General features: G+C 40.3%; 1 protein-coding gene across 7 annotated transcripts; it reads right to left on the bottom strand.

Moving 5' to 3' along the window:
- Window positions 1-54076: 54076 nt before the first annotated feature.
- NUBPL (NUBP iron-sulfur cluster assembly factor, mitochondrial) lies at window positions 54077-141057 on the bottom strand. Of its 7 annotated transcripts, none has more exons than XM_020788441.3 (11): window positions 140809-141057; window positions 140456-140603; window positions 134042-134076; window positions 112740-112830; window positions 99224-99263; window positions 99027-99117; window positions 81800-81893; window positions 76976-77061; window positions 66258-66378; window positions 63337-63419; window positions 54077-54945 (listed from the first exon to the last, which is right to left on the bottom strand). In XM_020788441.3, exons 1-11 carry the CDS (start codon window positions 140896-140898, stop codon window positions 54883-54885), a joined length of 942 nt encoding a protein of 313 aa, XP_020644100.3. In that variant the 5' UTR covers window positions 140899-141057; the 3' UTR covers window positions 54077-54882. The 7 variants fall into 7 exon arrangements, with proteins under 7 accessions (XP_020644100.3, XP_020644101.3, XP_020644102.2 ...); XM_020788442.3 differs by having other exon boundaries at window positions 99060-99117; window positions 140809-141041; XM_020788443.3 differs by lacking the exons at window positions 134042-134076; window positions 140456-140603; window positions 140809-141057 and adding an exon at window positions 113691-113709.
- Between the last annotated feature and the right edge of the window lie 3122 nt (window positions 141058-144179).

The raw sequence follows: 144179 nt of genomic DNA, 5'->3' as shown, positions 1-144179 counted from the left end.
TCAAAGTGGTCGCCTGCTGGGCAAAATGGCTCCCCGCTGTGTTTTAGGATGGATTCCTCGCTTTACAGGCACCAAAAATGGCCGCCCTATGGAGGATCTTCGCTGGACACTGAGGTATTTAGCTCACTGGAATGCACTGAACCGGTTTCAATGCATTTCAATGGGCTTTTTCGTTTCGCTTGATGAGGATTCCGCTTAACAGCTATTTAAGTGGAACGAATTATCCTCGTCAAGCAAGGCACCACTGTACTGGTAGCTGATCATTTCCTGATTTACTGTTCCTGAAATAAGTGGGAAACTAGTACATAATGCTATTGGATACAAGACATGCTCCAGCAACAGCCAGAAAGCCCCTCATATATGAATATATAATAACCGTATGCAAATATTGCAATAAATCCTTTCCTCCATGAATATAAAATTAGTCCTTACCATTTCATTTTATACGCATGACTCTGTGTTCCTTGTCTTTAATGCTGGATCTACATGCGGTGGAATGAGCTGGTAGAACACATGTATTGCTTTAGCTAGGACTGAAAGCTAAAGGAGTCACATTTTGATGCTCCCTTTGGGATAAAATAAAACTTCCTGAAAGTAGAAAGTAAACAAAATAGGAAACGTGATGGCCTAGATGTCTTCTCCTTGACACTCTGGTTTATTTCCCCCAAGGGCTTTTTCCACATAGAGAAAATATTCACGCCTGTATTCCTTACAGACAGTCTGAAATGTTACAATCTGCTCCATCTCCTCTTGTCTTCTTTAAACTAGAGCTTGAAAATGTAACTTTTGGGGATTCCCTAATCAGCACAGTGCCGAAAAGAGAGCAGCTTTTCTCCTTTTGCTTTGATCTGTATTTTGTTGATGCAATACGTAGTAGGAAATCTTCACTACTAACTCTATGTAATAATCCCTAACGTTCATGCTGCGAAATATAGGTTAATAAAGTGAAGGGTGGCTATTCTGTGAACTGACCAATGAGGTCACAGCATGCTCCGTGGCCACAGAATGCTGACTAGCTAGCAGGCACAAAAAACAGCAGAATGGAGCATTGTCAGAATGGAGCTACATGATAACATGGCACATCCTCCTTGTAAAAACAGGAGCAGCAATAACAGTAACATCAACAGTAGTAGAAGCAACAAAGAGGCTTATACATGTTCATATTTTATCTACCGAGAGGCTATTTGTTTGAGCCTCACTAATGTGCATAGCTTTTGACTGTGATCATTCTCCACACTTAATAGCCTAGAAACCATCTGCTTCCCAAGAGCACACCTAGTTTGTACTTGACCTATGTAGCAAATGAGCTAATTAAACAGCCTCTCTTATCTGGTGGCTTGCAGCTCCCACCCAGCTGCGTGCTACCTGTATGCTTCAAAGCAGGCCCAGATACTACGTTGAAAACTGTGAACTAACAAATGAAAACATTGTCCATTTAAAATGTCATCTGTATAAACAACTGGAAGGGCTTTTAAGTTACAAGTTGACATTATCGCACACAACAATAGTGGGAATGATCGACTATTGCATTAAACAGCAATCATTTTGTGCTAAGAGGTTATCGGAAGAACAAAAAACATATCGTTGCAAGAGTAAATTCTTCCAAGCCACAGTACAGCAATAGAGTTTACATGCTAATTAGTTGGGAATTTTATAAGGATAATTGCACAGTAATTTGCGTGAAGTTACATGATATTGTTTATCAGCAAACCTTAAGCTCTATACTGCTGCTGCTGCCCAAGTTAAAACTGAATGGAAATATAACATAGGTTATCCTGACCATAAAGAAAAAGGAAAGAAAAGAACAAAATCATGTGTTTTTGTTAAGGCTACAACTGGAGGATCCAGTTTCAGATTCTCACACACCCATTAAATTCTGTGGGTGATGATGCAGCAATAACTTGGAACCAGAGTTTGAAGTAACAATTTAGGGGTGTCAATAAGTCCACGGCAGGGGTAGGAGTAAAATTATATTCTGAAAAGTTTGCTTCCTCAAATGACCTTTTTTTCCCTCCAGCCTTCAGGACCAAAGATATTTTGCTGTTCGTGTACCCCACCTATTTCACATAATGCAGCAGAGTAGATTGTCGACTGGGTGTCACGTCTGCACTGGTGACAGACCAGCAACCTTTACTGTTAGCCGCAGCTCAGCCTGCATAGCACACTTCTAAAGCCTTACTCTCCCTTACAGCACCAGCCCTGATGGCTTTTGGTCTGAAAAAACACTTTTCAGTGCACCAGAGTTCAGCCGTAGAACATGTAAAATAATAAGAATGGATTATTTTTCATCTCTGAGAAACAAAGTGGAAGACAGTGACAGTTCTGGACACTGCACTTTAAGAACGATGCTGACAAACTGGAACAAGTTCAGAGGAGGGCAACAAGGATGATCAACAGACTGGAAATCGAGCCCTATGAGGAAAGACTGAGAGAACTACCCATGCTTAGGTCTTGAGAAAAGAAGACTAAGGTGATATTTGATAGCACTTTTCAAACACTTGAAAGATGATCATATAGAGGAGGGGTGGGGTCTGTTCTTAGTCATCCCAGATTGCAGGACATGTAATAATGGGCTCAAGTTATATTATTATTTATTATTATTTATTTTATTTATATCCCGCCTATCTAGTCAATTAAGACCACTCTAGGAAGCCAGATTTTGGCTGAAGACTAGGAAAAACCTAACAGAGTAGTACAACAATGGAACCAATTACCTCGTGAGCTCATGAGCACTCCAGTGCTGGAGGAATTCAGACAACTATCTGTCATATCTGATTTGATTTGGTTTTCTGCATTGAACAAGGGATTGGACTCAATGGCTCTATAGGTCCCTTCCAAGTCAATGATTCTATGATGTGTTGAATATGGAGAAAGGAGACCTCAATTTATTTCTTGACCTGGCAAAAACTGAGGATTGTGGAGCTGGGTGGGTCATCATCATCACAGTCATCATCATTTTCCAACTTAACCTGCCCCATTTGCTGTTTTTGTTGTGATGCCAAGACACGACACATCAGCAGTAGTAACATTCCTCAGTTGGTGCTGCTATTCATAGGACATCTTCCTGCCCATAAGCAAAGGGCCATCCCATTCTTAATGACCACTGTATAACTATAGAGTTTTGTTAAAAATGAAAGTATTTTTCACAAGTGTGAATGCTGGAATTAGAACTCTAAAATCTCTGATGCAATATCTTTGTTGTGGCAGATGCTATTAATTTGATGGTTTTCCATTTTAGCAGAACCTTAATGTTCATACAGAGAAGCACAGAGAATGCCTGATAGAAAGCTTCTAAAAATACTATCGGCAAATAGATTTTATTATCCACAGACTCTCCATCTTCTATGTGTATCTTGACAAATCCTGCCAGATTTTTAAAAAGAAGGATGACTATATTACAGCTGTTTTCATTTTTGTTGTACACACCTTTGAAAAGCTCACTCCCATCAAATGCAGGGCACAACACAACTTAAAACAAGCTGAAAGTGACTTTGCCTTGTTTTTTTAATAATTAATTAATCACTAAGCAGAGCTTACCACATTAATGTCTTCTGCAGAAAAGCATTAAGAATTAAGGTGTCAGGAGTTATTTTGCTTTTAAAAGCTGATTAGAATTTTAATTTAGCTGTGCTGCAGACATATTTGTTTCCCACGTCCCCAGAACAATAGCAGTACAACACTCTAAAGAGGGAAAGTTTCCAGAAACGGAACAAAACATTGTTTGCATACAATAAAGTAGCAACAATGTGATAAGGAAGTTCAGAGAGGAAGGTCACAATGACCATGAATTTTCACAAGGCACTTCCTGTTTCTTTGAAAAAGAGAGAAAGAAAAGGCTTTTTATAGTCCGCAAGAATCCCAGGAGTGCACAATATGTTTACAATGCAACTCATGTCCTCAGAGACAAATCCTGCCCTCTTCCTAAGGTGTGCAATTCCAGAGCAGACAAAAAATTGTGGGTGTGGCAGCATGTCGCAGGGATTGGGGGGAGCCATCCAGGGAAGAAAAAAGGTCATCCCACGGGACATTGGTTGTCCGTTTCTTCTCCAAACTGATGCAGTAAAACCAGGCTCTGCTTGATGTAGTTCGCCTGGAAGGAACAAGTTTTTACATTCCTTTTAAAGGAACAAATAGTTGCATCCATCGGCTCATAGATACGATACACTTTCCAGTTCCTTTTTGAGATAATACTGTACACAGGCAATAGCAGCATGGTGTCCCACAATCCAAGTTTGTTCTAAGCAGGTTTAAAGTAGGGTATGAGGAACACAGTGCAGATGTTTATGATGGCTCATTACAGGTAATTACATTATCTGCAACAAGTTACTTTTCCCAGTAACAAGGCCATAACCTGGTTGCTCTCAAAAACATCTACATGAGACTGAGTAAGGGATTTCCCTTATTGACTAATACTGGAGCTTCAAAGGACTGTCAACAGGAGTTTTGAAAAATGTATTATTTATGTTGAAATAAGCTTCCTGCTCCACTCACATTGGTATAGGATTGATCTTAATAAGAAGAGACTCTTCGTAGCCTAATTACACAAGTTGTACAAGCCATGCAGGTGGGAGCTGTTCTAAAAATCAGTTCTTTGTCTTTAAACAAGTGTCTTGCAGCAGTCTGGTCAGTGTAGGGCTCTGTTGTTTCCTGTGCCCATTCCTCTGGCTCAACGTAATGTAGATGGCACAGCACATAGCACCATAGGAAGTATGCCAGAAGCTTTTCATGGAGGATTGTCCAGGAGCAGGTCTTTTGTAAAGCCAATAGTTCCTAATTACCCATTCAAGACCAAACCACGCTTAGTTATTTTGGCTTACAGCAGAGATGGCTTGCAAGAATATAGTGGCCACAATCTTACTGGTTAGTCATGTAGCTGTTAAATTGAACTGCTTAAATAGCTGCTAGCTTATGTCATCACGTGTATCCCTTGTCACATTCCAACTCATATGACAGAAATTCAGTGAGTGATACAACTGGTGATGTGTTAACTATTCTCCACCATAGTTTACACCATTTCACGTACAGCAATGTAACTAACCAGTAGGATTCTGGACATTCTTCCAGGGAAAATCTATTTCTGTATCAGGTAGGTAATATCATAATCTCCGCTACCCAGAATTCTGGGACTTCAACCCTGTGAGCCCTAGGTCCATTACATCACTGATTAAAAGGCAGACAGCCCCCTCAGCCCTGTTAGTAACCAACAAGATTATAATGTAAAGGTAATTGAATGTGCCCTCTTCCCTGGGAGGTAATATATGAAATCTTTGCTGTGAGACAGGTAACACAACAAAATAATTTGAAAGATTAAATTTCCAATTTCTGGCAGAGCACTATTTAAAGTATCAAAGAATAAGTACAGTCTAGGAGTTTTGAACAAAGTGGTGATTAAGATCTAGGGTTTGAAAATCTATGAAAATTCATGTTTAAACTCTCTGATGCTTGATGATGTAATACTGTTGTTTCTGGATGGGGACATACAGGAAGAATTGGACATGGAAATGTGTGTAATCCAAATACAGTAGTTGTAAGATAGGTGCCTCCATGAATGCAAACACCAGCTTCGGAACTGGTGAACAGTTCTGTGGGGGAGAGGATGTAAGGGGAATGGAAAGTCTAGGATCCTGCCCACTCTTCTTGTCAAAAGTTACATACAATACCTCTTTTTTGCCTGTGTCCTCAGGACCCCAACATTACAAAGTATAGAGTAATGGGTGTTTCTGTGATCTTCTGGAAGGCAGACTATGATGTCAAATCTTCCCTCTGAGGGCAAACGTTTATAACATCCCATTGTTCCTTGGATGGATTTCCAGGGACCAAAAGATTAGAATCTGAAACATTTGAACTCCAAAGGTGAAACATTCATGTGGCTTAAATAGTTCTTAATTTGTGCAATTAGCACAAATATTTGCAAACACAATTTCAGGTCTTTTCTCACATATAGTTTACTTTATATTTTTATAACAATCAATCTTTACTTTCATCTCCCATAGAAGATAGAAAGTCCCAACAACATTCCATCATTCTAGTGCAGAAGTGGGCAACTCTGGCCTTTTAGAAGTTTCTGATCTACAAACTCACACCAATCTGAGTGATGGATTATGGAAGCTGCAGTTCTTATTAAAAAAAAACTTACACAGCCACAGTTGTCCAGCCATGTTCCAGCAGACAGAAGACCTCAAAAGACAAAGTCATGACAAATGAAGTCTTCAAGGGACAAGCAGAGAGACTGAGAAAGAAAGGGAGGGAAAGGAAGACACAGGATTCTGACTGTGTTCAACTGATATAGCCCAATCGTTCTAATTTTTTTAAAAAAAGTCATATGATGGCCAAGGGCACCCAAACCTCTAGACCCAGACACATTTCCTACTCTAGATGGGTTAAGAGGCTCATGAGAGTTATTCCAAAATGTATCCTCTCATGCTTTTAGCAAAATGAGCTGTTAGTTTTTGGGGGTTTGGTATGTCCTGTATTATTGCTTTTGTTGCATTTTTTCTTTCAAGGATTAGGAAATAAGTTTAGAAAACAATGAGCAGGGAGGGGTAGCCACATTACAAACCCAACAATTCCATCAAAACCTCAATGAAATTCATTCTTCCTTCAAAAAAGCAAAATATTTCTCCATTTCTGTGAGGAAAGAAGAACCCTTGAAAAATCAGTCGTTCGGCTGAGTCCTGATTTGAATGTCTTCTTTCGCTGTATGGCAGACTAGCTTGACATAGGGTGCTCACAGCCGAACTATTTCTCCAACTCTTCTAAGATCTTCTGAAAAGTCATGCATTTTTGAGATTAAAATGCCTTAAGCACTGAAATACTTTTTTCTTTTCAACAGCAAGAGCTGCTGAATATCAACAGAATATTAACCTCTTTGAATATCAAGCAGTGCTGCAGCTGTGAACAGAATGCTATCAAAAGCTTTGAGTATGACCAGATTTTGGAGACGTAATACATTACTTAAGTCCAGAAAACCTGTTGGGAGAAATTGTCAGTCGTGTAAGGATTTCTCCCCTGTGGTGAGACCACGCCCACCATGTAACCAGAAATGTGATGGTTGCAAGATCATCTGCATGACTGGTTCCTCTGCTGACTGAAACTCTGCCAAAGAATATACCCTATGCACAATTACCCTTCCTTGCACAATTTATCCTAACACGATTCTGGGCAATAGGTGTAAATCTGCACATTTTCCTTTCTGTCGGTGCCAGCAGCTTCAATGCAATGGAAGCTGATCTGCACGACAACCACAAGCGGAGGGGAAGGAGAAGGATTAAATCAACTCTTTCCTTGCACTGGAATCCCAGTGCACTGCTTTTACGGAAATCAAGAACTCTAACAGAAAATGTGGCTTGGTCTTTGTCACCCATTCTCATTTACAGGTGAGTATTTAACATGCACCAAACTCTGGGAGGCAGTGGAAGACAGGAGGGCCTGGCGTGCTCTGGTCCATGGGGTCACAAAGAGTAAGACATGACTTAACGACTAAACAACAAATTTAACATGCAGTGAGTCACAATTTTGGGAGAAATATATCATATATTACATCATATCAGCTGCTTTAGAAATCATATAACATACTTTCTCCATTTTGTTGTTCTTTCACAGCAAATCCCTTTCTCTGGTGTTGTTGTTGCTGCTGTTGTTTGAGTTATTTGCTATTGAACAAGCACCTGAGTAACTTTCATAACATTTCATATATTTGATGACATGGAAAATAAAACAGACTGTTTCCACAAACTGTCATTTTGTTTGTATTCTTCTCAGAACAAGGAGAGATGGTTTATATCTCCTTCTTTTCTACCATCTTTTTGTGCTTCTGCATCAATCACATCCTGGGTATTTTTAATTCCGGGTGCTTCCAGACAGAGGGACCTAACACTGAAAGTGAAAAGGAATCATGCTACTGTTCTATAATAATGGGTTTTCTTGGCTGAGAAAAAAAAAGATAGGAAGGTCTTATGAATAGAAGGCAATTTATTTTACCATCTATAAATTCTATGAACAGGGGGTGGAATTGTGCATTAAAAATCTATTCCATACTGGAACATGTGCTTGATAAAATGAATATTGCATTGAATGCCATATGACTCATTATCTTTCTTGCTTTTCCTAACTGAAAAGTAGGGGGGAAAGCCAGTAATGAATCTATGAACAGCAAACTTTATCTCACTATACTTACTGTATGGCTTAGTGTACACAATAAGCAGAACCATGTGAGTGTTCTTCTTGGATTAAAATAACTTCTGAGTTCAGGTGAGAACATGACTGAACTCACCACAATAGAACATTTCTCCATGTACTTCGAAGACAGTGGACCAGGAAGAACCATGTACAAAGTGAGTCCAAACCATTTTTTTTCAGCCTGAGGCAGAATAACAAAGGTTGCCCTACACTCACCCAAGCTAAGATGTATATTGCCCAAAGCCAGCCAACTTGTTTTTAGCATATGAGGTGGAAAAAAACTATAAGCATGTATTCACATCCCATGTGCTGTAAATACAATAATTCAGTGGTTCCCAAACTTTTCCAAGTTGCAGCTCCCTCAGTTCACTGGCCACTGGCTGGGGCTTGCCAAATATGATACTTTGGGTGAGGGGGGGGGGCGAAGGGAGAGGGGAAGCCCAGTCTGAGTAGTACTTCTGCCAATTCTGTTGAAGTACTTCTCAGGATTTTACCATGCTCCTGGCTGGTGCCCCAAGGCACCATACAGTTTGAAAAAAACTGCAATAATTCCACAGTAAGTAGCTGACTGGATAGCTGAGTGGTTTAGGTATCAGGAGGTAGATCCAGAGGTTAGATGTTTGATTACTCACGGTGTCTCCTGCAAGTAGAGTCAACCTGTGTGACCATGGGCACGTTTTACCTCTGGAATTTGCCAAACTAAGGATGGGAATTATGTGGCTTCATGAGCTGCATACGGCACACTAAGGCTATTTTAGTAGGGTCCCAAGGATCCTCACCCACAACCTCCCATGTGGAAAAGGCTGGCAAAAAAGAGGAAAACCTCATCTCCTGATTATCTTAGGGTCTGTGATTCTTGCTAAAGCGAAGTGTGTGCCCTTGGCTTGGGGACTTTCTGGGATCAGAAATGTACATTAGAGGTAGCCTGAAATTTCTGCTGAATATACGCTGAGGTTGCAGGGAGGTGACTGAGACAGTCTTCGTGGAATCAGACTTCAAAGAAATCTCCTGCTTAAGCCTTCGAGAGTAGTCCCTAAATAAAGCAATTGTTGCACAATTCTGGAGGTAAGGAAAATGTGTGCTGTGACACACAGACACTCACATTAAGAATTTCCCTTCTCCACTCACTGCCATAACTATCTCTGACATCTGTAGCTGGCCTGAGAAACTGGACTTCATTTAGAGTTTTCTCAGAAACTGGAGGGGCAGCTTGTGGGGGTTGGAAATGGGGTAGATGAGATTTCCAGACCTTCCAGGGCTTCCTATCCCTGTGCTAAACGTACAAAGAAGGCCAAGGTTTTGATCTGGCACAAGAGAATGCCTTGGCGCTGACGTGCACTGCTTCCCTCCTGAGCCTATCTGGCATAAGGATGCTGTCTCTTCTGATGCTGAAAAATGGCCAGAGACTTTCCATTCCTCATCCGTTGCTGCCGCTGGTATTTGGCTGATGTGAATGATAAAGTACCTGTGGTAAATCTCACAATCCAAGCATGCTAATTTAGCATGCTTCATTTGCATATTAATAAAGTTAACAGAGAATTAAGCTTCTCAAGTGGGCACAAAAAATAAGTAGCAATTTTAAGATGAAAGGAAGCACCCCACTGAGGAACAAGTTAATGGTTGTTTAATGAGAGTGTACCCCTTCAAAACCAGCCCAAGACAATCTGCTCCCTTTCAGTATCCCTTTCAGAATAAGTATCCCTCCTTCATTGCACCCATCTCAATTTGGCACAAAAGACAGAAAGTCTCGTAGGGCTCTCCTCTTTTGCCAGGCAGTAATGATGCCATAAAGATAAATTAAACAATGAATAACTAACCTTTGCACTATCCTCAAAATCTGCCGCCGGAAGCAACTGTCTCATGGTTGTAGGTTTTTCAGGCTGTTTGGCCATGTTCTGGAGGTTTTTCTTCCTGAAGTTTCACCAGTCTATGAGGCTGGCATCTTCAGAGGACAGGAGTCAGAACTCTGTCTGTGCTCTGGTACAGTGTGTGGGATAGTTGAGTAGGATCAGCTTTCTGTCCTTTTCAGGAGATTGGGTGATTATGGTGATCAAGGTGTTTTTTTGTTGTGGGTGTAGTGCTGATAAGGGGGACAGATGATCTGTCACTGTGATTGATGGGTGTCATTAGCTAGTCTGTTGTGTGCAGTGACCACTGGTCCTTGAGGCTGGGTAGAGTTTGTTGACCTTTTTGCAGGCTGTACGTTTCAGTGCTGGGAGCCAGGCTTTGTTGAGTTTTAGACTTTCTTCATTTTTGTTGAAGCTGTGCTGATGTTTGTGGATTTCAGTGGCTTCCCTGTGCAGTCTAACATAACGATTGCTGGTGTTATCCAGTACTTCTGTGTTTTGAAATAGGATTTCATGTCCAGCTTGTTTCAGGGCGTGTTTGAAAGCATGCAAAATGCAAAATGAGAATAGATAAATAGGTACCATCACGGTGGGAAGGTAACAGCGTTCCGTGTCTAGTCATGCTGGCCATCTGACCACGAAAGATTGTCTACAGACAAAACACTAGCTCTATGGGTTGGAAACAGAGATGAGCACCGCCCCCTAGAGTCAGACACGACTGGACAAATTGTCAAGGGGACTCTTTACCTTACTTATTTTAATGGTTTAGAAATTCTTCTAATTTTTCTTCATTGTGGCAACAAATTGCGAAGGTGTCATCCATGTATCAGAATCAGATTGTGGGTGCGAAGGGTGCTGAAGCCAAGCTCTGATCACCATAATCACCCAATCTTCTGAGAAGGACAAAAAGCTGATCCCACAGTTACAAATACTTAACTACAGTGGTGCCCCGCTTGGTGACGATAATGCGTTCCAGCAAAATCACTGTAGTGCTAAATCGTCGTCAAGCGAAAGTAAAAAAACCATTGAAATGCATTGAAAACCGGTCAATAGAAATACCTCATCATCCAGCAAAGATTGCCCATAGAGAACCACCGATCAGCTGTTAAAAATTGCTGTAATGCGAAGCTTCCGTCCAGAAAGCAGCTGTTTTGAGAAGGGAGGGAAGCCATTTTGTGAAACCGGAAAGCAGCAATTTTGAAAAGGGAGGGAAGCCATTTTGTGAAGGAAAGCCATTTTGTGGAGCTAGAAAGCAGCCATTTTGAGAAGGGAGGGAAGCCATGTTGCAGAACTGGAAAGCAGCCATTTTGAGAAGGGAGGGAAGCTATTTTGCGGAGCCGGAAAAAACAGGCTCCTAATCAATGTAAAGCAGATTTCCCCCATTGGAACCATCATTTTGCGATTGCAATAGTGATTGCAAAAATGTCATTGTCAAGCGATTTCGATGTCATGCGGGGTAAGCGTGACAGAAAACAGAGTTCTAACTCCTGTCCTCTGAAGATGCCAGCTGCAGAGACTGGCAAAACATTAGGAAGAAAATCTTCCAGAGCACAGCCAAACAACCCGAAAAACCTACGACAACCATCGTATCCTGTTCGTGAAAGCCTTTGAGAATACATTGCAACTGTCTCACTTTCTCTAATGGTAGGCCAAAGAGACACTTCGCATAGGACATTCAGTTAGGTTAGACTTTCTGTGGAGGATATTTCTTCCCCCATCCATTGACCTTGCATTGTACACTTGCACTCAGGAAGACCTTCCTGGTAGTGGGAACTGTTTGGTGAAAGGTCTTCAAACAGAAGTAGGAGAGCCCCCTGTCAAGAGTGCTTTAGCTGTGGGTTTGTTTTCCTGCCTTGGCAGAATATTGGACTAGATGACTCCTGGGAACCTGTCTGGCTCTACAGTCCTGTGATTCTAACTGAGGCCAATCACTGCAGGACAAGAAGTAATGTACTCATGCTTTATGAGAAGTGAAGTCAGCTAGATAGTCTGACAGTCCCGTTCTGTGGTCTCTGTATGACAGTGCTGAATTCTAAAATAACATTTAGTAAGGGGCCCTATATATATGTTAGCCCAGACCAGAGGTTGTCACATGTCACAGTAGGCCATGCATAAAACATCACGTACATGTGTATCACTTCTGCTCACCCCTGTCAGTCTTGGAAGGTGAGAGAATACTCCCCTTGTGTTGCTTTGGTGTCCTCATCAACCACCCATCTACAAAGACAGTGTCTGGCTGGGTTAGTTTGCTGCCACTCAAATGTAGCAAAGAAGAAGGCTTTGATTTCATATTTGATTTCGTACACCACCAGCTTCCAGCTTTGAGCAGCCATGGTGCATTTTCTTTTGATGGCAGCAGGAGTGGGCAACGGCACCATAAGGAAAAGGAGAAGAAAGGAAAATGAGAGGGAAAGACTCACTTAGAAAGCACGTCCCTTGGGGGTTTCTGACTCGGCAGCATTTCTGAATTGGTAGGTATCTAGTATCCTAAGCAGCACAGGTCTCTCTCTCTGTAGAGAATATTTTTACAGGACTAGCACTAAACAATGTGACAATTAATATTTCAAAGTAAGATTTATTTAATTTTTCCTATACAGAAACAAAACGGTAGGCATAAGTAGAGCCAATATTAGGTGGATCCAGGCCCACGTAGTTAGGGTTTTGACTCCACCCTCCTCCCAGTAATAACAACAACACTTAACCACAAAGCAAAGTCTCAAATTATTTCCCAGTGGGGTCACAGCAGGCCACCACCTCTGCTTTGCTCCAACCAGCAGGATTGAAACAAAGGTAATCCCCAGCATTTGCATTAGGGGATAACTTTGTATATGTTTTCCTTCCTTTTATTATGGTAACTCAAAAGGGTTGTATTCCCCTTTATTGAGCACTGGCTAGGCCTAATCTGAAATACTATATTCAGGCCTGGATACTACATCCTTTAAGAAGGATGCCGACAAAGTGGGAAAAAGTTCAGAGAAGGCAACAAGGATGATTAGACGGATGGAAACCAAGCCTAGTGAGGAAAGACTAAAAGAACTTATCTTAGCAAGATAAGAAGACTGAGGGGGAGATATGATAGCCCTTTTCAAATACATGAAAGACTACCATAAATAGGAGGGGCAGGATCTGTTCTTGAACATCCTAGAATGCAGGACACAGAATAATGGGCTCAAGTTATGGGAAGCCAGATTTCAGTTCAACATCTTAGAACTGCAGAGCTACTTTCAGGGGAAAAAAACTTCTCAACTGATCGAGTAGCCTGACAATGTAACCAACTAGCTCAGGAAGTGGTGAGAGAAAATTAGACAACCAGTGGTGCTTCGCTTAACGATTACCTTGTTAAACGACGAATCTGCTTGACGATGAGGTTTTTTGGATCGCTATAGCGATCACAAAATGATGTTTTAATAGGAGAAAAGCACTTTACGATGATCGGTTCCCTGCTTCGGGAACCGATTTTTCGCTTAACAATAGTTTAAAAACAGCTGATTGGCGGCTCTCAGAATGGCCGCCCACTGTGCAAAATGGCTCCCCGCTGTTTTTAGGATGGATTTTTCACAAGACAGGCACCAGGAAATGGCCACCCTATGGAGGATCTTCGCTGGATGATTAGGTATTTAGCTCATTGGAATGCATTGAGCAGTTTTCAATGCGTTTCAGTGGGGGGTTTTTTCCCCGCTTGATGACGATTTCGCTCTACAGAGATTTCGCGGGAACGGATTAACGTCGTCAAGCGAGGCACCACTGTACTTTGGTTTTGATTGCTGCATTGAGCAAAGGGTTGGACCTAATGGCCTTACAGGCCCTCTTCCATCTCTGCTATACTGCAGTTCTGTAGGAGCAGCCTTACTATTGAACACTGGTATCAGACTGTGTGGTGCAATGGGAAGCCTGCTATTGAAAATCTCTCTTCAGCCAGAATGAAGATGGTGTACCTATGGCAGTAGTGACCTATGGAAAAAGGAAGTAATCTGGTATGCATGATAACTTCAGTACTAAGACTGAGCATTTTTGTACTGCTAGAAAGCTGGATTTCAGCTGGTTAAAGAATCTGAAGCAGGCAGGCTGGCTTGTCAAGACTGGTGAGCAGCACTGTTGGAATGAGAGAGTTTGCCTATGGTTTAATAATGAATAAATCTTGCTGTGGAAAATACACAGTTTAGCCTAAAATGCAATGATTAACAGTGGAAAGAGAGATTGGCTGATGTGTTCCATAATGCTACAACGCCAAGGAACACAACAACCTGGATAATCCATTTTCATTTAATTTCTTATCTATGTTGTCACCTTGACTCCAATATATATACAGTAGTCATGTTTGTCAGTTTGCATTTTGACCTGCCCAACTGTAAGTAATGAAACCTTTTATTCTTTCTGCTATTAATGTCTCAGACTTATTGAGACTATAAATGCCTGCTAATTAGGAAATGGTGGTTTATTCTGAAGAACTTGAAGTTATTCTACTTTGTGAATCCCTGTACTTCTTCTGCGCAGCTAGAGAAATTTAAACAAAATTCAAAACTCTGCAACAGATTTTATGTTCTCCTGCAGCTCATTATATTAAACAAGTTCAGCCATTTTGTAAAGTAATCAGAGGGAAGATAGACAAACAGGTGGCCAGGCTGGCTTAGTCTTTTGTTCACCTAGACCTTGGTCATTGTTCACTTCCTCTTAGGACAACTTTTCCTCCCTCCAGTTCTGTTGTTCAAGAAAATAGATTTGCTCTTTGGTCTCCTTTCTTTGTCATGGACTATTAAACACGAGGGTGCCTTGTATTGGTCTTCAGCACATTTGTACCCACAGAAGCTTGCTCTAGGAGGTTCTATACTCAAGTCTAGGTTTTAATTCTGTTTTATCCTAAATGGATTTATTGGAACAATAAACATAGATTTGGGTCCCCCCTCCCTTTTACCTTTCCATAAGCATCCTGAGTAAAATTACTCCTAATTCATAGATTTAAGCTCACCTTACTGGCCTTATGTACTCAGATAATATAGTTAACAGAAATTTATATAGATGAGACACTTTGATGTCTCCACATACAAAAGTTTCATGAATACTTGAATATAGGATACATTATTGTACCTGAGTTTCGGGAATGTTTGATCAAAACCCAGCAAGCCATCACAACCAGCGGTATTATATTTTATGAAACAAATGTTTAAAAAAGTTTTAAGCGTTAACCCTAAAAACAATGGAATATGAACATCTGATCTAGTAAACTTACTTTTTTTAAAAGCAGCAAAGTCATCCCTTATTAACTCATAATCATAATGGAATATGTTGATTCTGAAGTTACTGAAATAACAGAAATTGCAATAGCCAATGCCTATGTTGGATGGAATATTCAAATAAGTTCAAAAAAGAATCATTCAAATAATTAATTTTTGCAAGCTGTGATAATGTCCTACCTCATTGATGGAACTGGGGGAAGGTTCTGAGCAGGAAGAAAAGTTGGAATCACTTCAAATTTGTATTTTCATTCTTTCCGCTAGGAGCCCTCTGCCCAGAAGCACTCCTGCTTTGGGCGCAAAGCTGGTTGAAGGCATTTTTATGCCTGAGAGAAAAAACCCAATACCTCAACCCGGACAAGCAGCACAGTATTCACATCCAGCCAAGCTGTTTTGTCACCTAAGATAGAAATTCCAACATTCACCTCCCCCTCTTCCAGGAAGCAGAATAAGGCAACTCTCTGAGGGGCCGGGGTTGGGTGTCATTGAAAGGGCAGTAAATTCTTAGTTCTGTTTTATTTATACTGTCAGGGATGGGGAATAGTACTTGTGGTAAATTCTGTCTCAGGTGCCAAATTAAGTTGGCTTGTTTTGAATATTGTGCACCCTGAACTGGATGCGAGGGACAGTTTTTGCTGCTGTACCTCAGATAGCAACCTGTCTTGAACTGGCTCAGCCTGAGAGTGAACAGCCACTCCACTCCGTCTAATAGCACAACTAGCCCTGCCTAAAGATACCAATTTCAGGGTGATTGGAAGACATGCTGAATAACGATTGCCTTGGCAGGTATATCTTCCGAGAAAGTTAATTTGGGGGGGGGGGGTAACTAAAAACCTCAGAATATCATAGCCATTGGGAATTCTGAGAATTATGGGGAGGAAAAGTAATTTTTCTATGTTCTGCTCAGGACATGGAGACTATGAATAAAATCGATTCAGTAAGTAAATGCTGGAAGTCCTACAATTGCAGAGTGATTGCCAAATCCTTAGTTCTCACGTTAAGACTTTCTTTTCTCCAAAGCAACCTCCCACTACATTTTCACACCTTATTCACAGAATATTCCATTTTTTCTCCCCTAGCTGCTTTGTCTTCCTACTCACTATTTGGCTTAGTCACAGTGTGTAGGAAATCAAAACCTACATTGCTCTTAATTTCTGCTTCACTATTTGGCCCTGTGAGAGTTTCTGATACTTAATAGAATTTTCTTGCTTGGGATGGAAAGAATTTACACCCATCGGGTTGATTATAGCTTCATAGGAAAAAAAGGAAGCTTTCTTATTCTATCTTATTCTATATACTGTAGCCTAGTACTGTATAGTCAACTCTGGCAATGATTTTTTGACATTGTAGCCAGAGAAAATGCTTTACCCTCACCTGCTCCCTCATTTGGTGGCCCTTTTCAAAAGTTGTTGTTCTGCTTCAGAGGTTGGCATTAAATGTTGTTCCCTTCTTAACAGGTGAAGTTAAAGGTAATAAATCTTAGAAGGCCATGGCAGTATACAAAGAAGTAAACGGTAATAAATATGTGTCCTTCGAAATGTTACTGGACTATAACTCCCATTGCCATTTACCGCTGGTTATGGTGGCTAAGTCTGAGGGGAGTCACAGATCAACAACATTTGAAGGGTCACATGGCTCCTACCATGAGCAGGGAAGGGAAGAGAGAAAAAAAGATCAACTGAGGATACACCACAAAGGGTCACTTTAACAGAAGCAACCGTGTTTCCCTTAAAGTGACTCTTCTGTCTGCTGGAGAATCACTGTCGCTGATCAACCAAAAGAAGAAGCCCTATAGCTGGACCAAAAAGGTCCAGTGTTGTCATGGATCTGGGTTGGGCTGGAGCACATTTCCCCATGCGTCACAAGATTTCTGGGAATTAAAGTAGATCATAACAGATGGCTCCACTAGCAGTCCAAATTTCTCTGTGTGATCACGGCCTGAGATGCCTTTTGTTTCAGGGTCCTGTTAAATTTCTCTGTAGGATCTGGGTTCAGTAAATGTTCTTCCACTCACTAGTCTTGGCAGCTTGGCTCTTCATGTAGGGATTGAGAAATATTGTTTACTTTAAGAAAAGAGAGGCATATGTGACAGACCCCAGAGCTGTCCTCAGGCAATGCTTCTATACCTTCAGTAGTTACAAACAGGCAGAAATGAGTCATGGTTTTCCTCAGTATGATGTTGTGATCAGGTCAAGCCTATGAAAAACCCTGAGGGAACAGACCAAAAGTCCATCTCATCCAGCATTGTCTTTACACAGCAGCTAATCATTTGCTCATGGGAAGCCTCATAAACAAGACATGAATATAACAATAACCTTTTGCGTGTGATCTCAAAGAACCAGGACATTAAACAGCTTCAACTGAATTTTTGCCCTATTACATGACTGCTAAAAACAGAGAGTCCCTTCTAGGAAAATTTGCAGTCTTCAAGAACTGCAATTATCATTTAAACTTCTGATAATGAAAAACTGAGCAAAAACAATTGAGAAACGTTTAAATGTTTGAAGAGTCAAATGTCAGCAGGTAGCATAAGATAGACTTCAATAGTCAAGTTACTTCCAATCCTATTTTAAAAATAAAATAAAACTTTTGTGTTGCATCCCTTTGAAAAGCTTCTTTGCGGTTCCCATGGTAATCTCACATCTAGGTCCAACACAGACCAACACCTATTCGATTTGAATAAGTTTTAACCAAAAACCTAAGTATCTGTTAAATATTAGCACAGTATGTATGCGGTTCCTAATATTGCTGTTTTTATAGCTCTGATGATGTGATTTCTGAGATCTGCAACTGCTTATAGGACTATGTGAAGTTTCTTGATGTTGTTCCCAAAGAACTTGACGACTACAGGGATCACTGAAGTGTGTTTCTTCCAGAGGTGAGACGTTTCGATTGCCACGTCTCTGTACTTTGTTAGTTTTTCCAATTCTTTATTTTCAACTCTGGCATCCCCTGGAATTGCAATGTCAACGATCCAGACCTTTATTCATTCTATTGCTATTATGTCTGGTATATTATGTTCAAAATGTCTATCAGTTTGGATCTGGAAATCCAAACTCTTCGCTTCCTCATTTTCTGACACCTTCTCTACCTGATGTTGGAGGCTGGCAAGTTGTATTTTTTGCATAACAGCCAGTGCATTAATTTTGTCACTCTATCATGTCTAATTTTGTAATCTGTTTGTGCAATCTTTGGAGATTCACAGATGAGGTGTGACACAGTTTCATCTTTTTCTTGGCAGAGCCGACATTTGCTGTTAGCACTAATTCTTATTCTTATTAAGTTGTAGAACAGTCCTGAACCAGTGACTGATTGCAACCATTTTTATCCCATCTTTCTACTTCCTGGGGGAGGAAAAGAGATGGAAGGAAGGAATCAACTAACCAACCAAGCTCCTCACTTTTCTGGGCTTCCTCTGGTATTAATCACATGTTGATCATTTCAAAGGATTCAGGAGAATAGTTGAGAAACTATAACTGTGGAAGAACTATCACTGAACCATGATTTTGAACATGTCTCCATCTGAATAGCCAGTTCTGCTTCAAGCAAGAGAAGCCACTTCAGTTATGAAGCCTTGCCTGCTTCAGCAGCTCTGGACTTCAAAACTATGTGGAGATTAAGCAACCTCTACATGAAGCGAAACATAAGTCTTGATACTTAAAAAAAACCTAACTGGCTGAAATCCTATTGCTCAGCACAGCAAGTCATGACTAAAGTAGGCTCACTGAATCAATGGAACTTATAGTGGAGTTAACTCATCAAACCCCTACAGATTCAATGGGCTTACACCTATTATGATACGTATATGAAAGTAATATATATCTATATGACTGAGTGAACTGAAAATCACTTGATGTCTCTTTTTTGTTTAAATGTAACTTTCCCAGCTCTAGTTTGTTCATGCTGAATCCTGCCAGAACTGACAGATACAACACAAGAAGCAACCCCAAGTACATTGTGCCTAACTCAATTCCTTCTACTCCCACGTCTTTCTTTTACACTAATCCTTTCCTGTAGAATCCCGTCTGAAAATGAATGCATTATTTGTATTTTGAACTAAGGGTGCACAATAGCTGGGCTTGCTACATTTTGGGGGAAAAATATTAATGATAAAATGAATGGAACATGTTTTTCAAACCCTGCAAAGACTGTCTGTTTGTATCAGCATAATTTAAGGTGAACACCATAAAGATACAGCTTGGTCTTCTCCACAATCAGCTTCTCTTTTACCACAGACATAATTCAGCCTAGAACAGATATGACATCTTTATCTTTAGCAAGTATGCAGAAAAAAATGGCACACACTAGGCATTGCAGCTTCATTTCAAAGACATCCAAATTATAATAATTGATGGAAACATATTTTCAACAAATATAACCAACTAGTGATCTAGTACCTCTGTAACACACCTATGTTTCTGCTGAAGCAAGACTATACATGAAATGGAATTTTATTTATATACTGCCTCCTAAATTCTTTCAGCTGGGTTTTAAGATGAACTTTCACAACCTAATGCCCTTCATATGATTTGTGTTTCAACTCCAACCAACCTCAACCAGCTTTAGCTAGGAAATCTGGGAGTTGTAATCTAAAACATTGGGGAATACCAAGTTTAAATAATAGAATAGAATATAAGCTCAGCCAGACAAGCATCCTGTTTTGATCAATGGCAATGTACCTCTAGGAAGTGCATAAGCACAGTAGGAAAGCTAGCACCTCCTCTCTGGGCTGTCTATCATTCTTTTAATAGCAAGCGGCACGTACCCATTAGTGAACATGGAGATGCCAATAAGCCATCATGACTAATAGCCATTGACAGAACCTATCCACTTCATTTCAGATGGCTTCACATCAGCAAATACCCTAGGAGAACATCTGGACCAATAGTCCTTAAACTTCCAGCTTCAGATGCCTTGTTTTTTCGAGAAGCTCCCACTGTCATGACCAACAGTCAGGGAATCTAGGCATCAAATTGCCTGAAGGGGTAATGGTTGGGAACTACTAATGAATCAGGAGAGGGATTGGAGTTTTTGAAGTCAATTTAAAATCACATAGTAGTCAGGTGTTTTTTCAGTTGTTGTGTGCATCCTCTTGAAAAAACTTTTAATCTGTTTTTAAAGTGTATTGTATATTGGTTGAGGAAGCTACACAGGCTTTTAGAATCATAGAATCACATAAAAGTAAAGTTGTAAGGGGCCTACAAGGCCATCAAGTCCAACCTCCTGCTCATGCAGGAATACAATCAAAGCATATCTGCCAGGTGATTATCTAAGTTTTCCTGAATGCCGCCAGTGTTGGAGCGCTCACCGACTCCAAAAGTAACTGGTTTCACTGTCGTACTGCTCTAACAGAAAGGACGTTTTTCCTAATATTTAACCGAAATCTGGCTTCCTTTAACTTGAGCCCATTGTTGTGTGTCCTGCACTCTGGGATGATCAAGAACAGATCTTGCTTCTCCTCTGTATGACAGCCTTTCAAATATTTGAAAAGTGCTATCATATCACCCTTCAGTCTTCTTTTCTCAAGGCTAAACATGCCCAATTCTTTCAGCCTTTCCTCATAAGGCTTGGTTTCCAGACCCCTGATCATCCTTGTCGCCCTCCTCTGAACTTGTTCTAATTTGTTACCATCCTTCATGAAGTGGTGTCTAGAACTGGATACAATACACAAGGTGAGGCCTAAACAGTGCTGAATAGAGGGTCCAGCACCTCATGGGATTTGGACACTATACTTCTATTAATGCAACCTAAAGTAGCATTAGCCTTTTTTGTAGCTACATTACAATATTGGCTCATATTTAGCTTGTGAGCTACAACAATTCCAAGATCCTTCTCACTCGTGGTTTTGCTGAGCCAGGTATTCCCCCATCTTCTAACTGCAATTGGTTTCTTTTTCCAAGATGCAGTACTTTGCACTTATTTGCTTACAGCCCAGTTCTCCATCCTATTAAGGTCATTTTGAATTTTGTTTCTGTCTTCTGCAGTATTAGCTATTCCGTCCAATTTTGCATCATGTCCAAATTTGACAAGCATTCCCTGCACTCCCGCATCCAAGTCACTAATAAAAATATTGAAGAGCACCGAGCCCAGGACTGAGCCTTGGGGTACCCCACTAGTTACCTCCTCCCAGTTAGAGAAAGACCCATTAATCATCACCCTCTGAGTACAATTCTGTAGCCAATTGTGTATCCACTTGACACTTGATCTACCCACCCACACCTAGTTAGCTTGCTAATCAGGATATCATGGGGTACTTTGTCAAAAGCTTTGCTGAAGTCAAGATATGCTACATGTACAGCATTCCCTCTGTCTATCAGGGAGGTTATCTGATCAAAAACCGAGATCAAATTAGTTTAGCAGGATTTGTTTTTCACAAATCCGTGTTGGCTTCTAGTTATTACTGCACTGTTTTCTAGGTTCTTGCTCAATGACTGCTTTACAATCTGCTCTAGAATTTTGCCTGGCCTTGATGTCAGGCTGACTGGCCTGTAGTTCCCAGGTTCCTCTTTTTTGCCCTCCAATCCTCTGGCACCTCACCCATTTCCCACAATTTCAAGAAAATAATGGATAGCGGTTCTGAGAGTTCTTTAGTCAGTTCCTTCAGCACTTCATCCAGCCCTGGAGATCTGAACTCATTCAAGGTGGTAAGGTATTCCTTGACTGCGATCCTGCCCCCCCCCCCTTGAACATCCAATTTGTTTGGAAGTGAAAAGACTGAACTAAAATAGGAATTGAGCATCTCTGACTTTTCATTGTTCTCTGTTATCATTTATCCATTTCCATTGTGAAGCTGTGCCTCTGTCTTTTGTTTGTCTTTTGCTATTCACATACATGAAGAATGGTTTTTATTGCTTTTAGTGTCTCTAGCTAACCTCAGCTCATTCTCAGCTTTTGCCCTCCTAATGCCATCCCTGCATTTCTTTGCTACTTGTCTGTACTCTTCCTTGGTGGCCTGGCCTTCTTTCTAATTCCTGTACATCTCTTTTTCGGTTTTTAGGTTCTCCCTGAGCTTTTTATGAAGCCACACTGGCCTTTTTTGCACCTTTAGAATTTATTTTTTTAGAAGCTCCCACCCTTCTTGGACTCCTTTTCTTGTTAGGATCTCCTGCCATGGGACCTTACTTATCCTTGTTCTGAGATTATTAAAATTGGCTTTTTAAAAATCCAGCAGACATGCGTAGCTACACTCTGCTTTCGTTTCCTTTGAAATCAAGAATTCTAGAAGGACATGATCACTCTTGCCTAGAGTTCCCCTTACTGCCACTTTCCCCACCAAGTCATCTCTCTTGGTCAGAATCAAGTCAAGGATAGCAAATCCTCTAGTTTCTTCCTCCACTTTTTGTAGGAGAAAATTATCAGCCACACAAGCCAGGAATTTCTTGGAAGGGCCATACGTGGCAGAATTTGCCTCCCAACATATATCTGGATAATTGACATATCCCATCACTACTATGTCATGTCTCTTTGAAAACCTTGCAATTTGTTTTTGAAAAGTTTCATCCACTTACTCTCTTTGATTGGGCAGGCGGTAGAAGACTCCAATTACCAAGTTCCTTTTGTTTTTTGCCCCAACTAGATTGATCCAGATGCTCTCTCTGAGACGGTCACTCTCCTCCTCCTGTATTTCTGTGAAGGAATGTGTATTTTTGACATATCCTGCAACTCCACCTCCCTTTTTATTCTCTCTGTTCTTTTTGATCAGTTTATATCCCTCAGTTGCTGCATTCCAGTCATGGGAGTCATCCCACCAAGTTTCAGTTATTCCTATCAAGTTATACTTACACTCCTGAATTAAAATTTCCAGTTCTTGTTTGTTACCCATACTCCTGGCATTCGTATACAGACACCAGAGGGTGTGTGATTTGTGGCCTGTTTGTCTTTGTATATTTTATGAATATGAATATGAATATGATGATGATGATGATGATGATGATGATGATGATGATGATGATTTTTATTGTTAGGAGCATTATTGTTCATGTTATTATTGTTGCCCTGTTCATCAGTTTGGTCCATTTCTCTTATTGTGTGTAAGGCTTCATCTACCCTTAACCCTGTGCTTGCATCTTTTCCCCCTTCCAATTCAGTGGAAAGCCCTCATGATGAAGTTTTTCATGCTGTGGGCAAACATGTCCTTCCGAGTCCTTGTTAGATGCAAGCTGTCTCTTGCTAGCAGTCCTTCTTCCAGGGAGTTTAGCCCATGTCCCAAAAATCCCTCTCATCAACACCACCTTCGTAGCCAGTCATTCACCCAATCACTGCATTTGAGGCTTTGTTCTGCATCCACCCACCCTTGTGCTGGTAGCCCCTCACAGCCACTAGAATCTCACAGCCACTAGAATCTAGTGACTAGATGCTGCTATTGTGGTGTTATTTTTTAATTTGTTTTAATTTGTTTATTAATTTTTTATTTCTTGTATAGGTCTAGATCAGTATGACTGCTTGACACATGCATGGAGACAGGGAGACAGATGGACACACACACACACACACACACAGAGAGAGAGAGAGAGAGAGAGAGAGATGTGGAAAAGGAGGGGAAGCATGGTTCCGCTAGCCAAGGATGGTGAGAGGGAAGGCACATCAGTGAGTGACAAACCCCACAGAAACAATTTACACTGACAGAGGCATTCACATATGCTAAAACAATTCAAAATAAATCAATTTCAGAAGTGATTTAAAATAAATGACCCTCTGACAGCCAAGTAAAATACCTTCGTTTAGTTGTTTAGTCGTGTCCGACTCTTCGTGACCCCATGGACCAGAGCATGCCAGGCCCTGGTTAGGATCTTGTTAGGATTTCCTGCCATGGGAACTTACTTATCCTTGTTCTGAGATTATTAAAATTGTTTTTTTAAAAATCCAGCAGACATGCGTAGATTTCTAATAAGAAAATTTCTAATAAAAAAATGAGCTTCCCATGCAAAAAAATCCAAGCTTCCAGTGTTTTTAAAATACTGTATTGATTTCAAGCATATTAAACCCAGTTCAAATACAGTTATTTTTTTCTGCATGTAACTGCGTTCTCAGATGCGTAGTGATAATCAAATCTGGTAACAATCAATACTATTGGCTGTCACTAGCTTATTATGTTGCTTCTGACTTATGATGAACCTATGAATTACTGATCTCCACAAGGTCTTATTAATAGCCTTTCCCAGGTCTTGTAATAAACCGCATCCTTTCAAGAACTATCAGTCAGTTACATAAAGTATTTCTTCTTATGCCTGCTCCAAATAGTGTGGACACTTAGCATCCTTTTCAAGAAATGCACCATCAACAGAAAGGATAAACTAAGCCTCAGATTTGCATGGATGCAAACCTGGAGAGAACTGTCCTAATTTTAAAAGAAACACAAGATACTTCACCATAAGTGGGAAAGAAAGATCAGATGATCCCTGTTGCTGATGAACAACATCTAGCCCCCTGCTATCCATTCTTATGGTTCTTTATTTTCAAATGAGACATCTATAGGAAGAATGGATTAAGAGAGAGAATGGACTCCAACAGAGGACCTGTCCTATACAAAACATGATACATGATAAACAGCTTGATGTTCTAGCAAACGGATATTTTTAAAATTGTCTCTGTTTCTTTTATATCTACACAATTCACAATGTGAATGCTCTTGGTCCCTAGAATGCACAAGATTTGAACCTCACTCCCTGTGATCCTTTGCAATTTCTTGTAATTCAGGAAGGAAGCTTACATGTGTAAATGAAATTGCATGCAAAGTAGGTCTAATGTTATACTAACTCTTCATAAGGCAGCATTGTAACAATACAAATAATTCTGCTGATTGTTAATTCCCTTGCTTCAATGATGGCAGCTTACATGCATGTTGTGATTAGTCATGAGAAGCCATAAATATAAGAAGCAAATATAATCTGATCTTTTAAAAAAGAAATCCCATTAAAGTCAAATGAAGCCTAATTAGATAATCATAAGATAAACAGCCTGGGTGTTATTTGGGCTTGTTTTAAACACTTAAAAAAGAATCTGGCTAATGGAGCTTGACAAATATGAATAATGTAGTCATAAGTGGGCAAAATATCTCTGTTTACTGAACACACACACATACACACATCCAACACCCCCACACACCCTAGGACAGTGATTTACAGAACATAAGAGCAAGCAATGATTATACATCTTTGACCTATAGGTTTTGCAGTCTCAACTGATGTTTGTGTGGTATTTGATTGTTTCCCCATATACCATATGTATGTGCTATTTTTCTGCCTGTCTTTTTACAGCAGTTGCCGTGAAACTGGGAGGGACACAAGGGAGCAGAAAGTAATAGGAAATGACCATTGATTCCAATGCATTACCATGAGCATGAGTCTCACATTTGGTTCTCCTGTCTTGGGATTCCATATTCACTCTCATCCTATTAAAAAGCAGGAAAAAAAATCTGTCTCTGCACCAGTGCTTCCAGTTCCTTCCAATCAAAGAATTCAACTGTTAAATTCAATTCTTTAGTCCAATATGCTGGAAGAGTGCTGTGATATATATTTACGTGTTTTGAGCAAGCAAAAAAGTGGGCAAAAGAGAGTTCAAACTGGAGAAAAATTACTTGTTATGGCTAAGCTCTCCAAAAATTCCCAGTGTCTGTGTTATGAAAATGTGAGGAAAATTGCTAGGATAAAAGGAGAAGTAGTCACACTTCTGATGCCAGTGATGCCAATGGATTGTAAACCTGAAAATTGGGGTGCAAGGCAGACTATAACATACATACAGTATATAGGCCAGAAATTCCCTTACCTAGTTAACACTGACATGATAGAAACAGTGCAATTTGTGAAGGACAACGGATAAAGACTGGAATCCTGTTGCTTAGCATAGTACGTAAGTGCCAGCTAGAGTCGTTGTTGTCGTTTAGTCGTTTAGTCATGTCCAACTCTTCGTGACCCCATGGACCGGACCACACCAGGCCCTCCTATCTTCCACTGCCTCCTGGAGTTTTGTCAAATTCATGTTGCTTGCTTCAATGACATTGTCCAACCATCTCATCCTCGGTCGTCCCCTTCTCCTCTTGTCTTCACACTTTCCCAACATCAATGTCTTTTCCAAGGAATTTTCTCTTCTCATGAGATGGCCAAAGTATTGGAGCCTCAGCTTCAGGATCTGTCCTTCCAGTGAGCACTCAGGCTTGATTTCCTTTAGAATGGATAGGTTTGTTGTCCTTGCAGTCCAGGGGACTCTCAAGAGCCTCCTCCAGCACCACAATTCAAAGGCATCAATTCTTCGGCGGTCAGCTTTTTTTATGGTCCAGCTCTCACTCCCATACATCACAACAGGAAAAACCATAGCTTTGACTATGCAGACTTGTGTTGGCAAGGTTGATGTCTCTGCTTTTTAAGATGCTGACAAGGTTTGTCATCACTTTCCTCCCCAGAAGCAGGCATCTTTTAATTTCGTGGCTGCTGCCACCATCTGCAGTGATCATGGAGCCCAAGAAAGTAAAATCTGTCACTGCCTCCATATCTTCCCCTTCTATTTCCCAGGAGGTGATGGGACCAGTGGCCATGATCTTAGTTTTTTTGATGTTGAGTTTCAGACCGTTTTTTGCACTCTCCTCTTTCACCCTCATTACAAGGTTCTTTAGTTCCTCCTCACTTTCTGCCATCGGAGTGGTATCATCTGCATATAATTCCGGCTTGGGATTCCTCCAGTCCAGTCTTCCACATGATGTATTCTGCATATAGGTTAAATAAGCCAGGGGACAATATACAGTCTTGTCGTACTCCTTTCCCAATTTTGAACCAACCAGTTGTTCCATATCCAGTTCTAACTGTTCCTTCCTGTCCCACATATAGATTTCTCAGGAGATAGATAAGGTGGTCAGGCACTCCCATTTCTTTAAGGACTTGCCCTAGTTTGCTGTGGTCCACACAGTCAAAGGCTTTTGCATAATCAATGAAGCAGAAGTACATATTTTTCTGGAACTCTCTGGCTTTCTCCATAATCCAGCGCATGTTAGCAATTTGGTCTCTAGTTCCTCTGCCCCTTTGGAATCCAGCTTGTACTTCTGGGAGTTCTCGGTCCACATACTGCTGAAGCCTACCTTGTAGGATTTTGAGCATACCCTTGCTAGCGTGTGAAATGAGTGCAATTGTACGGTAGTTGGAGCATTCTTTGGCACTGCCCTTCTTTGGGATTGGGAACTAGACTGATCTTTTCCAGTCCTCTGGCCACTGTTGAGTTTTCCAAACTTGCTGGCATATTGTATGTCGCACCTTAACAGCATCATCTTTCAAGATTTTAAATAGTTCAACTAGAATGCCATCACCTCCACTGGCCTTGTTGTTAGCCAGGCTTTCTAAGGCCCACTTGACTTCACTCTCCAGGATGTCTGGCTCAAGGTCAGCAACTGCTTTGTCTGGGTTGTCCGGGATATCCAAATCTTTCTGATATAATTCCTCTGTGTATACTTGCCACCTCTTCTTGATGTCTTCTGCTTCTGTTAGGTCCCTTCCATTTTTGTCCTTTATCATGTCCATCTTTGCACAAAATATTCCTCTAATATCTCCAATTTTCCTGAACAGATCTCTGGTTTTCCCTTTTCTGTTATTTTCCTCTATTTCTTGCACTGTTCATTTAAGAAGGCCCTCTTGTCTCTCCTTGCTATTCTTTGGAAGTCTGCATTCAATTTTCTGTAACTTTCCCTATCTCCCCTGCATTTTGTTTCCCTTCTCCTCTCTGCTATTTCTAAAGCCTCATTGGACAGCCACTTTGCTTTCTTGCATTTCCTTTTCTTTGGTATGGTTTTTGTTGCTGCCTCTTGTACAATGTTATGAGCCTCTATCCAAAGTTCTTCAGGCACTCTGTGCACCAAATCTAGTTCCTTAAATCTGTTCTTCACTTCCACTGTGTATTCATAAGGGATTTGGTTTAGATTATACCTGAGGAGCCCGGTGGTTTTTCCTACTCTCTTCAGTTTAAGCTTGAATCTTCTATGAGAAGCTGATCATCAGAGCCACAATCAGCTTCAGGTCTTGTTTTTGCTGACTGTATAGAGCTTCTCCATCTTTGGCTGCAGAGAATATAATCAATCTGATTTCGATATTGCCCATCTGGTGATTTCCATGTATAGAGTCGCCTCTTGTGTTGTTGGAAAAGAGTGTTTGCGATGACCAGCTAGTTCTCTTCCTTCTACAGGCTTCTTGCCCACAATAGTAGATATGATAATCACCTGAGTTGAATTCACCCATTCCTGTCCATTTTATGTATTTATTTATTGGATTTTACCCCGCCCCTCTAGACCATGTCTACTCGGGGTGGCTAATCTTAGTTCACTGATGCCCAGGATGTCAATGTTTATTCTTGCCATCTCGGGTTTGACCACCTCCAGCTTCCCAAGGTTCATAGATCTTACATTCCAGGTTCCTATGCAGTATTTTTCTTTGCAGCATTGGACTTTCTTTTCACTTCCTGGCATGTCCACAGCTGAGCGTCCTTTCAGCTTTGGCCCAACCACTTCATTAGCTCTGGAGCTACTTGTACTTGTCCTCCGCTCTTCCTCAGTAGTATGTTGGATGCCTTTCAACTTGAAGTGCCCATCTTCCAGCGTCATATCTTTTTGCCTTTTGTTTTTGATCATGGGGCGTTCTTGGCAAAGATACTGGAGTGCCATTGCCATTTCCTACTCCAGGTGGATCGCGTTTAGTTGGAACTCTCCACTATGACCTGTCTGTCTTGGGTGGCCCTGCATGGCATAGCCCATAGCTTCTCTGAGTTACTCAAGCCCCTTCACAACGACAAGGCAGCAATCCATGAAGGGGGCAGCTAGAGTAGGCTCGCTGAATCAGTGGAACTTGTGGAATATTCAAGTCATCAAATACCCTCTGATCAGTGGATCTCCTCTAGTTACAATATATCACTGAGCAATTAAATCTGTGCTCATGACTTGACTTTGATTCCAACAGGTTCAGATAGCTGGTTCAAAGTTGAGTTAGCCTTCCATCCTTCTGAGGTTGGTAAAATGAGTATCCATCTGGCTGGGAGGGCAATGTGTAGCCTGCATAATTCCACAAGTTCCACTGATTCAGCCAGCTAGAGTAGGCCCGCTGAATCAGTGGAACTTGTGGAATATTCAAGACATCAAATCCCCTCCGATCAATGTATCTCCTCTAGTTACAACCTATTACACTGTGCAATCAAATCTGTGCTCATGACTTGACTTTGATTCCAACAGGTTCAGATAGCTGGCTCAAAGTTGAGTTAGCCTTCCATCCTTCTGAGGTTGGTAAAATGAGTACCCAGCTGGCTGGGAGGGCAATGTGTAGCCTGCATAATTAAATTGTAAAGTACCCGGAGGGTACTCTACCCCTATAGGGCAGTCAGTATGTAAGCCAAAACAACAATCAAAAAAAGTCTATTGCATACTGTGAATTTGTGAGATAAAATTTGCTTTGCTTATCTTGTGGTGCCAATAGCTTTTTACATATATTTTGCCAGCCTAGTGAAAGTTACTATTTGCCTTGAAGGAACCTCTAATAGGCATTCAGTGTACAGTGCCGTTCAAACCTTCATTTTATGATCCCATCTTACTTTTCCAGGATTAAATTTCTTATACAGTGGTGCCCCGCTTGACGATAATGCGTTCCAGGAAAATCGCTGTTAAGCAAAATCATTGTCAAGTGAAAAAAAACCCATTGGAATGCATTGAAAACCAGTCAATGCATTCCAATGGGGGAAATACCTGTTCGTGCAGCAAAGATGCTCCATAGGGCAGCCATTTTGGGATCCCTGTCTTGCGAACAATCAGTCCAGAAAACAGCGGGGAACCATTTTGCGAACCACCAATCACCTGTTTCTAATCGTTTTGCGAAAAAAACGGTTCCCAAAGCAGGGACCGAATCAACGTTAAGCGAAAAAAAAACCACAGAAACATAGTTTTGCGATCGCTATAGCAATCGCAAAAAAGTCATCGTAAGGCGATTTCGACATCAAGCCGGGTCATCGTCAAGTGGGGCAGCACTATACCCCACTAATGATTTTAACATTTTATCTATATAAAATTTCAAACAGCTTGGGACATAATTCGCATTTTCAAGAACTTACAGTGTCCAGTGAGAGCAGAAGCCTTCCACGTTTTTGAAAGCAACAGCTTTGGCAAGATATTCAACCATGCTAGAAGCCTTTCAGGAGGTAACACATGGTTCAGTCATTGTCATAATTATTAAGCACGCCTTATCTTCCTCTCCATCATGATGTAATGATGTTTCTGATAGAAACAAGCACAGCACAGCCTTCACAGTTTCCAAACCTTCACTAAGAAAAGAACAAAATCCAAAGGAATCAGCAGATGATCTGTGGATATTTGGCACCCAAAATGATGGCAAATATTTGATAGTTGAAAACTGCTTGTGATGTACTAATCATTGTATTATAAAATTTGTTCAGGAAATATCTTCAGAATCATTGAGAAGATTGCCATCAAGTATTACACACTGTTTGGCCAAACCATTTGAAATGGGCACCACTATTCAGAACCAATGCGCTTTAGTATTTTTCCAGTATTGCTGATCCTAGTTCATTGATGGGCATATGAGGCATCCACCAACCAGTTCCCTGCTGTTATTCCTTGTTTAAATGTTGCACTTTGATGGTGGCTTTGGTATAGAGTATGTCATGTTCAGATGATGTCAATACTGTATCTGTACATCCCAATGGGATCACTTCCCTTGCTTAGGGCAGGTGTCTCACTGCAGATTGTATTTCTCTCTATCCATTTGTGACCAGCTTTCTGTTCTGGAAAAAAAATCACTTGATCTGGCAATTCCATCAGTGATCTTTTCATAGCAGCCTCAGCATTCCCACAGGCAAGTGTTTCAACTGGCAAATGGGTTGGTGAGTAAAATTAAAAAGGCAAAATAATTGCCCTTGTGTCCTTCCCTTGCAGAACTGATTTTTCACATTTGTGTTTCCCTGTGCTTACTTCTCTCCTGTTCACCTGTGCTTACTGCAGACTTTGCACTATACTGTATTTACTTCGTTACTTAGACAGAAGATTGCATTGGCTGGTTTGTCTCTACTTTTCCCCCCAAAAGCAGTGCAGATTCATAGCAAGATCAAGGTACGCACTGAGATGTTGCAAAGTTTAAACAGGATTTAACTGTCTGAAGCCTTTCCCTACATCCCTCCCAGCAGATACTTCTTCTAAATCCCTTTAAGCAAACATTCCATTAGGAGGGGACCTGTCACATAGGTTACTCCTGTAATAACTGATGGGTTCCAGGAATGAGTCCAAACTTCTTTTCACAGTGTATCACTTCACTTGGAGTGTTCGTCTTAATCAAACTGTAATAAATACAATCAATTTGCTGCTAACAAACTTTGCTTTTAGAACTGCCACAACCTTCAAGTGGTAACAGACCTCCCACAGAGGCAAGTACAAAGTTACCAAGGAATCAGAAATAATAAATTTTACCTTGAATGTGTCTGTGTAAGCATGAGCTTAGATCAGAGCATGCCAATAAGATCACTACAGCTACAGCTTCACATCTGGTGACTTGCTGTCTCTTTATATGGCTTTTACAGTAGAGACATCAAAGTGTCATCACATCAGTGAAGTAAGAAAATTCTTCCAGAGTGGCTAACATGAAATACAGGAAACATGAACTTTAATACTTTTCACGGCAGAATATAGCATTGTACGTTCTAACCAGTGAGAAAAATGATGTGAGGACTTACAGTTATAAGCTGGCAGAACAGAATTTTTAAAAATTAACTTGCACTCAGTCACACTGAAGAGCTGGTGTTATGTCTTCAAAACACCCTCAAGCATATATTTTAGGATAAATCAGGGATGTGCATCTTGTAGTCCTTTAGGGGCTGTTGGACTACAACTGCTATTGTCCCTAACTAATGGCTATGCTGGGTAGGCTGATAGCAATTGCAGCTCAAGACATATAGTGGTCCATTCCTCAACTGAGTAAACAGTACATCTGAAATATATATGTAATTCTTACACTGAGGTAGAAGTCACACACTTTGAAGAGAAATGATCATCATCTTTCTTCCCTAACTTACTCCAGAATTAATCTTTAAAATAAATGAACATGGAGCAGCTATTGAGGTTGCTTAATACACCAGTGTAATGACATCACAAAATAAACAACCACTGCAAAGAATTTCAGCTTGATTTGCCATCTTGGCTTTGTTGATATTAACGGCTCTGATAGTACAAAACTTCTTGAACTCTCAGAGGAAAAAGTGCACAGCTGTCCAAGTAGGTTTTCTGGGTATGGACAACTCTCTCTCTCTCTCTCTCTCTCTCTCTCTCTCTCTCTCTCTCTCTCTCTCTCTCTCTCTCTCACACACACACACACACACACACACACACACACACACACACACACACACACACACACACACACACACACACACACACCACGTATTAAATTTTAATGGATGGTAGACCAATTCAGGTAATTTTCAAATAATTTGGCAGATCATTTTGTACAATCTTTCCATTCATTGTGATGCACCTTAGATCCTTAGTGTACTATAGATATCAGAACAGGGCAGCCACCATGAGGTATAACGTTGCTCAAGTTCAGCCCATTCTGAATGGTACATTGATCAAATGGTTCCTCTTATTTCTTGTGAAGCTCCCAATGAAGCTCCTTCACAAACCTGCATGACTGGGCGAGGAAATGATGCCACAGGATCATATTTGATAGATGCTCATATACTTTAATGCTTTGCATAGAATTTCCAGGGCTTACATTTGCTTTTAATGATCACTTGATCACACTGGACACATTTCTCCCTATACGACTCTCTCTCTCTCTCTCTCTTTCTGTGTGTGTGTGTGTGTGTGTGTGTGTGTGTGTGTGTGCGTGTGTGTGTGTGTGTAAATACTTCACCTTTCTGATAAGGTGAGTGATGTTCTGGTAGTTTCAAGAACTGTAGTCATTGGTCATGATCCAAATGTATACCTCCACTGATAGAAGCAGCATTAGAAGCAGAAAGTGGGTGGGTGGGAAGTAATTCCTCCATGCACTATCAAAACCTGTTTTAGACACCTGGGAAACGCTACAGAATAGATTCTTTTATGAAAGGGGAGAAGAAGAAAGTTCTGAAAGGTGATCAGATATATTTGATTTACTGCATTGGTTTTCTCGTATGTGATATTTAAAAAGCCTTTGAGAAGTAATGACATGTCATTATATGGGAAGGATAGCATTCAAGATAGCTTTATGATTATCATCATCTTTTTAAAAATACCGTTACTTGTCAAGCGCCATGGTAATATAAACTGTTATCTATGACTGCACCTACAGAATTTAAGTCAAATGATTAAAGCATTGGACAGGCCTCCCAACACAATATAAAATATTTGTTTCTATATTTCATGGGTAGCCTGTCTTTCTCTCAGTGCAAGGATCCAGAGTAGCTTACCAAGTAATATTAAAAACCATAGCAAAATAAATATAGCCAAATACTTGCCAGAAGAATGGCAGGCAACCTACAGTAACTTCCTACGGAAGGCTAGGGACAACTCTCTGATGTTCTCACCAGACATGCCTATGAAGGCAGTAAGACTTAGCATGGAGCCTACCTGAAGATCTCAAGACTTGGTGAGGCTCATACGAGGAGATGTGCATCTTCACATAGCTTGGAGCCAACCGGCATATAGCTTTATGTCATAATCAGCATTTGAACTGGACTTGGAAATACAGGAAATGGGTAGTCAATGGAGCTATTATAACAGGACAGTATTTGCTCACTGTAATAGGCTGTGAAGGAACTGTGGAAAATGGCCTATATAAAATTATAAAACGTGGGCAATATACTAACTGGGAACATGTGTGTGCTGTAAAGACCAAATGGAGGAAATCAAATGTTTGGAGTGCCCTCTGTCAACTGTGATTGCCAGGAAGAATTGGCCAGAATGCATTTCAAAGGGGACTCATCTATTGCCCTCCTATTTAACCAGTGAGTAGGTTAGTTCAATGCAAAGCTTGAAATGTGGGTTAGACTATGTTAGGGAAGTTTCTTCTTGCCCAAGGATATGATAATTTGTATTGAAGGATGAAGCCCCACTAAGGAAGCAATCCATTAACCTGGGGATACTTGAAAGGATTAACAACAATGCCAGGTAATTAAGGCATCTGTATTATCAAGCATTTTTCTGTATAAAGTAAGCCTGGGAGATCTGAGGAAACAAGAGAGAACTTAGCATCCTCTAACTTAGCAAATACTATCTCTCTCTGTTTGAAGAGACACTTGTACAGCAGACCGAGGCAAAGAGGCAGTCCCGAAACAAGCAAAACCAGGGAGCTGGACAGGGGACAGATTGGATTTGTCTCCAGTGTGGAAGGGATTGTCACTCTCGAATTGGCCTTCTCAGCCACACAAGACACTGTTCCAAGACCTCCATACAGAGCACGATACCATAGTCTCTCGAGACTGAAGGATGCCTACACTATCTCTCAGGAATGGATCACTCGAGCTCCATAACAGTATGGGCTAAGTAAGAAACCTATGCTATCTAGAACGTCCTTATTTTTCTAAGCGTGTACCTTCTTAAAGATGAGTCAAGACTGGTTTCGTTAATGTCCCGTAACCTTGTTCTATTTTACCAAGAATCTTTTTAGTTACTTTCACCTGTTTACTTCTTGCAACTGTTTGATCTTTTTTCACTTAATTCCTTTCTTTTTAATAAAATACACAAATCCTGTACAGGTGATTGGTTGGATTTTGAGTGCAGAGGGAATCTGGGTGCTAAATTCTAGGGTCTTAGCCCTGCTAGGCTACCAGGAGGTTGAGGCAAGGAGAATGGAGGGGGGGCAGCTATTCTGGGTGCACTGAGCATGCTGGATAATGCTTCCTAGAAGCCACAACCACAGAAAAGGGATTGTGTGCCAAGGACTGGCGAGAAATGGTCCAGTTTGAGCTGGATGGTTCTATCATCATAGGAGTAGAGAGACTATCTGAGGAGCGGACCAGGACGGCATGGCAGAACTGAAATACTGTGACAAAGGCCCTGGTCAGTGATGTGACAGTCACTGTAGACAACCAATCTTGCCTGTATCCTTCAACTAATTCTGGAAGGAAGGCTCTCTTTCTGTCTCTGACATTCTAAAGTGACACACCACCTTCAGACTCCTAAAATTATTGCTCATAACTCCTGTTTATACAGCACATGATTTTAAAACTTCCTTTTAGTTTGAACCCTCAAATATTGGCATGGATTTCAGCAGAATTAAAGTGCACACATGTTAGAGGAAGGGCTGTAATTCAGTGACTGAAAACATGCTTTGTATGCTGCAGGCATGAAGTTCAGTCTCTGTAACTCCAAATAGGATGGGCAGAAACTCCTTATTTCAAATCCTGGCAAGTTGCTGCCAGGCAGATTTGGCAGTACCAGATTAATTGAACTAATGGAACCATCTTCCTTTGCATCTGTGTTTATATTTTCACATCTCCGTGCTTCACAAGTGTTTGGGGAAAACTGTCTTCTATCTGTCTTTGAAACATCACAACACATAGTTATGCCAACTGCTTTAGTCCCTTGAGGGTTAATCCCTTGAGGATTAATCACTATCTGCCTTTGCTTTAGCTTCTCATTCTTTTGCCTGATCTATGCAAAATTAACATATTTGCTGTTCATGACCACCATTCAGTTCTGGAGAATATAGGTACAAGGAATGTTTATGATACAAAACAATGCCATTCGCTCCTTTTAAAAAAAAGGCCTTAAATTGAGACATTGCTTTCTGCTCATTCTCCCAGAGAAAGCCAATTTATTCTGAATTAGGTTTAAGCATCTCTCTATCTTGCAAGTACCATGGAAAAAATGACATTAATGGGAGTGAATGCAGTTAGAAAATGGACTGGATAGTGCTCTCTCCAAGGATTTATTCTTCCTAGTGACACAAGAGTTGCCATATAGTTCTCAAAAATTTGCCCAGCAGACTTTGCTCAAGAACTGAAAAGAGTTAGTTTCCAACCTTGGTATTAAAAACACTGACCACATGTATTTAGCATAACAGACAAAGCCGGTGTAAAAATAAATCCATTTACCTGACATCCCCTTCTTCACCAATGTTTTTATTTTTCCTCTTGACAAAATGAAAGAAATCTTCAGGCAACAGGAAATAAACAGAGTAGAAGTTTTTGAAATTTAAAGTCAAAATAACATTAGTATACTTCTTAAATGTAATAGAAAGAGCAACAGATGTTTCTCAACAAGTTTGCCCAAAGAGATACATGACCCAGAACATAAGTGAGTTATTTCTATTCATAAGGGAGGATTGAATTCCAGATTATAAATACAGTCTCGAGTAGAGTAGATTCACTGCAACCAATGGAAGTCACATGTGGTGAATGACAAGGGAGTCATTTCAATGAGTTTTATTTAGTTGGGGTTAACAGTGGATTTCACTTATAATTAATAATGAGCATTAGCAAAGGGAAATTGAACTCCTCTTTGCCAGAAAGAAAACCATTATTAAGCATATTATCATAACAGAAAGATGCTGCTTGGCTATATTAAAAGTACCTAAAATCTAAAACAGCATACATAAAATGAAGACAAAACAAGTTCATGTTATGAATTGCATAACATATGCAATGTTTCCATTTAGTTACTGCTTCCTAGAAATATTTTCTTCATTGGCTAGAGACACAGCAGCTCATAAAATAAGAATCTCTGTCCGTAGATCTGATAGAGAACATAAGCTGTCTGGAGAGTTTTGGAAGAGATATGGTGCAGAATGGGATGGCCATTCTGTCTTCCAAATCTAACACAGAAAAAAAGTGATAATAAAGGCCATAGGAGACAGATAAAGAAAACAGCAAAGGAAAATATTGCTATAATCCCCATTGAATCTCCCTACGGAGATCAAGGGCAAAATGGCATGACTGTCTGAGGAGGGGGGGCCGAATCACTCATCAGTACAAACAAAACACATATCTTGCTGTGTGACTGTCACCAGCAAATACAGCTCTCAGTACACAATATATCATGAACAAGCTGTAAAGAGGTTTTCTTGAAATCATGGGAAATAAGTGAGGTGCTAGATGACTGGAAGATGGCTAATGTTGTCCTGAGCTTCAAAAAGGGCAAAAAGGAGGAACCTGGGAACTACAGACCAGTCAACCTGACGTCAATTCCAGGAAAATTCTGGAACAGATTATAAAGCAGTCACTTTGCAAACACATAGAAAACAATGCAATAATAACTAGAAGAGGACCTTGATTTGTCTCTTGCTGAAGTCTACCTGTTTAGCAGTGTTGTATAATCTTAAAACAATCTCAGCCTACCCTGTTAAAGCAGATCCACAGGCTGCCAATTCTGGGCTCACTTCAAAGTGCTGGTTTTACTTACAAAGCCCTAAACAGCTTGGGTCCAAGGTACCTCCAAGACGGCATCTCTCTTTATGAACCTCGCCCAGGTGTTAAGATCATTGGGATAAGCCTTTCTCTTGGTCCCACTACCTTCACAGCTGCATCTGATGGAGACATGGGAGAAGGCTTTCTCTATTGCTCCTCCCAGACTTTGGCACTCCCTGCTACAAGAGGCCAGGCTAGTCCCATCTTTGAGGTCCTTCTGCAAGCAAGCTTTCCTTATGATTGACTGTCTAGGAGATAATAAATGGGATGGTTTATATTTTGTTGCTTCGAAATCTGTTTTTCGTAATGCTTTTACCTAACATGTTCAGTTAGGTAAAAGCATTAAGTATTTGAATAATTACTCTTTTTCAGAGTAAATTCAGTATTTGAATAATTTACTCTTTTTGGCTTTTAATATTGTGTTTTTAATAATGTAAGCTGCCTTGGGTCCTTTTTAGGAAAAAGGTGGGGTAAAATTTATTTATTTATTTATTTATTTATTTGTTTGTTTGTTTGTTTGTTTGTTTGTTTGTTTGTTTGTTTGTTTGTTTATTAAAAAGTCAACTTGGCCACTGCAATGTATGTTTCCATCTGAAAAGTATGAGTCCATGGCTGAAATCCTGTTGCTTAGCAAAGCCATTAAAAACTCACATTAAAATATAGCAGTTAGGATTTAAGGTGCCACATTTTCTCATTTTGTTTTAGTTTTGTACTGGTTTTTGCCTGATATGCTCGCTTAGCATAGTAAGTAGTAGTTTGGTGAATCAACTCCTCCATAAGTTCAATTGCCCTACTCTAGTTACAACTTTCTATACTATGCAACAAGATTTCAGCCCATGTCTAAGATGGGGATGGTGAAAAACATATGCTTTAAAAAGATGCATTCTTTCAATCACCCTTCTCTAATCCTTCAACAGTACATACAACAATAAATACATTCTCTCTCTCTCTCTCTCTCTGTTTTCTTGGTTTCACAATTATTAAGAACAGAAGTCCAAAGGGATGATTTACATTCAGTGTCAGGTATGGGAAGATGAAGTGATCTACCAACATGGTTTTAAAATATGCACTATGGGAAACAGTGCTGAAGCTTCACCACTCTCGTACTCTTAAAATGAGACTTTATAACTTTCTTTCAATAGAACCGTAACCCAACCACTTAAGCAAGCTCATGTTTTTGCTATTCTGTACATATAGCCTGCAACCTTTATTTACTGCCTGCACAGAATTCCTTCCCACCCCCCTCTTTTGGCTGCATATATCTTTCCTGTCTTCAGACCTTTTTAGAACCTCTGTAAGATGCAGCAGCTGTTGTAAGAAAGCTTTTGTCCAATTTTCAATGGCTTTTGTCCAATTACTTTTCACTGTTCAAGTAAAAGTGCTTAAAATCTGTGCAGGATTTAACTCCTCCTACCAGAAATATCATGTTGCAGAAACAAGATGTAATCTGTTTACCAATTGCTGGAGAGCCAGCTATTTCTGCATCTATCTCAATATCTGCCACTTGGAGTGACAGCCTTAACACTGGAGGACCTTTCACATTTCTTCACATTCCCTGTTACCTGAAATGAAGGTGCTATGGGTTGAACATAGGACATTCAGCATGAAAAGCATGTTGTCGTCCCTTGAGCTTCAGTCCTTCTAAAAAGCAGGGCTTGGGACTTGGGTTGGTTGGATCAGAGCAACAGGGAAAGAGGGAAGTGAAGACTTACCCAACCTCTGTGCAAGTTTCTTTATCTAATATTACACAAGCGATTGTTCCAACTACTGAACCATATTACCTTGCAACTATTTATAAATCCTTTTGTAATTTGGTCCTTGTAGATAAAGGATAACTCTTGAGTGTGAAACATACCAATTGGCTATTTTGAGTGCTTCATACTAGGCTTGCAAGAAGGAAGAGGAGGAAGGAGGAGGGGGAGGAGAAAAAGAAATTTCAAAAAACTGTTGTAACTATATTGGGTATCTGGCTACAGAGGCACTGATTGGGAGTTTGATTCCCCACGGTGCCTCCTGAGAGTAGAGCCAGCCTGTGTGGCGTTGGACAAACTACACAGTCTCAGAGCACCCCCAGAATAAGGGAATGATAAACCATTTCTGAGTACTCTCTGCTTGGAAAACCCTGAAACGGGTCACCAAAAGTCAGAATTGACTTGACAGTACATTTTTATTATTTATTATTGTTTTCAAATATGGCCACATATACCAACTGTGTAAAACAGAACTGAGTAGAATATATTTAACCTTTCTAATGGACTTAGCTTAATTCCAGTTAAACAATTTAAAAATACAAATGGGCAACTCTGAAGAGTAAATTTTATATTAATTGTATTATTGCTGAGTGCTAGTTCATTTTTTGATGTTAAAACACATGTAGAGGATCCAGCCTAGATTTAGTTCTACACCTATATGACACCATGAATGTAATTTCGGCATTCTTTTCTTCTGAGAGTGGCCTGGATCCGTGCAGCTTCCTCAAGGCTACATAGGATGGCTCTTCTTTCAGGAGGCACAATGGAGAAGTGAACTCCCAAACTGAGCTATCCAACCAGCTTTGGAAAGAATACAAACACATATCATGTTTCCCCAAAAATAAGACAGGGTCTTGTATTAATTTTTGCTCCAAAACTGCATTAGGGCTTGTTTTCAGGGGATGGTTTTTTTCATGTACAACAGTCTACATTTATTCAAATACAGTCATGTTATCTTTTGGTTGCTGTACAATGGTGGAGGGCGGGGTTTCGCTTAACTGGATATTATTTTTGTGGTAGGACTTATATTACAAACATCCTGAAAAATCATACTAGGGCTTATTTTCAGCTTAGGTCTTATTTTTGGGGAAACAGGGTAGAATATGGAAAAGAGTAATGTATTTCTGCTTACCACTATTGTACAAAGTGTTAACAGTGTTCCAAAAATTTATTACATACACATTTTATAAAACTTCCTTGAAAACCATGAATTCCTATACTAGCATGCAGGGAGAACATATAGTGAATGAATGAAACCAAACAAATCCCCAAAAGGGACTTACAAACCAAAATATAATTGTTAAGAGATTTAAGGGCCAGCAAAATGTTTACCAACAGTTCCCATTATTTAATATAATTGGATGATACACATTCATAGGCAGCAGTTTGTTAAGTACTCATTGCTAAACATTTAAATTCAATTTATGTTGCTAATGACAACCGCACACCTCTAATGACAAGCGTACATGGCTACAGGTCTATCAATATGCACTGGGGAAGGGGAGGGGATCTAAAGACATGCAATTTCTATATACATAAGGTCCTTATTTTATGTGAAGATATACTCAAGTTTAAATTGCTTCTCAATCAGCAGATTTATTTAGAACACTGGATAAAAATAAACCCTCTACAGAAACCAGATTAATAGAAAAACACACACATTTAATTGCACTAACAGCAGAATTATATGACGTCTACAATTATCCCATAACGACTCTTCCTACTTAGTAGGAAAAGTTTAATTGCACAGCATGGCTGGTGCCTTTATCTAACTACTCCACAGCAACACATCCAGCTGGATCTCAAGGACTGCTGTTGCTTTATCAATGAGGAGGTAAGTCCTTGAGTTCCAGTCTTTTTGGACTATGGCTTCCAGAACCCTTTTGCTGCCAGAGCCTAATAGATGGATTGTTTTAGGCTGTGCTGCTCAAAAAAAGTTACACGAGACACAGGAATAGTTTGGCAATTTAAGTTTTGTAAGCAGTCAGATCCCTTCACATATTGCTGCCTTGTTGTGGCAAAGGGGCCACAAAATGCAAGGGAGAGAGGGAAAGTTACAGAAAATTGAATGCAGACTTCCAAAGAATAGCAAGGAGACACAAGAAGGCCTTCTTAAATGAACAGTGCAAAGACATAGAGGAAAATAATAGAAAGGGGAAACCAGATATCTGTTCAAGAAAATTGGAGATATTAAAGGAACAGATTGATTGATTGATTGATTGATTGATTGATTGATTGATTGATTGATTGATTGATTCATTCATTCATTCATTCATTCATTCATTCATTCATTCATTCATTCTATTTATATCCCGCTTATCTGGTCAATATTTTGTGCAAAGATGGACATAAAAAAGGACAAAAATGGTAGGGACCTTACAGAAGCAGGACTTCGAAAAGGGGTGGCAAGAATATACAGAGGAATTATACCAGAAAGATCTGGATGTCCCGGACAACCCAGATAGTGTGGTTGCTGACCTTGAACCAGACATCATGGACAGTGAAGTCAAGTGGGCCTTAGAAAACATGGCTAACAACAAAGCCAGGGGAGGTGATGGTATTCCAGTGGAACTATTTAAAATCTTGAAAGATGATGCTGTTAAAGTGCGACATTCAATATGCCAGCAAGTTTGGAAAACTCAACAGTGGCCAGAGGACTGGAAAAGATCAGTCTAGTTCCCAATCCCAAAGAAGGGCAGTGCCAAAGAATGCTGCAACTACCGGACAATTGCACTCATTTCACACGCTAGCGAGGTTATGCTCACTCCCAGAAGAACTCCCAGAAATACAAGCTGGATTCCAAAGGGGCAGAGGAACTATAGACCAAATTGTTAACATGTGCTGGATTATGGAGAAAGCCAGACAGTTCCAGAAAAAAAATCTTCTTCTGCTTCATTGACTACGCTGTGTTAATCACAGCAAACTATGGCAAGTCCTTAAAGAAACGGGAGTTCCTGACCACATTATCTATCGCCTGAGAAATCTATATATGGGACAGGAAGCAACGGTTGGAACTGGATATGGAACAACTGATTGGTTCAAAATTGGGAAAGAAGTACAACAAGGCTGTATATTGTCCCCCAGCTTATTTAATTTATATGCAGACATACATCATGTGAAAGGCAGGACTGGAGGAATCCCAAACCAAAATTAAGATTGCCGGAAGAAATATCAACAACCTCAGATAGGCAGATGATACCATTCTGATGGCAGAAAGTGAGGAGGAATTGAAGAACCTCTTAATGAGGGTGAAAGAGGAGAGACCACAAAAAACGGTTTGAAGCTCAACATTAAAAAACTAAGATCATGGCCAATGGCCCCATCACCTCCTGGGAAATAGAAGGGGAAGATATGGAGGTAGTGACAGATTTTACCTTCTTGGCCTCCATGATGACTGCAGATGCGAAATTAAAAGACAGTTGCTTCTGGGGAGGAAACCAATGAGAAACCTTGACAGCATCTTAAAAAGCAGAGACATCACCTTGCCAACAAAGGTCCACATAGTGAAAGCTATGGTTTTTCCAGTAGTGATGTATGGAAGTGAGAGCTGGACCATAAAGAAGGCTAGCCGCCAAAGAATTGATGCGTTTGAATTGTGGTGCTGGAGAATCTTGAGAATCCCCTGGACTGAAGGAGAACAAACCTATCCATTCTGAAGGAAATCAACCCTGAGTGCTGACTGGAAGGAGAGATCCCGAAGTTGAGGCTCCAATACTTTGGCCATCTCATGAAGAGAAGACTCCCTGGAAAAGACCCTGATGTTGGGAAAGTGTGAAGGCAAGAGGAGAAGGGGACATCAGAGGACGAGATGGATGGTCAGTGTCATTGAAGCTACCAACATGAATTTGACCCAACTCTGGGAGGCAGTGGAAGACAGGAGGTGTGCTTTGGTCCATGGGGTCATGAAGAGTCGGACACGACTTAATGACTAAACAACAACAAAGCAGTCAGAGGAGGAACCATTCTGAGTGGAAGAGAGTTGACAAGAGTGGACTACTTACGAATGGAACGCTTCTTTATTACTCAAAGTCCCCTTCCAAATGTTTTTCCACTAGTGGGTGGTAGAATACTAGTAAGCATGTGAATACAGCCTAACTCTAATGCTTAAAAAAAACAGAAGCCAAATTCTATACATGTCTGCCCAGCGACTTCCGGTTCCGGCTCGCCCAGGCAGCACGCTTTTGGCCAAGCGGCGATGATTTTATCTTTATTTTATTTAACTCTATAGGGTTTTACTGTTTTTATTTACTTGAAGCTGCTACCCTACTTCCAGCTGGGTGCAGTGAGCAAGCGTTATTTTATCTTTATTTTTATAAACAAACCTTATAGTTTTCACAATTAGTGATAGTCTCCCTGCAGCCAGAACCGTACTTCTTCGTGAAGGAAGAGTGCAGATAAGGCCGGGTAGCCTTGTGGATATCTGGTGAATACCATCAGCTCGGTCCTTATCAAGAAGAGCCTTAATACCAGCGAACAACAGCAAACAACAGAGGATTACAAAACTCCGGTCTGGGGAAGTAATTAGACAGCGTGGACAAGGAACTGCTCAGGAGAGTCCGAGCCGACTGCAGCTGGAATCGGAGCTCCGGTAATCCTTTTGCTTTTTCCTCTCTCCTTGAGTTGCTACTTTCTCTCCCTGCAAATTCTATTTATCAGCTGGGGAGTCATTTGTTGTTCTGGTTATTTTGTTTGGTGGCCTGCCAACGCATCTCTCCTACGGCGTTGTTGATACAGCTCCCAGCTGAAAAGACTCCTCCTGACGCCATTGTTCCTCTGAGAAGAGAGTGTGTGTTATTCTCACCCTGCCCCCTTATTCAACTGCCTACTGCCATGGGGAAATCCAAGAGACTTCTTTCGCCACCTAGCCCTAATTCTGCAAGATTGCTGCCTTTGTTCAAACAGTCGAGGCTGGAGTCCTATTTTTCATCTCAGCCCCCAGTGTCTAATAAACCACCCTTGCCTGTGAATGAGTGTTCCTCGGACGGGGCGTTTCCAGAACATTCCTCTTCTCCAATTAAGCCCCCGACGCAGAAGCCTAATGAGAATTCCTGTGCGGATGAATCCTTGGACTGTGATACCCTTGAACTTTTGAAACATCACTCACTGTTGACTTACCAGACGGTTTCTTGCATTTTTACGCAGCTTACTTGCCTCACGGCTGCTGTGAGGGAGCTCTGCCACACACACCCCCAGATATCGGTTAATCCTCCTAAAAGCCTGAAAGATATTCCTTTTGACTCTCATCAATTTGCTTTTCATCATCCTTCGCCAGATAATGCTACTCAACGGACTTCCATGCAGCCAGCCACTCAATTAGTCTACGATCCACACGTGGCTGTCATCACAGTGCGTCCTTCTGGCAATTCTGCAAGCTACCCATGCTGGAACAGAATTATATTGGCCAAGAGACACCTCGCTGCTCTTCTCAGAATGCCTATTCGGAAGATTGATCTGGTCAACATTGAATTATTATCTAAGTCTCATGTTGAGAGTAGAGTACTTTTGAAGTTTGACTCTCATCTTGTCCCGGGACTTTTGTTTGCATCTGCACAGTTTTTACGCACTTGGGGAGTTACTCCCCATCGTTTTTTTAAAGATGTTATTCCAATCAGACCTCTTATATCTACATTGCCTTTGCATGCCTCTTTGCAAGTTTCTTCAGTTGCCCGGACCTCTTGTTGCAAGAGTTCTACCAATCCTCTTGATTTGCCCCTGGACCCCCTGCAGAACTCCATCCTGATCCCAACTCCCTTCCAGAAGACTACAGGAGTACTTCCTAATTCGCCTAAAATACAATCATTGCCTCTCCAAAATTTTCCCTCTGATAACATCATGAATCTACCCACGACATTCTCAGGAACCTCCCAGGATCCACAACCTGATGTTGACCTTCCCAAACAACTGGACATTTCTGATTGTAATTTTATAGCTACCAACCCTTCCAAGCCCTCTTCCGTTATCCCGCTATCCCCAATTTGTTTAATCAAACGTAGTGTAACACCCGACGCTTTTCTCCTGGTTGATGCTCTTACTCAAGACCCTCCCCCTTTAAAGTTTGATTTCGTCAATCCCAAACTTACATTTAATAGCACAAAACCCTGTAGGGATTCAAATTGTTCTTCCTCTTTAGGTATTTGTCATACTATGCCCTTAAGTTCCTTACCACAATCTAGCCCCAGCCCACCCCAGATAACTTCCCCTCGCCTCCAATCTGCTTGTTCCCCCCCCTTTCCCATTCCATCCACCCCTAATCCTAGATTTCCAGCCTCTTCATGACTGGATGATACTTCTCAGTTGCCCCCTAATTCCCCTTTTCATATTAAATTCCTCTCCTGGAATATTTCTGGGTGGCAGAGAAAAGCCTTAGATAAGGATTTAACCAGTTTTCTATCCGGCTATGATATTATTATTCTTCAAGAAACCTGGTCATTAACACCTCCGTTTATTCCGGGTTTCTCTACGTTTCATATACCCGCTATTAAACTTAACCCTAAGGGTCGCCCTGCAGCTGGACTATGTTGTCTTTTTCAATCCTCTTCCTTGTTTACACTATCTTCTATCCCTTCCCATTCCAATTATATTCAGATTCTGTTATTGCAGTGTAACAAATTTACTATTTTACTTTTCAATTTATACATACCGCCTTCTGCTCCTTCCCCGAATAATTACTGGACCGAGATTGAGAATCTTGCAAATCTCCATTTAAGGACTCACTCCACAGCTTCTGTTCTTCTTATGGGTGATCTAAATACCAGAATAGGACCTAATAACATCAAACTGGCTAGCCATTTGAAGTGGGATCTTGAAACATCAACCCCTCCTTGGTTCAACCTTGCAAGATCCTCTAAAGACCATTCTATCAATGCTTATGCTGCTTTGTTAGCCAACCTTAGTCTCAGTCTCCAAGTTGTTATATTAAATGGAACTGTGGGGAGAGACATTCCTGGGGGTTATACTCATTTTTCTGTCAAGGGCCCCAGTGTAATCGATTATGCCCTTGCCTCCCCTATTCTCCTTCCATTGATATCTGATTTCTTTGTTGAAACACGAACTGACAGTGACCACCTGCCTCTTCGACTATCCTTAAATCTCCCAGTCCGTCCCCCTCCTATTATTCCCCCCCCTCTCAGCCCCACACCACGCCTTAAATGGTCCCCTCAAACTGACACTGACTTTTTATCATGGTCACAATTGCCAGAGACTATTGACCTTATTAATACTATAGGTTCAACCAACTCTACCCCCCAGGCTATAGACACTTACGACTGTCTCTTGGCCTCCTTGGTTCAAGCTCTTAGTAGGCCTTATCGGTCTTCTTCCCACAATCGAGCTAATTCTTGGTTTGACTCCGATTGTTGGCTGGCAAAGAAACAGGTCAGATCCCTTTTTCATTCTATTCGAGCCTACCCTTCCCCTAATGCTCTTAAAATTTACTTCGAAGCCAGAAGGTCTTGTACCACCCTTCTGGATATGAAACAACATCTACACGCCCAACGCAAATGGTCCAATCTGCTGCAAGCCATTCTTTCTCGGAATTTTAAGGTTTTTTGGTCCCTTGTTTCCCGTACAAACTTATCTTATGCTCTCTCTCCGTACTCTCTAATACCCTCTGATTCTTGGGTTACCCATTTTTCAAAAATCTTCTCCTCCTCGTGCTCTCCCCATTATTCTATCAATCCCTCTCAAAACTTCCCAGATTGGCCCCCGGTTACCTCCGATGAGGTACTAGAGTTAATTTCCACCCTTAAACCTGGCAAATCCCCAGGGCCTGATCATGTTATCTCAGAGATTCTGTCTAACAATCCTCTTTGGTGGTCCCATCTGCTTGCCAAATTATTTACCATAGTAAATCACTCCGGTGTATTTCCGGACTCTTGGCTATCTTCTATTCTGATACCAATCTTCAAAAAGGGCGACCCTTCTCTTCCTAGTAACTATCGCCCAATCAGCCTATTGTCTCATATAGGCAAACTTTATTCTAAATTTCTCTTATCAAAACTATCAGCTTGGGCCTCTTCTAAAAACCTCCCTGGGAAGGAACAGATAGGCTTCCGCTCTGAAGCCTCGACTCTGGATCATGTTCTGCTTTTGTATCACCTTGCCGAAAAATACTCAATTTATCACAAAGCTAGACTTTTTGCCGCCTTCGTTGATCTACGAGGAGCCTTTGATTCAGTTAATAGGAATTTACTGTGGGATAAACTTAACAACTGGGGTATTGAACCCCGACTGCTTTTTTTGCTTAGGCGTCTCCACTCCTCCAATATATGTCAGATTCGGCTGCCAAACTCCTATGAGCTCTCTGACAAATTATTAGTTGACAAAGGTGTTCGGCAGGGATGTGTCTTAGCCCCACTACTGTTTAATTTATTTTTAGCGGACCTGCCTTCCTCTCTTTCTGCTTCTACTAATGCTGCACCCTCTCTTAATGGTTCCCCAATTTCTGTGCTTTTGTATGCGGACGACGCAGTCCTATTATCTCTAACAAAAGCTGGTCTCCGTCGTACCCTATCCAAATTTCAAACTTTTTGTTCAGCCAACGATCTGGTTATAAATGCTGACAAGACTAAAATAATTAACTTTTCCAACTCTGTATCACTATCTCCCTGGACAATCGGAGCACAAACCTTTCAGCAGGTTTTATCCTTTAAATATCTAGGTATCACTCTGCATCATAAACTCAGTTGGCGTCCCCACAAAAAATTGGTTCTATCTTCCTCTAGCCTCCATCTTAATGCCATCTCAAAATTTCACTACTCATCTGGCAATCAATTTGTGCCTGCAGCGTTGCTTATTTTTCGGACTAAATTGCTTTCCCACTTACTATATGGAGCTCCTATTTGGATTGAGGCCATAGATCACGATGTTGACACTTTGGCAGCCGCCTTCTTCAGGAAAATCTTAGGAGTCCCCAACATGATTCGTCTTTCAACTTTAGTTTTGGAATTGGGTACCCATCTCCCTTCTACCCTTGCTTGGTCCACCACATTTAAATATTGGCTTCGTTTACATTTAAACTCTAAGCCCAATTCCTTACTATACGATCTACTCAGAGACAATTTCCTTTCCAAGTGGCTGAAGTTGATTGAGATTAAACTTCAATCCCTTGATTTGAATTTAGAATCCCTAAATGATTTAGGAATTCAACAGGCCCATGCTCTTATTAAATCTAAACTCTGGCAGCATGAGTTTGAGGTTCTTGCAGCCAAACTGAATCCTACCTGTTCCCCGCTTTCTTTTGGTCTTTTCCCTTCACTTGGTTATCATCCAAATTATTTTTCCTCACTTATCAACCCCAGGTTAAGAAGAGCATTTATGTTAGCCCGATTTAACATTTTTCCCTCAGCGAACCATACCGGTCGATTTGCAAATATTCCTAAAGAGGATCGATTATGCCTGTTCTGCCATTTGGTTCCGGATACACTTGACCATATATTGTTTTTCTGCTCAGTTGATTTTTCCATTCGTAAGGCACTACTAGAACCCTGGTTATCTTCCCTGCCGAACACCCCTGAGATTTTCCTGAATGATTCTTCCTCCCGTATCACTGAAGCTGTCGCTATTTTTCTGCTTGAGATTCTTAAATTAACTTCCAAATTATAACCCGTTGTGTTTATTGTTAGTAATCCCAGCTGTATTTATGCCAATAAAGGTTTGGAGAAAGTAAATAAGTACATGTCTGCCCATCATTCAATGCCACTTTATTCAGAGAACCTGGAAAGCTAGTGGCTCCTATGCAGTGGGGAGGTGAATTCACCCCACAGTTTACTCTGAATTCTAAAGTTGCTCTCCGTGGTGCTGAACCTATCTGGGGATACAGTTCAGCATTTTGAATAGTTCCTATGAAGTTTGGATTAAAACCTGAAGTGGTTGTATTACCCTTGTGAAAATAGTGTCACCTGCTCTCCACTGGTTCCATGCAAGTTTGCTGAAAATGCCAGTTGGATGGAACTGACATGACACAACTGTAAAAACACTGGATAATGTACTGTCATTTCTTAAGAATCCATTTCTGCTGCTCTAATCAATGTTGCAAAATGATACATACTATGACATTACAATTTTAAGAGAGAACATGAACAATGAAAGAACTGTATGACATATGAGAATGAATAAAAATGAACTGTCTGTAGGCATTACTAAAATGTATATATGGCATTACTTGCAATACCTGTTTATATCAAACAGAATCCAAGGAAATTTATAATGCAGCTGTTTGTCCATAGCAAGAGATGGAACATGACAATTCATTCTACACCCCCTGAAGTGAAACCTTATACCTCAAGCTGGTTTTACATGGTTGCAGCCTCCATTTGGGACTTCACTATGAGACCCTGGACCCTTAAACAGCTGGCTTTGGATTTTTCTGTATCTCTCTTCTCTCACCCAAACTCTGCAAGACTCAAACATTCACCTGTTTTTGATATTTTTTAGAAATATCACTTCACTATTTTATATTTAATTTGATATTTGGAACTATTTGGACCACAAATACCCCATTAGCACGTGTGGAGAGAGTCAGCCTGAATTTTGCAGTTTCTTGAGGTGCAGAAATGCAAGGCATTGAACAGGAGAGGATCAAAGATGGGGAAAAAAAGACAAAAGATACTATTTATCAGGGATGAGGACTTGAGCTGCAGGACTCGCTGTCAAGTTGGACTTAAGGTGCACTAGTGACTCAACTTGAGACTTGTCTTGAGACTCAGAGTCAAGTCTCAAGTCCACCTACTCCTTCCCTTTTTTCCAGGTACGGGGAAAGCTTGTTTTTCATGGGGACTCAGACTTGGGACTCAGGAGTTTCTACCAAAGACTTGGATTTGGGACTGAGACCCAGAGACTTGCCACCATCCCTGCTATTTACCCTCTTCCCTCTGTATTTCAGATAATACATGATTGTTCTCCATTTCTGGTCACTAAATATCTATTGTTATAAACAATGAATTGGATTTATTCGCGAAGGCTTTCACGGCCAGGATCTAATGGTTGTTGTGGGTTTTTCGGGCTCTTTGGCCGTGTTCTGAAGGTTGTTCTTCCTAACGTTTCGCCGGTCTCTGTGGCCGGCATCTTCAGAGGACAGCACTCTGTGCTCTGGTGTAGTTGGCTTGGGACTGCAGTATTTATGGCTGTGAGATAGGCTTTTGTCTTTTTCTGTATATGGGTGATTAGTGTATATTGTTGTGGGTGTATTGTTGTGCTAAGGAGAAGAGATTATCTGTTCTTGTGGTTGATGGGTGTCATTAGCTGGTCTTTTGTGTGTAGTGATCCCCTGTCCTTGTGGCAGGGTAGAGTTCATTGACCTGTTGCATGCTGTATTTTTGAGCTTCACACTTTTTGTTGAGCTTCACACTTTCCTCTTTTTTGTTGAAACTGTGCTGGTGCTTGTGGATTTCAATGGCTTCCCTGTGCAGTCTGACGTAATGATTGCTGGTATTCATGCTGGTGAATCCCACATATCTACAGGAAGGATGGCAGCGCTTCCAAAGACGTTGGGCCATGGTGGCCTTCTAGATGATGTGGTTGGATAGTCACAGGACATTGGCTGTACCAGCTAGTGCTAATGGAAGCTGAAGTTTGGGAACTCATATAAATGTAAACTTACTAAGATACCACTGATTCAATAGGTAGATCCTAGCTCAGACTAAAAGTTGGATTTAAGCCTTAACAGCCCTGTTCAAATCATTGGCACTCTAGGCTATGACTTCCTTTATGAAGTAAAACCCATCTCATATTTGATCTTCCTCTTTTCCTGCTGCCTTCAACTTTTCCTAGCATTTTTGCCTTTTCCAGTGAATCTTGCCTTCTCGTGATGTGCCTGTCCAACATTGGCAGTCTAAGTTTCATCATTTTTGAAATTCTTCCAGAGTTCTTCATTTTTCCTTTCCAAGCAAGTAGGTTGAGTTGATCTACAACCCACTTGTATTTTTAGTTGTCCAGGGTACCCACAAAGCCAGATACAATTTTCCAGTCAGATGAAAATACAGCACAAAGGCATTTACCTCTTGTAGCCAGAGGTAAAGCACATAAAATGAAGCAGCTGGGAAGGCTTTTTTACTTGTGATACTATGACTCTGCACCACCTTCCCGAGGGAAAGTTTTCTTGCTTTCTCCTTCATCAGCTGTGAGGTAGGCACTGAAGGCCATTCTGTTTTGGCAGATCTGTCACTCCTTTTATTGAACCATCTATTGGACCAAAAGTGTCCACTTTTAAGTTCACAGTTATCCTCCTCTTTTAACTGGATTTCTTATTTCTACTATTATATTATTATTATAGATCAAAATTGAAGCCTAAATTCAGTGCTGGCAGAGTGAAAATCTATGCCGGCACACTTCTGCAGGAATAAACTCTTGTAGAAATGGTAGTGCAAGCAGCAATCCAAGGAATAGAGGCATAAACACAATTTTAGAACTGCAGAGCTGGAAGGGACCCTATAGATCATCAAGTCCATGTTGTACTATCATGAAACTGCTTGTACAGTTAGGTACTGGATAGGTTTCTTATGTGAACTTTGCAAATGTGCACCTGCTGGTGCCATGGAAAATAAACTGCCCTAAGAGTACCAGTAGCATTTTGACAGAACTGCTTTCAAGCCTAAATCATACTGATGGCCTTTCAGATCAGGGCTGAACAACCTTTTTCCGTGTGGAGAGACACACTGGTGTCTCTGGAACCTCAGAGAGGCTGCATGGGGGAGGGGAGGGGCGGCGGTACTGGCAGTGGCAGGATCCGGACCCACTTGTATTGCTTGCACAAGCACCTAGCCCAGCCTGCAGGACCAAACAGGGGATAGGGAAGATCTTAATGTCTTTTCCCCTCTCCTAAGATGTTTTCTTAAGTTTCCTTTTTCACTGGTGTTAATGCTTTTTCTCAGCAAAAGCTCACATGCACCTTATGAACTGCCCACCTGTTTTAGGCAGAACACTTTTTAAAAGTTTAAAGCAAAGTTTTTAAAAATGCCAGAAATTAAGTAATACTGATGCAGGTGAAAGTGTGAAACAGTCTTCTAACAGCCATACTAAATTTCAAGCAGTGAGGTAAAACTGCTAACACAAAGAAAAAAGCAGAAAAGCAGAGCAAAACTAATATATTCATCGCTGCTTACTTTCCAAATTCTCCATGCAATATGACACTTTACTAGTAGATGCTCACAATACAGTCACAGTGTTTGCATGGGCATGTACACTTAAATCTCATCCAAAGCTATAGATAAAAGGTGCAAACTTTTATAAACCAGAAATCTTTCCCCAACAGGTGAGTAAAAGTGGCAACTGGTAACTTCCAGCCTGCCCTTTTCTAGAGAAGCAGGCATCTAAATAAATCCTTCAGCAGAAAAGTCACGTGACAGCTTAACACCCATGTCACCCATAGAACAATCATCTTTTAACTAGACCTGTTTGAAGGAGGAAAAAACCCTCATTTAACAATTATTGGATACATAGATTTCCTTCCAGTTTTGCAAACAGCATACTAATAAGCAGCTGCAATATCACTTCTAGTTGCACAGATAAAGCACACACTTGAAGTATTAAGAAGAAATAATAATTAATTGCCGTCAAGTTGATTCCTTGAATGCAGAAAGCTCTCTTCATGCTATTTATGGCATTACTGAAGTGTTCATCTCTGGTGCTTACATTCACAGGGAGATTCCTTTTGTTTGGTTAGCATATGTTGGAAAACAATGTGGCAAGGACTTAACTTGAAGTCAAACACACGGTTACCAATTCAATCTTGTTCAATAAACTGCAGTCTTGTTTACACTGTGTATCTGAGTCAGTGTGCCATGTCATTGGAGGGGCATACAGTGGTGTGAAGTAAAAGGAGGCAGAAATGGGTGAGCCAACACTAACGGAGCTCTCACTAACACACAAGCCCACATAGTTCATGTAGACTCAAGGCTTTGGATTCATTATTGTTTGTGCTCTTTGACCAGCAACATTGGTACAAAATTAACAATACAAAACTCAAAGCAGAAGAAAATGCCAACAAAGACTTCTCAGCATGTGATAGTGGGGAAAGGTGGCAATTATATCTTTTGTTTATGTAATCAGGGCTATTACTTCCTGGGGTGAATATATTCATATATGCGATCATTAGTAATTCATTTCTATCGCCTAGTTCCTCCCTCAGCAATCAGATCTCAGATAGATTTAATTTTAATGAAGGGCTTGTTGCTGAATTCTGGATTTATTCGGGCTCAACAGGATACATGGAAATGAAGTAATTTGTTTTGATAATTTCAATGCGAAATTGCCTAGTGACTAAGCATCAGCTGACAAAGAAAAGAATGCAAAAAGAGGGAAAGACAGTTCTTATCATATTTCACTAATTGCTTGATGGCTCAGAAGTCTGGCAATTTGGCAATATTCGTTAATGAAACGGGTGGAGCCAGACTGAGTGAGTGATTTTCTTCACAGTGAAATCACCTATCCCATTATTTTTAATTTCACTGTGCTGCAGCTATCATAGTCTAAACTGCAGTTTTTTTTCTCCCAATGTGTTTAAACAGTTTTATAATTTGTTTTTAATGTGTATCAAATTGTGTTTTAAATTCTGTTCTTTTAAATGCTGTGAGCCACCGTGAGTCTCCTTATTGAGAGAAAAGTGTCCAATAAATAAATAATAAAATAACTTGGTGGGCTATATCCTGCTTCTCTGGTGGTAAGAGGATTCCTTGAGAGATATTTTACCGAGAATACTCCCGAAAACAAAATGGCTGCGATCTTTTTTTTAAAAAAGTATTTTATTTGGGTGTGATCTTCAACAAAACTCCTCTCTCTTTGCATGCCTCAACACCACTAACTCTGTGATTCTGGAAGTCAACCACCACATCCACAGAAAATTTGGGGAGTACAGAGAGAATTGGCATGGGAGGCAGAAATCAGTGAAGCCCACCCTGTCTTCCATTCCATCACCAGTTTTTCTCTGCTCATAGATGAAAGCAGTCATTTTGTCTGCAGGAGGCAAAATCTAAAAAGTGCTGATCCATGTTCCTCTTTGGAAGTTTCTATGTAAATAAAAACTGTAAAGGCCATAGGGAACCTCTATCCAAATAGAGCTTCCCCATTCTAACAAGATGACTGACACATAGAAAATCTTGAATTCAATAGATTTCTGGTAGGAGATACTGAAAATTTGCTGCCAGTTTTCAGAGTAACAGTTGGTCTACTGGACTATAGTTCAATGGTAGCATACACGTCTTGCATGCAGAAAGTCTAAGAATCAATTGCCAGCATCTCCTGGTAGAACTGGAAAAAGAATCCTATCTGAAGCCCCACTGTCAGAGTCAATGACACTGGGCTAAGTAGACCAATAATGTGATTCATTAAATGCCAGCTTCCTCTGTTTTACATAGAAGTAGTTAAGTACAGATGTTAAAATGTTTAACTAAAAATTATTCCTTTGATGATCAAGTTTTTATTCATAAAACACAACATCTGATTGGTTCCGTAATTTAATACATCCTGTTTAATACATTCCATTACATCCTGTGTTGCTCTGCAGACAGCAAGCTTTTCAAAATAATGGCTTTAAGTTGGAGAAAGTGGGAGTCTTTTCACAATTTCAGCAGCAATCTTCAGGTAGGCTTGAGCCTGAAAAATATGTGAAAAAAAATCCAGATATTTGTTAAGCACTGATATCAGAATGAAACACTACAAAACAGAAGACAAGGTTCAAACCAGCAAGCCAGGATTCACTCCCTTTATAATAGACCTTTTAGGTATTGGTATATTTAAGAAATGTTCTGGTTGCATGATGAACAAGGGCTATCTGGAAGAGCCCTAAGCTGTTCTGCTCTGTTCCACCTTGTCTTCAAAAGGGGCCAGCCAGATGTTCCTCCTGCTATGAAGACATAGTCTCTTTTATTTGAGCCAAACATATCATAACCAAAAGGTGTGAAGCATAGGAATGTAATGATGCCACCTCATATCAAGCCAAACAGGTTGTTCATTTGGATCCGTCTTCTGATTATGTGATTCTCCAGCAAAATTCTCCTAAGATCTTGGGCCACGTAAATGGCAAGAACCTTGATGGCTGCTTAGCTGCAGCAATAATCCAGTCATATAGGATTACATAATTATCTACAGTGGCTAATGAGGATGTGTGAGGAATTTCTGAACACTTGCCCCCCATTCTTTCCAACCCACCTAATTCTGATAGTAGGACTTTTAGTTAACAGGACATTTTCTGTATTTAAAAGGAAGTGCTATCAACAAAGACTATAACTGTAATTCTCAATTACTAAAATTCCATTGTAAAGTAACATGAACTATTCCTGGGGGAACTACAATCCTATTCTTATCCATTCATTTAGGTATGGCAAATTCCTGCCAGAGGACAGGATGGGGGGATTGACACTGTGCTAAATGGTTGCAACTTTAAAGATAAAGTTTCCATAATTTACAAACAAAGTTCTTCAGAAACACTGTCAACTGTTCTTTCTTGAATGAAAATTAGCAAACTTGTTATGAGTAGCTGGGTCTCATCCACCTTTTAAAAAGTTCACTTTCAAAAGTTACAACAGTATATTAAAACAATTCTGCCCCTTTGACCTTGCAAATATAGTTGTTCAGCTCCCACTGGATTGCAATACTGAATTAGTTAAAGCTCTGTCACCATTTGCTAATACAACCTTATCCTGTTTCTCTCATTTCCAGGCTACATGCTTACAAAGAAGCAGGCTGCTTGCCAGTGGCAGTAACTTCACAGGCTTTTGCCAATCTTTTGGTGCCCCAAATAGCCCCGCTAGTTCTAGCCAACTCTCATATGGTGGAATGGACAAAGAACAGAGAAAGGAATAAATGGAGAAAAGGGTTCAGTTTGACCTGAAGGCTACTAATTGTATATTACTACTATGGTGAGATCATTAGTTGTTGGGGAAATTCAGGCAAAAGACTGCTGATTTTCATTGAAGTATATTTTTCTTCCGGATTATATCATTTCTCAGCAGGGAAACAAGATCAAAAGCTAGCCTGGATGCTTTTATATAAACTTAACATGTACACATACTGTATTGAACTTTTTCTCCTACTCATGGTCTTTTTAATGGGCCATTTATCTGATCATAAAGATGGATTCAGTTGTTTGTGCCATCATTACTAAGCAACCCAAGATGAACTGAAGAGAAACAAGAGGATTGTAAGTGGGAAATGGAAAGGAGAAAATCACAGTTCTTGTTCATCACTCAAATTTGGTTTTATATTAAAAATGGTATTTGCTCAATTCAGACACTTTCCCTCCCTTTTGCTAGGGAGTTTCTAATGGGAATTGTGATAGCTCATTTTTCTGCAAAGAAAGGAATGCTGTTTCCCCAGCCAAAGAAAACTTTGACAGCTGAATGTTAACAATTTGCTGACCAATCATTTGGAGGCTAAAGGCCTGTTCTATAGTTCAAAGAGGAAAAAACAAAGAAAGAAGGTAAGCATTCTTTCAACATACAAAGTATGAATGACAAAGATGTACCAGGCTATTGTGGAGGGGCCTCCATTTCCTCAGAACCTAAGGATGAATATTTTCAAGCTTTACAGATTTAAAACTCCTACCCCTGAATTTTAACTCCTTCATATGCTATAGTTTCCATTCGTGGAGAAGCTTAAAGAATACACAGAAAATATAAATGCTCTGACACAGCTTTCTTTACAGCTTTCAGATGTACAGTTCTGAGGACAAGGAGGCAGAGTGACTGAAAAACAATTCTGTCAGTTGTGGAAGCTGAAAAGATTAATCTTGAAGAAAGACTAGCCTAAAACACGTCTGTGTGATATGCCTGTCAAGTTACTATAAACATTACCAGCAGATACCTATTCATTCACTAGGTGGTTCAGCACACCATAAACAGACATACACTACTATAAATCCAGGAGAAATTCTAGTTTCTTGATGTTCTGAACGGAAAAGCATAAGTAGATTTCCTTCTTATATTAAAACTCACAGGGATTGTCAAACAGGAGTTAAGGCTTGTCCACACAGGCATATTGATATGGTACAAGGATCACTGATAGCACAGTTTGGGTCAAACAAACAAACAAACAAACAAACTCCTTGTCAACAAGTGTTACTATTTGGAATGATACATCCGTCCCCTTTAAGAGCTGTCAGACACCTTTCTGGCCCAGTGATAGAGAATGCATTTTTTTGGCACACTTGTTATTTGGTCTGTTTAGCTGGGAGATAAATCTCCAACAGCCTCAGCTTCCAACTGCCATCATGGCTACAGATTGACACAGGCCCTGTCTAGGAAGATGCTATAGATTTCTCTCTTTTATTTAGTGATGGGGTCAATTTAGTTAAAAATTGGGCCAGCAGTTACAACTGTCTTTGGAAAATAGTAGAAGAAATACTTTTTTTGCAAGTTCTGAATTGGGTCATAAAGTTGGCTGTACCTTATCATACTGTCTTCTCATTTTGCAACTGCCCATCAACATTCTCTTCTTTTTCCATTGTTCCTGGACACTAATCACAGCTTAGAGAGCTGTGCAATTTCCTCCAAAGATGGATTTTTATCCCACAGCATATAAAAGAAACTCAAGGAAATGGCATTTTATTCATAATGCATCCAAGTATTGCAAGCTGGGCAAATTCATATCCTAACTCATGTAATTATAAATTTCTGTAACATCAATACTTCTTTGTTGGTGTTAGGTTGTTAACTGTTTTTGTTATTGATGATACTTTGACTTGCTCCGCAATTCTGACTGCTTTTTCAGCTCTGGAATGTACATCAGAAACTGGTATATAAACTGGCAACAATGTGAAAATATTGCTATGCCCTTACACGAAAAATGAATAGAAGTGTATTTCCGAGCAAACCAAAATTTATAGAAATGCAAGCTGCAATGCAATCACCCCACAACCAATTCCTTGAGGGAAAAGTTGTAATATAACATTTTAAAATTCTTGTATCTCATTTTATTTTATTTTCCTCTGGTGTCTTTCTACTGCTATATGGATATTCCAAAGTGGTGAACCAGCTGCAACTGTGCAAACAACTACTGCTGAAACCTAGGCACCCAGGGTGGGGGCCAAACAAACCCAAGTTGCAAATCTGATTTTTCAGGGAAAGTGCAACCCTATGTAATATTAGCTGAGTCCTTATTCTCCAATCTGCCTTTTGACTGACCCGAAGCACCTCTGTCTCATTTAGATTAAGCTTCATCCAGTTCATTACTGACACCAAGAACTGGTCTAGAACCAAAACAGCTTCCTTTGAATTAGATGGGATGGAGAGACAGAGTTGTGTCCTCAATGTATTGGTGGCTCCAACCTCTGGACAATGTCTCCATGCATGTGTGTGTGTTTGTGTGTGAAATAACATGGGGGACAGAATTGAATCTTGAATGGCCCCACAAGCCAAGATGTTCGTTGAACAGGATTCTCACATCACCATTTTCAGCACCCACTCCTCCAGAAGGACTGGATCTATTATAAATCAGGGATTCCAAGTTCCATCCCAGAGAGACAGCTCAGAAGAATACCATGGTCTATGGCACTGAAAATCATCAACAGGTCTGGCACAAGCAGTGGGGACACAGTTCCCCTGGTCCAGTGACCAAGCCTATCTCTATCCCATAACCAGGTCTGAAGACTGACTGAAATGGATTTTAGATAATCCATGTCATGCAGGAACCCCTGGAGCTGCAAAGCCAATAAAGACTCCAATACCTTGCTCAAAAATGGAATATTGGAGATTGGACAGTAGTTATTATGCACAGTAGTATCCAAGTTGGCCTTTTCTAGTCTTGCTACTGCCTCATGTATGTATGCTGGAACTCTGTCTTGGTGAAAAGAGTCGTTCTCTAGCCCCTCACCTGCTAATCCAAACCTGGTTGCTTTTGTAAGCCCTCAGGGGCATGGATCCAACACAAGTGTGGTAGCTCCCACCTGACCAATCATCCTATCCACATCCTCGGGCTGCATAAGGAGAAAGCTTAGGAGAAAGGCAGCATTTAAATAAAATAAATAATAAAGCACAATTACCTAATCAGGGCCTGTATTGGAGCCTTGTGGTGCAGTAGTTAAAGTGCAAGTACTGCAGCCAAGACTGATGACAACCTGAGTTCAATCCCAATAGGCTCAGAGAGCCAGCTCAAGGTTGACTCATGCTTCCATCCTTCCAAGGTCAGTAAACTGCGTATCCAGCTTGTGGGGGTGGGCGGGCAATATGTAGCCTGTTTAATTACATTATAAACCGCCCAGATAGTGTTTTAAGCAAGATGGGGCAGTATATAGGCAAGCCACCTTTTTTTTTGCTTCTGCTATAGTACTCAAGTCAGAGAGAATCTGAGTGATTTTGTCTGCAAAGTGCCATGCAAATTCTTCACAGCAGGATCAACATATTATTGATATTCAAACCCCTAGAAGTATTTCTCCAAAGTATAAGGATATGAAGGTAATGAACAAGTTGGATTTCATTTCAGGTAGCTTCATACTTTTATAAAAACCCTTGAAAAAAATTCTTCACACCTATAGTTTGGATGTAAAGTGACACCATTCCCTCCCTCAAATGTTTTGGGAGTCAAAGGGCAATGCAATTGTCCCCCCCCCTTGTAACACAAAAATTAATGTGTGCTATTTTGTGGACAATGAGTAATTTTTGTTGTCCTCCCCCTCCACATGTGAGGGCATCCATTTTCTCCCAAAAACATTAGCAATCCTTTGTGTTATTGATGTGTTACCCCAACAACTTCATTAATGTTAACACAGGAAAAAAATAAGTAGTTATTTAATGTTAATGTGCTATCTATCTTATATGTTCTGTTCTCATCTCTGAATAAAAGCTTATTTATATGACAAGTGGGGCAGAATTCCTCCTTTTCAAGCAACAGTTTTAGCTAAATATTTACACTTTTCCAAACTTTGCAATGCAGTTTCGAAGCTGAAAAAACACAAAAATGGATGCATGCTCCAAAAATAAAAATAAAAATTGCATATAATAGAAATGTGCATGAAAATGAATAAGGATTTTCATTCACTTTTTAAAAAAAGTATAGACTGATGCAGTTATGGAATGAAAAGAGATAAAAGCTGGAAAGTAAGGAACTGACCAAAATCAGAGCTGATGGAGACAATGACAACTATTTCTTTCATCTCATTGAGCTCACTCATACAACCAAATATTGTAGAGCTCGAAGGGACCACAAAGATCTCTAACAAAAGCAGGAAATCTACACTTCCACTATCACTGGCAGTTAATGATATATGCCATGAACCAAATTAATGATCCTAATAGGGCTTCAGATGAATCTGAAGCCGGAATTAAGATTGCCGGAAGAAATAACAACAACCTCCAATATGCAGATGATACCACTCTGATGGCAGAAAGTGAGGAGGACTTTAAGAACCTCTTAATGAGGGTGAAAGAGGAGAGCGCCAAAAATGGTCTGAAACTCAACATTAAAAAACTAAGATCATGGCCAATGGCCCCATCACCTCCTGACAAATAGAAGGGGAAGATATGGAGGCAGTGACAGATTTTACTTTCTTGGGCTCCCTGATCACTGCAGATGGTGACAGCAGCCACGAAAGTAAAAGACTCCAGCTTCTTGGGAGGAAAGCAATGACAAGCATCTTAAAAAGCAGAAATATCAGCTTGCTGACAAAGGTCCGCATAGTCAAAGCTATGGTTTTTCCAGTAGCGATGTATGGAAGTAAGAGATGGACCATAAAGAAGGCTGACCGCCTGTGAGGGTTCGCTATTAGCCTCCCACTTTTGCTCAAATAAACCAGGAGTCACTTGTAATCCAACATTTAAACTTGTATTTAATTCTCTCGCCAATGGCATAACATCCCTCAACGGGTCATTTTGTAACTTCTCTTGGGATACCAACGGGCCTCACAAGGGCAACCATAAATCAGAGTCAAAAGGGTTCAGGGACTTAACTTCCCAAGGTCCTGAAACAAAAGGGTCATAACTGGGAACTCTGTTCTCAGTTCCTTCTTCCCTCAATAGCGGTAGCGTCTCATTGTCTCTGTCTTCTCTTCATATCGGGACTCCCTCTCCCGTAAAGCATCCCCATGGTCCCAGAGGTGCATCATCCTCTGTGCCTTCTCCACTCGCCATGCCCGACGTGCCTTGGCTTCCCTCGCCACCGTCTCTTTCTCCTCTCTCAGTTGTCTCCTCCACTCTCGTGCTTCGGATTCACCCCAGTACGATGGTTTCTGGGTAGTCCCCATCTATGGCAGTTATCTGCCTCTTCCCAGGGCACCTTTACCTTTTTGCATCTCCCCGTCCATGGGTCTTCCACCCAGATGAGTTCTCAACCCCCAGTATGTTGTCATGGTCCTTATTTATAACCCCCATTCCTGCCTCCACTACAGACCTCCCCTTCTCCTCTTTTCCCGCCAATTCGCACTCCGTTTGCGTTGCCACAGTCAGACCCCGTAGATTCATTTCCAGCTCCTGGGTGTCTATCTCCTGATGTATCTTTCTTGGAGGGGTTGGTGGTGGAGTGGTTTGTACCTCTTGGGATGTCTTACTTGGGGACGGCACTTCGACGAGAACCTCTATGATCTCATCCCATTTATCACACCACCGAAGAATTGATGCTTTTGATTTGTGGTGCTGGAGGAGACCCTTGAGAATCCCCTGGACTGCAAAGAGAACAAACCTATCCATTCTGAAGGAAATCAGCCCTGAGTGCTCACTGAAAGGACAGATCCTGAAGCTGAGGCTCCAATACTTTGGCCATCTCATGAGAAGAGAAGACTCCCTGGAAAAGATTCTGATGTTAGGAAAATGTGAAGGCAAGAGGAGAAGGGGACGGCAGAGGATGAGATGGTTGGACAGTGTCATTGAAGCTACCAACATGAATTTGACCCAACTCCGGGAGGCAGTGGAAGACAGGAGGGCCTGGCGTGCTCTGGTCCATGGATCACGAAGAGTCGGACATGACTTAACAACAACAATAGGGCTTTCAAAGTAAGTGAGATATTTAAGGAGTGGTTTTACTAATTCCACCTCTCCAGAACATTTCCATGGCAAAGTTGGGATTTGAACCCAGGTCTCCTTAGTCCTAGTCTATCCCTCTTTCCATTACATCACACTGAGTATCCCAGTCACTGACAAGTAATCATCTAATGTTTTTCCAATGGAGGAAAGTAGTAGTAGACAGCTGTTAAAGTCAGGAAGTTCTCCCTAATATTTATCCCAAATCTCCATTCATGTAATTTGCATTTGTTGGTTCAGTTGACACCCTCTAGCACTAAAAAAAACAAGTTCGCTAAATCAGTGGTTCTTAACCTTTGTTACTCGGATGTTTTTGAACTGCAACTCCCAGAAACCACAGCCAGCACAGTTGGTGGTGAAGGCTTCTGGGAGTTGCAGTCCAAAACTCCTGAGTAACCCAAGGTTAAGAACCAGTGCGCTAAATCTTCCACATGACTGTCCTTCAAAGATTTAAAGATGCCTATCAGATCCCTAACCAGACGTCTCTTCTCAAGACTGAACACATCCAGCTCCCTCGATCATTCTTCATAATGGCAAGGCCATGAATCTACTCCAGCCTTTAGCCCCAAGACACAGGAGTGCTCCAAGGTACTGCACCCTATTCCCAGTTCTGCAGGGCTTTAAGATGAGAAGACAAAAGTTGGATGCAAAAGCTGCCCCTCATTGCAGAAATTCTTTTACCTCCTTAAGATAACCAGCAGATTCAGTATCCTCTATGTCATTAAGAGCACAAGATCCCTCTTTCACCCTCTTGGCAATAAAAAAGTAAACTGAAAACAATTCAGCATCTGACATCTCATCCTCAATTTCTTTTTCTTTCTTAGCATGCCCAGAACTCATATGAAACATTTTTAATTCAAAAGTAGCCATGAAACAGCAGAAGATAGAAAACACAAGGACTGTTCACAAGCAAAGTAAAAATTGAGACATGATGAAATCCTGCTAGAACAAATATATGAATTTGCAATGCAATGCAATCTCCACCCTTGTCCCATTATTTTTTTTAAAAAACCCCACTATGTTATTCTATTAAACTCACCACATTGCTCTGGGGTTGTGAAACTACAATAGGTTTGCCAGCATCAGATGTCTCTCTTATATGAACATGTAATGGAACATCACCTGTATTAAATTGGCACAAAGGCTCAGCGTTACATACACACTCATTAATTCCCATTAATTAAAGTTGTGCAAAATCATATTTCAGTGCAATAACTGGCATTTGAAATGAAAAATCAAATGAAACGCAAGAACTTCCAAAGTTGTTATTTCCTATTTTCGCACATGTCCCTTTTTGAATAGATTGAGCACTGTTTTGAAATCAGCAAAAGCTGACAGTCTCCTTTCTTGTTTGCTAAAACCACTTAATCGTTGGAATAAAAAAAATCATAGATGACCTACTTAGGGTTACAAAAGAAAGCACGCCAGACAGGCATGCACCAATGGGCATTTCGTTTTCTTTTCAGCTCAAGAGTGTTCACTCTACTCTGGAACAAAAAACTAGCTTTGAAGGAATTCACACTACAGCACCAAACTGGGTGGTTCTGTTATGTCAAAAGTCAAACCAAGAGCACACTGAATACATGCAGCTGTTTGCATGCACATTAAAATGATGTCCACTGTAGAATGTTCCAGTTTTACAGCTTATTTGTGCAGCCAACATATTTCTTTAGAACTGCATTCCCTACTGACTTCCAGTACTGTAACATTCTAATCAATATTCAAATACATGCTTAAATATTTAATTGCTGAAATGAAAGGCAGTGTTATTGTTGTTAGAGAACTACTGATTTAATTAAGTGCTAGTTACATATTCAATTAATTTTCCTTCTCTACAGTTAACAACTGCATATTGTGCTTCTCTAATCAGCAAGGGGCTAGGACAGAAATTAAGAAAAAGTATACATAAATATATATATTAGTACATATTAAGAGTTAGGATGGTGAATTTAAAAAAAAATCTGAATAATATATTTCACTAGAGCTCAGCAATTACAGCACTACACAATATTTGACAGAAGCTCAAATCTATAATACCAAGTGAGAGATAGGAATAAGGATTTTATTTACTATCCAATTGTACAGTAGAGGGTGAAGTACTTTTGAACATTTTGGACTTCATCTCTTACAGGTGTTGGCCGCACTGGCCAGTGGCAATGGAAATGAGGAGTAACCATTTTTTAAAAAAGTACCACATCCATGTCATTCAGGCAAAAGTTTTAAGGCTCTCAAATTGTAACTGAAGCTGATCTAGAAAGCTGCATTTTATTTGTTTGGCACAATAAAAGACATGAACTGTGACTAAGACTGTTAACATAGGATTTACTGATACTTCTTTGTACTGGATTATACTTCACATTTGCCATTCCAGGGACATTTCTGTTTGTTCTTCACCTCTTTCACAACTCTGTAATGCCCAGCCTGATGAAGAATCCTCTAGTACTTAAAAACTTGCCCATCTGTGATATTTTAGTGGTCTAACAAAATTTTCAAAAAAATATTCAGTACTGTAGTGTACAATAATTTAACCTGTTCCTCACTCTGCTGGATACCATGGAACATGTATTTGTTCCTTATTTTATCACCGGAATCCTGTTGGTGATTAATATAGGTGTAAGTTAAGTTGTGTAACTTACCTTAGCAAATTGCCACTGAGGAGACACTAGTCATGTTACAAAGTATTTACCTAACTGTGGAACAGGTATACGCTTAATAGTATACCTTTCATCTCATTAGTCAGCAATAAATACACTGCAATAAGTTACACTGTTTACATTATACACACATAAATCACCAACAGGATTCTGAACCATGTTTGCTATGACTAAGTGAAATACATGGCATTACAAGAAAAAAATGAAGGACATCGAAAAGTTCCCTTGTAGAAATAAAATTCCCAGAACTTCCCATCCAGCATACCCACTAAAGATCCAGAGTTGTAGTCCTGAAAAGTAAGTTTTACAAGCTATGTCAAGAATGACAGATTTAGGCAGAAATCCTGGTCTGCAAATTATGCTACATAGAGCTGATGATGTCATCAGCCTTACGGAGCACAAGTTATATAACAAAATTCCAGCCCTTTGACAACTATGTTCAAAGTTTCAGCTCCACAAAATTACATCAGTCATGTTGATGTAAGAGTTCTTGCCAAGTTTTTTGTTTTTACTTGTTTTTGTTTTTTGCTTGCTATACTTCTCCGTATTATTAGCTCATGCCATGACTGTCCTGTTTTGTACCAGCACAGGTCACTTCTTAATTATTTGCTTGCACATGTCAAGAAAACAACGAATCTCCCCTAATTTGTGGGAAGTTTCACCACTGGAGACTTCCTACTGATGGTCAGTACAACTCAAGGCTGAGTTCTAGACTCTAATCCTCATTAGGCTTCTGGTTGACAGCCAAGTTAACCCAACTGTGTATTTTTAATTACGAGTTTTCCTGCTCTGCCTGTGAAATCCTGATGTTTCTGTGAGGATTTTAGTAAAAGCAACTTCTTGATTCCTAATAAATAATCTGCATGAACCAATGTAATCATAGCAGCCCATGAACATATATATCATTAACAGGCACCATTATCTCATCTCCTGATTTAATTAGAGTATGCTTGGTATGCTTCATTATCAACTTACAGTTGAAGTGTTACAGGTTACAGAACAGATCAGAAACCAGTGAGTGCCAGATTCTTCAACAAGGAAGGCTAGATTTTTGTGTCCCAGCTGCCCCAATGCTATTGTTCTGAGCTGTAAGTGCATAATTTTCTTCACAGGCAACATGGCTAGGAAGCTCTGCTCTATTGCACCCCAGCTGAAAAACCTGAAAGACCGGCTCTCATGCAGTCAGCAACCCCACTCTAATTAATGTTTAATGCATACTTATTCAAAGGCAGCTAAATAGCAAACACATGCACTACTGCATCCCATTTGCTTCCAAGTATGCTTTAAAATATACATTTCATCTTACCTAAAACATCCAAATCAAGATCACTGGCTAGACGTCTCACGCCATCAGCTCCAAAAATTTGAGTTTCGTGCTTGCATTTTGGACACTGGAAAATGCTCATGTTTTGAACAAGTCCTAAAACCTGACAAACAAATAAACAAGGTTTGGATGATAATACAGCATATAGACTAAAGAAAAACATTAGTTTTCCCAAACTATCCAATCAGTTTCCTCTAACATAAATAAACCGAGAACCAACTGGTGCAATGGGCATCCAGAAAATAAACTTTCCAGGTTCTTATTCTCAAAATAAGAGAGAGAGAGAAAAAGAGAGAGAGAGAGAGAGAGAGAGAGACTAGTGCTTTAATTTTGTAATTGTCACCCTAAACAAGTTAATGTTAAGTGTAAATAATGCTGTTAAATATAATACAATGACCTTTTTTTAATTTTTAGTTTTTGGCACTCCGATTCTGTAACAGGTAAGAAATTCCCAGCAGGCAGTTTCCTCAAGGGGAAGAAGCAGGTAACTATCTGTCCATTAACAAAATAAATAGGTAGGAATAAAAGCACAAGGTGTTGTTGATTCTAAAGTACTGCGTACCTCAAAGCAACCCAGAACATCAAGCTATAGTGAATCAGATCCATGTCTCTCAGCCCACACTTCAACATTAAACAAAGCAAACAAGATTCAACACTTCCCCTCATGCAGTAGGGAGATGTGAGCCAACCAGATGGCATAATACATAGTTATGGAAGCATCTACTCAGAAGTAAGTCCCACAGATCCACTCTGTTCAGTAGGACTTTATCCCAACCACTCACATTTAGGATTGCCACCTAACAACCACAATCCCCCATTAAATTACAACTTAGTGTAAGCAGCTAAGTCACGTCAAAACTAAAGGAAATCACTAAGACCCAACCTGACCCATAACAATATCTTTGCCCTTTAAAAAAATGTGTCCTTGGCTATTTACAGAGTGAGGTAAAGAATATGAACAATGATTCCTTATTCCCTCTGAAAAGCAAAGGCACAGTACAAGATCAAAAAATAGAAATAATTGCATGAGACATAAAGTGACAAACTATTGAAGGAAAATCCAATGTGCTTATATTAATGTATCCTTTAAAATGCTAAATGCTGTATTAACTTAGAGAACCTGTCAGAAAAGTTGGCTAGACTGCACATAACACTGATTCTTCTTCTCTTAATGAGGACAAAGCAATTATATTTTATTCATCACTCAAACCAAGTTCTGCCCACTAGGGTTCTGCTTCCTTTTCTCTAAGCTTCAAAAATATTCAAAGCATAACTTTTTACTTGCACATTTGGTCTATTTACAAAATGATAAAATGTTAAAAACATAACTGGCAGGACTTCATATCCATTGCTTATGAGCGCAGTACTTGCTGAAGACAAAGATAAGGAACCCATCTCAGTACATAAAGCAATGGACAAAAAAACACCACCATTGCATTCCACCAAGCCCTCTTTAAACCTTAAACTGAGGCTCGAGACACAAAGCAGCCAACACCTGAGACGCAGAAGGAATGAATCTTCTCACCCAAGAGATGCACTATGATTAATGTATGTTGTTTAGCAGAAAGCTGCCAATGAAAATGCAACATATCAAATAATAAACATCTACTGTTTTTTCATGACACTCAAGATCTGCTTCCTGATGCAGCTTTCTCAATTCTGCCTAGTGAAAGAGGTGGCTATGGATACTAATTAGAATGTGTGCAGACATGACACTAGGAGTTCATCACTGATACTGATACCAACATGTTCTACATTAGCTGCCATATGCTTCTTCCATTGTGCTCCCTTTGGAAATATTCATGTATTATGACATGATGTAGCATAATCCATCATGAGCTGGATTAACTCTGGTATAATGATCACAGAAACCAATGATCTCTGTTAGTAGGGATTAATGGTAATACCAGTAGAACCAACCAAAAATGGAAGCCTAGGGCACAACAAGACCTGTATCCTGTTTGTAATCACACATCACCACCATATGTGTGTGAAAAAGGAAGATGCAGTTACAGGACAGCAGAGCATTGTGCGATGCAACTGTGCTACACAAATGCCCTGTGATCATCTGCTGCACAAAACCACGTATAAGGCAATTAAGCGGATATAGACTTCTATAGCCGTTTTAATGTTGGAATTGATTGTGCAATGGCATATAATGACAATGAATACTGCCTATGGGATACTAGCCAAGAATTTAGCCGTAAGGACAGTCCGCTTATTCCATATTACAGCTTCCTGTGCTATCATTTTATGAAGTCTATGGAAATCAGAATGTCAAAAAGTTCCTTTTTAAAACCAAAGGTCCCAGAATGCCCTAGCTATACTTGACAGTTACTATGTTGGCCAGAAAAAAATGCAAGTTTTAACCCAAAAAAGTAATTTTGCCGAGCGCTAGCAGAAATGTCATTTCTATGGATTCACTAAACAGCCTTAGGCAAATTGCAATCTCCTTAGCTTCAGCTCCTCAACAATGCAATCACTTGCACACACATGCCAACACTGGTGTCAGAAAGATTACTCATTGGGTGTGCAAACTTTTGCACATGCTGTTTAGAGGCTACGAAATAAGCATGGGAGATCATCACCAATTTATTCAAGGGATCTACTGGCAGGAAGCTGTTGTGCCTGAAACCCTGGAGAGTTGCTGTCAATAAGAGCTGATAATATTGGCCTAGAGCAGCGATTCTCAACTGTGGGTTCCCAGATGTTCTTAGCCTATGTGACGATCGCCCACATCACTCATGCTCTTCATATTCATGAGCTGATTTGCATGAACCTATGAGAGGACTGGACGGGCGGAGTCAGCAGCTACATGAGGCCTGGCAGGAGGAGGAGTCAGATAGGGCTGGTTAGTCAGAGAGAGAGGCAACAGATACTGAGACATAGAGCTGGTTAGAAAAATAGAGAAGGTGGTAATGATATAGCAAGAGAAAAGTATGTACTGTACTGAGAAAACTGTTGATGATTTGCTTATGCATAATGTGTACCTGAAGAACTTCTGTTATTATTCAATCTGTTTCACTTCAATAATCCACTGGTGGCAGCGAGAAATAAATGCGACGTGAGCCTTTGTGAGGGAAAGATAAGCAGGGGCCACAAGGGCAAACACCACAGCCTACAACTCCCAGAAATCCTAGTCAATAGGGCTAGTGGTGAAGGCTTCTGGGAGTTCTACTCCAGGAACATCTGGGGACCCAACATTAGGAATCACTACCCTAGAAGGACCAATGGTATAATTAAATATAAGGCACCTATATGACTTAGGCTGATCTATGTTTCCTATGCGTGAGGAGTACAACGTGTTGTGTTGAAACTAAGACATTCTTCACAGACCTCTGCAGAAGAACCTGCCTCACTGAAGAAGCAATGCTGGCAGCAGGACTGAAAGACTTGCAGTTTTTGTGGAGAAGGACAGAAATTGGCTAATGTGCAACACCACAATGATGTGTAGAGGCTGAAGAGAGCAGAGGAAAAACAAGGAAACCTTCTCCCTGGTAATCCACCAAGTTCAAATAGAGCAAAGTACTGTACTTTCAGTGCTGAAATTAAACTGAAGTTGTGTTCCAATATATGAAAACAGATGTGATAGCTCTGAGAGGGGTGGCAAAAGTCAGTCAGAAAATTCAACAGGTGCTTTTGTATCCCCCTCCCCAGTTTTTTTAAAAAAGAAACCTCTAAGTTTCAAATGACATGGCAATGTCAAGTCTACAATGAAAAGATTTGGGGGACTGGGTGGTTTTGTGGTTTGTTTTGTTTTGTTTTTCAACAAAGCTGTCTTTTATCACCGTCGCTGCTCTTAGACTCTTCCACCTCCCTGTCTGAATTCCACTGTTATTTTAGCACACCACCAATAGTGAGACAGAGGAAACAAATACAATTCCTATTTTCTCAAATAGAAAATGCACATATCAATAGTTACTTTCTTTTCAGGGCACACAATTTCTGTGACTATTCTAAATGACACCCATTTAGCAAAGCTGGAAGACACAGAGCTAATGAACTAATTTCAATATGCAGCAGTATCAACATCAGGATATCCACAGTATCCACATTAGTGCAACAATTCTATACCCACAAGTGTGTATTTGGGTAAAACAATTAGGGGTGCTTTGACCATTTTTCTTGCAGCTACTTACCCAGCAAACATGCAAGCCGTTTTGATGCTTAAAATTAACTTTGCACACTCAAGGCAACTAACTGTAGTAAAAACCATCAGAAGCATCTCTGGCTGCAGTTCATTCTTCTTTGGAGTCTGCCTGTGATCACATATAATGTATAGGATATCCCTCTTTTCCTTTTTTTAATCCAGTCAACCTTAACTCTCCACTGCAGAGCAATTTTTAAACTCACTGTTATACAATCTATTTTATCTAATCACTGAACACTTAAGAAGTGCTTAGTTCACATTATCCCTCATTTGCACGGGGAAATGGTGTTTCACATGCTTTTAAGATGTGCCATGTCTTGCCCATGCATGCAAGATTTAACCTTTTTTAAAAAATTAAAAAAACAAAACAAAAACCCTCTCTTGCATCTCCTTTCTCTGTGATTGTGGGTCTCTGAGGGCTAGGCCCCCTCAAAACAAGGCAAATTATCCCCCAATGCCACCTAGAGCACACACACGGACTTTCTGGGCAAAAAATAATGGGGGGGGCCCTCTAGGGAAGCTGATGGCCCCATGAGTGCTGGAGGGGCGGAAAAATGGCTCTGGAACGCACATATTATCCACCCCTACTTAACACTTTCTGGAATACTATATATATAGACTATACCTAATTAGTGGACTCCATTTCTAAATAAAACAGTTTTTCAAAGCTCTGCCTTCTCTGACTACATAGAATCATGGACTTGAACTCCTACAATTCTGTCACTAAGCAACACTTTCGCTTGACCTTTTAAAAGCAGGTTTTGAAAAACCTTCTCTTTTGGCATGTTTGCCTTTCCTAAAAGAAGAAAAGGCAAAAACCCCAACACTATTCTTCTAGTATGCCAATTTACTTCCAAACTCCATTCTTACTAGCCTTATTACTTATATTAATAGCAAACAAACCCCTTTTGTAGTTTCATATAATGAACTAACAGAAATACCCAGCTTTGTACAGCTTAGAAATTTCATTAAGCTAAATGTTCTCTCTTCTTACCCACCCAGATGCTCCTTTGTTGGAGTTTTCGCAACCTCACATGCTGCTTTTAGTAAATTGGGCTGGAAAGAACTTTTCTGGGCTGGGATGATTGTGAGTCTATCCAGCATGAACTAATCATTCCTTCCTTGTCCCTGAATTCAAAGAGAGACTCACCTCTTCTGCTCTGTCTCTTGAGTCTCTTGAAGTCTGTAGCTTAAAGCAGTTATGTTTGTCAGTTTGCTATTTGATTCATTCAATTGTAAGTAATGAAATATTTTATTTTTTCTCCTACTAATGTTTCAGAGTAAGCTATTGAGACTGTAAGTGCCAATGAATGAGAAAAAAGGAGGCTTCATCTGGGGAACTTGAAGTATTCTCTGTGAATCCCTGCATTCTGCTGCGCAGCTAGAGTAATTTAACCAGAGATTCTAAACTCTGCAACAGAACAGAACCCTGATGTACTTCAGAAGGAACTAAAAACATATTTTCAGAAAGTATTTTGTAAGCAGAAGTGCACAAAAGAAGAGCTTGGACAGTTTTTTAAAAAATATATTTATTTTTAGAATACTGTGATTGACCTTGAGCCTACGAAAAGTGAAAAGGGTATTTTAAATAATTAACCCTGCAAAAGGATTTGGAAGTGTTGCCAAACTAGACAAGCAACACTTTAGGGAGGCTTTTGAGTCAGTTGCCATCAATTATCTTTAAACATGGAACGCATTTTAAATAAAGTTTTTAAAAGCTTTTTTAAAAGGCATTTGTCCTTTGAGTGTGAAAGTGTTTTGTGTGTGTAGGCATCCTTCAGTCTCGAGAGACTATGGTATCGTGCTCTGTATGGAGGTCTTGGAACAGTGTCTAGTGTGGCTGAGGAGGCCAAATCGAGAGTGACAATCCCTTCCACACTGGAGACAAATCCAATCTGTCCCTTGTCCAGCTCCCTGGTTTTGCTTGTTTCGGGACTGCCTCTTTGCCTCGGTCTGCTGTACAAGTGTCTCTTCAAATTGGGAGAGGCCATGATGCACCGCCTGCCTCCAGGCTGAACGCTCAGACGTCAAGGTTTCCCATCTGTTGAGGTCCATTCCTAGTGTTTTGTATACACTTTTAAAAGGATGCTTTGCATTTTTTCACCTCAAGGCCTGTCTAAACAAGATAGGTCTAAATATATATATACAGTAAGCTATACTAGAACTTCAAATGTAACCTTTTCAGACTATAGCTCCCAGAATCCACAACCAGCTGTGCTGTGAGCTATAGTCCAAAAAAGTAATACTTCCACGCTCCAGTCTACATTGTGAAATATTAAATGCTGATATTAAACATCAGTAATAATCTTATATCCAATGTTGCCAATGTATATCAAAGTGCCCAATGAATATTCAACAGAAATTTGCTATGAATTTCTACTCTAATTCTGTTCCAGTGCTCATTATCATACCAACTACTGTTTACTCATTATCAGGCATAGCTACTGTTCAATCACCACCAAAGATGCCATGGTTTAATAATCACCATTTCTTCAAGGAAGCTCTTCATAGAGATGATTAGCATGATTATTAATAAATCTTAATAGCATACTATGAAGAACAATGGTTTCTCATAGTTCAACTTAGGCAAAGAATACTGTACCTGCCATTAGCAAAACATTACCATTAGGGCTCTGCAGTTTGTTTTCTTTCAGTATGTAATTTCAAGTGGCTCTCAGGTGGGCACAACAAATATTAAACAAATATCCTAACTTGGTGCATGTTATTCTCCCCTCAGAGATGAAGGTTCTTATGTGACTTTGGAAGCTAAACAGGGTCAGCCCTGGTTAGTATTTGATTGAGAGACCAAGAGTAAAAACTGAATATTGTAGTGCAGAGAAACCCACTCCTAGTCCGTGGCCTGAGCCAGACTGGGCTGCAGAGAGAGACCTCCCCCCATCCCCGTACGTACTCCCCCCCACGGCCCATTTGCGCCTGTGTGTGAATGCACGGCCCCTGCACAAGCACTGTGCCGCCCTTTGTACATGCGCACAAGCATGTGTGCCCCCACACAAGCACTCCTGCTCCTTTGCACATGTGCATGAGCCCAGGGGAGCGCCCTGCCTTCCACAGCCACGAGGCTAAAAAGGTTGGGGGTCGCTGCTATCGTGAAGAAGAACAATCGCTATTTGCTTTTTTTGTTTTTGTTTTTGTTTGCTTTATTTGCTTGCTTGATTTTCTGGATATTTGAGAGAGGGAGCTTTGCACTTATTTTTTTAATCTACATTTTTTTCTTATTTTGTGCTCCACTGATTTTCTGGATGTTTGACAGAGCTGTGTGCTGTTGTTTTTAATACTACATTTTTTTGTTATTTGCATGGGTGCTTTCCCTGTTTGACTGATTTCTCAAAACTGTTATTTGATTAATTTGCTGTGCATTTGTTCTGTGAAAAGCATATGTTTTGGTCAGGAGGGGTTGAAGACAATTTGTTTGCTTCTGTGGGTGGGCACTGGCTGTGAGAGTGGGTTTTGTGACTGGGTCTTCTGTATCTGCGTAATTCTGTGAGCTGAGAATAACTTGGTGAGGAGGTATTGTGTCTGACAAGCACTAGTAGTACTTGCAGTGCCATGAGCAGTGCACTGCAGCTTGGGGAGTGAGTGAGTTGGGCTGTCAATTGCTAAGTAACCAAGGCAACAAGTCTGTGATAATGATAGATGATGAGCTGATAATTATGATGAATTTGATAATATAAACTAGTGCCTACATATATATGTCTGACAACAACGTTTCTTTCTCATGTACTGTTGTCTCCTTTTGGATTAGATTGATTCTCTGTTGCCTCTGCTTTTAAGAAAAGTTTTAAAGGTTCTTTAGGGCTTTTGGCATCCCAGGAAACCCCAAAGAGGATCCCTTTCATGTAAAATGAAAGTACCAGTACCGAAAAAATATATGAACAAAAGAGACACCCCTGAAGGCACCTGAAATGAAAGAAATATGAAAAACCTTGTCACACACATCTCTACTTGTTTACAACACCACAGAAAATATAAAGTGAGAAAAATATATTGAATTAGTAAATGCTTCTGAGCCCTTTCACTGAAAGATCATAAAGAGGTAGGAATGCTGCCTTAAATGTTCACTGAAAAGCACTGTCTTTCAGCTCAGTCCTATTTCTGCCCTTGAGATACTTTCATTTTCAAAAAGTGAGGGGCAGTCCAGCAGTGCGCAAATTTCTGTAACTGACTTGCTATAGAATGGATGCCAGAGAAGTCCCATTAATGGTTGTTGTGGGTTTTCCGGGCTCTTAACTTTTCATCTTTGCCAGTTCATAACAAGACTTTTGTTTTTTTCTCAGGAACATTCTGCCCCAAATACCAAGTTCTAAGAACACTGCTGTGCAGAACTCCAGAAGAGAAATAGCTTTTATACAGGTTTTGATTACAGTTTCCTGATTAAGTTGCGATGGTACAACTATAATGCACAACAGAAAATGAAGCACTTTGAGCTTTTATACTTTTTTGTTCTATTGAACTTTAAAACATTACACTGTGTTATGCTTAACCGTTATTATTTCTGCCAACAGACGTTACCACCTGACTTTTAAAAAATCTTTCCTATCATAGCTTCTTTGGAACAAAGCATGTTGTTGTAGCCCAAGCCAAATCTGATTACAAATCAAAACACTGGAACAGGCTTTTAGGCAATGTTCTTTCTTCCTCCCCCCCCCCAAATGTTTTCTACATCTCTTGTCTTTGTTATTATCTCTTTTAAACTGTGAGGTCATCGGGGACAGGGCCCTTTCCATTTTTTTTATGAAAATGTACGTTGCTTGTATTTTAGAAATAATTCTGGTCTTTCTACCCATCTTATTCGCAATTTGCTTCTTAGACGTAAAGACACAAATATACATTTCCAAATTTCCAAGGCATGAGGTCACGGCGTGTGGCCAGGGTGTGACCCTCCAAGTGCTGCTGGATAACAGTATACCTCAGCTGCAGGCCAACAACATCAAGAGCCCAAAGTTTTCCACCTTTGGATTAAGGTCTTGAGCTATTCTACACTTCCAGTATCATGAATATTATGAAATGGCAAAGATAAAAAGTAAATGGGACTTCTCTGGCATCCATTCGATAGCAAGTTGGTTACAGGAATTTGCATACTGATGGGTTGGTACCTTTCTCTTCTTTTTTCATTTAAGATCAATGTATCTTAAAATAATAGAGAAACAAGTGACATACAGGATTGAGCTGAAATATGGTGCTTTCCTACCTCCTGATCATATTCAGTGATTTTTCAAGAGCAACAAATTGCTTAGTCCTGCATTAGGGTATCAAGTTCCTCTGGTCATTTTCAATGTCATCCTATGTGCCTTGCTTTTATGCTAATTTTATAGATTACCACTCACATTTTATCTCATGCCTTGGACTGTGATGCAGTATTGCAGTCAAGACTCTGCTCATCACCCAAGTTCAATCCCAACAGGCTCAGGTGGACAGCTTGGTGTTTACTCAGCCTTCCATCCTAACGAGGTCAGTAAATTGAGTACTCAGCTCACTGAGGAGTATGTGTATTACGTGCAGTCTGCATAAGAGTGCTTTAAGTGCTATTGGGTGGTATATAAGCAGCACAGGCAACACACTTTCGGATTTTATTTGTGTATTCAGTGTATTTTTTTTCCTATTTGCTCAGTATACCCAAATTAGAACTAAGTGCTGGGATGGGGTATTCTTTGGCTACAATTTTCATCAGCCCCCCCAAGCATGTGTAATGATCACTGGAGCTGTAGTCTAAGACATCCAGATGGCCAAAGAGTTCCTATCCCTATTTGAGTTGGAACTGCAGCAAAAAAAATTACATTTCATATTCTTCACAAATTGCATATTCTAACTCCTGCTCTATGGCCAAGTCCAGTGTAATCTTCTGTTCTCACTTAAGACCTCCCAACAATTCTAGTTTATCTTCACTATACTTTTTTGCTCCTGTTACACTTTTATGAATTCAAGCCCCTGCTAGCCTATGACTTAAATCCAATGTCATGTTAGCGTCCAGCTGCTAGCGGAACGAAACTTGCTTCCCCTTCCCCGACATTTGAGATCCTGCTCCACAGTGTCTTCCAGACATCCCAAGCATATTCGTAAGGCACATTGGGGCTTCAGTAAGGAAGAAGGGATTGCCCTCTTCCAGTGTGATGAAGAGTAAGTATTCCATGAGTGAAAAAATTCTATTGGAACCCAATAGGATCCAATTGACAAGTTTTCCTAAAATTTTCCAGGGTTCAAATCACCCAAAAGGCCCCCTCTCCAATTTCATGTTTATCTAACAGTAGGCATTAGACGTTGTAGACGCAAGGAGAGGTAGGAGGGGTCCATTACCTCACACCCTCCCCTTTCCTAGAAGGCGGGTACCAGGTTAGATTACAGCAATTCTGTCTCTAAACCTGTAGATATTCCGGTCTAGATTTAAGTCTTGTACATATAAAGATTTGACCACCATCACAGTTGCAATCCAACTGAGGAATCAGATAACATTTCCAAAACAGGTAACAATTCAAGTCCCAGATTAAAATATATTATTGTAGGTGTGAAACAGCATATACTTGTATAGGCTTACTGGAACATTCACTTTTCTGAACATCTCGGTGCCTCTGCGTGCATCCAACAAGGCTATATCCTGAGGAGTAGACACAATCACAGCCCCTGTAACATTGAGGGGAAAACAGAAAAGGCATTGTCAGGAACATCATACTGCATTTAATTGGAGTATTTCATTGCAATTAAGCAAAAACTATGCCATAATCCATTATTCTGAACTTTTATTGAAAATGAATTATTATTTTCCCTTGGAAGAAAGTATTCCCATTATTCTGTACTGGAACACCCAATTCTCACTGATTAGCCCACAATACCATTGCCAAATCCAGAGTCTCCCATGTGTGGGGTACATGGTATAAGTGGGTAAGGGGCAGAATTATCAGATGCTCTGAGTATAAGAATGAATAAGATTTTCACTAAGGTAAATTCACTAATCAATACAAACTTTGAAATCACTATTCTAGTCTTTCCGTTAGTTTTGAAACCAAAGTCTCCTCTTATACTGCTGATATTGCAGTTATATTCCATACATATACATTTCACCTGTTGATTAAAGTTATTTCAAGCATGTACAATGTTTACTTCCCATTTTGGACTGTACTCATACCTAACCATCATCTTGATTTTTCAACTTTATTCAGTCTAAATCTTCTTGCCTGTCCAGATACTACTTGTTCCCTCTCATCTAACAGTTCCCAACAGTTATTCAAAACTCGAAAAAGATTCTTTTTGCAAATATGCCACAATCGCATTATTAAGGAAAAGCATCAAATAATTTTTCCCTAAGCAGTGTTGCCTCGGCAGGATTAATAAGATTGATAAGTATGAAATTATTTTGATCATTAAAATCAGCAAATGTGACTGAAATTCACTCGAGAAGCAGCTCTACTTAAGAAGAATGTATAATTTTTACCTAATCACATTTCAGAGATGAACTATATTAACAATGATTGAATGAACAAGTCATTGCAAGGATTATGCCTCCTTTGACATGTACTGAAGTAGACTTTCATTTGCTCCAATATTTTGTATATGAAAATTCGGTCCCTTCCTTTCAACATTGTCTGGTGAAAATCAAGTCAAGAATATGTTTTTATATATATTCCTCCCCCATCAAAAAGCCAGCTGATTGAAATTATTACTAAGAAAACCAACCAGTTGATAAGCAGGAAGCTATGATAATACCCACATCTTCCTGTAGGTCTCTGAATGGCCACTGCAGTAACAGAATGCTGGACCTCTCAGAGTTTATGCATTTTTATTTATCATTTATTTTATTTTTAAGCAAGTGGAGCTTTCTAGTTAATGAATTTAAATATGTAGCATAAACAATGATGAAAACAGCACAAAAAAATAACACTGGCAGAAAAGTAGCAAAAACACAGCAGCAAGTAAAACTGCCAGTAAAGGAGACCTTAAAGGCCTTATAAATAATGGCTCATTTGAAAATAAAAGTGGCTTTGCCTAGCATAAGAAGTCCCATAACGGAGACACCAAGCAAACCCATCTGAAGATGGCATTCCACAGCCAGTCGAAACTGGAGAGCTGGAGCAGGGGAAACTGGAGAACAGTTTTCTTTTTTTTCTTTTTTAACATTTTATTATTTTTTATAACATACATACTTACAGAAAAACAGAAATACCTACAAAACAATAACACATAAAACTAACAAAACATACAAGACTAAAAAAACATACAGGCGGGGAGGTATTTCCCATACCAGCTTATCTATTACATAAATTCTGACTACAGAAATAATATATTTGTGTGCATCCACACATGTTACCTTCCACATCCCTATTTTGTATATCTAATTAAGTATCTAACATCCTAAATTTATAATAAATTTTGTAAATTCTCTCATCTGCATTTCCATCCATCTAACTCTCATCATAAACATTCCTCATTTCCTCTTTAAAATTACTTATCCACCATAATATCCACACAGGCCTGTTCATTCCTCAATGATCTCCATTCTTATAAACAGAAAACTATAGGTCTATTCTTGTCAGCATAATCACTCTTATAGTTCACACATATTTGATATTTCCATACACATGCCTCAGAAACAAAACATACAGTATTATTATTCATCATCATTTCTGAAGTCATAAGTTACATACGCTTGTCTAACCTGGCCAGATTTGCTTATAGTATATTAGTCATGTTGCTTTATATGTTAGTTATATATCTCTTAAACCAACTGATTTCTATTATTTATTCAGCAAGTAACTTCCTCCTTTCTCATTTTTGTTTATCAACTCCAGTGTCATCAAACCGGGATTGGCCTCTCTAATCTTGTCAACATTGTCACGATTATATTCACACATATTTAAAGTCTCAAACCTACAGTTCAATGCATTCCAATGGGGGGGAATTCACCAAAAATTAACGAAGACTCAGAATAAAGCCAAATTAAGTTTGCAAAGGTTTTACAGGGTGCACTAACGATTCCAAGCATTTTAAACAGTTTTTGAACATTTTAAGACAGACTTAAGATAGCAAAAACAGACATCGCTAAGCGAAACAGGGGGACCTAAACTGTCATCACTAAGCGAAGCAAGGTCCCGAACATCACTATGCGAAATTTCCCCATTGGAAACATCGCTAAGCGGAGCGCAAGATTGCTCCATAAACCTCATCACTAAGCGAATACATCGTTAAACAGGGCAATTGCTAAGCGAGGCACCACTGTACTCTTTTCCAATATAAAGTTATCAAAGTGCAGAATTCTATTGCGAATTTCTATTAGTGCAACTACAATTGTGTAAACTAGAGATAAATTGATGCTACCTGATGAGTTGCTGCTGACATTTCTTGTCATGAGACTTGGGTTAGAATAGAATTTATTTATTATGGCTGGGTGACCAGCTCATGAAATCTATTTATGGCTAAAATATGCAAAATGCCATTTAAAAATATACAGCCTATTCATAAAACATATTATGTGGCTAAAATATAAAAATGCAGTTGTGTGAGGAAAAATGTAAGCAGCTTATCATCAATTAGCAGTAGTTCACCCCCACAATTTACACAGTTACACCAATGTCGGTGTAAATCCCCAAGAGGATTCTGGCCAAAGAGATTTACATACTACTCATCCAAGCTCATCTAAGGGATCTCTCTTTCTTTCTCTGGGTTAGACCAGGGACTTCTAGATACCGTTGAACCACAACGCCCGGCCCTCCCTATTATTTGCTATGCTAGGTATGGCTGAAGGCACTCACACCACCAACTTCGCCCATAGCTGAACAAGATTCATGCTGGGGAAAGTGCTGCAGATAAAGAGATTTAAAACACCATCTAGCTATCTGAGAATAACTGCTAGCCAATTATCAGTGAACCAGTGAATCCATGTAACTGTCAGGCTACCTTCAATTTAAATGCTTCCACTTCCTCATGCACTGTAGGCCCATGAATAGCATTTAACACTACAGTATTTTAATATTTTGTGGGAATCATTTTTCCACAACATGCTTCAATACTGCTGGAATGACAGAACTCCTTGGGACAATTTTATGGGGTATCTCCCATTAAAGATTAATGGACAAGTGAAAATTTTAGGAGGAAGACCCAAATGTGTGATTCTAGCTGTGTCATGTCAGTTCACAGAAAAACAGCTTCATATAGGTGGGGTAGATTCAAATGTTTGCAGTGGATGTTTATTCCTATTCTATATACAGATGCTTTCTCAGTTCAGTTTTCAGCTATTTTGTTCATAATAATTTCAGATATCTGTGATTTGAATTTCCAAGCAACTGCTATGATTTACAGCTTATTTATACACCACAAATGACAGTTTTCAGTCCTGGATTGCCAGCCAATAAGCAAGACATAGTTTATCAGCCTGGGCACCCTGCCAAACTGCAATTACATCTCTTTAACCATGATTTGGCATGATGCCTAAATTCTACCTATATGATCAACAATTGGTCACCTCTTCTATTACTCACTGGGCATGACCGAAAGAAGTCTTCACATATGCCAAGCTACTAGCTGTGCAACTACTTCTCACAACATAGTGTTCTTGCAAAGATTTAATTCATGCATCATACCCATTATTTTGAAACACACCCATGTATTTGTTGTTATATCACTTAAGAAATACACTTAAATACAATTTACAATATCAGTTTTGCATCAGATACATAATTAAATGGTCAAAGAATGACAAAAACTGCCCTATCTATTTCAAAGCCTAGTGAGTTAATCATATGACTTACAGACGATCAATCAATTTCATTTGCATAACTATAAATTTCCTTGTGCCCATTATAAGCATTTACGAAAAAGAAAATAAAGTTTCTTTCCTTTAGCAGTGTCACATTGTTTCTATCCAGATATAAAATTAACTCACGTTTTATGTGGCCATGATCCAAAGAAAGAAAACATCTCACAGCAATTTTCCCCCTTTTCAGATAGCTTCCTTGTGACCGTGCTCCTTCCCCTATGCTAAGCTCACCTTTAAATTCTAGAAGGCACAGTACTTTTCTTTGAAGGAAAAGAACACAAAATTTTTTTCTGTTAATCGCTGCTGCTCTTAATTGTCAGACTGCCTTTCCAACTTAAATAATTTGAAGAGTTCTGATGCAGTGAAAGAGATATTTTAAAAGAGGAACACAGAAGGAAGTATCAAGTATAAACATGGAAAATGCACATGAATATGGCCATACTCTTGTCAATCCCTCCATACCCAAGATAATCTTTTTAAAAAATTACTTTGTGGATCTTCCCCTTTAACAGTTACTAAAGTTGCAATCTTACAGGTGCTTCTCTGACAGTAAGCACCAACATACTTTTGTGTAGATACACAAACACTGCATCATGTATTTAAAAAATATACCTGCAATTGGAACATTCTGCGAGATTGATAGCTGCACATCTCCTGTCCCAGGAGGCATGTCAATTACCAGATAATCCAACTGATGCCAGTCAACCTAGAAAATGTCATAAATTAGGCAAAGATGCATCTTAAATATATGGGTTTAACCTACTGTACCTCAACTCAAAGCAGGGTGATTATTGCTAGGTTGTATTGCCAGTAATGTGCTTGGCTCTAATATCACATGAAAAAGATCATGGCTTATGTTATATTTTAAAAAAACTCACGCACAACACATTTGATAGCTGGACAATCACTAGACGAGAAGTAGGAGTGCATACATGCATATATGTCAGCTTCAAAGCTCCAACAGATGTTACAGGTGGCATCAAGTATTTCTAGATAATGCCATATACCTCTTTCTTCAAATCAGTAGTACTTTATGTATCCATAATCATGTAATGAAGAACAAGCCCAATCACATTGTTATCAACCACTGAAGACTAGAGACACAACTGAATATGTATTTATGTAAGGCATCTAGTGTGTTACAAAAATCATTGTTTTAACTGCTCCTGAAAACAATACTGTTTGTCTGTGGATTTTCATTTTGCTCGTCAGGGCTGAATCTTCCACCAGAAGATTTTTCTCCCTCTGAGAAGAACTGCAACTGAGTTCTACTCTAACCACTATATAATTTTTACAAGACTCAGTTGACTTATTTATGAAGTACAGCACCTAAAATTTAATCTCAAGTGTGTTTATGTAAGAAATGTATTTTTTTCTATGCTTCTATTCTGCTTCAGGAACCTATTTGCACACATACCAATGTCTCAGTCAGCCTAAGATCACCCTCTTTAGACTGAGTTTAACAGCACAGTTCACAGACACAACAACACCTGACCAAATTTTAGGACTCCTGTTATTCAATGAATGTGAGCAGAATTAGAAATAAGGCAGCAGAACATAAGATTTTGCAATCAATTTTTTTTAGTGTTTTGGATATATTTTTTAAAAGTGACATTTATGGGTCTTTGGAAAGTTATATAAATTGACCTTATAAAAATCTATTGCTGTTCCTTTGGACTCAATATTACAAAGCGACTTCTGGCTGAAGACTCATTGGTAATTATTTTTAAAAGTTAAAAAAAATTAATACATTAAATGAAACTAGGGAAATCTTTAAAAAACCCTACATAAAAGTCAACAGTGCTTCTTGGCAGATTAGCTGTACGATGAATAGGATAGGCTGTAAGATGAGAGAGAATGTATAGCAGAAAAAAAAGTCAGCCAAGGACACAAGGATGTTTTCCAATAGCAAACGTCTGCTCGAAAAGAAAAACAAAAGCCACTGGACACCCTTTTCTACATTTATTGTTCTTACACTACCCTTGTTCAGAGCAGAAGGCTGTACATACATTAAACTCCTCTATCCTCATAGCAGCTCTCTCCCAGTGGCACAGGTGCCTTAGGTTTAGAGAGGATAGCCTATCCAACACAAGATTACTCAGGGAGCTTCCTAGTTCTAAATATAAGTCTAAAGATGAAGGTTAATTGCTCCCAATTTACACAAGTTTGTTTTTAAGTGGGTCATGCTCTCTTGATATTTGCTGGAACTCAATAGACCTGTCAATATATTACTACACATGTGCAAAAGAAAAATTATGAAATCCACAGCCCAGGAAGCTAATGAGGACTTGCACTGATGAAATATGCCCTTCGGTTATTCCAGGCAGAGGAGATGCTCCCAGCAGATGTAGAGAGTACACAGGAGCTGGGGAGTTATAATTTTTCCTAGATCCATCAACACAAATACTTTCCGTCAGAACAGGTATCCAAATAAACCATGGCCATAGCCAAGTAATACCTTAATCAGGTCAAACAAAAGAACATAAACATGTATTTGGCTTCCTAGATTTTCTTTTCCAGGTAAATGGCCACAAAAAGCAGGACTCCTGAGCCAGCATGTTGTCCACATGATTGTTGGGAAAAATAATGAGGCTGCGAGACACTGAGATAAGTGGTTCAAATATATTTTATCTAAATCTCTCAGGGAAGGGTAAACGGGAGTCCCTAAGAAATAAACATAACACTAAAAGTATATTACATACCAAAGTAATTGAACAGAGTAAGCAACGGCAGTTTAGGTAACGCCGACAAACAGGCAAACACAAAAGCTTCTGCCTCGCTCCGTAGCTTCGCACCATCAAGATAGAGGATACGAAAGAGGGTAAAACAGACTAGATTTTATAAGCCTAATTAGTCACAGGAAACACATGAGATTCTTTCAGTGTTAACCCTTAAAGAGGAAGGCATGTTACAGATTGATATTACAACACCTCTTCTCAAGATGTAACATGGATGCAATTTAGTTACATAACTGATTACATAGCCCATGGTCAATTCTGCTGGTATTAACATTAAGCATATTTAACATTTCCCGAAAATATATAAATTTCTCTTGTAGAGATTGGAGTTCTTCTTCCATAGCTTCCATCTATTTCTCTCTCTCTGAAATAGGTAATTTTGTGATCTCATTCCAATTTGTTGGTTCCTTTATCATATGCAGATTTTCACAAAATCCATATCTTTCTGGTTGTTTGCCTTTATTAATCCATTCTGATCGTCTTACAGAAGTTGTTATCTCTGTTTCTTTTGGTCCAGTTTCTGCTTCCTCTTCTGTTCCGGTAACACCTTCAGAAGATGGACCTGCTGGTTGACCAGTGGTCTCTGCAGATAACCAATCGACCAATTCCTCTGAAACTGTTTCTATACTCTGTAGATCAGTTGTCACTATGGATTCATTTATCTGTTGCTTTACAAAATTTTCATCAACATATACATTACAATATTTAATTTCAGAAGTCTTAGGGTTCCAAATTCTATACCCTTTCCTCCCAATGGGATACCCAACAATAATTCCTATTTCAGCTCGAAGGTCAAGTTTTCCTCTCCTTTCCTTTGGGACATGTGCATATGCTTTAGCACCAAAAGTTTTTATGTGCTTTAAACCAGCTCTTTTTCCATACCATAATTCAAATGGCGTTTTACCTGTTATTCTACTAGGGACACTATTATGCAAATATGTTGCTGTAACTACCACTTCAGCCCATAAAGAAGTTGGTAATCCAGCTTGCATTAGCATAGATCTAGTCATCTCCTGCAATGTATGGTTCAGCTTTTCAGAACATCCATTTTTTTTGTGGGGAATAAGATATGGTTACTCTATGTTCTATACCTTCTTGTTCCAAAAAATCTCCTGAAATCTGCATTACAATACTCTCCTCCTCCATCAGTACGTAATGCTAGAGGAGCTTTGCCAAACCGGTTTTTAATTGCAGCTATATAGCATTTAAATTTTTCAAGTCTCATCTTTACCTTTTAGTATATATACATATTTACTTTTAGACTCTGAAGGTAGGGAAATATCTATTATTGCCTGCGGATAATGGCATGGGACCAACTAAATCTGAATAGACCTCTTCTAAAAACTCTTTATCCTGTATGTTATTCTTTCCTGTATAACTGGGAACAGTTCGCTTTGCTTTTATACAGATTTCACATCCTTCTTTTGACTTATCACAATTAAAAGCATCAATTCCACATTCTGCCAAAAGTTTTTCGATACTTTGCATGTTTCTATGTCCCAGTTTTACATGCCATAAGTAAAGACAAGTTTTATGATCACATATATCTTGCTTGTTTGACATACAGATGTTCCTTCATCTACTACAGTATTTAAATCATTACTAACATAAATTATATAATGAAAACCATCTTTTTCATCAACCTTAAGTACTAGACCAGTTTTATCATTGATAACCTTTCCTGAGTCACCTTTAAGGATTACAGTGTAACCATTTTTTACAAATCTTTTAGTACCCAATAAGTTATTTGAGGCTTTAGGAACAAAAGCAACATTTGTCAATGTTAGATTTACCACCTCATTTTTAGAAGTAAGAACTTTTAAAGGTACTGTTCCAGTTCCAAGGACATTTAAACTTTGCTGGTTTGCTTGCAATATCCTTGGTCTGTTTTCTGTGTCAAGTTGACTGAAGCATTCTCTAAATTGGCAAATATGTATGAAACTACCACTATCAAGAAGGAAATGTCTCTTATCGTCCACACCTTCATAATCAGATATTTGGAACACTTGGTTGTTATGAGCAATTTTACCATCATTGGATCTTTGCTTGTAACTCATATTTGGTCTTCCTTGTGATGATCTGAAATTTCCATGACTGCTGAAATGTCTTCGGGCGCTAGGGGCCGCTCTTTCAATACTAGCACTTGCACCTCTGGGTATTTGAGCTCCTGTGCCTTTAAATCTACAACATCTGGCAATGTGCCCAACGTTTGAACATATATAGCATCACATTTCTCCAGGATCAGGTCTCATTCTTAACAGAGGCAATTTTTCAGGTACATTGTCTATTGCTCTTTTAAGTCCTGAATGTCTTAAATAGGCAATTGTGTATTCCAAGTCCACCTCTGCTATACACTCAAGCATAGCTTTCTGATTTGCAAAAGACTGTGGTAGACTAAGTAATATACAAGTGTGGAACTCAGAATCAGATATCTCTGCCCCTGCAGCTTGGAGCTCTGAGACAATTTTCAAAATTTCATCCAATTGTTCATTAATGCTAGTTCCTTCTTTCATTCTCATACTATATAATCTTTCTTTCAAAAATATTGTTTTTACTTGATTTAATGCAGTATTTCCTTCTTAAAGCACCATATAGTCCTTTAGCTGTTTTATACTTGGTTACTAATGGCGTTTCATGGTCTTCTATATAGGAGTATAACATCATGAAAGCCTTTGCTTCTTTAATTTTATATTCATTCTGTGCTGGCTGGCTTTCAGGTATATCTATGACATCTTAACAGTTCTGTACTTGAAGGGAAACTCTTAATCTTGCATCCCACATTTGAAAGTTGTTTTGGTTCAGCTTTAGGATTGCAGATATACCACTGCTGTTACTTACACCCAGCTGAAAACGTTGAGTGGATGTGTTAGCTTCTGGAGTAGTAGTAGACATCTTGATACTAATAAATGTTGTCTTCTAAAAACAAGTCAAAAGTTAAATTCTCTTCTCTTCACTCTCAATCCACTGAAAAATTACTTGACTGCATACAAAAACTGCTGTTACTTTAAAAATGTTTACAGTCTCTTATCAAAACTTACTCCTTTCAGTCAGAGGCAAAAAAAAACAACACATTCTTCAACTTGAAAAATGAAAGTTTGCCAAAAGCACTCTGCTCAATTATCTAAGCTTCAAAAAAAAAAAAAAGAAAGAAAGAAAGAAAAAGAAAAAGAAAAAGTTTAAAAAGTTCAAAAACACAGCAACAGGTTTCAGTGTCTCAAAAAACTTATCAGAAATGCAACCAATGCAACCATCCTCTGCTACCAAATTTGTTGGGAAAAATAATGAGGCTGCGAGACACTGAGATAAGTGGTTCAAATATATTTTATCTAAATCTCTCAGGGAAGGGTAAACAGGAGTCCCTAAGAAATAAACATAACACTAAAAGTATATTACATACCAAAGTAATTGAACAGAGTAAGCAACGACAGTTTAGGTAATGCCAGCAAACACAAAAGCTTCTGCCTCACTCCGTAGCTTCGCACCATCAAGATAGAGGATACGAAAGAGGGTAAAACAGACTAGATTTTATAAGCCTAATTAGTCACAGGAAACATATGAGGTTCTTTCAGTGTTAACCCTTAAAGAGAAAGGCATGTTACAGATTGATATTACAACAATGATGACATGAGATGACATGAAATAGGACAGGTCTGCAGCCATTCAAATTAAATACTTGCAGGAGGAAGGGCATGTTTAGTTATGATCTATTAGTCCGTCTGCCATCTGTTATTCACATATTGTATGAATGCAAGTTAGTCCAAACGACTGCAGTCAATGCATTTTAAAATGATCTCTGTAATTCCTTCTTCATGAAGATGTTAAAATCATATTGGTATAACCATTCATCTTCCAAAATCCACATCTCTTTCCTTTGTAACAATTTAATCATGTCAATAGTATACATCATCAAGAATAGCGTGCTACATTTTCACTCATTTGATACATGGGGATGAAGAGATGTGCACGAACTGAACTACGAAGAGAAAAAAGCCATGGACTAGGCGGTTTGTAGTTCAGTTCATACATTCCATCTTGCCAAAATGAAACAAAGCGCTGAACATTTTTCCATCCGGTGCTTAATTTGCTTCAGCAAGACAGATGCCTTGTCCCTTCCTTCTGCCCCTATCACCTCCCTATGTGGCCCTGCTGCCTCCTCCTCTTCCTCCCCTCCATTGTCATCTTCAGGGACAGTAGCCCAGTTTCCCTCTGGGAGCCGGGCCGCTGTTGCTGAAGATGGCAGTGGCTGAGAAGGAAGGGGAGGTCATGGCAGGACTAGGTAGGGAGTCAATGTGGGTAGCGGGAAGAGAGCAGGGACATTAGGTACCTCATCCCCCCAAGGCACAAAATGGAACAATGAACCACTTCATGACTTGTTTTTCCAGAATTCATGGGTCGTTAGTGGGTAGGCACACACTACGAACTACCCCAATTCAGCGTGTTTCCGGCTCATGACCCTCTCTAATAATAAGTAACATTCTACCAAATCAACAAGGCCACTGGCCTTAACCACAGTTTTGAGGTAATGTATTACACGTATGAATGTTACCAGTAATTCACTCCTTTTGAGGGTAATAAATACAACAAACCCTTCTTAAATAATGTAATGACTAGTAACATTACTTTCCACACATACATACTTTCCCTATCAATGTAATTTTTTTTATCATTTCCTAGACCATCTTCTTACATTAGATATATTTTTCTCATTAAAAAAGTAATGAACGACAAGAAATAGGAAAAACTGCAAAAGTATATAGCTAAAATGATCATTATTTATTATTAGGAGCAGGATAGAACTTTTCCAGTTTTGGTTCACGGAGTCCTGATCCATTCTAATAGCAGTTGTCTATATGTAAATATGATTTCTTTTCAGGAATAAATTAGCTCAGATTAACAAAACATAGTAACTTAAATTCCCTCTGGCAAACAAACAAGTGGTTACAAAATTATACCTGTGCCACCCACCATCTGTCAACCATTGTGCATGTGTGGAAAATGCTAAAATACTGCTTCGGAATCTATAGTGTTGAGAAACAATTCCGATTCTTGAATGTAATTGCACTTTGTTTAAACACAGCATTCATCTTTAAAAAAAAAAAAAAAAGAAAATTTCCTTGACATTTATTGTTAAAGCTGTGTAATTAACTACTATGTAACTCGGTATATTTTCTACCTATTCAGGAACATCATTAAAGTTTGGTGTAAATTGCTTTAATCAATCACTATGCATGTGACAAATTAAATATCAAAATTCTAGGTATTTGCATAATAACGCATTTCAACTTAGCAGTGTGACTGAGATATTCTTTATGGGGCAACACAAAGGTATTTGAAGGTACTGGTGTTCAGGAATATTTTATAAAAATACATTGTGAAATTCCTATCTTTTGAATAGTGCCAGAAATTGCTAACCATGCTTTCATAGCAACACTGTTTTAAACAACAGAAAATTTTCTTTATTCATTCAGCTGAGACATGTTCAGGGTGTTCCAGTTAACCAACACTACAAAGACTTATCTGGGAGGTAATGATGGTCCATGAGCAAAGGCAAACCTCCTCAGGTGATCTTCCAGTCTTGGCAACAGCTCAGGCTTCTCTGCCCCACCCTCTTAGCTGATCTCCTAACTCAGACAAAAGGGCGGGGCAGAGAAGTCTGTGCTCTTGCTTGTGATTGGGAGATTAGCTAAGGAGGTGGAAAAAAACCAAGCCTGGTGAGTGGCTGTTTGAGCCAGAGGAGTTGGGGAGGGGAGCAGGAGTACCTCTGCTGAGACCTTTACGAACTGGGACAAACCAAGACGAACTGCTTTGTGCCCATCTCTACTTCAGAACTCTTAGTCAGTCCTGTCTCCTCCAAAAAAATTCAACTGTGGATGAATAGCTGCTTTCTTCAAAGGCTTTTTGATGTAGAGCAGTATTTGTAGAAACCACACAAAATAAAAATTAAAAATAGTATACACATGACTACATGTAAGACTTTTTTATTCTCAGAAGTAATGAAAAGATAAACGTACCCTTTAAACATTCTGTGATGCATTGATGGCTGCAGCTTCCTTATTATTGCAATATTTCTCACTTGTTAGGCACAAATGAGAGGGATAATGCTTAGTGGTTTTTTTTGCCTGAGGCATCATAGTAGCAAACTAACAGTACATAAAATCAAAACAAGAATTTGTTACTGAATTTCCATACATTTTGCCTACCATCAAATGTTCATATAAGTAATAGCAAAGGACAAACTCTAGTTCTTATTTCCATTTATGTTAAGCTCAGACTCATTAAATGCCTACTTGTCTTGACAGACCCTTGCAAAGTAACATCAACTAATGCTAAAATCATAGCACTATCTACAGAAGAGGGAGTGGGGGTATGTTGCCATGTAGCCACAAAATATGTATTACATTTATCTGCTGTTTCAAATAAGTTGCTAAGAATCAATATATGATGCAATATCTTACAGTCAGATATGTTTTGTATTTCTGTTGTAAAGTGCAGAGTGAACAAACATGTACACACTGAGAGAGACATACATACAATACTCTGTTCAAGTTGATCTGTTCCAGCATAGAACTGGATCTCTCATTTAAACATTGTAGTTAAAATTATTACAGTGAGCAATTACAGTTTGCTGACATGTCCTTCTGGGCTCTGAAAACATTACATAAAACCATGGACATTTACTGAATGTCTGGCATTTATTATACCTGATCTTGTATTTACAACAAAATCATCACTACTGGTTACTCTTCTAAGTATAACCATTTCATTATGAACAGGTTAACTCAAATGGACCAGATAAACAGACGAACAGAAGAATGAGTGCAAATAGGGTTGCAGTTACCTAACTGTAACTGAACAGAGAAAATCTTGGTGAGACACAATATTAACGTAGCTGTTAACAGCGTTTACATCCAGAAATGTGGTATTTGACCCAAAAAACAATGTGAAGGAGTGATCATACACTCTGGCCTCCTGCTTGTAGTTAGGGATCTGTGGGATTATGGCTACACCAGTCCTTTTATGCAAAGCATATTGATTTCAGTGGTCTACACTTATAGGACTGGGAATCCCTAATTAAAGACCTTGCTCTCTTGAAAAATATAAATTTTCAGTGTAGCATAGCCTTTGTGTAGAACTTCTATCTACTTTCCCTTAGGAATTTAGAATGAATATAGAAACACAGACAGGGTTTTTCCTTTGAGAGGATTGCTTTGCTCAGTGGAACCAGGGATTGAAATCAGTTTCATCATCTCCCCCTCCCATCCATTTGGAGCCCTCAAAACGCGTTCCAAGATACTGGAAAAACCCTTTGGAGCAGATTTTCAGGTGGCACAAAGTCTTCCAGGATAGATGAGAGGGGAAGAAAGTCTTATTACACTCATGTCAGCAACTAGTGCTTCCTGGATAGCTCTGTGAGTTACACATCTGGCTGCAGAGCCAGAGGTTGGGAGTCCAATTCCTCCTGTGTGTAAAGACAGCCTGTGTGGCCTTGGGCAAGCTGCACAGTCCCAGGGTGTGCCCAGAAGGAGGGAATGGTAAATCATTTCTGAGCACTCTCTGCCTAGAAAGCCCTGAAAAGAGTGGCTATTAAGTCAGAATTAACTTGATGTCACACAATTAATTACTGCAACATTGGATTTGCGGCTGTATGTTTTGAGATTATCAGACATTAATTTTATTAACACATGTGTGCCTGGAGCAGCCAGTTTTCAAAAACTTGTAGAAGAAGGCAAAGCCCCCACAATTATTTGCCATAGAGTGGTGCCTTGACTTACGAACTTAATCCGTCCCAGAAGATGTTCATAAGTCAAAATGTTCGTAAGTAAAATCAGCATTTCCCATAGGAATCCGCTAAATTTAGATTAATTTAGGTTTAAAAAGGGCAGGAAAGGAGGGAGGGAGGGAACAATGGGGAAAAGAGGAAAGAAAGAAAGAAAGAAGGTCCTCACTGGGGGCACATGGACCCCTCAGACAAAGGTTTGTGCTTTAAGCACAAAAAGAGAGAAGACATAGAGAGAGAAGACAATGGGGGGGAGAGAGTTTGGAGTCTAAAACACATTTGAAACCCACACATGCTAAACCCACACATTTACAACAACACATTTTAAACCAAACAACTTTTAAACAAAACACATTTTAAACCAAGCACCTTTTAAACCCACTCACCAACACCTTTTAAAACAAAAGAGAGGCAACTTAGCTTTAGAGCCCCACAGCCAGATAGACCTTTGCAAACAGTTTTCTGATTTTAAAACCAACAGCCAGCATAGAAACATAATCTCCCCACCTAGCCACCTAGCCCAACCCCAAACTGCAAAACCCCTATACAGTAAATACAGTGTACTCCCCCAGAACAGTCAGTCTCTTTTTTAAAAAAAAAGTCAAAAATCCAAAAATTAAAAATTAAAAAAGCCAAAAAAAAAAGTCCATACATACAGTACCAGGCAGTACAAGGCAGTAAGCAGTCTGAAGTCTCTTTCCGTATCCACACTCTCTAACCGCTGGGGCAAGCGAGGTAGCAGACAAGCAACCTCTTCACTGGCCAACGGTTAACTGAAAGTTCAAATTTCCTGCCTTCCCCACGGGTTTTTTCGTTTGTAAGTCAAAGCTCAGTCAAAGCAAAATTTTGTGAATGGAGCTGTTCATAACTCAAAATCTTCGTAGGTTGGGACGTTTGTAAGTCAAGGCACCACTGTACTTCATAGTTTGGTATGTTACACCATTACAAAGATGTAGACTTAATATTCTGAAGCTGATTATGGCCATTTTATAATATTCCCTGGTTTTATGTGGATGTCTATCAGGTTATAATGTTCAACTTATGAAGTTGAAAAAATCCAAAACTGGACCAATACAGCACTTCACAATTTCTACCATTTAGATACCCTTGCTGTGCAATCAATAATGAGTAACAAGCTACTATTATAAGCAAAAGTATGATTCATATATATTTAAAAATGCTAGAATTATATGTATGAAGCTGTGCAGTTATAAAAGGTATTTCTGCAACAGATGATACCTGTCTCTCCTTCCATCTGCAATATAGTTTTCCTGGAAAGGAAACTCATTTTATCCTGATTCAGGATTAAACGGTATCTAATTCACATAAAAAAGGAAAATGCTTGATTAGAAGGAAAGTCCTTGTTCCAGCTTTTCTGCTGTCACAGGTGAGATTCTATTGTCAGGGGAAATCATTAAAGACCTCTGTGTCAAGGCACCACATCTGGTTTTTTTTTGCTTCTGGATCTGCTAGACTTTAACTGCATCTTCAGTTGCTAGGTAACCACCAACTCAGTATATACCATTATCAACATGCACGAGAAAGAACCTGCCATCTGCTTCCCATCTGGGAATTCCATTGAGTAAAGCAATTGCTGCAAGCCACTCCACCCCCATACATATAATCCGTAGTCTCTCAGAGTCTAGCTTTTTTTTTAAGGTAAAGCAAGTTGTGACATCAGCATTGTAATATTTCAGAGGTGTCATAAAACAAAGGCATACTAAAGATACTACGGGCAATTACAATTACCAGTTTACTCAGAATCTTTCCATGGAGGAAGGTGAGGGGAATCAATACACGTTATAACCTCAGGATAAGCAAATGTCTCATCCTATAGTACTAAGTGGTTGCTATGAAGAACGAGGTTCACTATTAAGCTGACAGACAACACCGACTCTGCGAAAACTAGAGAATCTTTTAGGTATCTAAACCAGTTAGCCTTTGTAAGAGACTGAAAAATAGCAACCATTCACCTTCTTGCTAAAGGAATGGTAAATGAGTGCTCCTTCAGATAACTGGAACTGGTATAAAACATTGGCCTGTGGCGTTCCTCAGGGTTTTCCTTTGTCACCCATGCTTTTAAACATCTACATGAAACCGCTGGGAGAGGTTGTCTGGAGTTTTGGGGTTCAGTGTCACCAGTATGCGGATGACACCCAACTTTATCTCTCCTTTCCACCTAATTCCACCGAAGCTGTCTTGACTAAACCAGTGCTTGGCATCAGTAATGGGCTGGACAACTTAATCCAGACAAGACAGGGGAAGTTGGAAAGTAGTTAGAAAGTAGATGAAGGAATAGGGATACTACCTGTGCTGGAGGTGGTTACATTTCCCCTGAAAACCTAGGTCTGCAGCTTGGGTGTACTCCTGGATTCATCCTTAAGCTTGGATGTCCAGGTCTCAGTGGTGGCTCGGAGTGCATCTGCACAGCTAAAGCTGGTGCGCCAGCTTCACCTGTTCCTTGAGATGTCGGATTTGACTACAGTGACACATGCCTTAGTTTCATCCCATTTGGATTACTGTAACAGAAACTTTAGCTGGTGCAAAACTCTTCAGCCAGACTACCAACTGGGGTCAGCTACAGGGAGTATATAACGCACCTGTTACAAGAACTGCATTGGCTGCCAGTCCGTTTTCAAGCCCAATTCAAAGTACTGGTCATTATCTATAAAGCCCTATATAGCTTGGGTCCAGGCTACCTGAAGGACCGTATCTCCCTATATGTGCCTTCTCAGTGATTAAAATCAGCAGTGGAGGCCCTCCTCTCGCTCCCATTGCCAGCACAAGCACAGCTGATGGGGACACTGTGGCAGCTCCCAGGCTATGGAATGCTCTCCCTTGGGAGGTCAGGATGGCCCCTTCCGAAAAAAAGCTAAAGACCCATCTCTTCAGGCAGGCTTTCAACAATTACAACTGAACCCTGAACCCCGTTTCAGCAAATAGTTGTAATCTTTCCCATGTTTAAATGTTTTAATTGTTTAATTTGCACCAATAACCATCCCAGTAATAGAATTATCAAATTTGCAGACGACACTACACTAGTAGGACTTATTTCTGGGGATGATGAGTCTGCGTATCGGGATGAGGTATTACAGCTATCCTGCTGGTGCAAAAAAAACAATCTTCTATTTAACATCCAAAAAACCAAGGAATTTATAGTGGACTATAGGAAAAAAAGAGCAGACATTCAGCCACTGTATATAGACGGAGTTTGTGTGGAACAGGTGGTTGAATGTAAGTTTCTTGGGACCATCATAACAAATGACCTGACTTGGAGTGCAAACACCGCTGCGTTAATCAGGAAGGTGCAACAACGGTTGTATTTCCTAAGGACTCTTAGAAAGCAACAATTGACTGAGAGTTTGTTAATCACCTTCTACCGGAGTTCGATTGAGAGCATATTATCCTACTGTCTCTGTGTATGGTTTACGAGCTGCACAGTGGCAGAGAAAAAGGCAATTCAAGGGGTGATCAAGATGGCCCAAAACATCATTGGCTGTTCACTCCCCTCTTTGGAAGAATTGTATAAGAACAGATGTAAGAGGAAGATATCTAATATACTGAACGACTCCTCTCATCCGGGACATCAGCTCTTTGAACTATTGCCGTCGAGAAGGAGATTCAGGGTATTGAAAGCAAGGACAAGCAGATTCAAGAACAGCTTTTACCCAAGTGCAGTATTGAGTTTAAATGCGGGGTCATAAGTTTTTGGTGGAATTTTAATTGCTGGGAGAAACGGGGTATCTATATTTGTATGGTGAGTGTTGTGTATATTTTTAACTTTTTTTTGTAGTGGTGTTGTCCAGTTTTACCTTGGGGAAGAGCACCTCATTTCGTTGCACCCACTTGTGAGTGCAATGACAAATAAATTTCTTATGTATTATTATTATTATTATTATTATTATTATTATTATTATTATTATTATTATTATTATTATTATTATTATTATTATTATTATCATTATCATTATCATTATTATCATTATTATTATTTATTTATTTATTTATTTATTTATTTATTTAATTATTTAATTATTTAATTATTTAATTAATTTATATCCCGCCTATCTAGTCGCGGTGGACTACTCTAGGCGGCCAACAACAAAGATAAAATACAATAACATAAAACAGCATAATTACAACAACAATTAAAAGTAGGGAAACAATAAAGGAGAGAAAAAAAAATCAAGAGTAATCTGGTGAGAAGGCCTGCCGAAACATCCAAGTCTTTAATAGGTTCTTAAAGGTGCCCAGCGAGGGAGCTCCGCGAATACCAGGAGGTAAGTTATTCCAAAGGCGAGGAGCCACCGCCGAGAAGGCCCTATTTCTTGTTTTCTCTTTTCGGGCCTCCCTCGGCGTTAAGCTCCTCAGCCTCACCTCCTGGCTCACCCGTGTGACCCGGGTAGAACTTGGTGGGAGTAGGCGTTCCGCCAGGTATCGAGGCCCTAAACCGTTTACGTCTTATGTCTTAACTTTTAAATCATATATGGTTTTATTTATCTTTTAATATTTAACTTATTGTGTTTTTAAATTGTGTGAATTTTAATGTTGTGAGCCGCTTTCGGTCCCTTGTTGGGAGAAATGCAGCATATAAATAAAACTAATAATAACAACAACTAATAATAAAACCTAGTCAGAACATCCAGTGACAGGGGAATTATAACGGGAGAAGGGGATATTGTAACCATTTGCCTCTTGTTGGAATTTGCAGATGACAAAACGTCTAGAAGATCTCAAGATCCCCACCTCTATTCTGATTCTATTCACATGCTGAACTTTTCATCTCTCATTTGTTGTTTCATAGGCTTCTGGGGACAACGAGGCTTCAACTGCGTCATGTAAGAACACAGCATAGGAAGGGTTTGGCTGGATCAATCTAAGGTCTATCAAGTCCAACGTTCTGTTCCTATGGTGGGCAGCCAAATGAAAATGAGACACCCAGAAGTACATAAGTGCAATAACGTCCTCCAGGATTAGAAGAGAGAGGCCCCCTGTCATGGCTGCATCAAAGTGAGCAACATACAGCCTGTTGGCAGCAAGCATGTCCAAGCAGCCCACATAAGACCTCCTAACATCTCTGCAACCCGCAGCATCTGTGCACACACCACCAAAGTGTGTGGGGGGGCGGGGTCCAAAAGCTCTTTGTGACCTCAGGGTGTGGTTTTAACATGTGCTCCCAAACATCTCCATTTTTAAAGATAATTTGATCCATAGATGGCATGGGGGTGGGAGAGAATTTCAATTAAAATACATTTTTATAAGAAAGAAAATTTGGAGTGAGGGTCTAGATTTGGAGTGGGTGTTGCCTCCAAGTTCCAAGGTTGGGAGTTTGTAGCCTCTAGGCTTTTGGAAATCACTTCCCCAAGCTACATGTTCATAGCCATTAAATAACCTTATTCACTATGAATTTGCATAACCCTCATTTGAAAGTCATCCAGGTTGGTAGCCATTATCACATCTTGAGTTCCATAGTTTAATTATGCATTGTGTGTGAATAGGAACTGTTTATCCTGTTTAAATTTCCCTCCATTCAGTCAGTGGATGATGGGCCATAACTTATATTACAAGTAGGAAAAACTCTCTACCCACAACAGCCAGCCTTTTGCACACCTCTATTATATCTCCTTTACCTGCCTTTTTCCTGATTCCCAATAAAAAAATACTAAATACAGTAACCCTCCCTTGCATGGTAAGCATTCAGCTTTTTCATGTCTCTTGATTCTTCTTTAGCATTTCTTTAACCTCCTTGCATTTCAGTGGCCCACTGCCTCCCCAGCTAGGCTTCTGCATCTCACCTGGTGGCCAAAATCCAGCTGCTTAGCACAGTCAATCAGGTCCATTGAATCAACTGGTAATCAGCTCTTCCATAAGTTCCATTCATTCAAATGGACCCACGTTAACTGCAGGTTACTTGAGCATACTAAGTCACAGTTTAAAAAGGCCCATTTGAATCAATGAACATATAGAACAGTTGACTCACCAAATCCCCAAAGATCTAATGGGTCTATTCTAGTGCAATTTACTGCACTAAGTCACAGGATCTTGGCCACTGAAATAAACTTTTTCTGGTTGGTCCCAATATTTTAACAATCTTTTCCTCAAAATCCTTTATTGTTTTCTTGTATTTCTTTTTTATAATTTGTTCAAAAAGGTTTTTTTTCCCTTACTCTGATAGCTTTCTTGACCCTGTTCATTGCTTGACACATCTTGGACCTTATCCTAACATTCCTTACCTACACAAAATTACATCAAGCAGAGTCTATTATTGTGGCTGGAGTAATCCCTAAGTAATTTAGAATGATTTGCCCCCTAAGTTTCCCTTTCAGCTTTTATTTTTAAGCCAACACAACCTTGTCAGACATACAGTACCTGTAAGTTCCACATTCATTTTATCGAACAGTCATTCAAAACAGAATAACTAACTAGCCTAACCTAGCCTATGGGGACTCCAGCTCAGAAAGCTATTAAAAATATGTCATGGAACAGAGGAGGCCACCTTGTAGTCAAGACCAAAAGACTTGCTTATATCAACTGGGAGTGGCTTCCCAGTTTTCAAACAGGGACCGCAGTCGGTGAGGTGATGCCTGGCATTAAACCCAGAACCTTCAGCATATGGTGCATATCTTCTGCCACTAAACTATAGCACTTTCCCATTTCTTTCCTCTGTTGGAAACTACTACCTAAATTTGTCACGCTCCCCTAATTGCAGCATCATGCAGTTGTACCATTAATATTAACTGATGCCAGAATATTGAGAATACGTGAGAACAAGTTATTCTTAACAGAGCTGGAAAGGTTTTTGTTCTTTACAGATATCCTGTTCTTTCTATTGCCCTGCGTAAGGCTGATGATGTCATCTGCCATGGTGATTTATTTTTAAAATCCCACTCAGAAGATCTGGAGGCTGCTGTGGAATCCTTTTCATCATAAGGAACCTATTGGGAGCCAAAAATTGCAGTCATTGGGATGACTTTATCAGCAGCTGCTATTTTTGGAAATTAGACTTCCCTCAATCCTGTAAACCGCCCCGCATGGTCTCTACTATGAAAGGAATTCCACAGGAATCTCAGGACATGGGGGGCGGGGTGGGTGAGACCCAGAAATGTTTTATTTTTGTTAAAAAAAATCACCCTGACTGATGACCTTAAATGGCATAACTGCATAAACCAGCCTATTTTTCCCATGATACTATCTTGTTTTTTAAAAAAGAAACCTTATAACTGAAAACTTTATTATAATGTGTGAACAAAATCTTTGTACTTCTTGCTGATAATTGACAAAAACAACCTTCTTTAAAAGAAAGCATGTTTAAACAATTCTTTACCTGTCTCAACAGTTTTTCTATAGCTGACATTACCATGAGTCCTCTCCAGACAATGGGCGCAGCCTCTTCCACCAAGAAACCCATAGACATGCTAGAAAAGAAAAACATTTTTTCCAGCTTTCAAACATGACATAAGGAGCAAAATCAACAAAATAAATATGTAAAATATATAATAAATGCTAATGCAGATAGCTTACCATGCAATTCCATAGTTCATAAGAGGTCTCATTAAGTTTCCTAAAATGAAAGACGTTTGAATACACAGTTTTAGAAATGATTAATTTAAACTGTCATACACGAAAATCTTTAGAAATAACAAAATAACAACTATCTAGAAGAGCTGCACATATCCTTTTCATCTTTTATGACTTCACATCAAAGCAGAGCTCCAATACAGATATAATTCTTAATCCAAGTTCCAAGTTCAAGTTTATTGTATTAGCTAAAAGCCGTCACAATTGTTTAAAATACAAATCTGATCAAATAAAATCATGATAAAATCACGGTCATATAAAATAATAAAAGACACTTCATATCTGGGAGTCCCCTGCACAATTGATTTAATTCTTAATCAAAATTAGTAATAATTAGTTTGTTGCTGTAATCTTTCTTAAACTTCCTAATATACAGTAAAACTTAAGGTTTAGCTGCCCATACGACACCTTGGCCTCAGACCATCTCTGAAGGGAAGCATGAACAATACCTGAGAATGGGTCAGAAGGACAAGACAACACATTAAAAATGACTTGCCTCTGGCAATTTTAATTAAATTAAGGATTGTGGAGGCTAGATTGACCCTCTCCCTTTTATCCTTCCAGTGACAGGTGAAGACAATATTGTTTAGACAAACATTTAACTAACTCAGCAGTTTTTGATCCTGTGTGTTGAATACTATATTCATATGTATTTTACATGTGTTAGGGAATTTCTAACACGTTTAATAAATTGTTTAATAGTGTTGCATGTTTAATTGCTTTTTAGCATTATAATTTATTGCTATTTAAGTTTATAGATTTTTTAACAACTTGTGAGCAGTCTTGGGTACCCTAATTGGGAGAAAGGTGGCATTCAAATTAAAATAAATAAAAATAAATTTAATTACGGTATACTCATCTTTCATTCTGACATGGAGTTTCCAGTGACCTTTCCTGCAAAATTATGCACAGGCACACAACGTAGTTGGAACAGCATGGACTTTTTAATTTAATTTAATTTTATTTATATCCCGCCTATCTGGTCGTGTCAGGACCACTCTTTCCAACCATTCATAGAATTTTGCATAAAGTATCTGTAATACTTAATGTACAGTCATGTGGAAAAGAAAAGGCACCCTCTTAGAATTCTACAGTTTTACGTATCAAAACATAATAAAAATTATCTGGGCCTTAGCAGGTCTCATAATTAGGTAAATAGAACCTCAGATGAACAACAACACATGGCATATTATACTTTGTCGTAATTTATTTAACAAAAATAAAGCCAAAATGGAGAAGCCATGTGCAAAACAGTCAAAGAGAGTGTACATTCTTTTTCACATAACTGTAACTTAACATAAACCAAATTCAAACCATGGCTTGTTACCACTCATTCACAAGGGATTAAGTGCTTATTTAAATGTATTTATTTAAAATATTTTTACCCTGCTTTTTTCCTGAAAGGATCCACAGTGATATTCAGCCACAGTCTTTACACATCATTGTATTTAGCAACCACGCTATTCCATAGTTTATTTTGGTTAATTTGGTGTTAATCTACAATCCCTTGTTTAATCAATGAAACATTAACCATGGCTAGGCACTAATATGCAAACTCTTTATCGTTCTTAAGGTGCTACTATTTTTCCTTAAGAAATCTTACCATAAGAGGCACTCATGGCCTTTGTTAAGGTGCCAAAGAATCCACAACAGACATATCAAAATGAACCATGGACATTTTAACGGAAACTCAAACCACTGTCTTCTTGCATGTGTTAAGAGTCCCACAGATATTAGTAGTGTCTAATAAATACTAATACAGTGGTGCCTCGCTTAACAGGTGCTCTGTTTAGCGACAAAATCACTTAGCGATGACTTTTTCGGAGCGTTTTTGCACTTCGTTTAGCGATGGTCCCTATGGGCGATTTTCGCTTAGCGATGGTTGGGACCATGCTTCACATAGCAATTAAATTTTGGGTCCCTGGTTTCGCTTAACGATGGTTTAAACAGCATCATGTCTGCTGTTTTTTAAATGTTTTCCTGTTATTTATAAAGTTAAAGTTTACTGTTTAAAATGTTTGAAATCATAAAGTGCACTTAATAAACCCTTTCTTAACCAAATTTAATTTGTTGTTGTATTTCCCCCCCCCCATTGAGATGCATGGAATAGGTTTCAATGCATTTCAATTGGGGAATTGTGTTTCACTTAGCGATGTTTCCTATGGCGATTTTCGCTTAAGGACGGCAATTTGTTCCTATTGGAATGGATTATCCGGTTTTCAATGCATTTCAATGGAAAACCGTGTTTCGCTTAGCGATGAAATCGCTTAGCAGCGATTTTTTCAGAACAAATTAACATCGCTAAGCGAGGCCCCACTGTATATATAATAATTGTAATATTAGAACTACAGAGCTGGAAGGGACCCTATCAATCATCGAGGTTCAGCTGCTGTGCTAATCAAACTCCCAACCTCTGGCTCTGCAGCCAGAAACCTAAACCATTGAGCTATTCATGCAGAAACGTGGACCATTGTTTCCAACCTCTTGCAGCTTTCTTGTGATCAGCATGAATGATAATGTACACATTTCAATTTAAGTGTGACTCTTGAATATATGGGCAACTTTGTCTAATCTTGGCCTTTTGCATTCTGTATATTAATTTTGATTTAATGCCATTAGAGGTACTCAAGTAAAGAGGCTGTGACCAAGGCATAAAGCCTAGTTACACAAATGAAACAGGATGTCATGGAAATGCCTGCCATTCACACAGTCCTTTATCAAGTGTCATATATTAAGGAATGTATAAAGGAGAGAAAAATGACAGATAGCTAGAGCTCTGCATCCACAAATGGAGAAACAAGCCACTGTCCAATTCAGAAAGTGGCTTGCCTTTTCATGAAGAGAAATTATGACATCACACACAATGATAAAAGCTTTCCTTATTCATTCGGTTCTTTCCTGTGACTGTAGATCCCACCTTAGATTGGAAACTCAAATTTAAAACCAGTCTAACATAAAACGCTCTAACACAGGGGTTTTAAACTCAATTTACCTGGGGGCTGCTAGAGGCAGAGTCTGGGTGAGGCTGGGCCGCATCAGATTTTCCGCCAAGCGGAGCAAGAGCCCGAGGAAGCCGCCCAGGAGTTTCCTTAGCCGACAGACAGGTGGGCTGGCTGGCAGGCTGCAGTTCTGGATGGAGGGTGCAAGAGGTGCTGTCTTGGGAGAGAGCCGGCGAGCGAGGCAAGGCTTTTTTTAAACTTTTGACAGCAGAGGATGTGTGGGCGCTTTGGGGGGGCAGGCAAGGCGAGGGCCACAAACTATCATCTGGGGGGCCGCAAATGGCCCCCGGGCTGCATGTTTGAGACCCCTGCTCTAACAGCTTTAAAAATCTACTTTCAGTGGCTGATGGCATTCTTTGTACTGCATGATGACAACTATTAATTTCTCTACTCCAAAAGTATATTTTAGCACATAGATACTGAGTGGTTCCTCCTCCATATGTGCTTAAAAATAAGACTGCAGTAGACAAGCATTTATTGTAAACCTTACACAGAAGCTTAGGAATCCATTGCATCATGAACACTGTTTTTTGTAGAGCTGCATTGTTAGTTAATATTTTTCACCACTCAACCCATTATCATCCACCCCCTCAGTTTCTCAGGATGTCTCATCAAGAAAAGCATAAAAGGCAGCCATGACAAATGAGATCACTTGCCATAATATCATTCACAGTGAGAAGTGCAGCAAAGAGTCTGAATTCTTACTATATGACAGCTGCACCAACTATATGGCATATGAAATTAGGCAACATATTGTAGGTAGCAGCAGATTAAAAGCAGAACTGAAACCTAGGCATTATTATTTCATGAACACGATAATTAAATCTAGTCTCCACAGAAGAATAAAAGATTTTTTTCACCACCCACAACTCAAAACAATTGGGATTTCCTTTCACATAAAACTGTTTATTTTTAATCACAGAGAATAAATGGTTTCATTTATTTCAAATATCCATATTTTCTAGCACCTTTCCCAAACAAGTAAAAGTTCATCTCTGTTTTTAGAGATATGTTGACTCTATAATAAAGTTAAGCAGATATATTTTATTACTACAAATTCATGAGTGAACATGTGAATATAAAATGCCAGTCATCAATCATTTAGCTTCCATTGGAACCTAAATGCCTCTATTGATAGTAAAGCCTATTAAATACATTTACTATTCAACAGTCTTACCGTATTTGCTGGTGTATCAGATGATTTTTTTGGCCCAAAAAACATGTCTCCAAGTGGGGGGTTGTCTTATACGCTGGGTGCACTTCAGTTGGGCCAGGAAGGAGCCGCCGCCACTGCCACTGCCATTGAGTGAGTCACGCAGGGCCGCGCTGGCCGGGGAGGAAGACAGGCGGGCAGGCGGGCAGGCGGGCAGGTAGGCAGGCGGTCCGGATGGAGGGAAGGAAGCTGGAGCGGCCAGAGCCCGCCGCCGAGCTGCCCGCCGCCCCGCTCCGCTGAGCCAGCTGCCCGCCCGCCCGCCAGAGAGCTTCCCCTCCTCCTCCACTGCCATCGCCCACCCGGCCACTCGGCCTTGGGCCTCGTCGCCGGCAGAGCCAGCTGCCCGCTCGCCTGCCCGCCGCCGGAGAGCTTCCCTTCCTCCTCCTCCTCCTCTGCTGCTGCTTCCCCTCCTCGGGCCTCGTTGCCAGCTAAGCCAGCTGCCCGCTTGCCCACCTGCCACCAGAGAGCTTCCCTTCCTCCTCCTCCTCCTCCTCCTCCTCTGCTGCCGTCGCCCACCCAGCCGCTTCCCCTCTTCCTCGCCCTCCTCGGGCCTCGCCACCGGTGCCGCAGCAGAGCCGTCCACTCTATATTTTGAGTGGAAATGTTGGGGGGCGGTCATTTTATACGCCCAGTCGTCTTGTATGCCGGCAAATACGGTAATTTTCTTTTAAAACTGATATGGTTAGTTTAATGCACAATAGATGGAGAAAAACCTTGGAAACCATGGAAGGGAAAATGAACCTTCATAAGTGAATGGCAGTGTTTGCAAAAACACAGGAATACTCCTATGGATATAAAGCAACCACTGTGAAAACATGTAAAATGTATACCATCTGCCAAAATCCTACTGGTGTTTCTGTAAGGCTTGTGTAAGTTGCCACAGTCAATTTACAAAATGTCAGAGTACATGTTCTGTCATGCACCTATTTGTGCAGCTCAGAAGCACACTAACACCTTTTCAATTCTCCACAACTATCCACATCAACTTAAGTAAACCTTATGTGAACACCAGTAGAATTTTAGCCATTGTACAGTGATTCCATTCCAAGGTGTTGCTGATGACCTATAAAGCCCTAAATGACTTGGGACCTGTGATGGCTTATACACCTGCATGATCAGTAAGATCTGCTTAATGGCTCCTCCATGTCCCACCATAGAGAACGACCCACTATGCAGGGACAAAGAGGAGGGCTTTCCTGATTGCAGCATCTCAATTCTGAAATACTCCTCTTGGATGTTCAACTGGTACAGAGACTAATCTCTGTAGGTCAAAACACCACCACGTCAAAACATGATTATCCAGAATGGTGTTTGGGGATAAATAATCATGGTTTTAATAGGCTGTGGGAGCCTATTAAAGATACATTATTACATCTGATGAAGTGTAAATGATTACAATTGATGAAATTCTCTGGGTTTTTTAAGATTTGTTTTTAAATAATTAGCAAGACGGGCGAAACAATGATGCACAAAGCCATGGAGTCAATAGTGGATACTTCCTGCAATACCTTAGATCTTAGCTGTGGCACCTCTAGCTTACGCACAGGTCTTAATTTAATTTGCAAACAAACAGAGGTCTTGCAAATGTCAAAGACAGCTAAGCTGTTTTCCAAGTAGGAAGCTGAGACCTTACAAAGATGTTTTGATTGCAAACAACATTCGTTTGGCAGCTATAAAATCAAAGCTACATCAGCAGGATGAAGGTAAAAGATATAAAATGTGTCTAGAATCAAAGCCAGACAACTGTAGATGTTAGTCTAACAAATTATTATAGTAAGCAATTGGAAACAAGGATTTCTTCTTTTTCAGTTGCCTGATACAGAAATTCAATTACAGCAATAACATTTAAACAGCTGCCCTATTTTTCCTCACATTTCTGATTTAATTAAGATTTTTTTTCTCCTTCTCAACAAAATTTGGGTCAATTTGTGATATAGGCCATTTATAAAACTCTATTGTGTAACTGCTCTACACAGCCCCACTACAGTTAAATGCACTTACAATATACACTTACCCTGCATGTGGAATCAGAAGACCATTCCTATAGCTGTTCTGCCTAGTCCAATTATTAAATAGCTTTTGTACAAAATGCTATACTGTACATCCATGGAATATTTTCCACTCATTTTTTAGTAACAGTGTACTGGATGACATGGATTTATAGTTAATACTAACTAGAGTAGATTCACTGGATCTGTACCAATATAAGTGCTGATGAGCCGAGTCCAATTCATTCAATATATCTATTTCAGTTGAGACTAACAACTGGATAAAAAGGTGTGTGGATTTGGCCCCATTTTGTCACATGCAGCACCTTTTGCCATCAAGATCCACAATTCAATCATTATTTAATCTCTGTCTTATTAAACAAATGAAAACAAACATGTAACATAATGTTGTGAAGCGTATGCCCAGCATCCCATTAAACTTAGCAGAAGTGGGAAGTCAAGCTATCATGATCATTCACCATCGTACCACTTACATATGTGTTGCCATTTTCCAAGAGAAGTGTAGATCACTTAAAGCAAAACAGTATTGGTGTAAGTGGGGGACAGCTAATTTTTGAACTGCATATTAAACAAGCTCCTTTGACTAGATGTATATTCATAAGGTTTTAGCCCAGGAATTTTTCTCCAGCAAATGTAAAAGCTAAATGATTCGGTCCTCTGGAGAAAAGACTGAACAGGGCATAACATTGATATTGATCAATGGCTGAAAATATGGCAAAATAATATAAAGCTTACAAGATCGGTGAACTTTAAAGAGAATATATATAAGATGTTTTATAGATGGCACATGACCCCAGAAAAATTGTCAAAGATGTATACAGATGTATCAAATAAGTGTTGGAAATGTGAATCACAAGTGGGAAGCTATTATCATATGTGGTGGTCATGTGGAGTAGCGAAACAATATTGGAAAAGAGTACATGTAATGTTGGAACAAATATTGCTCTGTAAAGTGCCATTAACCCCAGAACTGTTTTTATTGAGTATGATACCTGAAACTATAGATAAGTCAAAGAATTATATAGTTATATACATAGTTACGGCAGCTAGAATTTTATATGCTAAAAATTGGAAAAGATCAACGGTACCGAAACAAGAAGATCTTATTGAAAAGATACGGGAAATAGCCGAAATGGACATTTTATCAGAAGTTATGAAGGACTATCCCTTGCAAAAGGCAACAGAAAGATGGGATCTATTTAACAAGTGGACAGAATCAACAGGCAGCTTGTGAACAGTACATATTGAAAGGAGAACTGAATCTAGAAGGCAGAAAAGAGTAAATAGAATAATTTAAAATCTTGATATGGCAATAGGTACAGAATGGATGAAAGTATGTTATTGTCTCCCCTCTTCCTCATCAATCCCAATTCCCTTTTCCCTTTTGTTATCCCTTATAAAAAATAAAAATACAAAAAAAAAAAGAGAGAAAAGACTGAACAGTTAGTATGATAGCAATGCTATTTGGTGTCAACCAGTGACAGCTGAGGATGGGAATAGTTTTTTTAACAATGATTGGAACATGGACAGACTTAGAGGAGCCCTGCCCTAATCTTATTTGTGAGGAGAAGAGGGTCACAGATGCTAGTCTTGCTCCAGCCAGAAACTGGAGGCCTCCACCCAAATGGCTACCCAGTTGATTTCACGCACCCCACCAACTGCAGAAGGTTTGCAGGGCACAGTGGCCTCAACATCTAGCCCTCTCCCAAGAAGCCAGAACAGAAACTGAAGCCACAGTCATTCTATTTGTCTAGGGAGCTGGGGACAACATACATTTCAGACCTAACTTTCAGCTCCACTGGGTGGGGCTCTGCCTCTCTCGTGCATGACTCCCCACACGCTGGGCTCCCTCGTGACTGGAGCCTAATGTGCAGAGGGGGAAGACAGCTGTGTGGAGGGAGGCAGAGGAACACACACACACACCCAGCCTAGATGGAACCTTAGCTGGGGTCCAGTCCCTGGGCAAATGGCAGGAACTAGTCTGCCCCTAGTGGATGAGGAATATAAAAGTGCCTTTGCCACCAAGGGAGGAAGAAGTACGGCAGGAGGCTGAGCGAGAGGGGGACAGCTGTCAAGTGGCAGAAGTGCTAGCTCCCAAGGAAAGAGAGCAAGTCACCCCAGGAGCTACAGATACCCTTGTGCTGGGGGAGCAGGAGATAGATGTCCCCACACCAGAGGGAAATATACCATATTTTTCATGTATAAAATGACACTTTTTCTTAAAATAATTAGAGGAAAAATTGAGGGTCGCCAGCAGGAAGAGGCAGAGACAGAGGCAAAGAAGCAGCCGAGCTGGGCCGCCTCTCGCAGCTGCCCATTGACTGCCGCCGCCGCCGCCCAATTGCCCCCTCCAGCGATCGTCTCCTTGTGATTGGGCGGCTGCGGCAGCAGCAGTCAATGGGCTGCTGCGAGAGACGGCCCAGCCCGGCTGCTTCTTTGTCTCAGTCTCTGTCTTCTGCTGCTGCCGCCTCCACCGCTGGTTGCGGGCTCAGTGATCCTGCAGCCCTCTGATCCCTGCTTTTCCCTTCCTTTTGCCAAGCCCCGGGTTTAGGAAGTGGCGGCGAAAGCAGCAATCAAATTTTCAAACTGGGAGTTAGAAAAGGGGGGGGGTCGTCTTATAAACAGAAAAATATGGTAGATACTCCATGTCAGAAGGAGAGGCAGATACCTCTTGTGCTGGAGGGGGAGGAAACTGAAGACATTGAAGGAAATTACAGGGGACAATCTACTTTCCTACCTGAGAGACTGAAAACCAACCCTAGGAAACCCAGGTGGCAGAAGGGCCAGGGTAAGAAAAAAGCCTCAGGAGACAAAGACTGGGAGTGGGGGATGCTTGAGAAGAATAGCTGAGGAGTCCCCTGAAGTAGTAGTCCTTGTTGAGTGGGACTATGTTTATATAGAGGATCCCTGACAGGGAGGCGGGGGCTGGTCCCAGTTTCAGGTGCCGAGAGAAGAGGCCTCCAAATATGAATACAGACCACTCTATGGCTCTCTTAATTGGGTGAAAGGGATAGGAAAGAAAAGAGGAGGCAAAGAAAGGAAGGTATCATTACTTCCTCCCTGGATAGACGTTGGTGACCTCACCCATATCAAGAGGCAAGGAGACTAGTGACACTGGAAAGAAGGCTCCAGCACACCTGCCCTCAGTCTATGCATACTGCTCCTTGCTCCAGGGTATACCTCTGAGAAAGAAAAAGCTTCGAGTGCAGACTGGACTCGTTGATTGAACTGGACGCTGAGTGAAGGGAACTGAGTTATCCTGAGAGACTTTGGCCTTCTCGGTGAATAAAACCAGGGAGTGGCAGACTCATAGAAAATGCAGGACTTGTGCAGGAAACTTGGAGTCCCGATTCTGCATACAATCGTTTGTTATCTTTCTCCCCAATCCATGTTCCAAGAAACTCTGTTAAGTTTTATTCGTTTCCTACTGATTGTGAGGATACAAGGATGGAAGGCAGGAACCTGGCCAAGGCTGCTGGGGCTGTGAGGGCTCACTCTGTTCTTCCCACTATTCTTACTATCTTATCAAATAAGGCCAATAAGAGTCACTTTATTGTCCCAGGGTAGCAGGAAGTACAACCAGAGCCAGCCTTATCATTAGCTTCACTGAGACAGTTGCCTCAGGTGGCAAGATCCTAGCATGGAGAATAAGCTACTCCCTTGCCACTGCCACCCTTCCCTGCAACATGTACTGCCACATGTGGAAGGAGCTGAAAATGGGATTTCAAGAAGCATGGGCTGGCACTTTGCACAGGTGTTTCCTTTTCTTGAATGCCAAATCAGAGGGTAAGAGATGTCTCAGAACCAAGGGAGGGGTGTTGCTGGATTCTGAAAACTGGGCGATAATTGAAGTTGCTTAAATTGTCTGCTTTCCTCTTTCCTTAATGGGCATATAGGCCCGTTTAATCTTCTTTCCAGTCCTGACAGAGATCATAAGCCCCTGCACATCTACACAAGTGTCAAACATGGAAAGAAATCTGTATCTTGGCAACAACCATCCGGTGAGCTACACTTAGAGCTTTATTTTATTTTCATCTGCATCAAACAGATGTGGATAACCATTTCTGGCTGTTACTGTACTGGACATGGTAGGTTATCATGTGAGTGTACCCAGCCCTTTGCCAACGTACAGAGCATAACCAGGGACAGAAAAATTAAGATTGTACATTGTATAGATTCTGGAAGTACGTACTCTAAAATCTTAGCAAGATCAGAACCTGAACCAAATATTATCAGATATACCAAATAAAATAGTGGCAGGAAGTATGGCAGTACTGTACCCCAGTATCCATGTGGATAGTGGTTCTAACTCAGAGCTAGTTTTAATATAACAATAACTCATATCTTATTTGATATTTGTGTGTGCAAAGCTTCAACTACAGAAGCTGTTGAAGTGATCTGACAAGATACGAGTTACACACGACTGTGCATCGAATTGTGTGTACTCTGCTCTGTCCACTTCCACAGGTAGAGTTCTGCATGCATAAATATTTAACAATATTTCCTAATACATTTGAACTTCAATATTCCAGCTAAGTGTGTTTAGCCATGTTTATTTTTAAAGCATTTTGTAAGCTGGCATCATAATAAAGATGATTATCCATTCTTGAACTTAATGTCAAAACATTTTCATACTAGGAGAAAGCCAAAATATTAAATATAAACAAGATTTTAAGTTGGCTTCAACATGCAGCCTACTCCTATTAGCATGTGATTAGATTCTCAGATTTCTCCACTAACCAAGGTTTTACATCAAGATTAACTTTATATTAATGTAGGCACATCTCATACAGAGGTTTAGGACATACGTGGACACAAGAATGTTTTACTTTAAGTTCAGGAATGGTTAACCATCTTTATTCTGGAACCCTGACCGCTGTATCCATGACACTGCTTGGGCAAATAGGAAACTAGGTACACTGATATGGATAGTTTCATAATTTGGCTTTATGGGTTGGTTGCTCACCATAGAAGCCTGTTATTGTGTGACCAAGTTCCAGTAGTATGATTAACTCTAGTCATACCTGCACGTTCTGGTATAAAATCATATGATATTATCTCTGTCTGCTGTTCCTTCTTATAATAAGAATGCAATGTCAAGTCAGTTCTGACTTATGGCAATTCTCCTAGGGTTTTCTAGGTATAAAGTCCACAGAAATGATTTACCAATCTGTCTTTTTGGGAAGTGCTTTGGATCTGTATAGCTTGCCCAAGGACACACAGGCAGCAAGGCACATATCCCCATCAGCCACACACATTCCAGGTGATCTGACCTAGCACCCTCCCAACAGGCAGAGTGGGGATTCAAACTCCCAGTCCCAGGCTTCTCAGCCAGCTGCTCCAATCCACTGACCTATGGCAACCTTCATGATCCACAAAAATAAATGAAATAAAAGTTGCTTTTAAAATGACTCCTTCTTGTTCCTAACACAAAATTGGGTAAGCACATGGACAGGAATGAAAGGGCTGCTCCTACTACCCCACCTCTACCATTCCCATTAATAAAAAGGCAAAATAGCTATACGAAACAGCCTATGGTATGCACAGTATGCACACTCAGGGTTCTCAATCATAAGGAACTTGTGCATGTGCCATAAGCTCCTATTTACTGGCATTCACCTTAAAATATGAATTGCAGGGCAGTTCAAGAGGGAACAGGAGGCACAGCCCACCAAGGAAGGAAGGGAACATAACAGTCTACTTTCCCCTCTGAATTAGTGTGACCATATGCTTAGCATGGATCTGGGATGAGATGAGAATTATGTGGCCCATGGCCCCATCCAAGCTACTTCTTGTTGCTCAAATGTCTTTATTTTTACTGATTAAGATGCTTTCCTCCAGAGGCACTCAGGAGGTGGAATTGTCTACTTAATTACCACGCATCCCTCTGCACAAAAAAAAGACTTCTAGTTTCAGAAGAATCACTGAGTGAGTGACACCTGTGGGCTGGGGGAATGATATGGCTGTGGATTTCACATGTTCTGTAGATGCCCATCACTGATCTAAGACCTATCTGTTCCCATACCCCAGCCTGCTGCATTTCCATTTCGGACAAGCAACACAGAAGCCAAACAAGTTACCTGAACAGGGAAAGAGCAATCTCTCTTATCCTGCTCTGGTAGTTTGCTTGGGCTCCTGCAGGAAAGCTGAAGGGACTGAGGCTAGGAAATATACATAGAATAATGTTACTCATGCCTGCCATGTAAGTATACCAGCATAAATCTCTTCAAAAAATTGCCAGTAGTTAAGAAGTTGGCAGTTTTTGTTGCTGGTTTCGTTTTTGTTTCATGAAAATGGCTTGGCATGAAATAAGAAATACAAGTACCTATGCCTTAACTAGCAACAGTTTGCCACAAAATCTGGATGTATGATGGTCTAAATATTCAACTGGATTCTGGCCATAATGCTGCTAGCCCTCATGGAATTAGCTGTGCGCCAAAGCTGTGCTGACAGATTTCCAATGCTTACTTAGTACAGTGGGGTCTTGACTTGAGAACTTAATCCGTATTGGAAGGCGGTTCTCAAGTCAAAAAGTTCTCAGGTCAAATCTGCATTTCCCGTAGGAATGTATTGAAAACCATTTGATCCGTATCTGCTCTTTTCCGTCCATAGAAACTAATGGGAAGCTGCTATTCCGCCTTCGACCACTAGAGGGGGATATTTTATTTCTTTTTTTCTTAGGTCAAGAAAGGTTCAGGGAAGGCAGGGAAAATACAGTCCAGGCAGTACAGTACCAGGCAGTCCGAAGACTGTCTCCCAATCCACTCTCTAAACGCTGGGAGGAGTGAGGAAGCAGACAGGCACCCTTTTCACTGGCCAACAGTTAACTGAAAGTTCAAATTTTGCACTTTACCTGCCTCCCACGTGGTTTTTTTTCAGTTCTTAACTCAAATCTAAGTACTTAAGTCAAGTCAATATTTTCCTATGAGAGTGGTTCTTAAGTCAAAATGTTCTTAACTCAAGCCGTTCTTAAGTCAAGACCCCACTGCAGAGGTATCCTGAACTAACTGCAGTTCAAACAGTCTTTAATGGCAGCCTCATATTTGATGCCCTACAGCTGACAAACCTAATTTTACTTGAACATGATAATAACTATAGTGATTTGCAAGACAACCCTTGAAAACATTTCATATTTTAATTCATTCTGCCCAGAATATATGCAACTCAAGATTTTCTTCTAAAACTTTCGTTCTATAAATCTCCCCCTCTTACATGAAGTGTGATATCTATCAACTTACTCGGCGTCACTTCTGGATTTCCTTTCAAATTCATCATTTTTGGTATGGAAGGCCCATAAACATCGGCATCAAGCAAGCCAACTGCTTTGGTCTATAGAAATAAAATACACACCATTACATCATTCTTCAAGTAATAAGCAAAATCAAGCACCATAGCTGTAACCTAACTTTATTACAGCAAGACCCACTAAAAGTCTTGTGAGCTTAAAGGCTAAGTTTTATTTTGAATAAGCTTTTATGGATTGAACCTACTACTTCAGATGCAGGTAGGCTGCAACCCATGAAAGCTTATTCTAGATAAAACATTTTTAGTCTTTAGAATTTCATAAGAATCTCAGTTGAACTCACTGCAACAGACTATCAACCAACATAATGAGAAATTTAAACATTAACTTGAGTAACAGCTATGGTTACATTTTAGACACCATAGTGGTACTTTAGACACCACAAATGTTACACTAGATTGCATAAAATAGTAAGGGAGATCCATATACAGCCAATAGTGACTGTAATGATAATTAAAACAACTTTATTAAAAGGTGAAAGCAAAATTATATCCAGATCTAGTTGCTGCATATAGAGTCAATAAAGGAACTACGTAAGTACAGATATATGCACATACTGTACATATTTACACACACATACTGAGAGAGAGAGGGAGAGAGAGAGAGAGAGTCTGAGTGATTACAGATATAAAGTGTTTGAAACAGGGGGGCCAAAAGCCCATACAATATGATATATGCATATTCAGAGCCTGGACGAATGTAAAATAAAAATTTATTATGCCATAATCCTAAACTGCCATCACTGGTTTAGCATCACAAGAAAGTATTTAAATGAAAATAGTGATAATTACTTTCTATGAAGAGAAAAACATTCTCAATCAAATAAGGCCAAATTCAAGATCTGTGCAAACAAGTTCTACTTCATTAGCTTCTTATTAGTGCTTACCTTTTAGCTGCTGTGTTGAAAGATAGTGCCCATAGTTTAAAATCATATGCTAAGGTCCTAGTTCATAGGATCCTAATGAGTTTCTTCAGAGGTGAAAATCCTATCAGTCCTGCCACTTGCTCAAGCACTGTCATTGACACAAACTGTGATCTCCATGGTGAAATCCACTCACCACTTGTGCAAGGCTGGACATGTATGGCTGGACTTTTCATCTAGCAGAACTGACTACGACAATGGTCACTGTGGTCTATTTCCACAGGGACAGTGCCACTCGTTAGGAGAAGCATAAAGATTCTTGTGGCACCCTGAGGACCGAGAAGTTTTGCTTACTGTAAACTTCCACAGATTGTAGCTCTGAAGAAGAATGTATCTGAATACAACCATTTTCTTGGAAGAAAACTCATGATAAAACACACTTCTTAGTCATTAAGTTGCCACAAGACTCTTTACTGGCTTTTATAGCCATCTAACTGTGTGGTTTTCATGCAGCAATCTAGCCAGGCTTTGGCCTAAATCCAACTCCTAGTCCACACTACAGTAAATGCCAGAATCCTATTAGTGTTCACATAAGGTTTGTATAACTTGCCATGGCTAACTGCAGATAATTGGCAAGGTGCTGGACTGGTAGCAAGCCTGGTCACGCACGTAACTGTGCAACTTAGGTATAGAAAGGAGTCTTGTTAATTAGCAACATTTAGGTGCCGCAAGTTATGAAAACTTCACATGACCACCAATAGGATTCTTGCTATTGGATCATTGCAGTGACTTAAGTGTTAACTTTCCATTCAGTAATTGTTTCAGTGGGTCTAACCGGTTGTGTGTAACAACTGGATTTGGACCTTTGTAAACTGGGATTACAGAGGAATGTGCTGGGGAAACAGGCATTATCTTTCCTGTAGCATGTGGCCCAGTTTGCTTGTTTTAGGTTTGTCTTTGTAAGTTATATCTTCACCCTGCAGGCACAGCACACATTAGCAGTTCCTGATCTCTATTTGCAGCACTCCATTTCCTCAAGGTTATGGGCTATTCTTTTAAGGGATGCTGATATGATTACCTACAGGTTCTTTCTAATGTAACAATCCTATAAGGTTTTTTAACAGGAGATTGCAAACAGGATGATGGAGTGTAATTGCTCTTAGCTACTACATACTGTTGGATAGGTAATAAATTGCAGGAAAAGAGGGTTAGATAAAACCTAAATAATGCTTTCGAACTAGAAGAGTGGTTAGACAATGAAGCCAATGACTTCAGAAGCCTATAAATTATTTGTCTTGGATGTTTAAGAGGAAGATGGCTAAATACTATGACTTAAGCACAGTGGCACTAGATGACCCAAAAGACTGAGATTGTTAATCTTTTCAAGTAGCACTTATTATTATTTTTAATAGTATTGTGTACAAATGCACACAAAGGAGGAGCTCATGGAAGACCAGTTTTTAAGCCAAGAGGATCCATGTCCAATAACATAGAACAGAATAAGCACAAATAATCACTTTTGTATGCATTCAATAGTTCCATGTAACATATTTTGTTTCTGCAAGACCTGAGAAGACACAGGAGGTCTGCAGAGCAACGAAGTCCAATGACTTAGCAGTCAGGGAGAGGCACCATAGATACAACACTGGAATAATGATCTAGCACACTTAAGAAATGTGGGAAATGGGTTCTTAAAATATGTAATCATGACAATTTCTCCTTAAAGAATGATAGCCCAGTTCTCCAACTAGGCAAAATTCTGGTTTAACATGGTAATGAGCAAATAAATAGCAGTAGGAATGATGCTGGAAGATGAGCCCCTCAGGTCGGAAGGCATCCAACATGCTACTGAGGAAGAGCGGAGGTACTAGCAGTTCCAGAGCTAAAAAAGTGGTTGGGCCAAAGCCAAAAGGACGCTCAGTGTCATGAGTGCAGCCGAAGATCTGGAACCTGAAGGGTTAACTGTAGCTGAGGAGAATGCTGAGCTATTAGAAATACAAACAGATGAATCGCCTCCAGATTCTCCTCCCCCAGTAGACAAGCTGAGGGTCAGGCTTCGGGAAAGACTTATGATGAAAAGGTCAGAAGATCTCTTGAAGGCTGCCTGCAGAAATATCCGATCAACTAGCCCTGAGTTCTGGCAGGATGAAAAGGCTTCTAGAAGTTCAAGGGCTGTTTTTACTATATAAACAGCTCTCAGATGGCTGAAAGTCCGTGGAAGCAACAAGTCAAACCTCTGGCTTGCATCCACACTCCTGACAACCTTGAACCTTGTTCTCTGGACCCTTGGCTTTGGACTCTGACCCTGGACTACATTGTGTGAGTTGGCTTTGGTATTTGGGTATCGGCTCTGCATTCTCTGAATTTCGGACATAGGACTGGCTTATCGGACTCTGCTGTTGCAACCACCAGGAACATGACACTCAGCTGCGGACGCACCTGGAAGTGAAAGGAAAGTCCGATGCTTCAAGAAAAATACTGTAGAGGAACCTGGAATGTAAGATCTATGAACCTTGGGCGGCTGGATGCAGTCAAACAGGAGATGGCAAGAATAAACATTGACATCCTGGGCATCAGTGAACTAAAATGGATGGGAATGGGCAAATTCAATTCAGACGATTATCATATTTACTATTGTGGGCAAGAATCGCGTAGAAGAAATGGAGTAGCCCTCACAATCAACAAAAGAGTGGGAAAAGCTGTAATGGGATACAATCTCAAAAATGATAGAATGATTTCAATACGAATCAAAGGCAGACCTTTCAACATCACAGTAATCCAAGTTTGTGCACCAACCACCGATGCTGAAGAGGCTGAAATTGACAAATTCTATGAAGATTTACAACACCTTCTAGAACTGACACCAAAGAAAGATGTTCTTCTCATTATAGGGGATTGGAATGCTAAAGTATGGAGTCAAGAGATAAAAGGAACAACAGGTAAGTTTGGCCTTGGATGGAGGTTTGTATCATTATACAGGAGGCAGCAACAAAAACCATCCCAAAGAAAAGGAAATGCAAGAAAGCAAAATGGCCTTACATACAGCAGAGAGGAGAAGGGAAACAAAATGCAAGGGAAATAGGGAAAGTTACAGAAAATTGAATGCGGACTTCCAAAGAATAGCAAGGAGAGACAAGAAGGCCTTCTTAAATGAACAGTGAAAAGATATAGAGGAAAATAACAGAAAAGAAAAAAACAGAGATCTCTTCAAGAAAATTGGAGATATTAAAGGAACATTTTGTGCAAAGATGGACACGATAAAAGACAAAAATGGTAGGGACCTCACAGAAGCAGAATACATTAAGAAGAGGTGGCAAGAATTCACAGAGGAACTATATCAGAAAGATCTGGATATCCCGGACAACCCAAATAGTGTGGTTGCTGACCTTGAGCCAGACATCGTGGAGAATAAAGTCAAGTGGGCCTTAGAAAGCATGGCTAACAACAAGGCCAGTGGAAGTGATGGCATTCCAGTTGAACTATTTAAAATCTTAAAAGATGACGCTGTTAAGGTGCTACATTCAATATGCCAGCAAGTTTGCAAAACTCGGCAGTGGCCAGAGGATTGCAAAAGATCAGTCTACATCCCAATCCCAAAGAAGGGCAGTGCCAAAGAATGCACCAGCTACTGTATAATTGCACTCATTACACATGGTAGCAAGGTTATGCTCAAAATCCTACAAGGTAGGATTCAGCAGTATGTGGACCGAGAACTCCCAGAAGTACAAGCTGATTTCGAATTGCTAACATGCACTGGATTATGGAGAAAACCAGAGAATTCCAGAAAAACATCTACTTCTGCTTCATTGACTACACAAAAGCCTTTGACTGTGTGAACCACAGCAAACTATAGCAAGTCCTTAAAGAAATGGGAGTGCCTGACCACCTTATCTACCTCCTGAGAAATCTATATGTAGGATAGGAAGCAACAGTTAGAACTGGATATGGAACAACTGATTGGCTCAAAACTGGGAAGGGATTATGACAAGGCTTTATATTATCTCCCTGCTTATTTAATTTATATGCAGAATACATCATGTGAAAGCCTGGACTGGAGGAATCCCAAGCTGGAATTTAGATTGCCAGAGGAAATATCAACAATCTCAGATACGCAGATTATACCACTCTGATGGTAGAAAGTGAGGAGGAATTAATGAAGGTGAAAGAGGAGAGTGCAAAAAATGGTCTGAACATCAAAAAAACTAAGGTCATGGCCACTGGTCCCATCACCTCCTAGCAAATAGAAGGGAAAGATATGGAGGCAGCGACAGATTTTACCTTCTTGGGCTCCCTGATCACTGCAGATAGTGACAGCAGCTACGAAATTAAAGGACGCCTGCTACTTGGGAGGAAAGCGATGACAAACATGACTTAACGACTAAACAATAAAAAAATGGAATGCAAGTCCACTTACACGGTGGGTTTTTCTTGCCCCCTCCTTGCCTCTCCAAGCCCCAAACCTTTTCTGATGCCTTTAGGAAAGTCCTGAGACCGTTGATGAATGTGCTACAGCAGGAAGCGAGGAAAGGCAATCACAGAAATATAGAAGCCTGCCTTGTCTAGTGGGTATTTCCTTGTTTATGCAAGGCTCTTTTGGATCAGAACATGGACAAGTTACTTGGAAAATTAAGACACATCTTTTGAAACAAGAATTCCACATTATCTGTAGTGAATTTACAAAAGTTTAATAACTTTATTAACATGTTTATTTCTGTTTTAATTAAATATAATTGCTTTATTTTAGATTTACTGTCTAAAAACTAGGGCTTTTTCACCAAAAATATGGTACAGTACTTAAATATTTATCAGTAGGGGGAGGATTTTGATAAGATGTTTTTATCCCTGCAACCTACAGTATGTTTCAGCTTATGGGTGGGTTTGAACATGTTTATGGGTATTTATGGGTTCTTATTCAACTTAGTTTAAAAACAGGGTGCTGAGAGTAGGAATAAATGGCTGGTTCTTGCAATGCACAGATGCAGGCAATGAGGACTCTTACAGATCTGTATTGGGACCAGTGGTTTTTTTTAACTTGTTCATAAAACAACTAGAAGTATGGATGAGCAGTGAGCTTGTTGACCACACAAAATTATTTACAGCATTGTGGACAAAAATTATTTGTGAAGGGCTCTAAAGGGATCCTTCTAAACCTAAAGGAAGCATCAAAATCATAAATAAATTTAAAGTAAGTGAAAAGTTATGCCTATTGGACTATAAAAATCTCAATTTACTTATGAGATATGAGGTGGTAGTCACTGATTAAAAAAGAGATGATGGAGCTGTGACAGGTATCTTGAAGAAGATGTCAACATAGGCTACTGTAAAAGTGCAAAATCCATGTTTGGATACCTGTTGGGTGCCATTTAATGTGGCAAACAGATCTGACTAATGGGACACAATCAGCGCCCTTGCACATCTCCTGTTCATTTCCATCTGACTCATGCAAAGGATTTCATCTCGGTGCTAAGTAATATGTGTTCCATGTCGAGTCATGATGGACTACAAAGACATACTATGTTCAAAAGCTGACAGTATCAAAGCGTTGCAGGTGGCCATTTTTGTGCGTAGTTGGGCAGAGTTGCCTGCTCCACTGCAGTGATGTCAAGGCTTGAAATTTTGCATGGACAGAATGTTAAAAGAAGTAGGATTGTAAAAAAAATGCAACCCTGGAAATGTACATTGTGCTTGAAAAATGAGGTTTGAGCAACTCTGTGTGAAAAGCCACTGCAGGGCAATCAGCCAATTCGCCATTAAAGCTTTCACAAGGGAAGTAAGGTCAATGTAAAAATCACATTGCCTTGCAAAAGGACCTCATGGTGCAAAAGACCCATGTGGCGTAATGGTCAAACTGCAGTATTCAAGCCAAGACTCTGCTGACGGTCAGCGTTCAATACCAACAGACCTGACAGCTGTCTTGAGGTTGACTGAGCCTTCTGAGGTCGGTAAAATGAGTACCCAGTTCGTGGGGGAAATGTGTAGACTGTATAATTAAAACATTGTAAACCTCCCAGGGAGTTCTTTAAGCATATGGTGTGATATAGAAGCAGCACACTTTGTTTCTGTAGTGAGTTGACAGCTGAACCTGTAAACAATTGATAAGAGAAATAAAAACAAGTGGGGGGGGGAGTCCTAGAATTTTAAAATGCAGATAAATTGGTATCTGACCAAGCTCAATCCGGAGCACCTTCAGGCTTCTTACATTTTGTCCACATAACTAAACTGTGCCAAAGCAAAATACTGTTGTGCCAGTTTGCTAGTATGGCAAGTGCAAGGGAGATATAAACAACTCAGCGAAATACAAATACCAGGAGGCACATACCAGATACAAATGGGAATGACTTGGGTGAGAAAATGTAACTTTTTTTTCATGTGTGTCTAGATATGCTAAAAGGCTAAAGGCTGCTCAAAGCTATAATGCTTTTTACTTTTTAATAATATATTTTAAGAAATACATTCTTTCTGACTGTGCCTCTTCTAGGCTATAAACTCTTGCAGTTTTGAACTGCAATGTGATTTAAGTTCTTCTCTATAACTTTTATAGCAAAAAGCTTGTAATTGAAATAGATTTCTTTGTACCCAAGTTCTTCCTTCAGTGCAAGTGTTACTTTTGAATCTACAGTATTTGTAAGAATTATTGGTGGCAATCACACCTGTAGCTTTTCACAAGATACAAGGATGAATTTCAGTTTCAGCATTTGTGCCTATAGCTTTTCACACCTGTAAGTTTATTTTCTGTGTAACCGACATGTGCTTGCAACTGCAAATGAAGCAACTTATACCTTGATACACAGATGAATTTTTATATCATTGGGAAATATTATCGGGTTTCCTAATGGAATTAACCATTTCAGGGATAAATGCCAACTGTGACAAACACAAGCTTCTGGTTTTTCCTATAGGTCTACACAAATGTAAAGGATTCTTAAGAAAGTGTGTAAAGTGTCAGACTTTGAGACCTGACAGTGTGACAGGTTTGCATGTTTTTGAAGTATTAAAAAACTGAAAATCCAGTTTGATCGTAATTACTGTGGAAGAGAAAGTGTTCTTCTGTGAGCACTGATACTTTTATCACACTGTCTTCAATTATCTCCAATACTAAAAAAGAACAATTGTCTCTTCACAGCCATAGCTTACCATCATGGTCACACAACCCATCAGCACCTTTTCTTGAACCTCTTGGTGTCAAATGGGAGACATCATCATTTAGGTAATCATGCAGATCAAAGCAGATACCTCATTTAGCAGTTCTTTAAAAATCGTGTTTCTTTATAATGTACAAAGCTATTTAAAATCTCATTGGAGTTACTCTGACAGATTATGCTGTTTCATGTCTGCTACACGATAGCGGCAATTTAAGAGCGGAGGAAGCCACATTTTTATGCCAAATTTCAAAGCCTTCAACACAATTTTCAAACTCCTTTGTTCTCAGACAAAACACATAATTTACCTAATTAGGAAGATGCATGACTCATTTCTTTTATCTTCATTTGCAGCTATCAAACCCCTTCAAATAGTTACCCTATTGCTTTATCCACTAATAACTGTTTAAAAGATAAATATTTGGAAAACTGCCTACCTACCTTTTGTTTACACCTAACTAGCAGACTTTTTCACTCTTACAGGTTCTATCACTGTAAAAACTTGAAAATCATTCTGGAACTGAAACTGGAAGAAAGATGATGGCAGACCAAACAAAGCCTTCAGATGACGTTAACAATATCACCTTTGGATGCAGCATAAATCTCAAAGCTTTAAAATGCTTCACAACTATGGCTTACTGGAAAAGTGACCACCTCTGATTGTTACTCAGAAAATCCCAAACAGAATAACTTGATTTGTATTATCATAGGCCTTATGATCTGGTCTGATGAAATCTGAGTTGCCCACCTCTATTGCAAAGCTATTATTGTTAGCCAAACATGAATCATAAGCTGAAATCAGTTTGCCACAGGCTTGTGAACTGTTTAAAGCAAGGATTGGTCACCTCTAGTGCTAGGATGGCATGTGCCCCTATCCAGGCTGTTTTTGCACTGGGGAATTAATTCCTTTATAGATAGCAGAGTCTCAGATACAAACAACTGAACACAGAAAGTGTAAAAGAATAGCTTACATCTCAGTAGACCACTCTTTTCATTTTATATGTTAAAAATCACTTTGGAAGCTTTTTAAGTGAAGAACGTTATCTTTACTTACAGTTATGATAATTAGTTACAGTCAGAAAGATAAAAATATAGAAAACAAAAGGTAAGTTTCAGCCACGAGTGAGACAGACCCTCTATGCTAGCCACATGGCTGGAGATCAAGAGAGGATGAAAGAGACTAACAAAAAAAAGAGAGCAGAACAAACAGGAAAAGAAGAAGGGCAATCCAGAAGCAGGAAAAAAAACTTTACCAATTAGTTACTGGAAAAGGAGAATCCCTTTAAGTCCTCAAAGCCATCCTATCACTGATATCCAGTGTTAGAAAGCCTGCGAGATTATCTCAACAAAAGGGATATCTCTTTTTTCCTCTTTTCTTTGTCAGCTTCCAGGTATTGCCCGCAAAATTAACACCTCCAGGATAGAAATGTTTCCTTTAAACATAGTGCAATGACCCCAAGCTTGGTTTAATACCTAATCAGCAGTGGGCATCCAAAGTTTGTGCTAAAAAGCTGCTGCAGGATCAGAGAGATTTGGGGAAGAAAACTAGCCCTGGACTTCTGCAATCCTGATACTGTACTAAGAAATCAGGATTTAATTCCCATTCCTCACTATCTACCTGCCAGATTACCTAGCACTTTTGTGATGTTTTCTATCTTGCTTTAATATGTCTCACTTGAAAAATTAAGAAGAAAGAATTTTCAGAGAAGGAGAGATCTTAAGTCTTCTGCAACAAAAACAGAGTCCAGTGGCAATTTAAAAGCCAACAGGTTTATAATAGCTATAACAACAAATGACAAAAAATGCTATTTAAGAAGTTGCATTCCCTCGTTGCAATCTGTGCAAATTAAAAAGCAACAGTCAAAGGCTGTTTGTCTGACTGGAAAAGCAGTGGCAGAGGAAGATCTGCCAGTCTGTGCACAGTTTTCTCTCCAAAATTCCTCAACAGCCCATAAGAATACAGGAAGCTGCTTCAAATTAAAGCAACTAACAAAACTTTGCTTTAACACTGTTTTGCTCCCTGTACTTTGTTTCCTTGGGCTGATTTTGGTGGATTTCCACTTCTGTTTCCTTCAGATTCTTTCCATACTTCAAAATCTTTGGCTGGAAGACCTGTGTAATGGACCACCAGGTTCAGGGAGTCTCATTCTAACCACTATTAGACCCTGGAGTAGATGAGCCCAAGAGTGTTAAATAGGGCTGTTGACACAATCGCTCCTAAATGCCCTCTCCGTTGCAGAGCTTGGCCAGCGCCCTGGTTTAACCAGAAGCTGCAAGCTATGAAGCAGAACAGGAGAAGGCTAGAGTGCATTTGGAGATGGAACCCGACGGATTATAATCAGAAAGCTATCAGGATTGCGACTAAGCACTATCTTACTAAGGTGAGGGCTGCCGGTCGAGCTCACTTCGCTGACCAGATAAGCGAAGCTTCAAATCAGCAGGCGGAACTTTTCCGTATAGTTTGCGACCTATCCAGAATTAGTCTGGGTGATGGGCCTCCTACTAGTATTTCACCGGACCAATTTGCAGCATTTTAAAAATCTAAAGTGGAGGCCATCCGCCGGGACCTCTCTCCTTTTTTGAATACAGTAGATCAAGCAGAGACATCCAGCACTCCGCCTTGCCCTATGAGACCTGATCTCTTTCAGCCTGTGACACCAGATATGGTGGACAAAGCGCTTGACTGCTGTCGTGCCACCACCTCCTCCCTTGCCTAGCCTGCTAATCAAAGCAGCCAGGCCTACAACAACTGAATGGATCAAGGCAATAATTAATGGGTCTCTCCATTAAAGAGACCCATTAATTAATCAAAGAGACATTCATTAGGCCCATAAGGAAGAAACCAAGTTTGGCGGCGGACAACATTGGCAATTATAGGCCTGTCACCAATGTTTCTTTCCTTAGCAAAGTGGTTGAGAGGGTGGTGGCTAACCAGCTCCAGGCTCTTTTGGATGAAACCAATGCCCTAGATCTATTCCAGTCGGGTTTCAAGCCGTACCATGGTATGGAAATGGCATTGGTCGCCGTGTTTGATGACTTGCTGAGGGAGGCCGACGGGGCAAAATGTCTCTGTTGTTCCTCCTCGATATCTCAGCCGCCTTCGATATCATCGACCACAGTATCCTCCTGGGGAGGCTCTCCGAGCTGGGAATCGGTGGTCTGGTGCTTGTCTGGCTCCAATCCTTCCTGGAAGACTGTCCTCAGAGAGTACAGCTTGGGGAGAGTGTTTCAGCCCCGTGGAGTCTCAATTGTGGGGTTACGCAGGGCTCAATTATCTCCCCAATGCTGTTTAATATCTACATGAGACCACTGGGTGGGGTCATCAGGGCTTATGGGGCTTCTTGCCATCAGTATGCTGATGACACCCAGCTCTACATCCTTTTCTCCAACCACAGTGAATGCTGTTCCGTCCCTTCAGTGCTGCCTGGAGACTGTACTGCAATGAATGCAGGAGAATGGTCTAAGGCTGAACCTGGACAAGACGGAGGTCCTGAGGGTGGGTGGCCCCTCCATCAGTGGTTTGGGAAACTTCCTCTCTTTTGGGGGAGTGACTCTCACCGCAAAGAGTGAGGTTCGCAGCTTTGGGATCCATCTGGATCCGGCGCTCACCACGGAAACCCAGGTCATGTCAGTGGTCCGCTCTGCCTATTTCTATCTGTGGTGTAACGTGCTCTACGTGGGGCTACCTTTGAGATTGATGTGGAAGCTTCAAATGGTGCAGAATCCGGCAGCCAGACTCCTCACTGGGGTGAGAAAATATCAGCATATTACCCCCACTCTGGCTGCCTTGCATTGGCTGCCCGTTCATTTCCGCATTGATTTCAAAGTGTTAATGACGACATATAAAGCCCTAAATGGTTTAGGACCTCGATACTAGATACTAAAACAGTTTAGCACCTTGATTGCAGGTGAAATACTAGTAGGAGGCCCATCACTTAGACCAATTCCAGATAGCTTGTGAACTATAAGGAATGCCTCCTCCAACCTAGATCTACCCAAATCACTCGTTCTAGGCAGGAAGGGCGGCTGAGGGGCCTAATGCCAAGGGAGGCCTGGAGAGAAAGAGCAAGAAACTGGGCCTTCTTGGCAGTGGCCCCTCGCCTTTGGAACAGTCTGCCCCCAGAGATCTGTCTGGCTCCCTCGCTGGTTGTTTTCAAGAGCAAACTTAAGACCTGGCTCTTTAGGCAGGCTTTCCCTCCTGTCATCACTTGAAATATATTTTCCCCATCTTGAACTACTTTACTACTGTTGTTTTTTATTTTATTATATTGTTTTTATTTTATCCATTATTGTTAGCCGCCCAGAGTAGACTTTGGTCTAGATGCACGGGGTATAAATTTAATAAATAAAAATATATAAATAAATTATAAAACCAGAACCACTAGAAATGAAGTTGATTGCATACATTTGGTAATTAGTCAATTGTTTTTGCCCATGCTCATTTATTCCCATCAGTAACTCCTTTGCAAGAGTTTGGGATGCCACTTGCAAACCCCCGAAGAGGCAGATAGATTTTATACATGCAGAATTATATAGATACCACAAATTCAGCATTATTTGCAGCAAATACAAATGAGTTGTATTTCAAACAACAGACTTAGAAGCATTTTATTTTCATTCCATCCACAAACGTATTTTTCCATTAACAAGGATGCATCCAGATGTAAAACACCCAGGGAAATGTTTATCACTCTCTCAGAATGCTTTTCTATTTCCATTTATTTAAAGGGATGCTGTTGTTAATAAGAGGTGAGGGTGAAAAACGAAAAAAATGTATTTCACCACATCATGATCAGTGTGCCATAGCATAGCAAAGGACTAGTGAAACAGAATTGGGTTCATTGGCTTCCCTCTGCTGGCAGTCTTTGTATTGCAAAGGGCTCCTTTATTGGAGATCAAGTTGATTTGTTAGCAAAAACAGTGTCCTGAATTTCTGAGTGTTTTTGCTGGTAGCAACTATTCTCCACTCTGAGGACAGGACTTGGCTATTTTTCAATACGCTTCATAGGTTCTCCCTTAAGTCTGTCTTCCTCAAACAGGCACTCTATTAGATATGTTCAGCAGCGACTCCCATAATCCAGTCAGCCTAATCAGTAGATCTGAAGGACAGCACAAGGAGAAGTTAAACCATAACTTAAATCTCTGAGTAGGAGAGAGGCAGGTTAACTAATACTTAATTCACTAGTGGCCAATATAGCACAGACTACTATAGAGTAAATAGAACCTGCCACAAAATGGTTCACTCCAGGTTAATTCCAGCCTACAACACTCTATAGGTAAAGATGGTGCTGCAAGAATTGGGTTAGTGGTTGTGCCTATGAATTTTAATATTTCAGAATTTAGGCAATATAAGCAACAAGTATAAATTAGCTTCTTACACAAATTATCCTGGCTCTATACAGCCCAACTACCTACAGTCTTTTCCTCGATATGACATTTATTCATTCATTTAAAGCTTTTATACCTTGCTCTTCTGCTACAGACATCAACAACATACAGATCAATTAAAATAAAAAGCGAGAGATCACCTCTGTCTTTGATCTTACAGATCTTACATAGAACGGGTCTATGACTGCACAATAAAACTTACTGCTTTAAAAGAGGTGATACAAAAGACAGAAGACAGGGAGAGAAAAGGAGAACATTTCAAGCAGATGATATAATGCAGAGGCACCCAATGTGGGGTAACCTAAGTGTTCTTGGACTGCAACTCCCAGAGAATCTGGCTAGCACAGAAGGTGGTTAAAGCTTCTGGGAGTTTCGGTCTAAGAACATTTATCTGGGTTAACCAAGATTGGAAACCACTGATATAATGCATAGTGCATGTACATTGGACCCTCGACTTACGGAATTAATCCGTATTGGAACTGTGGCCACAGGTCGAAAATTCCGTAGGTCGAGGGTCCATTTCCCATAGGAATGCATTGAAAACCATTTAATTCGTTCCAGCCAAAGAAAAAAATCCAGGGCTTCCAAAGCTGCACCCGCTGCCCTCTGCCTTCTGTCCCCACTGTCTTCTGCCTCCAATCCCCATGGGGACAGGAGGCAGAGGGCACCGGGGACAGGAGGCAATAGGCCAGTAGGTCCAGCTTTCTAAGCCCCTAAAGCCCAAAGCTGACAGCGGCCGCAGAGTGGCTTCCGGCTTTCAAAGCTGCAAGCCAAAAGCCACTCTGCGACCGCTGTCAGCTTCGGGGTTTAGAAAGCTGGACCTCAGAGGCCAGTGGGTCCAGGAGGCAAGAGGCCAGTGGGTCCAGCTTTCTAAGCTCCGAAGCTGACAGTGGACGCAGAGTGGCTTTTGGCTTGCAGCTTTGGTTGTGCGTCCGCTGTCAGCTTTGGGCTTTCAGGGCTTAGAAAGCTCAAAGCTGACAGCGGGCACAACCTGCAGTCTATGGACTGGAAGGTGGAGGTGGGGAAAGCGCCAAGTTTTTCCGGTCCGTAGGTTGATTCTCCGGCCGCAAGTCGAAGTGAAACTTTGTGGCCGGAAAAGTCCGTAGGTCAAAAAGTTCGTAAGTGGAACCGCACGTAAGTCGAGACTCCACAGTAGTCCATAAACTATGTCAAGGTTTAGAAGCCAGATGCCAATGCCTGTTGCTGCTTATCTTCCCCTTGCTGCAGAAGTATCAGTCCATCACTGGTTCATCATTTAATAGCAGGCAACTTATTTCTTTCAAAGAAACCAGGATTAACCCCTGAATTTGTACTCTTGTTTGCCAAGATAGAGCAAACTAGAGAAGGGAAACTGCCTGCTATTGGACAACATAACGAAAAGGGTGCAGAAAGACACATCCTGGTTTGTTTAGCAATTTTTGCCCCATGCCAAGAAACTGAGCAGGCATTGTGAACGCAATATGTGTGAATGACATTACATCCAATATGTGCAATGAGGCTGCAAAAAAGGCAAATGGTATTTTAAGCTGCATTATGAAGTATAATCTCCGCATCCATGAAGTACTAGTTCTCTTCTATTTGGCACTGGTCATCTAGACTAGTGGTTACCAACCTTTTTTGAACCGTGGACCGGTTCAGCAGGCAGTGGCATCCGTGCGTGCGTGGGCAGGGTGTCCATGCATGCATGGGGGGCATGCATGCATATGTGCATCCGTGGACAGGGCATGTGTATGAGGGACATACATGTGTGTGTGGGGGCGAGAGATCTGTCGCCGTGGCCCAGTCCTGCCAAGGCCACAGCCCGGTACCGGGCCACAGACCAGGGGTTGGGGATCCCTGATCTAGTATACTATGCATACTTCTGTACACCGCACTTTAAGAAGGATGCCAACTGTGGTGTTTACCCTGTGGCCCCTGCTTGTTTCACCAAACACAGAGCTCACACTAGTATCCCAACACGCCTTTTATCACGCTGCCACCAGTTGATCTCTTTATCAACCTATATTTCCTATGAAAGACTGAGGTCCATTCAGTACTTAACTTTGAAATAAGAACAGGTTTATTGATTACAAGTTGTTTTAAGAATAGTTCTTAAGTACATTCTTAAAGTTACACAAAGCTTCGGTATTTTACTTTAACCTCTTCTGTCTTAATTAATACAGGTCATACTCTGACTAATCGCTCCTTAAACAATCTCTCTGTCTAAAACTCTTCTCTTGCTCTCTCTGACTGAACTGACCAGACTGACTCACCCCTCCCCTCTAGTCTCTCTGGCTCCACCTCCCAACAGCTCCCATTGGTGCAGGCCAATATCATTTTATAGGAAGACAGGGTGGTCACTACACCAACAAGTTGGAACAAGTTCCAAGAAGGGCAACAAGGATGTTCAGAGGACCACAAACCCAGCCCCATGAGGAAAGACTGAAAAAGCTAGATATGTTTAGCCTTGAGAAAAGAAGACCCAGAAAAGATATGATAGCACTTTTCAAATACTTGAAAGATAGTCAAACAAAAGAGGGGCAGGCTCTGATCTCAATCGTCCTGGAGCACACTACACGTAATAATGGGGCCAAGTGACAGGAAGCCAAATTTCAGCAGATTATCAGGCAAACATTCTTGACGGTTAGAGCAGTACAAAATGGTAACAATGCCCTCAGGAAATGGTGAGCACTCCAGCGCTGGAAGCATTCAAGAGAAAATTGGACAACCATCTGTCAGATATACTTTTTTATTGGGCTCCTGCACTTGGGATGGGGTTGGACTTCTAGGCCCCTTCCTAATCAATTATTCTATTATTCCATGGTCTGCAACACTAAACAGGCAACTCACCTTTCCTGTGAGCTATGTACATTCGAGATGCTGGTGCTGACCTATAAAAGCCCTTAACAGTTTAGAACCTTGATATTTGTCAGAGCATCTCCCCTATGGGGGGAAAAGGTACCTGTTTTACACACTCCTCTCGAACTACAGTGTTAAAGGGGGCCACACCAAGAGAGGCCAAAAAGACAACGAGAAATCAGACCTTCTTGGTGGTGGCCCCTTCTCTGTGGAATAAACTTCAATCTGAGATGCTCTAGGCTTCATCCCTTCTGACTTTCAGGATATCCTTAAATACAGCATTTTATAAAGTGACCTTCAAGAAATATCCCGTTATGTTGTGAATTTTTAATTTTTAAATGTAGGATTCCCCTTGCTTTTTTAAAAATAATGAGTTGGTCATCACAATCTTGTTTGGATTTGTATGTGGGTTGTGTTTTGGAGGATAGCCAATCTGTTTTGTAAACATCCTGAAGTACTGAGTATCACTAAGTGGGGGAGTATACGGGTTAAATAAATTTATACATTCACCTTGCACAGAAACCTGGTCCTGTGGCCACCTTGTGTGTTAGGATTATCAAGCATCATCAGAGGACTTCTATTGCCACAATGAACAACTGGAAGTGAAGTGAGCTGGGGGCGGGGAGGAACACCACTCTATCACAGGGCTCCTTAGGAAAGAAATTGTGAATCAGGCTAACTGAGAGTCTCCCCATCCCATAACATTCCCAAATTGAATGTGCCACCCGTAGTCATGCACAGCTGGTGTTTGCTCTCTAAAATATTCTGTTTGTAAACAAGCAATCTTGATGCATTACAGTTGGCTTCTATTAATCCGAGTTGTTCCTGCTACAATAAATTGTCTGTGGCAATGCATGTAGCTTTTATTAAAAACAGTTGCCTGTATAGGAATATGAGTCATCCCGGCAGGAAAGCCAAAGGTTCCCTTGAAGAGCAGGTCCTAAGGGATCCGAACCCAGCTACTGAGATTTCCAGCGAATCAAAAAGAAACTGCTGTCAAAACTGAAGCAGGCAATTAAGAAAGAAGATACCAGGGTATAGCTTGTTCCCTTCAGGGGAAAAGCAACAGAGATTTAGAAATCCCAGTACAGCCCTAAAAGACAGCACATTCTTGCCACTAATTAGCTAAACTTGGTAAGAGTAACCCAGTAACTCAGCAGTTATTCCAGATCTAGTGACCTGGGACTGCCCAAAACATTTCATTTGCTATAAAGCAATACTTGACTGGGCACGACCTTTATACTGGCTACTGAACTGGAATTTTTAATCGACTGCAATTAATTTTACCCATAGCGGAAGCAGTCTGCTAAGTAAATGGTTTTGCTTGAAACTGTTCTGAAATGTGAGGTCTCAAACTAATTCTATGGAGGATACTGGACTGGCATTGATCTAAGGAAGCCAATTGCAAAGCATGGCAAAATTACTTTTGTACTATAATTTGTCAAACCCTCCAGCCAGATTGGCAAGTGGCCTAGTTTTCTGGGACCTGTACTATAAAAAAGGCTCCAAGGTATCACCAATTGCAGCCATGCAGAAATACACGCTACAATACAAACACGTCCATGCAAGCAATCTGAATGGCAACATTTATACTCCGCACACATACAGGCATTATGCAGAAAAACTGCAGATCTACTAACTTTTGCAGGCTTCACACATTTCTGATTTAGAAGGAACACATTCATCTAACAGTATACAACACAATCATCTGAATGTCTCTCATGTGACTCCTGGGCCCAAAAACACCATAACAAATGAAGAGCATGAAGTTTTCTTTCCCCACATAAAGAGAGACTGAAGTGTTAAAATTTAAACTTGTCTGGATTAAAAACGGAAACATGGAATTAAGGCAAAAAGAAAGCTGAATGTATGTCTCAGCTAGTAATGGTATTGGGAAATATACCATGCTGCCTTAAATTTTCTTTTTGTAAAAGTTTCTTAAAATTGCAGTTTTTAAAGTTATGCAAGTACAGAAAGCTTCCTAAACCCTACTCAAAAACAGCAGCAAGACACTGGTAAGACAAAATCTGGTTATTTATAGCAGAATACTGACAAAGCAAGCTTTCTATTGAGAGCGAGAAAGATAAGCTTGTAACCAGGTTAAAATTCACTACATTGTAGTAACTAGTCTTTCCTAACTTCTCATATAGTTACCTGATGGGTCAACATGGTAAATTCTAAAGCTCTCTTCCAGACTCACAGCAAACTGCACTAATACAGTGGTGCCTCGCTTTACGATTGCCCCGCATTATGCTGAATCCACATTACAACGATCTTTTTGCGATTACAAAACGATGGCCTAAATGGGGGAATTTCACTTTGCGCTGATCGGTTCCGTGCTTTGGGAACCAATTCTTCGCAAAACAACGTTTTTTAAACAGCTGATCCGTGGTTTCAAAATAGCCGCCGGGTAAATAAAATGGCTTCCCGCTGTGTTTAGGGACGGACTCCTCGCTATACAGGCAGCAAAAATGGCCACCGTATGGAGGATCTTCACTGGACGGTGAGTTTTAAGCCCATTGGAACGCACTGAAAGTTTTTCAATGCGTTTCAATGGGCTTTTTATTTTTGCTTTATGATGTTTTCACTTAACGGCGATTTTCCTGGAACAGATTATCGCCGTTAAGCGAGGCACCACCGTACTCCTTTCTCATTTCTCCTTTCTCGCCCACTCTGGTCTAAGCCAAAATAGACCTTGCACATAAGAGCTGCACTTATGGAAAGAAAAGATGGGCTTCAATCTTATATAAATAATGCTCAGCATTTAGAAAGCAAAGCAAAAGCAAAGTGTGCTGCTTATATACCACCCCATAGCGCTTAAAGAACTCTCTGGGCAGTTTACAATTAATTACGCAGGCTACGCATTGCCCCCTCCCCCAGCAAGCTGGGTAGTCATTTTACCAATCTTGGAAGGATAGAAGGCTGAGTCAACCTTGAGCCAACTACCCGGGACAGAACTCTGGGTCGTGAGCAGTTTTGGCTGCAGTACAGCAAGCCGTTTTTCACCACTGCGCCTTGAGGATCCTTCAAAAGCACGTCACATATATTATGTCAGTAACTCTTATTATACTAGCCCTGTGACATTAGGTTTTTGTCCGCAGTTTGCCAATGTGTGGCTGAAATTATTTTCAAGGACAGTAACCTCCTTTAGGCCACTTAGTGAAATCAAGTGACAGGAAGCAACGTTGACCCATGGCATTTCATTACCTGAGACAAAGGACAGAATGACTCCCTTGACAGAACAGAAGCTGACCGCACCAGTAGCTGAATCTGATTTAGACCCTTAGCCATGGGAATGCACCCACATTCAGCATACACCTTGTCCTCCAGCACCTCACAACCATTTCCTGCCCCTCTTCTGCCACCAGAGGAACCTGCCTCACTCTGTCTAATGGTAGGGCTGGTCTCAGCTACAGACAAGACATGAAGTCACATTTTCCAGCTCACCCTTAAGCTTTATCATCATGAACATTTATTCAGTCACTAAGTACTAAGGAACCCTAACACACTCACATGATTTTGCAAAAACAGTTTTAGAGAGATAAAAATAAAGAGGAGAATAATGAACACATGATTTTTATTTTGATTGCAAAGAGAACAAAAATTAGAAAAAACTGTGTACAATGAATGGCAGTCAAGATGATTCTTTGTTTGCGACAGTGCTCGGTGTAGTGTGTCTCCACTGTGAATTGCACTGTCTGCAGTATCATCTGGCATTAATTATGAAAGACTTTCAGTGCAGCATTTGAGAATTTGCCAGGTGACTCCTATTAGTGTCACTCAAGCAATTACTTCCAATACAACGATTTTAAAAATTTACCTCTATATCAAACATTAATGTGACATCTGTTACTCTCAAAATCATATCCCTCCCTTTCTGCCAACCCCGATCTCTGAAAACCAGACAGATTATCAACAAATGTAAACTTTCCACTGCAGAACTTGAGCAGTACAATAAACTGTGACTCCAAGTTATCTAATAAACTCTAGTTTTTCTTCATCACTATCAGATTAATTTTTACGTGCTGTAGCATGTTCCAGGTATATTTTAGGTTTACTCATGTGGGTTTTGTTTTCTGTGTTGTCTGGTTATATGCCAGCAAGAGATAATATGCTTGGTTTATTTATTAAAGTGGACTGCAACTCCCTTATCCATCATACAGGATAGCCAGTATAGCTACAGCGGCTTAGAGACTGAGCTGTAAGTCAGGAATTCAACATTTATCTGCAACTTCTTTCACATACTGAAATGAATGTGCATACAACAGAAATAAGAGCACAGCTGGTGGCTTCACTCTTACAGTGTATTCATGTTCAGATGAAGGCATTAATACAAATGCATACAAAGCACAATTGTGTAAGGCTTTTGTTATGGGTTGGCAGACGCTTGAATAGACAGGATCTGCAATCTAACAGATTAAGTATACATATAGTTTGTGCACACAGAACTATATGTTCCAGAAGTGTGCAAGGAGACGGGGTAGGGACAGCACCTGTGATACTACTTCTTCTGCTTGTCTATTGGCTCACAGGTATGAGAGGGGCTTCTGCAAATATCAAAAACAGATGTTAGGCAGGCCAATAGCCCATAGACTAAAGTCTCACAATAGAGTATTGAAATAATACTGATGCACCTTACAGACTATTGTAAAGAATGGGAGAGAACTCTCCAGCTCCTGGGCCTAATTTGTCCTGTGGTGGTTCTACCTGGTCTTTATGAGGACAATTTCACTGCCTCCACTCCAAAGCCATAATATATTCCTGTTGTACGGAGTTTTCACTGCTGATGGCAGATTGGCAAGAGGCCAATGAGATAATCATTTGCCCAGGATTCTTCATAGCTAGCCAGAATTCTGACAAAGGTTATCTTCTACTGTACCACCTTAATCCAACTACATCCAAAAGCAAGGTATCTTCCCCAGCTCATAAGTGACGAATTTTAAAACAACTGTACGCACTTATTATCAAGATGTCTATTAACACTAGAACAGTAATTAGATGATCACTTACCGAATCATTTGCTGCCAGTGCAAGTGCTATATTTACTAGAAAAATGAAGAAAACAACAGTTTAATAAAATGCAACTACCACCACATTCTCAAAAGTTCTTATCACTTCCAAGAAAGAAGCAATGTCTTGAAAATGATTAAGCAACACAGAATAGTTTAATTGGAAGAGACCTCAACTCTACTCCAACTCCCAGTAATACAAGAAATCCAAATATTGAGATTTTTATTTAGTTTTTAAAATAAACTTGTTGTGAACAACGCATCAAAGCAATGAATAGTAAATCAACAATACAGTACACTCAAAAATTAAGAAAGGAGGTAACAAAAAGTATAGCAACTGTAGGACCAACTCATAAATTTCCTGTGCAAGTGAAGTGGTACTTAGGGTTCTACAACCAAGGCTTTTATAATACATGGAGCAAAAAATACCAGATATTCAACCTGATTTCAGAAACAGAAGAGGTAGTAGAGATAATATTGCAAATATACTATGACTACTGGAGTACAGTATAACAAAGAATTTCAACAGAAAAATCAGTTGGTGTCTTATGTCAGAAAACAAGAGGCAAAAGTGTTACGGTATCTTAAAGACTAACAACTATATTTTGATAAGTGCTTTTGTGGGTCAAGCCCACTTCTTCAGACTTTAAAGTGAAACTATATAGCTGTCATATTTTATACATGGCCATATCCAGGGGAGGATACAGAAATGGACAAAGTGGGAATAGTTTATTAGTAAAGGAACAGGATTATCAGGCTATGAATAATTTAATTATCACACTGTAAGTCTACAAAGGAAGAATAGTATTGTTGACACAAGTGACGAACTGGGGGAATCAATATAGAATCTCAAACTTGGTAATGAATTAAGAAGCTTTGATTAATTTTTTTTTTTTGAGTAGCATATAACACCCAGTTGCACGTTATTTCAGCTGTGCTTCTTTCAAAATTAGTTTTATAGTGGGTTTTGGGTTTTTTTGCTCCCCGAGATTGTCATTTCCAGGTCATTCAAAGGCAGAAATGTTCTGAAACAGGTTTTATGTCGCCGTTTCTGAATGTCAGACTTACATCCATTAATTATTTATATAAAGATTCTATGTGCTTTAAATTGGTTGGATAGCATTGTGGTTTAGGCATCTAGCTCTGGAGCCAGGGGTTGGGACTTCAATTCTGCATTATGCCTCCTGCAAACAGAGACCTGTGTGGTCTTGGGTAAGGTGCACATCCCCAGGCTATCTCCAGAAGAAGGGAATGGTAACCCACTTCTAAGTATTCTCCATCTGGAATGGGTTGCCATAAATCAAAATTGACTTGATGATAATGATGATGGTGTGCTTTATGTGTGCAGTAAAGCTGCTGTTGGCTGTGTGGATTGTGATTAGCAATGGGCTACTCTAAAAGAAACTGATATGCCACCATATCCTCCTGATCCTACATTCTAGAGAAAGGTCTATCTGACAAAAGGTATGGGAAAATAATGGCTTCAAACTGGTAAAGTTGTCAGTCAACGGTGATTTTATCTTCTTATCTGTTCAATCTATCTGCTGAAAATATAAAATTCAGATGAAGGAGTGAAAACTGGTAGAAGAAATATCAGTAACTTTAAATTACTGGTGACACTATTTTACTGGAAGAAAACAGCAATGAGGTGAAATGACTAAGATTGTAGCTTTAAATGTTTTTGTTTTATGCATATTTATGTTTTGAGTTTATTACTTACAGTGGTGCCCCGCATGACGACGATAATCCATTCCGGGAAAATTGCTGCTATGCGAAATCGTCGTCATGCAAAAAGCCTTTCCCCATTGGAATGCATTGAAACCCATTTAATGTGTTCCAATAGGGAAATTACCTTGTCGTCCAGTGAAGATCGCCCATAGGGAAACCATTTCCCCAGCACCGATCAGCTGTTAAAATGGCTGCCCTGCGAAGCATGGGTCTGGAAAACACAGGGCAGCCATTTTGGGAACCTGATGATCAGCTGTAAAGATCGTCGTCTTGCGAATAAATGGTCCGTGAAGCACAGACCTAATCGATGCCCAGCGGAATTCCCCCATAGGAATGACTTATGTGAATCATTATACAATCGCAAAAAGTCATCGTCCTGTGGTTTTGTCGTACAGCGGGGTCATCGTCTAGCGATGTACCACTGTATTTCTATTTTATTTTTCTTTCTCTTTTTTGCTTTTTTTCTTTGTTTATATATAGTAAACCAGCCAGAGTGGCCCTAGCCATGGCCAAGGCCACTCTGGGCGGTTTACAGTATAAATAAATAAATAAATAAATAAATAAATAAATAAATAAATATCAACACCAGATTACTATAAAAATTAAAATGACTATGAAAAATTATACAACTTTAGCACTGACAATGAAGAAACTGAAATTATATTTTCCACTACTTTGGTTCAATCATCAATTCAAATGTAGTCTGTAGTCAAGAGATCTACTTTAGACAAAAACTTGAAAAAGGTACTATGAAGGAACTAGGAAAAAAAATCCTTAAGGATAACAATGGAATACTGTTGACCAATATAAAGATAATTCATACTATGACATTCTTGATTATTATGTATGGATGCAACAGCTGAAGAAATAATATGCAATTCCTTTAGTATTGGAGGAGAGCTTATGGATATCCTGGACTGCCAGAAAGACAAATAAGGGACTCCTAGATCAAATCAACCCTGAACTTTCTCTGGAAGCGACAAAGACTAAACTGAGACTAACACAATTGGTGTACACAATAAGAACACTCAACTCCCTGAGCAAAACAGTAATTTTAGGAAAAGTGGCAGGTAATATGAAAAGAGGAAGAGCTAATATGAGATGGATTGATTCTGTAAGGGAAACTATGACCTTGATTTTGCAAAACCTAAGCACTACTGTTAATGTTAGGACACTGGGGAGATTATTAATTCACATGATCTCCATAAATTGGAAGTAGTTGGTTGCACAAAGCTTCATCTATATGTACCTTCTGTCACTTTGGTTTGACTCAGGTGTGATGACTAATAATACTGCCAGATTAGATTAGTTTAACCATCAGAAAGTCATTGACCTGGAAAACTGCATTAGCCACGAGGTTTAGACTTAAATCATGAAACCTGCTTTTTGCATATCTGCCAAGATTCTCAGTCATCCAGCTGTGGTTATCTGGGAGTTGAGTCATGGCAACTGGAGTTCTTTCTCGTTAGGCAGAAATGTTTCACTACTCATCCAAGTAGCTTCTTCAGTCTGAGGAGAGTCGGTAGGAGATATATCTTCCATGTTGGTTTCACTTCTTCCTGGTCTGAATAGACTCACTAGAAGTACAAAGGACTGGGGATGAGGGATAATCCTACTTCTGTAGTCCTTCTCCACCCATTGTCATGGGTCGTTAATGGACGTTAACAGTGGTCTTTCTGGGGTGTGTGTGGTCCTTATCTTTCTGGGAAGGGATAAAAAGGAAGCATGATAAATAGGAGACAGGTTGTATCTAAGGCCTCCACCCCTGTTGAGTGAAGGATTTTCTATACGCACATGTATAGCCTCCCTGACCCTTTTCTCCAACCACCTATCTTCTCTGTCCAAAATGCTTTTTGTATCTTTTGAATTCTGTGAACTCCAGGAGTGTTTCCATAAAACAAAGAGGCAAAAGACTGAACAAGAAGAGGACATCATCCAGGATATGCTTTGGGTGGCGGTTTTTTATTTGAATACCCCCTCAAAAAAAGGTATCAACAGTGATAAGTGTTGAAAGCAAGTTTAATTTCATTTAAATAAAAAATTATTAAGGGAAGGCAAGACAGAAGAACAGTGGTAGAAGCAGGTGAAGGGGAGGGAGTAAAGGAGGAGGAAAACCTGCCACCATGGTGGGAATGGATTTGGCTGGAGAATCCCTGGGCCCATAGGTGGGAGGGACTGGTAGTACCAAGGGAGGAGGTGGATCACAGGCAGATAAGAGTGATTCCCCCAAAAACCATCATATTGGGGAGAGGCAGAAGCAAGAGAGTGGAGAAGGGAACTGAGAGAGAAGGACAGTAAAGCAAGAAAGAAGAGAAATAAGTCAATGGGAAGTGCAGTTGATTAGGAGGCGGCGAGGGCCTTGGGAACCTACGAATTCATGGAACCTGGGAAGAGAACGAAGTGGGACGATTATCTGAGAGATGCATCTGTGCCCATTACTACTATCGATGAGGACAACAGTAAAGGACTGGCAATCGATCAAGCAACTGGGACGTTGGAACCGGAGTTATGGAAAGCCTTTCTAGCCCCGTTGGAAGAAAAGGAGAAAGATAATGTTCAAGTTGATGTAAACAGTTCTATTAATGTTCCAAAAATAAATGGTGACATGTTACAAATGGAATCTGTGTCTATGTTTGAAGACGAGGAATCCCAGGAGGAGGGCAGATGGCCAGAACTCCAATACAAGTCCTCACATCATCTCTGAGATGATCATTCCCCCCCTCTCCACATTAGACAAGATATCCACTTTAAAGTACACATACAATCATATAGTTTGAAAGCACTGAAAAGAATACTTCACTTTTCCAAGATCTTTGTGGCAGGCCTTTACTTGCCTACAGACAACCTCTCAGACTCAAACAACTATTGACACATAACAGACTACACAACACTGATACAGAGATCGAAACAAAAACCTATTACATACCTAGACAGTAGCTCTGTCCCCACATTTATTCTGGCTGCACATATACAAAACCCAGCAATGTCACACCCAATGGGAAAAGGGGTGTGTTTCATTGTTCCTTTGTTAATGTGCTCTATGTCATCCTTTGCCACTCTACATCAGACAAATAAGGACCATCAACATGCAAAATAATTGACTGACATAAATCTGACATCAGAAATTGCAATCCACAAAAACCTTTTTCAGAACATTTCAATCTACTTGGACACTTTCTAAAAGACTTGAAAGAGACTGAAAGTGAAATCTTTCCTACAGTTTGTCACTTGCGTGGACAATGTTTTTATTACTTTGTAGATGCATGGACTGATAATTGAAACAGAAATTTTAACTCCTAATTAAAATTATTCACAGCCTGATAGTCCTATTCTTTTATTAATGAAACACTGTTACTTTATCAATTATCTCTATCCTCACCTGGTTATGAGATACCAGTTTGGTGTATAGTCCCTGCTCAGCCATGGAAACTCACTGGGGGAGTGGAACTGGTAAAACCAGTCCCTAAATATCTCATGTACCTTAAAGACCTATTAGGTCCATTGTAAGTTGATTCTGACTTGAGGACACGGAACAAACACACACACACACACAGAGTTATGGGGCCATACATTAATATAACAGTCATACAGTTTCACTCTAAAGTCTGAGGAAGTGGACTTATCAAGAAAAATCACATTAAATTAAAGCAGTTAGTCTTTATGTCTTCTTGTCTGGGGGGTTTTGTGTCACAGCATCCTTATTTGGCTTGTGTTATACTACCATAAAGTCACTTCTGCTTTATGGAGACCCTAACAGGGTTTTAAAGTGCAGTACTAGTAAGTGCTTGTTACTATTGGTTCTTTATTCACTGCATCTGGATGAATGGATTACTTCTTCACAATGTATATCTTTCCCCCATTTTGAAATTTCAACTTCCTGCGGTCATTATAAATGAAAACTATTCAGCGTATATGTTTTCACTGTTCTATTCCTAATGACTATGTATAGCTAATAGCTTCATTTATAAAATCATCTTTAACAGTCTCCAGATGGAAGCATCCTGTTAAATACTGTTTAACAGTCAGTCCTTTAATGGGTAATCGCACAGAAAATGAACCAAAACACAACTCAACATAAAGTCTACAGAATGAAAAAAAAATCTTTTTCTGGAATTAACTCTTCAGTTAGTTTCTGCTTGCGTATGTCTAGAAACCCTCCCAAACTATACCAAATTCTGCATGGAAAGGGAAATTGCTCCATTTATGAGGATGAAGAATTTTTTTAAAGTTTCAAATGAAACTGTTTTATACCCTGCAACAAAAGTTGTTTATTGCTATAATTCACTTGTTGTTGTTTTTTTAAAGCCCCAATTAAATATTGAGTTGACTCATTCCTACATTGACAGCCTGAACTCTACAGTGGACCCTCGACTTACAGAATTAATCCGTATTGGAACGGTGGCTGCAGGTCAAAAAGTCTGTAGGTCGAATCTCCATTGACCTACAACGCATTGAAAACCGATTAATCCCGTAACAGGCCATTTTTGTTCCATTTTGTTTTTTTTTTGGTCTGTAAGTCAAATTTCAGTCTGCAAGTCAAACCTAAATTTTGCGGCCAGAGAAGTCTGTAACTCAAAAAGTCTGTAAGTCAAGGGTCCACTGTATACATACAGTATTATAAAAAGTAGCCAGGTGAATGAAAGGAACTATGTCAGCAAACGAAGGGACGAGCAAATAAGAGACTTACCCGCCGTGGTCGACTTTCCAACACCCCCTTTACCAGAAGCTACAACCAGCACTTGCTTGACTCCTTCAATGGGCTTCTGCTTGGGCAGCCCCCGGGCCAAAAGTTTGCTCCTCTTCTCTTTGAGGCTCGCGTCGTTTGCCTTTGAGGACTTCAAAGAAAAGAAAACAAAGAGTGCAAACGTTAACTTGCGATTCAGGGGCCTCTCCTCACAGCTAGCATTACTAGAAATCTTAGCCCGGCAAAACGGCGACCTATGACTGTGTTCTTGCAGCTCCTTTTTTTAAGACGAGCGCGACTCCCCTTCTCCTTACGATTCCGAAGCAGCTCCTGGAAGGCAACTTGAGACCGCTTACCATTTTTTTCAAGTTTGCCGCCCTCCGCGGGAACAACCTCCGTGCGGTGAGTAAGGTTTGGCATCCTCTTGCTTCGAGGGTGAAATACATGATTGCTCAGCAATTAGTGCCTTTGGAGCGAAAAGCGGTTCACGAGGCAACGATCATCGTTGGTGTCTCTCAGAAGACAAAAACCAGACGGGGAAAGAGTTAAAAGCATAGAGTTCAGTTTGTAGCCTGCAGTGCAAAGCACTTCCGGTTGCCTTCTCCCTCTTCACCGGACATAAATACTGCCCAACCGGAAGGACTCACCCTGGTTCTTAAAACAACAGAAAGCCGCGGGAGTTGAAAGACTGCTTCCGGGGAGAGCGTTATTAGGACTTGGAGGGGGGGGGGGGGAAGAGGAGAAGGATCATAGAGCTGTCAGAGTGTGGGATAAACCCTTAAATCCGTGTCTGAGGAAGCAGGCGGTTCTTAGGTTTTCCCTTAAAAAGACAGCGACCAGTTTCGCGGAATAGGCTTCCTGCCTTTTTAAAGGAAGACCTAAGAACCGCCTGCTTCCTCAGACACTGTAATCTCTGAATTTAGAGATTACAGGTTTGGCCTGGATTTTCCGTTGGTTTTTAAAATGCAAAAAGAGAAAGAGGGATTATATATTCCAGCTCCTGGCGTAGTGCAACCCTGTGTCTACTCAGAAGTAAGTCTTTTAGAGCTCAATCAGATTTACTCCTAGGACAGTTATTATAACATTGCTTATAGTCTTATTTGCCTATATTCTCACATGCTGCCTCTTCGTCCTTTAATGATCTTTGCTAAGTGGGTCCACTTCTAATGTATCATAGGTTCTGTGACTCCCAAATCAAAGCTTAGGACACTTAAAGTGAAACGGCACACCTGTCCTGCCATCATGGCTTGTTAGGAGAATCACTCAGCTTCCTTCACCCATGATATTTGCTACTTCAGGATCTGAATGAAAAAGATCCATTATTCTGATTAATTAATTACAGTGGGGTGCTATCTAATGGTGTGCAAGCAGAAGTCCTCACACACAATTGAAACTTCACTTTCTATTTGGTTGCAAGTGGCAGGGTATGGCAGGTTGCTCTGCTAGTTGCAAGTAGACAGGGACGCATGCTCTGTTGGTAGACCTCACAGAGAGTCCCAGGGCATAGAGAGTAAATTTGAGACTCCAGGTAGAAGGAAGAAGACTGGGACAGTTGTGCTGCACCTGGGAGTTGCAGTGGAGCCCAGGCCAAGTTGGCAAGACCTGGGCTTAGAGCAGTAGTCCCCAACCTTGGGCCTCCAGATGTTCTTTGACTTCAACTCCCAGAAATCCTGGCCAGCAGAGGTGGTGGTGAAGGCTTCTGGGAGTTGTAGTCCAAGAATATCTGGAGGCCCAAGGTTGAGGACCACTGGCCTAGAGGGTCTTGACAACTAAGAGTGGGCCAGGGCCCTTGGAGAAGCCCCCTATCATATTGTATTCCTTCAGGGAAAATTCAGGACTGGTGATGTAGGACCTGTGAACTGGAGAATGGGTCCAGTTCTGTACAGCTAGAGGACACAGCTCAGGAAATGTGCTGCTGTTGACGCTCCTCCCTTCAAGGAGACAGAGACATCTACTCCCACTCAGAAGAGGTGCTGGCAGAGGACGTGTCACAAAGAATGTCTGCCTCTGAAAACAGGACTAAACTTGGGAACATAGGGCTTATTTCAGCTTGACATTACTGGCCCTCCTTAAAAAGCCTTAGCTGTATGGGGTCAGTGTGGAAAATTAGGCCCCAGGTTTGGATTAGAGACAGTGCCAGCCCAGGGACTGGAACTTGGTCTTGGCTTGGGACAGAAGGCCATAGGGCAACTAAACCTCCCAGTCAGTGGTCAGGACAGGAGGAGTCAAGCACCTGATCCACCTTTGTATCTACTCCCCACCCTGACTAGTTTGAGCAGCAACAAAAGTCTGAAATTCATGCAGTCCACGGTCAAAGCCCTCCTTGTCACCTTCAAGAGGGAGGGGCAGCAGTCACAGTGACACCCAAAGTGGAGCTTTTCCATCCAACCCAGGGAACCTGAACCAGTGGCTTTCCTGGATCTTTGAGAAGCAGGACCTATTGATTCATCAGCTGGTTAGTGAGCAGTCTTAAATGTTACGCAAAGGGTTGTTGGCATACCAACAGACTCAGGCAGGACTGCTAGTACATCTCTTTGGTGCAAAAATCCATAGTCAGTCCAGATCAACAAGATGGGGACCAAAGACAACTGAGAGGTGTTCTTGAACATGTTTGAGCAAGTCACTGTCTCTGCTTAGTGGCCCCAAGACCACTGAGCCTTGATTTTGGCTCCCTGTCTCATGGACCTGGCCCAAGGGATTGTGGACACCTTTGCTCTAGTGGAAGCCACTGACTACGACAACATCAAACAGGTTGTGTTTAATTCCCTTAAATTAAACTGAAGAGACTTAATATCAATGATTTTGAGAATTGCCTGTTAAGGCTGAATTCCATTCCCTGCCGGTTGCCTAGCAGATGCAGGCCAACACAACTCAGTGGCTGAAACCAGCAGCCTGCTCCACCAATGAGCTTTTGGAACTAATTATCTTGGAACAGATGGTTACCACACTGGGACCTGCCCTCCTGAATTGAATAAATAGACACCAGCTGGACTCAGTGGAGGAAGTATGACCCTGTTGGAGGCTTTCTTCACTACAGATGAGGGCCCCCATGGAATGGCAAGACTACTAGTCAACCATAGCAAGACAAAGTTGTTCCTTTGTCCACCTTACCCCAAGATTCCGATATCACCCTGCCTATCACCAAAGGGAACCTCACTATGGCCCCACTGCTGTGTCCCATTACTGTGGAGCCAGGCATGTCAGTGCCCTAGCCTGGCTGGACTTTGAAACAGTTGCATCACATCTGTGGACAAGAAGAGCACTTCAAAAAGGAGTGCCCCCTCATGGACTGCTCATGGGTGAGTGCACTCTCAATTTCCCAGGTGTACACCAAAGAAACACCAGGCTGGGAGGTGGAGGTCATAATAAATGGGATTAAGATAACAGGCACTGGTAGACATGGGGTGTGGCCAGACTTTAGTTAGAAACATGCATGGGAAGAGAACTCCTGAAATGTGTTAATGTAATGTATCCATGAGGATATTAGGTCCTATGCAACTTGTTGGGCAACAGTGCAGGTGGAGCATCAGAACCATCAGCTGCAGATAAGGATAGTATCTGCCTTATCCCAATAAGTCTTGGAGAGGAGATGTTGGAAAGGCTTTGAGCACCTAACCCAGGGGAGGGTGCAGACTTGGATCTTAACAAAAGGGAAGGGCATATCTGACTGACTGGGGGAGGCAAAAATTATGTCCCCCTCCAGTGGTTAGTACAGATAAAGGACACC

The sequence above is a fragment of the Pogona vitticeps genome, chromosome 1 (genome assembly GCF_051106095.1).
Source record: "Pogona vitticeps strain Pit_001003342236 chromosome 1, PviZW2.1, whole genome shotgun sequence".
NCBI classification, from domain to species: domain Eukaryota; kingdom Metazoa; phylum Chordata; class Lepidosauria; order Squamata; family Agamidae; genus Pogona; species Pogona vitticeps.
The sequence above is the reverse complement of the archived record's forward strand: the minus strand, read 5'-3'. Positions and strand labels throughout refer to the sequence as shown.

Coding starts and splice junctions, on each gene's coding strand:
- NUBPL (XM_020788441.3), bottom strand. CDS start 140,898: ATGTATTTCACCCTCGAAGCAAGAGGATGCCAAACCTTACTCACCGCA. Junction 134,077..140,455: donor TGGAAAGTCGACCACGGCGG/GTAAGTCTCTTA, acceptor TCATTTTTCTAG/TAAATATAGCACTTGCACTG. Junction 77,062..81,799: donor GCAGAATGTTCCAATTGCAG/GTATATTTTTTA, acceptor TCAATGTTACAG/GGGCTGTGATTGTGTCTACT.